This window comes from Ixodes scapularis, unplaced genomic scaffold (assembly GCF_016920785.2).
Source record: "Ixodes scapularis isolate PalLabHiFi unplaced genomic scaffold, ASM1692078v2 PGA_scaffold2__306_contigs__length_199485367, whole genome shotgun sequence".
Lineage (NCBI taxonomy): Eukaryota > Metazoa > Arthropoda > Arachnida > Ixodida > Ixodidae > Ixodes > Ixodes scapularis.
In genome coordinates this window covers 151,968,369-152,112,547 of record NW_024609857.1, presented here as the reverse complement: position 1 = coordinate 152,112,547, position 144,179 = coordinate 151,968,369, and the positions used below count along the sequence as shown (strand labels likewise).

General features: G+C 45.1%; 2 protein-coding genes and 1 pseudogene across 2 annotated transcripts; 2 read left to right on the top strand and 1 right to left on the bottom strand.

Annotated features, from left to right (window-relative positions):
- Window positions 1-3,568: 3,568 nt before the first annotated feature.
- LOC120850518 lies at window positions 3,569-5,708 on the top strand. The gene is made up of 2 exons (XM_040223039.3): window positions 3,569-5,280; window positions 5,597-5,708. Exons 1-2 carry the CDS (start codon window positions 4,018-4,020, stop codon window positions 5,627-5,629), a joined length of 1,296 nt encoding a protein of 431 aa, XP_040078973.2. The 5' UTR covers window positions 3,569-4,017; the 3' UTR covers window positions 5,630-5,708.
- A 32,581-nt stretch (window positions 5,709-38,289) lies between these two features.
- On the bottom strand, window positions 38,290-38,963 carry LOC115325119 (annotated as a pseudogene).
- An 8,890-nt stretch (window positions 38,964-47,853) lies between these two features.
- On the top strand, window positions 47,854-90,974 carry LOC8042831 (boophilin-H2). Its single transcript, XM_029985821.2, has 5 exons — window positions 47,854-47,905; window positions 61,275-61,319; window positions 62,334-62,522; window positions 86,626-86,802; window positions 90,931-90,974. Exons 1-5 carry the CDS (start codon window positions 47,854-47,856, stop codon window positions 90,972-90,974), a joined length of 507 nt encoding a protein of 168 aa, XP_029841681.2.
- The last annotated feature ends 53,205 nt before the right edge of the window (window positions 90,975-144,179 follow it).

Genomic DNA, 144,179 nt, shown 5'->3' with positions numbered 1-144,179 from the left:
GCTGACGATGCGGATGCCGGCGACGTCATCAGTGATGATGACGATGGCGATGTGGATGGTGATGATGACGATGACGATGCGGATGCCGGTGACGTCATCAGTGATGATGACGATGACGATGCGGATGCCGGTGACGTCATCAGTGATGATGACGATGACGATGCGGATGCCGGTGACGTCATCAGTGACGTCACTGATGACGTCATCAGCGATGATGACGATGACGATGCGGATGCCGGTGACGTCATCAGTGATAATGACAATGACGATGCGGATGCCGGTGACGTCATCAGTGATGATGACGATGACGATGCGGATGCCGGTGACGTCACTGATGACGTCATCATTGATGATGACGCTGACGATGCGGATGCCGGTGACGTCATCAGTGACGTCACTGATGACGTCATCGGGGGTCACGTGACCCCGGGGGTCACGTGACTTTGGGTGTCACGTGACCTTGGGGGTCACGTGACCCTGGGGGAGGGGTCACGTGGCCTTGGGGTGACCTTGGGGAGTCACGTGACCTTGGGGTCACGTGACCCTTGGGGAGGGGTCACGTGACCTTGGGATGACCTTGGGGGTCAAGTGACCTTGGGATGACCTTGGTTACGCCGACGGCGACGGCGACGGCGACGCCGACGGCGACGGCGACGGCGACGCCGCTCAAGCCGGGAACGGGCCCCTAAGAGCTGCGCTCTAAAACGTCATCATCAATCTATCACAGTGAATACATGTTGCACTTTTTCCCATTGTTTATTTTTACAGCCCACATCTTATGTAATACTCCCTCAGATGGGTCTTTAAGGTGATGTAGTGAAGTGGTTTGAAGTATAGTTCGCAGACTGTTGGTCTGCAAACGCGGCCGAAGAGCTTAACAAACATGCAACAAGATGTCATTCAAAGACGAGATCAAGTCAAGAAAACTACACACGTCATCTGATAACAAAATTAATAAAGAGAGTGATTTGTCCTTTACAAACTCAGTGTCGCGGCGGAGTGATATAGCCGCTCGCGCAGCAGGCAATGTAGGAAGCACTCCGTTGACCGAGGGATTCCACTTCTGACTTTCATCGGGCGCGGACGTGGGATGGCAGGCTCCGCCGGAGCAGCGTTAGCGGCCCAGTCACGCCGCGGTGACAGGAGTGTCTCTGCGTCTTCGGAGTATCAGATAATTTTGCCGCCTCTGCCAACTGGGCCTACTGTTCTCAACACCGTATTTGTTCACGCTGACGTCCGCGGACGCCCGTACCCTGTGGAATACTTTTGCGACACCCAGAGTCTACTGGCACTGCTCCCTGAGGTTCTTACCTTAGGGGCATACCAGATGAGCCACGTCTGGGCTGTGATCTTCAAGTCACCCGAGGGTAAGCTGAAGATCCTCGCCGCGGGCGACATCGTCGTCAAGGGTCGGCGACGCGTCGTCGTGAACCCGGTCAACAGGGACGCCCGGGTCAAGACTCATTGGCTGCTTCATTACGTTCCAGAAGACGAGTTGAGAGTGGCACTTGCACCGTATGGCCAGGTGATCGATGTAGGAACTGAGAAGTGGCGCGTTCAAGGTGTCATGGGCTGCCGGTCGATGACACGCACGGCTGTTATCCGGCTTCAGCCAGGGATAGGGTTGAAAGACCTGCCCCACCAGCTGCGTATAGCCGGAGGACCGGCTCTCGTCGTGGCGCCGGGCAGACCCCCCGCTTTTGCCGGCGCTCTCAGCGGACCGGGCTCATCCGTCGTGACTGTCTTGTGCCAAAGTGCACATCCTGCCATCGGTTCGGCCACGTCGCAGAGAACTATATCACGACCTACGCGGCGGCCACATGCTCGGGTGGACACGACGCCAACGCCGAGCATGTCATGGATAAAGCGAACAGCGAGGAGGCACTGAAAGGGGCGGCCCCCGCAACCGAGTCACCGGAAAGCGCGAACACAGAGGTCGACCGGGCCGCGTCTGAGCAACCGCTGAAGGTGGTCGCTGCTTCATCAGTCGACGCATCCACGGGAAGCCGGGATGAGGCGCCGACCAATAAAGACGAGACAGCGACAAGGAATGAACCGCCGACGTTGAAGAATGGCGGGCCTCAGTCAAACAGTGCGGTTCCACCGTTTAACGAGATTCATATTGTAGACGCCAGCGGGCTGGCTGCGAAATTCCCGCACCCAGAAGATTCGGACTCAAAGCACGTGGACAGCGGACCGACCCCGGCGGAGCCACCGGTGAAGGCGGCACCGCCTAAAAGGAAGCCGATTCGACCCCCTTCAAAACCTGTGTCCGAACCCAGTACTCCAGACAAACAGGCCGGCTGATTAGTCCCCGGGCCAGCTTCTGGTGAGGATCCGTCGACCACGTGAGTCCCTGACACGCGAGGAAGTCTAGCCTTATCGAGAACCTGAAAGTAGCGACGCTAAATGTTCGCGGGTTTGCCTCGCGTCGAAAACAGTACCAGGCTACTAATCGATAATGGCATTGACGTCCTCGCGATTCAGGAGACGAAGATTGAAAGTGATGAGGCAACCGCTTCCCTGGTGGTCCCTTTTTTACGTTACTTCGAGGTTTGCCTTTCTGATGCCAATGGACTGTAGGGATGATGTATGTTGTTTAAAAAAAAAAGTCCCTAAACGCGCGCGAACTCTCCCTTACAGTTGATAGCGAGGGTAGATTTGTTATTTGGGACTGCAGCTTGAGCAACGTTGAATACAGAATAATAAATGTGTACGCGCCAAATGATGCTAATTCTAGAAAAAATATGTTTAAAAGGATTTACAGTTATCTCGACTGCCAAAGGAAAATCATTAGGTTAGGAGATTTCAATTGTGTTTGTAATACACATAGGTTATCATTTCATTTAACATACTCGTGCCAATATCTCGTTACCGTGTATTACACGGTAACGAGATATTGGCACGATTATGTTAAATGAAATGATAACCGAATTCACTTTATATGATGTCGCAAATTATCAAAGAAACAACGCAGCATTGTTGTACACGCATTTTCAAGGCTCCAGTCATGCCCGTCTTGACAAAGCGTATGTCTCTATTGAACTCTTAACTGGTTTTGATGACTACTATGCGTCACCCGTTTATTTCTCTGACCATGTGCTGGTTTCTTTTTTTGTCGGGGGCAAACAGAAAAACACTAGCTTTCAATGGAAACTGTGGATATTTAATTACAGCCTGCTAAAAAACGACATGTTTAATGAGTATGTGGCGGACAAAGAGTCCAACAGACGACAGCACTCAACACCCAACGCGGACCGGCACCCGCGCACCTTGGCGCGAAGAAAAAGAAGATCGGAGAGAAGCACGCGCAACCAGCTCCCGGGTAAAACACAGCTCGTCGTTCCAAGCAAGACTATGGTTCAGACAATCGAACTAGCCGTGGATAAAAGACAGTTATTGTAGCTCAGTGGTCTATTACGTGCCACAAACTGGTGACGCGGACGTCGAACCCCTGTGTAGTATTTTGATTTGCACGAGATGGCGCTACTTGACATCTCCTTTTTAAAGTAGCCATCTCGTGCATCCATGTAAAAATAAAAAGGACAGCACGCGACGGCATGAGCCGCGCGTGATCTGCGGCCTCATCGGCCAGTGTTCGCCCCGCTCCTGAATCCGTTGGTTGTCCTTTCTTCTCGCTCCGGCGACCGTCCAGGTCCGCTCGGGGCATGTAGTTTCCCGAATACGTCGAACGTAAGTCACCGGCGCTTGCGTCCAATGTAGCCAGGCTTTAGAGCACCGCCGCGTCGGCGCAGAATATAACATTTTGGCGACGAGGATGGGATATTTGTTTTAATATGTAGCATTTCCTCTTTTGTAACCCGGGATTCGGGAGGGGGCTTCACTCCGCGTCGCGGGTCAGTGGTTGAGGAAACCGGCGCGTAACTGTATTCATGAAATGTATTCCTTTTTGTTCCGGGTGAACGGTAGTCATATTTTGCGGAAAGGCCGCGTTTGATGAGTTTCGGGGGGAGGCATTAAGCCTAGGTTTTCAGTACGTTCCATTTTCATCGTGAGATGACTTCGTCATCTTCGTCTTCGAGCGGCCCAACGGCGTTCCCGCCGCCGGCCGTCTTTTTGGCAGTGCCCGGTCCGCCGATAGTAGCTTGGCCGGCATGGAAGCGTGCTTTTCTGACTTTTCTTGACGCGTCGGCGTTGCATCTCGTAGAACCGTTCCGGAAAAAAGCCATCCTGTTTTCGCTGTTGGGCACTGAGGGCCAGCGCATCGTGGATGCATTTCAGCTGTACGAGACGGTTGCGGTGGAGGGGACTGACGAGTTCCAGGTTTTTCTGGAGGCAGTCGAGAAGCATTTTGAGTTTTCGGGTAGTATCGCGCTTGAACGCCAGAAGCTGCGCGGTTTGTTCCAACGTCCTGGCCAGTCGGTAACTGAGTTTCTTGCCGTGTTGCGCCATCAGGCTTCGTTTTGTGCTCTGGGGAACGCGCTCGATGAAAGACTTTGCGAGGTTTTCTTGGAAGGCCTGGAGTCCAGACGCGTTCAGGATCGCGTTCTGCAGGAGTGCGAGGGCAGCGAGCTGCCAACGCTGTCGCGGGCTATCCAGATCGCTCGCCAGTACGAGCAGAGAGCGAAGACGGCCGCAAGTTTTCGGCGGCGAGAGTCGCAAGTCCCGGTCGCGGCAGAAGTCCAGCGTGTCCAGATCGAGAAACGTCAAACGGCAGCAACACAAGATGGCGGCCAAGCGTCGTCTTCTTTCATCGAGCATGGGCAAGATGGCTACAGCGGCTACCCTCCCTGGCCTCAACCTGGCTACCCCCCGTCGCAGCTTGGACCCAGGATGCCTTGGGCTCCGGTGGCCTCCGGTCACGTGCCCCGTTTTCCGGCGAGGGTGTTCCAGCCTCAGCGTGGGCGTGAGCCCGCTCCGCCTCGGACGGGTGGGATCGGAGCAGACGACGCCTGCTACTTCTGTGGACGCCGCCGTCATGATCGGGCGGTTTGCCCGGCGTCTCAAGCGACATGCTTCTTATGTGGAAAGTGGGGACACTTTGCAGTGGCGTGTCGGAGTCGTCGCCCGCCGGCGGCTGCCTTCACCTACGATCGGCGACAGGCATCGTTCCCGGTTCAAGGCCGTGGTACTCGGCGGACCTTCGCCGACAGACAGTTCAGAGGGGACCGGCCCGGCCGGGTGAACGTGGTCGGCCAGTCGCTGTCTCCTGAGGAGCTGCCAAGCGTCAGGCTGACGGAGGAACCTGTGGTCGTCGGGACGGCCGAGCGACGAGAAGGCGGCAGCATGCGTCGTGACGCCTTCATGGCCGAGATCACGGTAAATGGGACCCCTCTTCGTCTTCTTGTTGATACCGGTTCATGTGTGTCGATCCTAAATGAACGCATGTTTAACGAAGTTAACAAGCAGCGGAGGATAAAGTTACATCCGCCGTCGACGCCTCTCGTCCACTATTTGCAAGAGACCATTCCGGTACTTGGATGTTTTGTGGGACAAGTAAATTTTAAGAACCGCTGGACAACGTTGGAGTTTTACGTAACCAAGACTGGACGTTCGTTACTCGGCATCGACGCGGTCCGCGAGTTGCAACTGGTGTTGAATGGCGCTAAACATGAGTGTTTGTATGCGAATGCAGCTCACGGAGGAGGAGCATCACAGCGGGATGTGAGGCCCACGCCCAACCCGCAGCGACGACCGTTCACCGCGTCGTCCTGTCAAGCATCGCAAGTCCCTGGTTCTCGACCAGCGGCAAGTTGCAGACCTTCATTTGCGGAGAACCCGTCTCCTGCTTCATCGGTCTCTGAAGAGACCACACCTAAAGTCTTCGAGGACGAGTCAAGTCCGCAACGTCATCCTGAGAGTCAAGGGCTCCATAGTCCGCAACGTCATCCTGAGAGTCGAGGGCTCCATAGTCCGCAACGTCATCCTGAGAGTCAAGGGCTCCATAGTCCGCAACGTCATCCTGAGAGTCAAGGGCTCTATCATCCACAGCGTCATCCTGAGAGTCAAGAGCTCTACAGTCCTGAGAGTCACGGACTACACGGTCCACAAGATCATCCGGGGAGTCAAGCGCCCCAAGGTATGCAGCGTCATCCAGAGAAATCCAGTCCTTCAACGAGCCTTGTTGGTGGTTCCTCGAAGCGAGACACATCCAAGTTGCCACCTGGCTTCGAAGATTTTGAACATCTTTTTAGCCCGGGGTTGGGTCTGCTGAAGAATTACTCGCACAAGGTCAAGGTGCGGCACACAGTTCCACCAGTCCAATCAAAGCTCCGTCGCCTCCCGATGACCCTAAGGGATCGGGTTTCCGAAGAAATTTTCAAGCTGGAGCGAGAGGGCGTAATTGAACGTGTCGAAGCCTCCGAGTGGGTGTCACCTATTGTTGTCGTCCGCAAGCCCGATGGCAACATCCGTATGTGTGTGGACCTACGAGCTCCGAACCAGGCCGTTGTCATTGATTCATTTCCACTTCCTTGCATCAATGAACTGTTGAACTCTCTACGGGGAGCGGCGATCTTCTCCAAGCTGGATTTGGCGTCCGCCTACCATCAAGTCCGTCTCGACCCGGTGAGTCGTGATCTCACGTCTTTCATTACCCACGAGGGGTTATTTCGCTTTAAGAGAGTTTGCTTCGGGCTGGCATCCGCACCCGCAGCTTTCCAGCAACTCATGTCCAAAATCCTAAAGGATTGTCCAGGCGTTCAGTTCTATCTGGACGACATCATCGTTTATGGATCCACTTTGAAGGAGCACGATGAGAATCTCCGTCGTGTCTTGTCTCGAATTTCCCAAGCAGGAATGAAGCTAAACCGTAAAGGTGTTTTCCAAGTACAGGAGCTCTCATTTTTGGGACACCATCTTTCCGTGAAAGGTTTAGCACCCCTGTCATCCAAGGTAGATGCGGTCCTAAATTTTGCAACTCCCTCTGATGCAGTGAAGTTAAGAGCATTTTTAGGGCTGGTAGAGTACTACAGCAAGTTCATCCCTCATTGTTCCACCATCGTCGAACCGATGCGTCGTCTCCTACGTAAAGGAGTTCGTTTCAACTGGTCTCCGGAAGTCGAGGCCAGTTTTCAGAAAGTAAAGACTTCCATCCAAGAAGCTCCAATTTTGGCCATGTTTGACCCGACGTTGCCTATCGTCGTGGCCACAGATGCTTCTCAGTACGGTCTCGGTGCTGTTTTGCAGCAGCAGTATGGTAGCCAGCTTCGTCCTGTAGCCTTCGCGTCTCGCTCGCTAACTGATGCAGAGCGAAGGTATTCCACGGGCGAGAAGGAAGCTCTCGCATGTCTTTGGGCGTGTGAAAAGTGGCACGTGTATCTGTGGGGAAGGTCTTTTGTCATTCGTACTGACCATCAGGCGTTGGTCACGTTGCTGTCCAACAAAGGTTCCGGAATCCGTCCTCTAAGGATCACTCGTTGGTCCTCCCGACTTCTGAATTACAATTTCAAAATGGAGTTTCAGAAGGGCGCCACCAACGTCGTTGCTGACGCGTTTTCACGGTTGCCAGTATCTGACACTGAGGAGGGCATGAGATTCGACGAGGAAGTTGTTTCCGTCGTAATGGTTCCTTTGTCGAAAGGTGGTTTTCAACAGGCTACGGCCAATGACATAGTTCTTCCTTCAGTCATCCGCTATACTACCTCGGTTTGGCCTGAAGATAGTAAAACCAATCCAGATCTCCGGCCTTACTATCACGTCAGAGACCAACTGTCGCTGTACGACGGTATTTTGTACAAGGGAGAAAAACTTGTCGTCCCTGTCGAGTTTCGAGACCGGATCGTGGAAGTAGCACACGAAGTTCATCAGGGGATCACAAGAACCACAAGTGTGATCCGGGAACACTACTGGTGGCCGTTGATGAATGAACACATAAAGAACAAGATCCAGAACTGCACGGTGTGCCATGCTACCGACAAACCAGTGAAGGCTGCACCGGCTCCCTTGCAGCCCATCCAGTTTCCAAGTCAGCCCTGGGAAAAGCTAGGAATCGACATCGTGGGCCCGGTTGATCGTGCACCGGCCAGTCAAAGGTTTTTTTTGGTACTCATAGATTACCACTCCAAGTGGCCAGAAGTTCAAGCCACGTCTTCTGTGACTTCTGCGACTGTCATCAGCTTTTTGAAGAACGTTTTTTCACGCGAGGGACTGCCCTGCGAGATTGTGTCAGATAATGGAGTACAGTTTACCTCCCATGAATTTCAAGATTTCTTGCGTCAACATGGCATCAAACATAGGAGAACGTCATTATACCACCCCCAATGTAACGGGCAGGTGGAAAGATTTAACCGAGTCCTGAAGTCGTGCCTTCAGTTAGCTGTTGTACAAGGTCGTCCACTTCCAGATGCCGTCCGAGACCACCTGGAAGCGTACCGACGTACGGTACATCCTGCAACAGGATTTGCACCATCCTTTCTCCTTCATGGACGAAATCATCGGTCTAGACTAGACGTACAAGGCATGCCGACTAGGACGGTACCTGACAATCTCTTGGAACGTCGAGCTCAGCTACAAGGAAGAGTACAGCGCTATCAACAAAACATGAAAGATTATTCTGACCATCGTAGAGCTGTACGACACCCTCAGTTTCATCCTGGGCAGGCTGTTCGCGTATTCAAGCCCACCCATCACAACAAGTTGCGGAGTACATATACAGAACCACAACGGATACATGCACAGTTAGGACCTGCTACATATCAATTCGCTGACGGTAGGAAATGGAACGCAGCGAAGCTTGCAAAGTCCATACAGCTGCCTCCAGCACAAGTTCCTGACTACGGTTGGGATGATGATGAAGATGACTTGTATATACCTCCTGCAACTCCAGTGGTTCCTGTACTGACCCCTGTCCGTGGAAGCACTTCAACGTCCCAAGTACCAATTGTCTTTTCTTGCCCGGAGGGTTCCTGTAACCCCGCAGCGTCTGGTCTCTTGGGGAGACCCGGTTCATCTGCTGCACCCATGGCAGGTGCACCTCGCCATGCAGCGCTGGGTTCTCCCAAGGAGCCAGATCTGTTTGCTGCGCCAAAGTTTACAGTTCCGGTTGCTGCGGCCGAGTCTCCTGCTCCGGGTGCTGTACCGGGGCCTGTTCCTGGACCTGTTCCTGGAACTGTTCTTGGAGCTGTCCCTGGGCCTGCCTCTGTTCCTGGGGGCCCTGCTCCTGTTTCCGAGGGGAATCTCGGGTCGGCTGTACCCGACATGATCGGGATCTCTGCACCTGAGCTCTGCCCTGCTTCCGTGGCAGACGCTGGACAGTCTGTGGAGCCTGACAGGCTTGTCAGGCCTGTTCCTGAGGCTGCGGTCAGGCCTCTTCCTGGGCCAGTGGTTGTTGCTGCTCCGGACGCTGTGCCAGGGTCATCACCAGAGTCCGTGGTTGCAGAGCAACTACCTGTCTCCGATCTGGCAGTTTGCCCAGACACACGGGCAGAACTGCTCGTTTTGCCGTCGCCAGAAATGAGTACTCTGGAGTCTTCGGGAACGAGTACGCCATCTATGCCTCCACTTGAGGATTCAGTGGAAGAACTCACGACCGAGTTCCACACACCACCCACGATCTCCGAGCCATCTACAGCTCCTCTACCACCAGCGAGGCAAGGTCGGCCAATACGCCAGAGAAGACTTCCGCTGAAGTTCAAAGACTATATTCTTGCACTTGGCGATGATAGTTTTCAGTCAGATTCGGAGTACAGTGACTAAGACTTTTGTAGTTATGTTTTCGTAAAAGGTCATTTTTGGTATCAAGTTTGGGTACATATAGAACATTAAAAGCATATCACTGTTATAGCAAAACCTTGGCCAAGGTAAAAATGTCCATGACAAACACAATATTCTAAACAATAACCAAACTAACAAACTAACAGTCAACACTACAATGTGTCATGGACATTAAAATAGGTATGGTTGGATGTTTCATTTTCTTCCCAGGAGGAGGAGAGATGAGAGTGCTCTAAGTTGAAATATGACTCTTGGAATGAAATTTTGATCGTCACGTGACTAGTATGATGCAACCTGAACGTTCAGTGAAAACCCGTTTTGTTTGGATGACTTGTTTAAGATTTTGTTGAATTTCCGTGTCGTGCACACAAAGAACGTCTATGAACAATCTTTTGCGAATTTCATATTTTTTTTTTATTTCAACGAACAATTTCAAAACCAATATTTCCAGTGAAATAACGCATTTTTCGGGTGGTGAAGTGTTTGGATTTTCGTTATTTTTTTTCACATAACGAATGTATAACGTAAGTCTTCCTCCCACAATTTTCTTATTTCTTTTTTTAACGGAGGGAGAATGTAGTATTTTGATTTGCACGAGATGGCGCTACTTGACATCTCCTTTTTAAAGTAGCCATCTCGTGCATCCATGTAAAAATAAAAAGGACAGCACGCGACGGCATGAGCCGCGCGTGATCTGCGGCCTCATCGGCCAGTGTTCGCCCCGCTCCTGAATCCGTTGCTTGTCTTTTCTTCTCGCTCCGGCGACCGTCCAGGTCCGCTCGGGGCATGTAGTTTCCCGGCTACGTCGAACGTAAGTCACCGGCGCTGCGTCCAATGTAGCCAGGCTTTAGAGCACCGCCGCGTCGGCGCAGAATATATTACGTGCCATTACGTGTCTATTACGTGTCTATTACGTGCCACAAACTGGTGACGCGGACGTCGAACCCCTGCCTACTAGTTAGTTGTGCTAACCTACAACTGCTGAAATGACGGACCCAAGACTACACACCGATGCCTCCACCGGTGAGCCTTCCTTGCTGGCTGCGAACATCGGCAGCACAAACTTCAAGCTTCCCGCCTTTTGGAATGGCGTCGCAGAACTCTGGTTTCTACACGTCGAGGCCCTATTGTGGTCACACCGGATTGCATCGCAAAGGTCCCGGTTCGACCTCGTAATAGCTGCGCTACCTCAAGCTACTGCCGCGATAGTTCGCGACATTGTATGTGCACCACCCGACAACTCATATGATCGCCTTAAAGAAGAACTTATTCACCGCACCATGGCTTCCGAACAACGCCGCCTACAGCGACTCTTGACGACAGAAGAGTTAGGAGACTGAAAACCAACAGACCTCTTACGACAAATGCACCAACTGCTTGGTGACCAGCCTGACACAGTTGAGGCATCAATTTTTAGCAAATTTTTCCTTCAACGGGTCCCAAACAACGTCCGTATGATCCTGTCCGCCTCAGAAATAACATCTACCGAGGCCTTAGCTCGCATGGCAGACAGGATCATAGAGGTCAATACACCTACCATATCGACTCTTAATACAATCAGACCATCATCACCTCCGAGCAAGGACCCTATAGAGAAACTCAATGCCGTCGTCTCACAACTTTCAGAAAAGGTGGATCAACTTAACACCGAACTGTCCTCCCTTCGGCTGGCTGAGCTACGCTATATAAGCAACGATCAGAGATCACTGAATTGGCGACCTCAAACGGGACGACCCGGGACAAGTAGAACACCCGCCGGGGAACCTAATCGACACTGCTGGTACCACCAAAAATTTGGAAAGCAAGCCCGCCGCTGCATTCCTCCCTGCGCCTACCAGGGAAACTTCCGAACCACGCATTAAAGACGGCAAATGCAGTGGTACCTGATATCAGCCGTCTTTTCTTTATTACGGAGAAAAACACAAAAATGTCTTTCTTAATCGACACAGGAGCGGAGATCATTGTAATTCCTCCAAGTGCAGTGGACCGCCGACACCGCCAAAGCTGTCCGTCACTTCAGGCTGCAAATGGTTCCTCCATCGCAACATTCGGAGAAAGCTCGCTCACACTCGATATTGACCTCCACCGCACCTTTCGTTGGGTGTTTCTAGTCGCTGAGGTAACTCGCCCCATTATAGGCGCCGACTTCCTACGTTTCTTTAATCTCATTGTGGATGTTCGGTGTAAAAAGACTGATTAAGGCAAACACGCAACTCAGCATCCAACGATTGTGCTCAGAGGAACCACTAATTAGCGCCACCATTTCAAAGATCACGATTGATTCTCCGTGGCAAAACATTCTCGCATAATTTCCTGCCATAACACGCCCATCTATAACTGAACGACCTGTCAAACACAGTAACCCATTGCATCGAGACAACCGGCCCTCCCGCGTTCTCCCGCCCACGCCGCCTTGCTCCAGACCGCTACCAAGTTGCCAAGAATGAGTTCAATCGTATGCTCGAACTTGGACTGGTACGACCGTCTTCCAGCAACTGGTCTTCTCCTCTCCGTATGGTTCCCAATTAGACAGGCGACTGGAAACCGTGCGGCGATTACAGGGCGCTTAACAAAGCCGCTATCCCTGATCGCTATCCCATCCCGCACATCCATGACTTCACTAATGCCATAGCAGGAGCAACGATCTTCTCTAAGATTGACCTCGTAAAACCCTATCACCAGATCCCCGTGGAGCCCGCCGATATTCACAAAACGGCGATCATCACACCATTCGGCCTGTTCGAATTTCTACGCATGCCTTTCGGCCTGCGAAATACTGCGCAGACATTCCAACGCTTTATGGACAACATACTGCGAGGACTCTCGTTCTGTGTTGCCTACTTGGACGACGTCCTTGTCTTTAGCCGCACTCCACAAGAACATCAAAAACACCTTCGCATCATTTTTTCAAGACTGGACAACTATGGCATTACCATACAAATCGAAAAAGGCGAATTCGGCGTACCAGAACTTGATTTCCTCGGCCATCACCTCGACCCAAAAGGAGTCCATCCACTTCAGTCACGAGTACAAGAAATTCGTGACCTTCCTACACCGACAACGGGGAAACAACTACGAGAATTCCTAGGACTTCTAAACTTCTACCGCTGTTTTTTTTTTTACCACACGCAGCAGCAACGCTGACACAACTCAACACTCTCTTGGCAGGAATCACGAGCAACAAGGCGCCTGTCTCGTGGAATGACGCAGCATCTTCCGCATTTGCCACGGTGAAGAAACAACTTGCTGATGCTTCTATTTTGACCCACCCACACTGCGAGGCTCCGTCCTCTTTAAGAGGGGGCGCACCTCAGAGCCCCATAGAGAATACATGAGGTTTTTCACCAAATTAAAAAAATTCTCACATAATAACGGCTGCGCGGATCTTCTTGAAAATTTCGGCTTTAAAGACATTGAGTCATTATCGAGACACTAAACGCAACAGATGTTTCGTCATAAATTTAATTAAATTCTTTAAAAAATCATGAAAATGGTCAAAATCGGCTAATTCGGCACTCTTGCGTTCGGAGCGAATTTACAAAATTAGCTAAATTCAAACATAAGAAGAATTGCGCTTAATGTCTTCTAACTTTATTACGGAATCGAATAATATCCAAATTATTCATGTAAGTCGATTTGTTCCGTAACTACAGCAAATATAAAGAACCAAGGTGTCGGTGCTTGTTTTCGTCGTTTTTAAGGTACCTCTCTCTCCCGTGCGGTGGCGCTCGCTGTCCACGAAATGCGAAATCGTCCGTTCGGAGATCGGCCGGATCGGCACTGTGCGAGGTGTTCTTCCGCGGCCGTATTCCGCGCCCGTATCCTGTTTCATTCTGCACGCCGAGGCGTCAGTGTGCGTGTCTTGCTTTCCTGGTTCTCGCTGGGTAGGTCTCCGTGTTTTCGCAAGTGGCAAATTCACCTTGGAGCTATGGGTCGAAGACAACCGTCCTGTGGCAAGCGGACCGCGAGGTGTTCCGCAACCTCGCGGTCCGTCAACGCGTTGTGCTTGTTTCTACTTTTTTTTTTTTTTCTTTTAAAAACAGGCTTTTTTTTTTTTGACGCAAAGTTTTATTTTATCGTTATCCTTCACACAAACGTCCTTCGGCCTTGGGGTCGTGGAAATTGGGGATGAAGCGTGCACAGAGTAGATCGTTGTTTGCCTCCTTTTTATTTTTCACGGACTTCCTGTGACCTCCGTACGGTTCGTGGTCACCACAATCTAACGCGGGGAAAAACGGGTCGCCTGCTCTGTAGTCAGGGTATTTCTAGGGGAGGGTGATAACTCGCTGTTCTTCTGGAAATTCACATATCACCCAAAAAGGTGACATGGGTAATGATTACAGTATGTTTTTTTCCGGTGTTTATTTTTGAGCGAAAATCGGTGCATGTTTTTCGGTGCTTATTTTTTAATCACCAGTGTATTATTGGTTGAACGTCTTGTGATGACGCTAAAAAGCGTTGATAACCAAAGAAAAATGCGATTGGACAAGAACATTTCAAATTTCCAATTCTATTCACATATCCATTACGCTCTTCTCGTGGGAGCATCTATCCTGACGAAAAATGCCAAAGTCATTGAGCTGTGAACGCATACTCAGTGTACAATCTTTCGGCCTAGAGAGGTATTGCGCACGCTCGAACGCGCTTCACAGCCCAGTAGACGAAGTTGGTGGCACCCAGAAGGCGAGTTCTTGAATGGTCTGTAGTAGGCAAAAGAAACAAATAACAATCATCGCATATCAGCTCTTCAAGCGAAGAAGCGCGTTTCTAAGGTCAATGGTTCCGGACGGCACTAATGTTGTTGGCGTTGTCGTAAGATGACGTCAGTTCATACGAACTGACGTCATCTTACGTGATGACGTGACACAAACACGTCATCTTACATGATCTCGTTACGCGAAATGACGTCATCTTACGTGATCACGCTGCACGAAATGACGCCATCTTACGTGACCACGTAACACGTCATCTTGTAAGTCAACCTCTCCCCACAGCAGCGCTTTCCGGGCCCGTGCAGTGTTGTAGTCGAAAGCAAGCTCCCTATGGCAAGCGAAAGCTTCTGAAGTCTCACATTGAGAATACTCGCTAGCGACCGTCTGTGGAAGCTTCGCACGTTGAGGTTTTTGTCGAGATCGAGCCATCGTGTTCCATTAACTATAGTTGAAGTTATCGTTCAATAAAGCCCTAAAAAATATGAATGTAGTTGGTGTAGACATCAAGATCTAATCAAAAATGCGGTTTGACGTCAATTAACGTGCATATACAAGTGTAGAAAAAAATGAGTTATTTGTGCATAGATGTTTAAAAAAGTGTTTATTATTCGACATAGGACTTTGGGAGAAGGATGTGTTCAGATTTTTCTTCATGAACGCAAATATACCTGACGCAATATATAGTGACGATTTCATCGTCCCAGTGGTGAGCAGGTGATTTCTTGCTCGAAACAATGATGCCATTTCATAAACCAAGTTCTGTGACATATGCTTTTCCAATGTCTGGTCACTATTTTGTAAACCTTTCAGTCCAAACGAGTATACTTCTGTTTGTTTTTGTTAGCTTAGGAGGGGGTCACAGAGCCTATCTCTTTGTCTTCCTCTAGGACAGACGTACAGAGTTATACCGCAACACGCATCTGTGGAACACACAGAGCTATCGCTCTCCTGTTGGCGGTACAGTAGCAGACGACACAACGCAGCTCCGTAGTCTATCGAGGGCACGGCTAGCCGCGGCCCGTAGCGCGACCGTTCAGACTTGGGAAATGGTTTTGAAAGAAATGAAAAGGCCCGCCTTTTTTTTGAGAACCGACGGAGCGTGGCTGTGGGGGACTTTTTGAGAGCAATTGCTCATCATTTGAAACGGTGAATGGCTGTCGCACGAACACATGAACCCCCGAAAGTTTTCAAATAAAATTTGAAGTGACGTACTTACTTTTGACTTCATTGAGTCTTAGAACTAAAAATACAATGTTTCGTTGTAGTTCCATAAATAGCACTTCAGCTTTAGCTACTGCAAGCTTCGGGCAGTAAAAAAAGTATCAATAGAAAGACATGAGAGGCTATAGGAGGCTCACATGGCTAAAGTTGTTGCGCCTGCGCAAAACCTAAGTCGCCTTCTGGCCTCCATTAGTTGGAGTGCGCTATTACCGGGAGTGTGACTTTTTATTTTTTTGTTACAATAGCCTCAAGGCCCATCGGGTAATACAGAGGGGGTGAACAGATAAGCACAATGTTAAAAACAAACATAAAGATCGGTACAAATATCCTCATGGGTTACTTGCATCAAAATAAATTGTAACAGCTACAAGTTTGGACATTAAAAAACCTGACGATGAAATGGGGGAATGACACGAAAATGCACTCGATCCATGCATAAAAGAGCATCTTTCACACTTTTTTTTTATATAAAAGACATTCGATGAAACGGCCGTCAGCGATTCGATGAAACGGCGTTCGACGAAACGGCGTTCGATGAAACGTCCATTTTTTCGATGAAACGGTGTTCGACGAAACGGCGTTCGATGAAATGTCCGGGAACCTATTTGGGCAGTCTCAACCGTTTCCGTCTGTGTGTGCTACGAATACAGCAACTCTTTTCGTAGAAGAAGTGATGAGGAAATGGCGTGCCCTTGATGATACGATTGTGATTATGAAATAAAATTTTTAATCAGCCAATAATTGCGACCTGTCCGGTCGCCTGGAACCCCGACAACAACTATCGTTCTCTGGAAAGTTCATTCTAATATTTACACGTTTTGTGGAGTTCATCGAGCGAATAAGAATGTTCCAACGATGAGCTAAACCTACACGAGTTCCCCAATCCAACTCGGCGCTTTTGAATTTTAGCGCCGTAGATAGTTCTGCGAACAGAGTATACTCCTGTGCAAATATTCGTCTAACAGTTTTGCAATGTTGGAAAGCATCGGAATGATTCAGAATCACTGCGGAGTTGATACTCGGGAAGATAAGACGGGCACTTGGGAGAAACGGACCGTGGCATTTGAGACAGGGGCACAACCGGGGGACAAACGTGCTACAATCGCATACCCTTCCAAGGTCATCGCTTGGGCGACCGCGCGCGCGCCCAAGAAACCTTTTTTTTCTTCTTTTTAGGGGTGGTGGGGGGGGGGGGGGGGGGGGAGTGGAGTGGAGGGGAGTGGTGTAGGCGCTGATTGTCTTCCTCCTTTGTGGCTTTTGACAGACGCACAACGAGACTGGCAGAACAAGCGCATGATTCATTTCTTTCGATGGAGGCGTTCTGTCTGTGTATGCGAACATGATTTTTTTCCCCTTTTAGTAGTTAGTTGTTCTTGCCTTGACTCGGGTCCCAGTGGGTGCGTTGTCGTTGTATGCCCACTATTTTTTTTTTTTTTTTAGTTTATGGTAGTTTTTGCGCTGATGGGGTATCAAGGTAGACAAAAAGTAAAAAAAATGAAATAGCGCCTCGACAAAAAAAAAAAAAAAAAAAAAAGTTTTTGCGATCAGGAACGTTTTCAAAGCGATTTTAGGAGCCTGCAGTTTTACCACAGGTGCAGGATTGAGAGCGTAACCCACGCACTTGAAGAGAAGGGGAAGCTCTCGTCTTATTGGAACTCTCTTTTATGGGTTTCCACGTCGCGATTGTCCTTCAAAATCAACTGTCATTTATTTCTCGCTCGTGGCTTTCAAGTACTGGAAGCCACGACTCGAGCCACAATAGTTTTGCGAAATCAAGGTTTCGCTGAAATGGGTAACTCTCACGTACAGTTCGACGCGCAATACCTTTGCCGTATTGACTCGCGAGAGATGCCCCCAACACGGCTGAGTATGGCGGTGCTCCAGACCTAACATCTAAATTTTGTTGCCTTACCTGTTACTATTTCGCGCCCATTTTGAGCCATATCAAAATGAAAGCGCATGATGAAATAAAAGTCACACTCGTTTTCCGCTCGATGGAAATTACACGCCAGCTCGCTGTCTTTGCTGGTACCTTGAGCGTTTCCCAGCAATGCGGTTCGTCACATGCGCATTCGTCACAGGACGATTGGTCACAGGATGATTCGTCACAGGATGACTCGTCATGCGGGCAACTGGTCTCATTGATCGAGCAGGGGACGATAGTAAATTGTCAATTTCAACATCTGCCCGCATACCCTGATGAGGAGTTTCACAATTTTCCACTGTCACGTAAACCAATGGTTATATAAACTAATATTACAATACTCATCCGCTTTTCCTTTCATTATATTACGGGTCTTCAGCAGGTTGATCTCAGTTGCAGGCTTGAACGAGCAATAATCCGACTGGCAGCCAAATTAGTTTTTAGTTTTGCCTTGCATACACCTATTCGACAAAACCAACAAGTATCGGAATTCCTTCTGCCGAATGTGTACGAGTACCCCTCGTGCAGCATCATGGCTCTCTCTGTTGCGATCACCTCCATCCTTTTGAATGTAGTTCAAAAATAGTCGCTCTTCTATGGCCTCCGCATTCACCGTTCAGGACGGACCCAGATAGCTAGAACGTCTGTTACAAATTCTTTGACCTCGAGAAGCGAAAGACATGCTAAGATAAGAGGTGACCGACTTTCTGAGGCCCAACCAACATTCAATGTTCGGGACCGAATCAGAAGCTAAAACGTTCCTTACAAATTCTTCGCCTTTGTCCGCCCGAACCAAATTGAACAATACATTTTTGGGGGGACGAACTATTGTGAGACCGGTTGGCCGCGTGACGAGTCATCCTATGACGAATGTTCCTGTGTGACGAATCGTCCTGTCACCAATCGTCCTCTGACGAGTGTGCATGTGACGAATTGACCGTATCCCATCCTTTGCACACTCATTACTTCTATAACACTGAGCCACCTATCCTTTTGTTTTTCTTTCATGGTACTAATTTCTTTCTGCGCATTACGGCTGTTACGACGCTAAGTCTGTCTGCCCTTCGAATTTAAACTTAGGCTCAGATCAGGGACGAACCAGTTTAAATCAGGAAAATATAATTAACACTGTAGCAAAGTAAATCTATCATATCGATCGGAAATACGATTTGGCACATTCCATCTGAACACATATTGTGCACAGCGAATGCAATAGCGAGTTAGCGTGCAAAACGCCGCCACACTGAGCTACCATAACATCTCAGCGATTTTTGCATAGCACTGAGCACGGAAAAGAGAAAACAGTTATTCATTCACATAAACGAAGCAAATTTATTTAAAGCCCGGACACTCCGTACGTCCAATCTAGCTAAGGTTATCAATAGACTCGACCATGTCATTTGTCGAAACAGATAAAAGACGTTGGCAAAAATGATTAGACTGAATAAGTGAATCTAACGCACGTATTTTACCAACCGACGGTCGCGCGCCTTCAATACCCTTTCCAATTGTCATTGCGCACCTTGGACACACTTTGGGGAGCAATGCATATTTACATCGCCGCCCGAGGTCTCCATTAAACGTGTAGTGCTGACCCAAATAAAATGCTAACCTGACTCTCAATCGCTCACCGCAAAGGACGATTTCGAACAGGCGGTACTGTAGGTCACTTGAGATAAAAAAAAGAAAAGAAAAACAAGCTATAGAAACGAGCGTCGTAAAAAAGGGGACCGGCATTTTTATTCCTACCTCCGAACAGAAACGAGCGCCACCCACTGCATCACACAGCTCAGAGGCCGGACTCGGTTACCGCGCGTACATACCAAGCGCGCGCGAGGGATGCAGAAACTTCCTCCGCCGGGAGAACACGGCAGATTTCGGGATCTATTTCACGCAGCGGATAACGCGGGCCTTTTCACACCTCGATACTGGCGCCATCTAGAAGTTGCGCGTTCAACCACGTTTCGAGCCGCGCGCCATCTGGTGGCTGAAACGGACGAACAAATAGAGGTACCGCGCCCTCTTAATGGTGGACGCTTCCGACGTGGCAGTTGGAGCAGTGTTCCAACAGTATCTGCATGGCAAATGGTGTCCAATCGGATTTTTCTCTAAAACTTTATCACCTGCCGAACAACGGTATAGCACATTCGGCCGAGAGTTACTGGCCATCTATCTTTCAGTCAGGTACTTCCGTTACTTGCTCGAAGGTCGTCAGTTTTACATCTACACTGACCACAAACCACTCACGTATGCAATGACATCCAGTGCTACACACTCACCTCGAGAAATCAGATATCTTGCCTTTATCTCGTAATTTTCCACAGACATAAGACACATTTCTGGCCAGAACAACGTCGTTGCCGACGCTCTATCAAGAGTGTCTGTAAATACATCGTACACCGCAAACCCTTCCATAGATTCTCCAGAACTGGCTACGTCACAAGCAGTGCACCCGGAACTCCAACTGCTCAAGACATCGTTGACTGCACTTACTCTGAAGGACATCCAGATGAACTCATCTTCCACAACACTGGTCTGTGACACTTGAACAGGCACAAATCGTCCCTATCTAACCCCCGAGTTTAGACGAAACGTACTTGACATGTATCATTCTTTATCCCATCCAGGCATTCGCGCCACACAACGTTTACTTACAGCACGCTATGTGTGGCCCCGTATGAACACAGATGTTCGCCACTGGGACCGTACATGCCTGAAGTGTCAACGAGCCAAGATTCATCGGCACATAACGACTCCGATCTCATCTTTTAATGCTCCAGAGGCAAGATTCGCACACGTCCACATCGACGTCGTCGGTCCTCTACCTCCGTCAGGAGGACATTGATATTTATTAACCTGCATTGATCGATTTACATGTTGGCCTGAAGTCTGCCCCATCGAAGACGTAACTGCGGAGACGGTCGCGAAAGCGTTCTTGTCCACCTGGATAAGTCGCTTTGGTGTGCCGACAAAAATCGCAACGGACAGAGGCCGACAGTTCCAGTGCCGATTATTCGCGAAACTTTCACAACTGCTCGGCGTTAACCATATCTCGACGACAGCATACCATCCTGCTTCCAATGGCGTCGTCGAAAGATTCCACCGGCAACTGAAAACGGCGATAAAAGCTTCAGATAATACGCCGTGGACAGAAACCCTTCCTATGATTCTCCTAGGAATCCGCACAACACTAAGGAGGACACCAACTGCAGCGTCGCAGAGCTGGTTTACGGATCTTCACTCCGACTACCAGGCGATCTTTTTTGGCATCACCAGACACCGAGCTACCTGATCCCCTTGACTACGTTGCACAGCTTAAAACCGTGATACAGTCTCTTCAGCCGTTACCCTTTCGCAAGCCACACCAATCGCAAGTGTTCGTGAGCCCCTATCTGGAAACGGCTACCCACGTATTTGTGCGCAACCGACGCAGTGCGACGACCACTACAACCTACATACGCAGGACCCTTCAAGGTAATGGCGCGAGCACCCAAATATTTGAAACTCGACATCAATGGAAAAGAAGATACCGTATCCCTCGATCGACTGAAACCTGCTCACATGGCCAATACGTCTGAACCAGAATCAGATAACATGACATGTTCGCATACTGTCACAAGAACTGAGATAGACAACTCAAGTATAACACGTCCAAAAACCAGTGCAGCTACAGCACCGGCTCAAAAATCACCTGTCAACAGGGTCCACCTTGACGCTAACCCGACTCCGCAGCATCGTTCCCTGCAACGGCTAAACCGTCCCGTGACTATGGTGAGCTCCTGTGGCGTACAAAGAGTCCAACAGACGACAGCACTCAACACCCAACGCCGACCGGCACCCGCGCACCTTGGCGCGAAGAAAAAGAGGATCGGAGAGAAGCACGCGCAACCAGCTCCCGGGTGAAACACAGCTCGTCGTTCCAAGCAAGACTATGGTTCAGACAACCGAACTAGCCGTGGATAAAATACAGTTATTGTAGCTCAGTCGTCAATGGAATTATTACGTGCTACAAGTCTATAGACGCTTTATTAGTTAAGATGCATGACGGTAGAGAGAGCCCCAGTACGGAGTGGGAATGGTTTAAACGGGAAGCTAAGCTAACTGCTATAGAACGTGATAGAATGCTTACGTACTGGATGAAAAGATAAAAAAGCTGGTGTTAGGTGATCTTCATCGGATTTCTAAACTAGAATGCGAATATCCTGGACAGTTTACAGAGCAGCTGAGTCATGTGAAACAAAAAAAAATAGCCGAATTTGAAAAAGAAATGTATAAAGGAGCACTCGTAAGAGCACGAGCTGAAAAATACATTCTGGATGAACAGCCAACCAAACGGGCACTAAATGCAGAAGCTAAGTATGCAAAAACGAAAAACATCGCACAGATAGAATACGATGGCCTGTCGAGTAGTCGCCCTGTAGTAATCGAAAAGTCCTTTGTCAAATATTATGGTCGTCTGTTTCCGCGACGGAAGCACGGCAATGACTCGCAGCTTAAAGATATCTCGCGGTGATGCCCCGTCTAAGTGACGAAATAAGGAAATGGCTGGAAGTTCCGATAAGTGTGGAAGAAATTGCGCGGGCAATCGATGACCTTCCGTCAAAAATGTCTCAGGGACCCGACGGTCTGACAGCGGCGTTTTATAAATATTACAAAGACGAAATCGCAGGCCACTTTGACGAGGTAATAATTGACGCATGTGAGACAAATACGTCACCACCTTCTTTCCTAAGCACACACACTGTTCTCATACACAAGGTTGACGACGAACAAAAATTAAAACATATAAAAAACTACAGGTCACTAGCCCTTGCTAATGTTGACTAGGAGGTTCTAATGAAAGGTTTAGCCCGGTGGTTGGAGAGCGTTATTTGTAAAAACGTGGGTGAGCATCAGACGTGTGGCATCAAAGGTCGCTAATTTTATTTCATTTAATTTCATTTTATTACCTTAAAGGCCCCCTTTTGGGGGTATTACATAAGGGGTGGGGTTACAAAAATAATCAAACATAGGTGCTAGTCTTCCGGATGAAAGATGATTGGTAACATTTTCGAAGAAGATTGATGGGCAGGTGATGGCAGCGATGTGGTGGGGAAGGCCATTACAGTCTGGAGCTGCTGGGGGAAGAATGACGCGGAAAAAGTGACAGTGCGAGCGCATGGGCGAACAACCTGGAGAGGATGACTGGTGCGGTGAGATATGCGTGTGGGAGGTACGATGTAAGGTGAGATACAGAGGGGGGAGTTAAATAACTTGTGAAACAAGCAGAGGGTGGCGATGTGGCGACGACAAGCGAGACTAAGTAAATCTGATTCAGCTTTCAGGGGTGATACGCTGGTATTGTACGAGTATGAAGAACGAATGAATTTGGTAGCGCGATTTCGGACTGCTTCGAGTGCGTTGATGAGGTATACTTGGTGAGGGTCCCAGACAGCGGATGCATATTCAAGCTTTGATCTTATTAGTGATTTCTAGGCGAGTAGTCTTACTTGCCGAGGGGCGTGGCGTAGTTGACGTTTCAGGAATCCCAGGGTTCTGTTAGCTGATGAGGTAATGTTAGTAATATGCGTACGCCAAGATAAATCGCTGCAAAGGGTGACACCAAGGTGATTCAGTTAATTCTACGGGGGTGGTGGTGATGGTATAGGGAAAGTAAGGGGATTGCGGCGGCGTTGAAAGGACATAACTTTACATTTACCAGAGTTAAGTGACATTAACCAACGGCCGCACCATTGCAGCACGTGGTTAAGGTCGTTTTGGAAGGCAGATTGGTCAGATACGTTAGTGATAGAATGGTAGATTACGCAGTCATCTGCAAACATGCGAATATTACAGGATAAATGTTGCGGAAAATCATTAATATATATTAAAATAAAAGCGGACCAAGAACAGACCCTTGGGGGACGCCCGATGTGACTGGGATGAGATTAGACGACTGGTTATTAATTAGGAAAGATTGGGAGCGGTTGTTAAGAAATTCTTTAATCCATCGGAAGATATTACGGTCTAAGTTCAACTGAGCAAGTTTTAGTAGCAAGCGCTTATGAGGTACTTTGTCAAATGCTTTTGAAGAATCTAAAAAATGGCGTCAGTTTGTATGTTAGAGTCGAGGTTAGTGTGCATATCATGAAGAAAGAGGGCTAACTGAGTTTCACAGGAGAATCCTTTACGAAAGCCGTGCTGGAAAGAATGGAAGAAGTTGATCGAGTCCAGAAAATGCATGACTTAAGAGAAAATGACGTGTTCCATGATTTTACAAGGCACGCTCGTTAGAGAGATAGGGCGGTAGTTTAATGGGGATTCATTATTACCTGATTTGTAGACAGGAATGACCTTTTCCACCTTCCAGTCTTCCGGAATGTTACCTGTAGAAAGTGACTGAGAGAATAACAAGTACAAATATGCTGCAGAAATGTGTTTAGTATTTTTAAGAAATTTGGAATTAATTTCGTCTACGCCGGCTGATGATGACAGTTTCATGTTATCGAGTACTGACGCAATACCATCAGCAAAAAAAGCGACTGGAGACATTGGACACTCGGTGTTTGCAGGGAGCATTGTAAATGACACATAAGGTTCTGCAGTGAAAACCGATGAAAACACGGTGTTGAAAACGTTTGCAGACTCAGCATCATTCACGAGTTCGCGCAATTCATTGATGATGGCAACAGTATGCTTCTGCTGAGGGTTTATCACTTGCCAGAATTTTCGGGCGTTTTTAATCAATATGTTTGGTAGGTCCACGTGGAAAAAAGAGTACTTGGCGTTTCGGATTGCGGTTAGATATGCATCCTCAGCCGCGTAGTATTTTTCCCACGCACTAGGGCTAGCCGACAGCTTGGCTGAGCGGAAAAGACGTTTTTTCCTATTTTTTAATCTTTTGAGGGTTTTAGTGAACCACGGTTTATGTTGATCTGCGTAGAAACTGAACAAGGGGATTAAATTATTTGCTAGTTCGTTTAACGTATTTTTAAAAATCAACCAATTTTCATGAATTGACTGGTTGTGAAATGTTGCTTCAAAAACTGGAAAAAAGGCGTTAAGCTTGTTATTTATAGTTTCATAATTTCCTTCATCGTACAGGTGAATTGTTTTCTTTTCGGTTTGATGTTTTGCGGGGGTAAGCTCAAAGACAGCATGAATAACTCTGTGGTCGCTAATCTCTCGAAGGAAGTTTATGGATGATAGACTGTCAGGTTGATTGGTTATTATGAGATCTAAAATATTTGCAGACTCGCGAGCGACGCGCGTTGGTTCTGTTACTAGCTGGGTGAGATTAAAATTGAGACAAATCTCAATGAATTCCTTTTCTTCCGAGTTGCTTACAGTTAAGGGTGATGGGTCAATCGAATTAATATTTGGGAAATTAAAGTCATCAAAAAGAAGAATTTGTGCGTTCGGGTAGTCTGCAGAAAGTTGGCATAGTATTTCGTTTATTTTACGGGAAAATTCGGTACTATAATTCGGTGCTCTGTAGCAGATGCCCAGTACAACTGTTTGCGGAGAAGGCCGACAGATGAGCCACAATGCTTCAATATCAGAGGGAATGGTAATGGGAGAACAGGACAACTGTTGGCTAACGGCGATGAGTACACCTCCACCTCGTGCGCCTTTCCGATCATTTCGAAAGATGTTAAAATTCGGCAAATCAGCAAGGACTTCAGCGTCAGTGACGTCGGCAGTTAACCATGTTTCAGTTAGTAGTAATATATTGCTGCTGGATGACGACACGAGATTAGATACAAGATCCCGCTTTGAAAGGAAGCTCCGTATGTTGGTAAAGATAACAGATAAGGAAGTATTTACACGAGAGTTGGATTGAGGACGGTTTATTGGTCGTTGATAGATTGGTGATTGTTATGTAATTTTTTTGACAGTTTGCAACAACTCATCAAACATATAACGTTGCTTGGCAATGAATAGTGCTTTGTAGCGTAGCGAGAATGGGACTGCCTTACTTTTAGCAAATGTAACTAAGTGCTTCCGGGCGTTTTGGACGGGGCGCGAGAAATCTTCGCTAATGCTAAAGACGGTGCCCTTTAACTTACGGCCGTTCGAAAGAATGGCCTCCTTGGTTTTAAAAAAAGTTATTTTTACGATTAATGGGCGACAGCGTACGTTTGTGTGATGGCCGAGACGGTCAGCTCGCTCTAGATCTGTAGGTTCAAGCGTCACGTGGAGGTGATCAGAGCATAACTTAATTATTTTTTCTTCGGAGTGGACAGAAGTCTCATGTAGGACGGGATCAGGAACGCCGTAGAATATTAAATTGTTTCTCCGTGAGCGGTTTTCAGCGTCGTCCATTCGGGCGTTCATCTCTAAAACCATATGGGATTTCTGAGCAGTCTCAGCGCGTGCAGTCTCGAGGTCAGATTGCAAGGTGTCAATTTTTTTTTGTTATGAACCTCTAGTTCGACCATTCGCTCATTCTGGTTGGCTATATTTCTGTCCGTAGTTTGTAGTTGGGCTTTAAGGTCTTGTACCTGGGAAATTATCTGGGCCTGCCCGACAGACAGACGGACGGACGTGCACTGCGGGCCCTCGGAGAAGTGCGCTGCACTGACATCCGTTACCCAGCACCTCCAACAAAATGTCGCGAATGATGAGGTGACAAAACAAGAAATAACGGAGGGAACTGAAACGTTTAATGAGGCGAACTTGTGCCCAAAACCAAAAAGGAAACAGGATAACATCAAAGTGTCGCACGCGTCGAAGTCAACGTGACAACAGGATCGAACGCTGGGGCGAGACTGACCCCGGCTTGCCACGCGGAGCCCCTTTTATGCATGCGTGGGCTTCAGGGACATTCGGCGTAGAAGGTATTACATGATGATTGGAAAACTGAGACTGTGGTTTGAAAAACGGAAACTCGTGAAGTAGGAATAAAAGGGACATACAACGTCTTAAACTCAGCTGGAAACTTTATTGGCTCTACGCCTTATTACATCTCCCCCGAATGTCGAACACCGCCACCACACAATGGTAGATCATTGAACTACAAACAATACACACACCGAACCGCAAACAATACATAAAAAAAAGAAAAGCGCGCCCTATCGTTTCCATCTTCACCCACTGCACGGGGTTTAATACAAACAGAAACACAAGGTCGTCATCACCGCACCGTTTTTCAAACCCCAGTCTTAGGTTTTCAATCATCATGTATAACCAGACTTGTACCGTACGCATTACAAGTAATCAAATTACTTGTAATCGATTACTTTTTGGAGTAATTTTGTGATCAGTTGACTACTTTTATTAGGCAGTAATCACAAGAGTAATCTGATTACTTTTTGAAGTAATAAAATTACTTGTAACCGTTACAATTTGTCCACGGGACCCCCCCCCCCCCCCCCCCCCCGGGCACACGCCTTTTTTTTTTGAAATGACATTTATTAAATTTGCTTCTTTTTTTTTTTCGAATCTCTTTCTATGTACAGTTTCTGTGGAATGTCCGTTCTTTGTTTTTTTTTCCCAGCTGGGACTGGGAGTGAGAATCCCCATGGGGAAGCCACAGTGCGTGACAAAGGCCATTCAGGGCGAAGCTTGAGGAAGCAGAATGTAGCTTTGTGAGTCCTTCGTTCAAACTAGCCCCCTCACGCACACACACACAGAAATAAAAAAATAAAAAAATCCTGCTGAGGGTACCTCTCGCAGCCCGTAGGAGAAGCAGAACCGAAGAATGCCTAAAGCGGATGCAAAATATAACAAAGGCAGTTGAAATATTTCCCCATTTCCCCTACGTGGTCTTTGTGACAAGCAATGTTTCGAGTTGAGAAGTGGTCGGGGCGATCTCTTCCGCTAATGGATACTACACATGATCCGTTTCAAATCCTGGAGCTGCTGCATAACATGCGAGCTCATCCACATGTGAATAATAAAATGAGCGACGCAAACTTTGAGCGACAACCCTTGCTCAAGCTTAACAAGATCTAGAACCCACTCCGCTCCCCCCCCCCCCTCCCCCCCCCCCCCCCATCACACACACAAACTGGCGAACGCCCTGTGTCCGCATTGTGAAGGAGCAACGACCACAAAGAGGGAGCCAGTTTTTCTTCAACACTTGTGCAAATGTGAAATATAGGTTGGAAGTAGTTCATTGTTATGAGCGCTAAAGATGTGTCTTCACACAATAAAGTAATCGGAAAAGTAACGACTACTTCTTTAAGTAATGTCCAATTACTTTTGCCGTCGAGTAATCAAGTAATCTAATCGAATACTTTCTAGCCAAGAGTAATAGTAATTGTAATCGATTACTTTTTTTTAGTAACGTGTACAAGACTGTGTATAACTTACACCAGCTCATTTGCACTTGAACTGTTTTTTCGTAAAAGGTTCGGTGCGTAAAGGCGTTGTAACCTCGAATCAGCAAGACGGTACTCGAATTTACCAGAACATCACATTATAGAGCCAACAAAATGTGTAGCCGCGGCCAGGAATCAAACCCTTGCCTTCTGCGTGGAAGGCAAGCGCGATAACCGTCAGGCCACGGGCGCGCTACCCGGTTGGTCAGCTGCGCGCGCGGCAATATTGCTCACGCTCCCGTTCAGTTTTTTTTTTTTTTTAGTTTGGGTTGTGTACTGCGATCTTCTCTTAAATAATATTGTTGCGTAAGTTCTTTTCATGTCACTTTAGCCTGTTTGTCACCACATTTATTTATGTTTTCATAATCTAGCACATTGCATATATTGTAACTCGGATGGTGGTGAGAAGAAAAGACTTAATCACGTGTGAGTCGCCTGCTTTTTTGTTCTTCCCTCTTTCCACTGAATGAAATCAATGAAGCAGAAGTTAAGGAAACTTTGATGAACTGGCAATCACAAGACAAAATATTGAAGTCATGTCAATTTTAAACGAAGTAGGACCTTGAAGAGTTCAATATGTCTGATGTAGAACGAGTAGATTATGTGAACGAATTTTTGCCGGAAACACACTCAACGCTTTTAAGAATGATGTGATGCTTTCTATAAAACACTCGTTAGCCTTTTGTTGATTTTGACGACTTTCCGTTTACATGGCCCACAGAACGTCTTCATACTCTTTGCTGACTTTGTGTCAAGATTCTCCTGCTGCCTTTCTGTAAAAAAGTGTACAGAAAAGCTGGAAATATTCGATGTTCACTGTTTCATTACTGAGAACATAAAATTTTGCCGTTGATATTCTGTTGTCGCTATAAACAAATAGCCTGTAAATATTTGGTTTTATTTGCTTTAAAACCTTTTAGATGACTTTTTTCCAGCGCCAAAAGAAACATTTCAGCTGCCTGCTGACTAAATCTTAAAAAGTGTTGTATTCGTGTAGACAGGGAGGCTACCACCGAATACTTCTATCTATTCTCCTCCGGCCATTAGCGAACGACCGGCAGTTCGGATGCTCGCGAGTCTCCACACACGGTTTCAGCCCATGGCTGTGGTGTGCCGACCGTTGTCTCCTAGCGCTGTGATATTCAAAACAGTCTCAGTTAATCAAGGTTGCATATCATATTGAAGTATGTAACTTTCTTCTTTTCTAAAGGAAGCTAATTCAGATTAACGTGACATAACAAATATATGGTTCTAATTATCAAATACAGAGTATAAGATTTTTAACTCATATTTATTAATTTTTTTTTTATTTCAAATTAAATAAAGAATGGGAACCTTTCAGTGAGCGTCCTGACGCGCGTACTCAGTATATAATGTAAACGTTAGATGAACGCTTGCGTAACAAATGTAGATGATGTATATTCACTTGAGCTTTGTTTACTTCTACGTCTATATATACTTTGAACTTGATATGAACTCACTATCTTGCAAGATAAAAGAACATCTTCCAAAACAACGCCCTACCGAAAGAAAAGAAAGAAAAAAAAAACATTTGGCGCCTATATGAAAGCAAACGGGTTCATACCACTTACAGTTTAGCCACACCGGCCACCAATTTGTCAAAGGGGTCCCCCGTATGAGCCATAACGCTCACCTATTTGAGCAAACAGGTCACTTTTTTGGAAACGGGTCAGTTGTCAAGGCAAATGGGTCACTCGTTTGGGCAATGTTCTCGGACGTTTGCTCAAACCGGTGACCATGTTCCACAGACGGGTGACCGGTGACCGCGGCAAGCTGTACCGGTTTAATCAAACGGCTCTCCGGAGACCGTTTAATACTGAACGTACAGATCGGGGGCATGGGCACGCCAGTTTCAGCATCGGCAGCCTGTTTCGGGAAAGCCCTGAGCGCAGGTTCATTGATTTACAATCGTTCGCGTAATGCAAGTAATTATATTTCTATTTTGGTTGCGCTGATGTTCGCTTAAACTGCAACATTAATAAACAATTTTTTTTTTTTAGGTAAACATGCGACGTTGTTAAGCCATATTTTTGACAGAACTTTCAGACTTTGGCGTTCGTTGCTGCCTCAATTTAGTTATTCAGCTCGAATCTCTCTCGCAGAGGACGCGACCGCGTGAAACAATATACTTCTAGACTCCGTTTCGCCTCAATTCGAGACTCAGCGAAGGTAAAGCGCGAACAGATGGCTGCACTTACATCGAGCATTGCGAGAGCAGGCCCGCTGTTGCAACAGTCAAATTACGACCTCGCACAGGTGCTTTTTTCGCTCGGGCGCAAGCCAAGCTTCTGGCCGGTGCGCGCCATTTCCAGCGTTCAAGCGTGCTGAAAAAATTCGCCTACTTTCCGAGCCTGCAAACGCGGCTTGGTCAGCTTTATGTGGCAATCCGAAGAGAGGAAGAAAGCGCGTGTACAGCGGTTGGTGCACGCTCTCCCCTAACACTAACTGTATAAAAAAAAAAAAAAAAAAAAAAATTAACCGCGAGTTTTTTTTTTTTTTTTTTTAGAAGGGTGGGGGGTGTTTCGGTGTCCTGCGCCTTGACCTGGCCCCCTCCCTTTTCTCTGGTCAGCTGTCACGTGACCCGGGAGAGGAGGACACGCTACACGCTGATAAGCAAAGCCTCCGAGATCCGGCCAAGGGCGCGTTGGCAGCCGCTTTTGTTTTTTGTCTGCTTGTTGTCCTGTGAAGTTCGAACTTCGCTCGTCCACCTGCTTCGATCTGTCGCCTAACCCTGCGGTCTTATTAGGATGTCTTTCGACAACGTATTGGATGCGCACCAAAGCTATTAGCGTTCAAAAAGTCCTATGCGTATATCGGCAACAAGCGATTCTTCCAAGAAGTGAGGAATTCTTGCGGTTTGGTTGGGTTCGGCAAATGACAGCTTGTGCGCCGCATCGCGTTGAAAGTTCAAGGAACCTTCCTTCTCGTTTTTGTGTTTGTGTGGTTGTCCTGCTTTCACCGTGTAGACATATATTTTGGATTACATCTTTCAAGCCCGCTATTATTATGGGAAGTGCACTGCAACCTACTTGTTGGCAACGATTGACCGTTCTTCTACGCGTACTCTTCCAGATTATCAATAGAATTATGCAGCGTCTAATCACGCGGCAGCCGGGAGAATAATTTCCCCCAAGGTCTGCCATTATAGTCTAAAATTACCTCGGCTGTATAAAAGCCTAGAGTGCCTCTTCACATTTCAGAGATCGCTTGCACGTTTGTACTTGTCTACGGAATAAGTTGTAACAAACGTCTAGGCGAATTGAAAACGATCTTTGGTGTCTGTTTTCCTTCCCATTTGCAAGCACCTGCGCGAGCACGGATTTTTCCATGTGTTTCCTCCATGTTAGAAATAGGTCTGTGAGTTTTGGGCCGTCTTAAATAAGTTTAAGATAACCGACCTTCCAGACGATACCCATTTAGGGTTAGCGAATAATTTGCCTATCCGAAAGGCGCGTTCAAATGTGTGGTCACCACCCTGGTCGTACGGGCACCCGTATTAAACGGGTATCGTTTCAAACGGGGACCGTTTCAAACGGGTACCCGTATCCCATATTCACGTTTGATTCAAACGGATCGACAGGTTTGCCACCCATTTGATTCAAACGGGTCGACCTAGAGTGCTTTAATGTGCGTTTCGCATAGAGTGATGAAAACTGCCTGTTTCCCTTTCCCACACCCTCTTCCACCGCCATTTTGTTTCTCTCATTGTTTCCCCATGCGCCGGAAAGTGGCCTTTGTGTCCATCGGTAATCCCATCCGAGGGGGAAAATGCTAATCCTCCCTCCGTGGGTTCCACAACGCTGCTCCGAACTTCTGAGATAAGGTGCTTGTTTCCGGGAGGGTTATAAGCCCCACGGATTATCGCCGAGGAACAAAATGGCTGCTGGTTTGTCGGCGAGTGGTATTACAAAGAATGGCATCACCGTAGCAAAGCGCACATGAAGGCTCCCTAGGTCGACCAGTTTCCCACCCGTTTGAATTTCAACTATTTTTTTTTTCATTAGGGAAATGATTTTTTTTTTTGCCTTCTGCACACGGATGTGCGTTTCTTATTTTTCTGATTTTTATTCTTAAAAAAAAAAAAAAAATGTTTCCACTTGTGCGCGCCGTTTTGCGCGTGCCCCCCGAGTTTGTGTGCTGCTTGGTGTGTGCGCAAAAATGCGGATGAAAAGACGATATCCGCTCTTACATACCGCTAGCGTTCCTCCCGTTGCACGTGTGGAATATCCAGCGCACCCCTGCCTCTACCACGTGCCTACAATATTTACAAATTTTAGATAATATGTGGTTTTTGATGGGGCTCAAGATGTTTCTATTTTAAACCGTATTTTAATTATCAGAAATTAAAGTGTTAATTAACAACCTTTAGTTGATTATTTGACTTATCCTGATGAAATTCGGCACTCCACTATATTGTCCTCCTGGTAGTGAAACTCAGCTGCACAGACCACATTATCTCAACTTTCACCACTTTCTTACTAATAAATTTCTTCGAGTTAAGTATAAACACCCTGTCTATGAGATATTCAGAGCATCGTGAATCACAACGAACCGCCTTGGCTTAAGGTCCATTTATAACAATTGGAATTAAATGTTATACAATTGACCTCTGGCTATGTAATAACAACTGGGAAAAGGTAACTACGCATGACATACCATTCGCCTCAATCTTCACCACAAGTAAGTAATGCTGCATGCCAGTTGCTATTTAGATAAAAACATGAAACACTTGTGCCCGAAGCCAAAAAGGAAGCGGAAGGTATTAGCAGAGCATCGCGGGCTTCGAAGTCGGCGTAATAGCATGATCGAACGCTGGGACGAGACTGACCGCGGTTTGCCATGCGGAGCCCCTTTTGTGCACGCGTGGGCTTCTAGAACATTTGGCGTAGAAGGTTCTACATGATGTTTGAAAACCTGAGACTGTGGTTTGAAAAACGGAAATTCGTGAAGAAGGAAGGAAAAGAAACAGACAACGTCTCAAACTAAGCTAAAAACTTTATTGCCTCTACAACTATTATACACCTCCCCCGAACGTCGAACGTCGACACCAGCACAGCGGTTGATCAATGAACTACAAACAATACACCAGAATCACAATACATCGAACCGCAAACAATACATAAAAAAAGAGAAGCGTGCCCTGTCGTTTCCATCTTCACCCAGTACAGGGGGTCCAATACAAACAGAAACACAAGGGCGTCACCGCACCGTTTTTCAAACCACAGTCTCAGGTTTTCAATCATCATGTATAACTTACACCAGCTCGCCTGCACTTTCACTGTTTTTTCGTAGAATGTTCTGTGCGTAGAACGTTCTGATTTCGAATCAGCAAGGCGGTACTCCAATTTACCAGAGCGTCAAATTACTGAGTCAATAAAAATGTGTAGCCGCGGCCAGGAATTGAACCCTAGCATCCTGCGTGGCATGCAAGCGCGATAACCCTTAGGCCACGCGCGCGCTGCCTACTTGGTCAGCTACACGCGCGGTCATATTGTTCACGCCCGCGTTCAGTTTTCTTTTTTGTTTAAATTCGCGATGTGTATTGCGAACTTCCCTTAAATACTATTGTTGTGTAACTTCTTTTCATATCACTTTAGCCTGTTTGTCACCACATTTATTCATGTATTCATAATTTAGCACATTGCATATATTGTAACTCGGATGGTGGTGAGAAAAAAAGACTTAATCAAGAGAGAGTCGCTTGCTTTTTTCGTCTTCCCTCTTTCCACTGAATAAAATCAATGAAGCAGAAGTTCAGAAAACTCTGATGAACTGACAATCACAAAAAAAAATCTTTAAGTCATGTCAATCTTACAAAAAGTAGGACTTTGAAGAGTTAAATATGTATGATATAGGAGTAGGTTCTGTGAACGAATTGTTGTCATAAACAAACTCAACGCTTGCTAGAATGATGTGATGCTTTCTATAAAACACTCGTTGACCTTTTGTTGATTTCGACGACTTCCCGTTTACAGGGCCCACAAAACGCCTTTATAGTTTTTGATGACTTTATGTCAAGATCGTCCTGCTGCATTTCTGTGAAAAAGCGTACAGAAAAGCTGGAAATATTCTATTTTATCTGGTTCATCACTGAGAACATAAAATTTTGCCGTTGATATTCTGTTGTCGCTGTTAACGAATAGCCTGTAAATGTTTGGTTTCATTTTCTTTAAAACCTTTTGGAGGACTTTTTTCAAGCATCATTAGAAACATTTCAGACTGCCTGTTGATTAAATCTTAAAAATTGTTGTATTCGTGGTTTAGACAGGGAGGCTACTACCGAATAGTTGTATTTATTCTCTTCCGGCCATTAACGACCGGCCGGTAGTTGGTATGCTTGCGAGTCTCCACACAAGCTTTTAGCCCGTGGCTGTGGTGTGCCGATCGTCGTCTCCTAGCAATGTGATATTGCCCAGAACAAAAAGGAAACAGAGGAAAACAGCAGAGCGTCGCGGGCGTCGATGTCGGCGAAACCGCAGGGTCGAGCGCTAGGGCGAGACTGACTGCGGCTTGCCACGGGGAGCACCTTTTGTAGCCGCGTCTGTCTCTTGAACATTCGGCCTAGAAGATTCGGCGCGTAGAAGACTAACCTAAAACAAGCAACGCGGTTCATGTAATTACCAGAAATCTAAATTGAAAGAATAAACAAAAGACGCTGCGCGCCAAGGAATCGAACCTTGGGCTACCACGCGAGAGTCAAGTGTGGTAACCACTCGGCCACGCACGCCTTTTTTTTTTAGGTCTTTACTACCTTTATTTCACCAGACAGTACAACGCATTCCCAACCATGACACACTAGAGCAACCAGATAGTCCCTGGACTGCGACTAAGTTTAAAATGGCTTCATTGATACCAGCCTGTTGAGTATAAGCACCCACTCAGGCTTTTCGGCCTGCGTTTCATACACTTCTCTTACATAAATAGCACTCTCAATTAAATATTCCCTTGCTTGACGGGGGTTAACATCAGCATTTCGTGCAGCCATCCTAGTCCTCCATAGGCTGTGGAGGCCCAACAGCATAAACATGTCGTAAGGCACACCCCCTTCGTTGTCGACAGATAGGAATCGAATACCCTAATTTGTTTATGGTAGGTCCCTTTTCAGGGTACGTTGCAGAATGTCCCACAGAAAAAACAGCCTCCCAACACTCTAGGAAAATACGTTCCACAGTTTTGGGTTTTCGACATAAGAGACAGTTGACTGACCAAGGCACAAAAAGGCCTTTTTCCTGCTGCCATGGCTTAACAGGAGGGGTGCCACTGTGTAGCTGAAAAAAAAAGTCTTCACAGTTGGCCTAACCGGCATTTTTTTAAGCTTTTTTAAAACATCTTTTCCTGCGCTCCCACAGTATAAGGAGCGGTACAAAGGTATTGGCAGCAAGGTGCCAACGAGATCTTTATATAAGCGCTTCCGAGCGACAACACTTAAATATTCCAATGAAAACCGTACTTTTATGAACTGAAAGGCTCTGAGCACTTCATACAAAAAACCACGTAGCCCCACACGTTGAAAAGCACTAGTAGATACAACAAACTCAGGTAATGCATGACACAGTCTAACCTGCAGAACTGTTCGCAAGAAATCATCGTTTTGATCCCAAAGAAAAATAAAACGAGAAACCACCTGCCGAAGAAACAAATGAACAAACCCAGGCCCACTGTTTCGCGCAGAACAAAACAAATTAGTACGACTGCTTCGCTCCCAACCCGAACCCCATACGAAAACTGCAAACATCCTATGTAACCTCTGAACATTCACTCTCGACATAGACAGCACTTGTCGCAGATAACATACTTTGGCCACAATAAACAAGTTGCAAACTAATTATCGCGCAAACATCGAAAGATCTTTACCACCCCACTTAGCTGTTTTTGCCCGAACTTGCTCCGTCTGCTCCATCCAATGGTCTCCGGTATCACGATAATGTTCTACTGGCACGCCAAGGTACTTGGGCGGCAAAACAGTAAAGTGAATGTTTTCAAAACTAACTGGTGTGGATTCCCAACAACCGTGCCAGAATCCAACGCATTTGCCCCAATTTACGGCACTACCCGCAATCTTGCAAAACAAGGCCGTTTCTTTCACAACCTCCCTAACACTTTCTGTATCCTCACAAAACACAGCTATATCGTCTGCGTAAGAAAGGAGCTTGACTTCACTTGAAACCAGCCTAAAACCACATATCCTTTGACTATGAAGTATCTATGAACAAAAGGGCTCAAGATAAATGGCGAACAACAGGGGAGATAAAGGGCATCCCTGTCGGACCAAGGACCGAACTTCCAATTTTTCACTCACTTCCTTATTAACGATTAGGCTTCTAAAACACTTTGCATATGACATTTTTACACCATCTAAAATAACTGAACCTACATTCACGTGTTTCAATATGAAAAATAGAATATCGTGTGCTACCCTATCAATGGCCTTTTTTAAATCCAGTTGCAGCATAACCACTCTACCGCCGAAAGCGTCACAACACTCTAAAATACTTCTGGCCACGTGAATATTTGTAAAGATTGTGCGCCCTTTAATGCCACACGTTTGGTGAGGCCTAAGAAGGAATGTTATTATAGTATGCATTCTTCTCGCCAAAACTTTCATAAAAGTCTCATAATCTACGTTGGTAAGGCTTATTTGGCGACATGACTTAGCCGATAACTGCTTTACAGGGTCTTCACTTTTGGGAATCAAAATTGTATGGGTTCTCCGAAAAGATGGTGGCATTTCTTTTACCTCGTACACTTCTAGTAGCACACGGTGTAGATCCTCAGCCATAGGTTCTTTAAAAGCCTCGTAAAAAGCTGCCCCCAGACCATCTGGTCCGGGAGACTTTCCTGTGTTTAGACCATCAATTGCTCTTTTTATTTCTAGCACACTTACCGGCACTTCGAGGACTGTCTTAACCTCTAATTTAATTTTGGCATTAACGGTAAAAGCTCTTTTCCGAAACCTTCATCAACAAGTATCTTGTGCCCCAAAAGATCTCGACAATATTAAAAAAAAGCACGTTTAATAATGTTTTTATCACGGGTGATTTCGTTGCCATATTGTATCTCTTTTATTTCGTTTTGTATTGCATATTTGTTTTCATCACTCAGTGAGCGCTTAGTTGGTGTTTCTCCCGCCCACAATCGTTCGGCTGGAGCTCTTATCACCGCTCCTCGGTAGTTATTTGTATCGATAAGCTCTAGTTTGCTCTTGACTTTGCTGATTTGTTTCGTAAACTTTCCTGGTTGAGCGCTCTCCATACATTACAAGAACTGGAGCTGACATTGCCGTTGTTTTTCTTTTGCCCTTTCTTGCCTTTTCAAAAAACTCGGTCGTTCCATTGCATTAATTTTTACTTCTTCCTTAAATAGCTCCCACAATGTTCCAAAGCTTCCAGTCTCAGCGTCCAGCAACTTTTGTGTACTTTCCTTCACTCTGCTCACGAAGACCTCATAGCTCAAAAGCTTATTAAATTTCCATAAATCCCAGATAAAGGCCGTTTTATTTTGTTTAGTTCCTAGCGTGAACATTACCAGGATGTGATCACTGAAAGATACATGTTTAACGTCATAGTTCTGGCAGAGTGGACAAGTTCTGCTGATATATAAGCCCTATCAAGCCTGGCGTGGCTTGTGCGTTGGTGATGCGTGAACGGGGGTACATTACTTTTCGACAGAACCCACCCAACATCCTCTAAGTTACATTCTTGCACTAATGTATTCAATAACATCGCGCTCTGATCACGTATCGGCAACTGCTGTACTCTATCTTCTGCAACGCACACACAGTTAAAATCTCCTAGGAAGATAATAAGTTTATCAGAGTTAAGATAGAAGGCAACTTGTTAAAAAAACTACCACGCTCGCTTTGCCGATTTGGCACGTAGACACATATTATACGCCATTGCTTACCCGAAAAGGAAAGGTTGCATACAACCAAACGCCCATTAGTACATACAACAACAGGCTCTACCACAATTCCTACGGAATTGTGCAAAAATAAAGCACAACCGCCAGATCTACCAACGGAGTGGCATACACATATACATTATAGCGAGCTCTGAAAGGCTGAAGCATACGGCTCGTTTGCTCTTCGCTCTCTACTCTTGTCTCTTGCACAGCCCCTACGTCAAGGTCATTATACAGAAAAAGGCGGCTAAGTTGGTACTGCATGCGCCTGGCCGCCAAGCCCCGTACATTCAGCGTGGCGACACGTAGGGCTGTATCGAGATTACCTGCTCTTTCTGAGCGAGTAGAACGGAGCTGCTTGGTGCTCACCTCGGCTCATTGAGAGACGCCGAACGACTCACTGTCCCCAAAGTGCTGGCCGGCCATTTTCGCCAGCCGAAAAGTACAAGGCGCTACAGGAGGTCTCCGTCTCGGCCGCGTCATGTTCGCGTCCGTCTAGAGCTCCGAGTGCCTTGCAGAGCGCGAGGCCTCACTACTGCGTGGGCGGCGTCGCCATCGGACTTCGGTCCGGTGGTATGTGGGGCTTGAGTCTCAGACTTGTCCGCCGCGTCAGAGACGCCTTTGGGGGCGGCTCACCGGGGGCAGCCGCTCCGGGGTTCTGGCTGACTTTTTCACGAAGTTCACGGGCCGGACTGGGGATTGGGGCCATGGAGACCTCTGTCTCGACGTCCTTTGGTTTTTCAGCCATCAAGACGCCGCACGCTGACAGGGTTGTCAGCGTGCGGCGTCTTGATGGCTGAAGACTCCTCCATGCCGACGTTTTCCACACTCGGTGCACCACCCGTCGACGTCCCCGCAGGTAGCCTACCGAGGTCACTGTCGCTTTGACTTTCGTCACTGCTCCCCAGAGGTCCAAGTGGTGCTGGTGCCTGCTCTGGTAGCTGACTCGCTCCTCCGCTGGCAGCTTCCTCGGCGTCAGCCACGTCCATGAGGTGCTCCGAAATATCGTCGCTCCTCACGGGCCCTGCGACGCTCGCGTAAGTGCAGACGCATTGGCTCTCACTGTGGCCGAAACGCCTGCAGGACGCACAGCGTGGTACTCTGCACTCCCGGCCGTATTTGGCCCTTGCCCTTACACCGAAGGCAAAGCGGTGCCCTGCCCAGCACCACCACCTACAACAGGTCGCCAGCGATGCGCAGCTGGTGAGGGATGTCCTCCACCGTGACGCCGGTTGCCAGCTTGAAGGTCAACGAGCGTGTCGTCGAGCCCATGTCCATACAGCCTGGGACGTGCCACTTGTCTCTTGTGATCCCCGTCACCCTCCCAAAGGGCGCCAGGGCCACACGCACTTCTTCATCTTGGACGTGGTGCAGTAGCCAGTGGAGCTTGAGCCGCGTGTCCTGGTTATTCGGGTCCACTACAACGCAGCGGCCTTCCTTGATTGTGAAGCCGTCGGCTGCAAGCAACTTCTTGCCCTCGGCGCTCCTGAAGGTAACAGCACACACGTGGTTGTACTGGTACGCACCCAAGGCGAGCACCTCAGGGAGAAGTGCCGTACGGGCCAAGGCGTCTCGGAAATGTTCCAGGCGGTAGGGCCGGGCTCGCACGTCGGCATGCAAAAAAAATCGTGTTCTGGACAGACGAGCCAGAAGGCAGCGTAGGCATTATCACTTCTTAGTCCTGCGATGCAGGGTCAGCGTTCCTGCTTCCGCGGCCAGAAAGGGCCGCTGATACCGCTCCGACGGAGCTCATGATAAGTACTATCGGGGAAAAATGAAATGCGAACAGAGGAGCGCGTGGCTCGCGGAACAGGCTGCGCCGCCTGGAAGTGAACCTAGGGGCTAGGGTGCGTGGCCTACTTCGATGTGTTCACGCCCCTCCATTGGCGCTCCCCCAGCTTCGGCAGTGAGCCTCTCAGTGCGCTGAAAGCTGTCACCGCAATCTTTGCCTGCTCGGCGAGTACGGCGAGCTTCTTTGCACCGCACGCGCTGAGCCAGCAAAGATAGCGGTGAAAGCTTTCAGCGCACTATGAGACGCACTGCCGAAGCTTGGGGAGCGCAGAGGGAGGGGTGTGAACACGTCGGAGTAGGCCACGCACCCTCGCTCCTAGGCTCACTTCCAGGCGGCGCAGCCTGTACCTCGAGCCACGCGCTCCTCTGTTTGCATTTCATTTTTCCCCGATAGTACGTCCGATCTGCTCGGCAGCCGAAAGTCGAATGACTCGGCCAAGCGCGCGCTCGCTCGCCGACGCGCGTCGCTTGCCCGGGACGCCCGTTAAGCGTACCCCTCCTAAGACATCCCGGCCAAGCGACGTGCTCAACCCCGGAAGGCTACCCTTCGCTGAAGACACGGGAGCCCGAAGAAGCCGTCGTACCAGAGGTCAGTCCCCTGAATTGGGTCTGCTGCCGGACAAGCCCAGGCCGAAGAAGACGACGATGGCCAACCAGTCGCAGACTTCGGCCGCTTCAGCCGTCAGAAACCTGCCCTTCGCACCCCGGACTCCGACGCCGTTCCACGGGGACGCCTATGAGGACGTCGAGCACTGGCTGCAGCACTATGAACGTGTGGCCCGTCATAACGGCTGGGCAGCTGAACGGTGCGTGCAGAACATCTACTTTTTGCTGGAAGGGACTGCGAGGTACTGGCTGGAAAACCACGAGGATTCTTTAACTTCGTAGGAGGTGTGCGTGCAAGAACTAAGGAAGACGTTTACCAGCCAACACCGACGCGAGAGGGCCGAAGACATCCTTCGAACAAGGGCCCAAGGCCCGAATGAAAATATCACCAGCTTCGTCGAGGACGTCCTTCGCCTGAGCGCCCGCGCCGATCCTCAGGCTACAGCGGTGAAGAAGCTGCGACACCTGATGAGGGGTGTGAAAAGCGAGATAATCGGCGGTCTCATTCGCAATCCCTCGACAACTGTCGACGGGTTCGTAACGGAGGCGACGAGTATGGAACGTGCCCTACAAGCGACACCCTGGCGTAACCACTCTGGCGACATCCGGATCCGACCTTGGAACCGACCTCCCCGGCATCCGTGACATCATGCGTGAAGTCGTCCGTGAAGAAATCTACAAGATGCTCCCCGCTGCGGATCGCCCGCCCTCAAGTTCGCTCGCCAAGGACATCCGAGAGGAGGTTCACTGAGCCTTCCAACCTGAAGTTCCGATCAACACGACGACGCCAGAAGAACCGACTTGAGCTACGCCGCCATGGCCCCGACGTCCATCGCAAGCCAACCGCCAGGTCACGGCGCCACCCCTCCGAGACCCTCCGAGGCCGCTGTATCCTCGTCGGCAGGAAGGACAAGTCCAGGACGTCCGCCCGGAGCGACCCTCGCCGAGGAAGACCGACGTGTGGAGAACGGCCGATCGACGCCCGTTGTGCTACCACTGCGGGAAGGCCGACCATGTCTACCGCCGTTGTCCCTACCGGCAAATGGGGCTGCGTGGGTTCCACCCGAACGATCCACGCCCGAGGTACGGTGAACGCCCTCATGACATCGAGGAGTACCTCCGACACTTGCCCCCCTCAGCGCCGTCGCTCCGCCGTGAATCCCGCTCACTATCGCCACGACGTTCAGCGTCTCCAGCTCCCCGACTTCGCCGAGAGAGCCTGTCTCCCCTGCGTCGCCGGCCGAAGCGAATAGCCTCCAAAAACGCCGAAGCGCTCCCACTCGTCCGAAGCCCCGCATCACAACGACAACCCTGCAACAGTGTCCAACAACCTAAACGTTGTTATCGACGGCCTCGACGCATCGGCACTCCTGGACACCGGAGCAGACTCTACTCAGTCTTGAGTGGGAGGCTCTCCCGCCGCCTTCGAAAAGTTACGACGCCGTGAGATGGACCTCAAATACGAACCGCCGGAGGGCACCTAATCACACCTGTCGGCAGATGCACTGCTCGCGTTGAGATCCACAGTGAAAGCTACCCTGTGAAGTTCGTCGTTCTGCAAGACTGTTCGAGGGACGTCATTCTCGGAATGGACTTCTTGTGTCAATACGGCGCCGTCATCGATCTAGCAGTCAACCAGCTGACACTGCGGAAACCTGTCATGACGTCCGGGGATCAGGAAACAACGTCGGCCGCCTCAGCCGCAGTGCGTATACTGTCCGAGCACGTGAACTTGCTACCGCGCTCTAGTGTGCTGGTGCCCGTCGGAACCGAAACAGCAATCTGCGGAGACAGCCTGTTGGAGGGTAATGTTTAACTGCTCCTAGGCAGAGGGATCGGTGTCGCCTGGGGCGTGACGGAGCTCCAAGGTGGACGCACCGCTGTCCTTGTAACGAACCTCCGACGAGAGGCTAGGCACCTAACCAAGGGTACCACCGTAGGCCGAATCGAGGAGCTTCAGACGCCATCCGTTGTCACTCCAATCTCTGAGGAAACCTTGTCATCACCGCAGAGGAGCACGTCGCCGCTGCAGCTCGACATTGACCACCATCCAGGCCGTTCCAGCAGATCGGAATGGATTTACTTGGCCCTTTCCCGCCGTCAACGTCGATGTCGGCGAAACCGCAGGATCGAGCGCTATAGGGCGAGACTGACTGCTGCTTGCCACGGGGAGCACCTTTTGTAGCCGCGTGGGCCTCTGGAACATTCGGCCTAGAAGATTCGGCGCGTAGAACACTCTAACCTAGAACAAGCAGCACGGTTCTCGGAATTACGAGAAATCTAGACTGAAAGAATAAATAAAAGACGCGGAGCTCCCAGGAATCAAACCCTGTGATACCGCGCGGGAGTCAAGTGCGGTAACCACTCGGCCACGCACGCACGCGCTCGCTCGCCGACGCGCGTGGCATTATTCAAAACAGGCCCAGTTAATCAAGTTTGTATATCATATTGCAGTACGTAACTTTCTTTTTTTTTTAAAAAGCAACCTAATTCAGACTGACGTGAGATAACAAATATGTGTTTCTAATTATCTAAGTACAAAGTATAATATTTTTAACTAATATTTATTCACTTTGTTTTAAATCTCAGATGGAATAAAGAATGGGAACCTTTCAGTGAGCCTCCTGACTCGCGTACACAGTACATAATGTAAAAGTTAAACGAACTCTTGCGGAGTAAATATAGATGATGTATAATCATTTGAACTTTGTCTACTTTTAAGTCTATATCTACTTGGAACTTTAGATGAGGTCATTATTAGGCAATATCAAATAACATATTTTAAAACAACGTTGTTTATTGCTCCTTCTGCGCACGGAAGCGCATTTTTATCCTTTTTATTTTTCATTTAAAAATACGTTTCTTCCACTTGTGCACGCCCTTTTGCGCAAGCTCTTCTGTCTGTGCGCTGCTCGGTGTGGAAGCAAAAACGCGGATGAAAGCACGATAATTCGCTTTTACGTACCGACAAGGTTATTCCTGTTGCACGAGTGTAATATCTAGCGCAACCCTGCCTTTACCACGTGCCTAAAATTTATTATAAAATTGACATAATTTCTGGTTTAGTATGAGGCTGAGAAATTTTCTATTTTAAATTATATTTTAATTATCAGATATTAAAGAGCTAAATCACATCGTTTAGTTGATTATTTGACTGATCATGATGTATTCTAGCACCCCACTGCTTTGTCCCCCTGGTCGGGTAACTTAGCTGCACAGACATGATCCATCTAATCTCACGGATTTTTTCTAATAAATTTTTTCGAGTTAAATTTAAACACCCTGTATATATGATATTCATAGCATCTATCGTTCGTCACAGCGAGCCTTCTTGGCTTAAGTACCTTTTCTTACAATTGCAATTTAATGTTATTTAATTGACCTCCGGCTATGTAATAACAACTGGGAACAGATCATTACGCATCACATATCATTCGCCTGAATCTCCACCAGAAGAAAGTAACGCTACATGCCAGTTGCCGCTGAGATACAAAGACGAAACACTTTGGTTTGAACGGTTCTCAAAGGGTTTGTTGCCCACTAAACATGGGAACATATTTACTTCTCCTTGAGCGTTGAGATGAACATTACCACCTGACCTATGCTGTGCAAACCGGAGTGATTTGTGCGTTTTGTCTTTGCTAAAATGGCTGTGCCCGTCATTTATTTGGTTAACCCGCCGCCACCTTGCTAGAGCAAGGTCGAAATCACTTCATTACTTCCGTTTCCGCTTCATGCATTTGTTGCATTACCTTGTTTATTTATTTATTTAAATTCCTTAAGGACCTCCTTGGAGGTATTGCATAAGCGGTGAGTAAAAAATACAAAAAAGGGGCGGCGCACAAAGAAAAGGCGCATAAAAACAATTCAAAGACAAAAACATATATATAGATGAAAATATACGCACAAATCAGTTACGCACATATCTAAAATACGAGATCTAATAAAAGTTCCTGGAATTTTGTGGCGTCAGGTGTAGCGAAAACGTCTGAGGGAAGACTGTTCCAATCAATGGCAGTGCGTAAAAATAAAAATAAATAAAAATTTGAAACGTAACTATTCTGGCTTTTGGGCGCGCTACGCTGAGGGTATGGCCCGTACGACGATGACAGAGTACCGGAGATGAGATGTGCGATGACCGGATCACGGGCTGTAATAAAATTTGTGTAAAAGAAATAGCCTAGGATGTTTGCGACATCCAGAAAGGAGAGGAAGACTGGCACGAATTCTAAAGCGCCGTTCACACATATGCGACGGAGTAAGACCGAGAGAGACCAGGCCGGTTTTTAAGCCTCTTACGAGGTCTTAGAAGCCGCTCCGCTGCAGAACATTCCGTCCTAAGAAGTCGCAAGAGGCTTAAAAACCGGTCTGGTCTCTCTCGGTCTAACTCGGTTGCGTATATGTGAACGGGCCTTAAGAGAAGAAACGCTTGTAAAAGAATAATAGTCTGAGTAAACCAAACGTAATGCACGGTTCTGGATTGATTGAATGTTATTGGTGAGATAATCCTGATGTGGGTCCCAGATGGCAGATGCGATCTCGAGTTTATGACGGACAAGGGATGAGTAGGCAAGCAGCTTTAGATGAGGAGGGTCCAGTTTAAGGTTACACTTCAAAACTCCTACAGATATATTGGCAGAGGAGATAGTGTGGCTGATATGAGTGGCGCAGGAGAGATTAAATTAAAGGTGTACACCCGCCGGCAATATGAAGGCGAACACCTTACCTGGTTTCTTGCCTGTTTTACGGCTCCCGAAAGCTATATTAACTCTCAAACTCTCAAATGGTACGTGGCTTGGGGTTAAACTCTGTGTTCTAGCCCTCTTCTGGAACAGAGCTTGTTCCAAAACTTGCAGGAGCGTCAAAAACAAGAATAGGGCTGTTCAGCTTCGTATCGCTCACGGGTGTACACCGAAATACTCGTACCCATAGTTCTTTTACAATGGTTTGTTGTTAAGTGAATAGGAAAATATGGAAGGATTCAAACGACGAATAAATAATACGAGCTTGCACTTCTGAATGTTGAAAGACATCTGCCATTTTTCAAACTACGCTTCAATACTAAAAATATCATATTGCATGGGTAGGGATCGGATGGGTTAGTCACTTGACGATAAATGACAGTTATCAGCGACGAAACGAACATGCGATGAGATGGATAATGATATGTCATTAATCTGTATTAAAAAATTAATTTGACAGAGAACCGATCCCTGAGGAACACCTAAAGTTACTTCTGCTAGAGAAGATTATGCCTGGTTAGCGGCTAAAAGCTGCTGTCGATGGGTAAGAAAGTTAAGCATCCAGTTTAGGACCGACGGATGTAAATTAAGTTGAGACAATTTGAATATGAGACGTCTATGAGAATCCTTAGAAAAGTCTTTGTCAAAGTCTAGAAATAGTGTGTCAGTTTGAATGTTTCAATTGAGGTTAACATGCAGGTCATGAACAAAAGATTCAAGCTGAGTTTCACATAAAAGGAATTCTGAAAACAGTGTTGCGAGGAATCGATGAAGTTGTTGTCTGTCAGAAAGTGAAGGATTAAGTAGTAGGTGGTGTGCTCCTTTAGTTTCCACGAGACGCTTGTCACGGGGATGGGGCGGTAGTTTCAGGGAGAGCACTTGTCGCCAGGTTTGTAAATTGGAATGATCTTCCTGCGTTCCAGTCGTATGGAAGAATACCGGTTAAAAAGACCGCGAAAAAAACTTAGCCAATATCAAGCTTTATAATTCCTTGGTATTCTTAAAAAAAATTACGTTTATTTTATCTATACCTGCTGAGGAACAAATATCAAGGTTTTATGTGAAGTTTTTAATGCCAACAAGTTTGAAAGAAATTTCAACCATGTGTATGGGAAAAGCATGAGGAGCAGTGCAAAATATGTCACCACTTCCTGAGTGAAAACTGAACAAAACACATCATTAAGCAACTCTGCACATTAAAATGAGGCACGAAGGCGTCGGCGTCATTCTTGAGTATATTAACAAATTCAGACTTGGGATTAATAACTCTCCAGAGCTTTTCGGGTTACTCTTTAGCATGCACAAAAGGTGGGTGTTAAAAAATACACGTTTTAGTGTCTGAATTGCGGATCTCAATTGTTTGTCCACATTGTAAAATTTTTCTCTGTCCTAGCTACGCCCTGTGTTCCTCGCTTCACGAAAGAGTCGCTTTTTTGGAGCTTAAATGTTTCAGAGTTATTAAAGCATCGAGCAGAGAAGCTTTCGGTAAACGTGACGGTCGGGATAAAGATCTCGGCTAATTGTGGCATTTTAGATTTGAACATGGACCAATTATCACAGACATACAGACTTTCCAAAGCCGATAAAAAGTCATCAACATTTTTTTAGGTCTTGATCAAGGAATAAATGCTTTGCTGACACAGTTTAATTGTCCCAAACGTAATCAAATCATCGCCAATTGTTAGTAGGCTGGGTAGCAAAGTGCACAGAAGCAAGATGCATTGGAGTGCATCCTCCAAAACAAAAAAGGACACACCGAAACTCAGTGGCGCTGCACTTCCTTTCAAAAGCGCTTTCCGGCTCTGTTTCTCGGTCGTCGCTTTGCCATTTCAGCTTACGCTGAGGAGGATTGCACTCCCGCGGACAATATGAACCGCAACACCCAATCCGGCTTTTATTTTTTGCATCTGGAGTCCCCACCACTTTATCCCTTGGATAGCCATAAAGATCAAATAATGACGCCTGAACTTCGCGTACCATCAAACAGTTTAAACCAAAGGTGTTTTAGAAGTGGAAAGGTAGTTGGCGAAATAATAAAAGATTTTGCAGTTCGTATTTTTCTCGATGGTACACTCTAAAGGATGCCACCGAGTCTACTTTTACACTTGACGATCTTGTTAACTCGTGATGGAATGACTGAGAACCCGAGCGGCAACCTTTCTTGTGCCTTGTGCCATTGTCACCTCAACTGATCAGTTACTTTGTTAACTACGTAGTAATTCTCACCAGCAGTGCTCAATTGATCTGTTATTTTATTTGTTGTCTGAGCGTTTTGAATTGATATTATATAATGACGGTGAGCGAAGCTACGTGGTGCCAAAAATATATGACCTAAAAATGGGAAGAATAAATCTCTAACTGGGCCATTGTTTTCATTGTCACTCTGCAAAAATGTTAGAGTGAAAAGAGAGTGACCTCAGAAATTGTGACACGTTTCGGTGAACTCCCATCACCCCCAAATTAGCTTTTCATTGTTGTCAATAACGATATGAAACATATCCTTCGTCATAAGCCTAATGAAGTATAAGAAGTTAATAATTAAGGCACACAGTACGAAATAAAGCTCTAATTACTATGATTATCTGATATCGAATTCCTTTTCCTAGACCCACAAACAGCAATGAAGAATCATGGTTCTCGTTACGCCTAAACGGAATGATTGACTATCAATAGGGGGACTATGACGTCCAGTGTATGGAAATGTTTTTGTGCGTATATTCTTTGTAAACCACGTGCGCTAAGGTTCAACACTGATGTCATAGTGTGCGTAAATGCTTCTTGATTTAAGAAATATGACGTACAGATGACGTACTAATGCCCAGGTTCATTCACCGCAGAAATGAACTATTGACCTTTCGATGGTGTGTTTGCTACGTAGCACCTAACTGTGTCTATATAAACCTTATTTAATCTTCAGACGCACAGCTGTGTTGGAAAAAGCACACTACACCTTCGAAATGCGAGCGTCTGTCTGCTTTGTAAATCTTGAAGTTGCCTGGATGTTTGTTGGTAAGTCACCTCTTTGGTTATTTATCTTACTCCGGAGCATGAAAAGGCTACAAAAAATAAACGCGAAAAGAAAATACATACTCCAATATATCGAATGTTTGTACTTCACTTAAATGAAAAGCCAGTACAGCCGAATTTACTTTATAGGTGCTTTTCTTTCCATACATTCCTGCATCCCGTGGCCGTTTTATTATTCTTTGCACTACAAATGAAAATTATGGTGAAGCATCGGGTACCTTCCTCCAGTGCGTTTGCGCCGGTATTTCTGCTTTACATTTTTATAAAATCAAACACTGTGCAATTAAAATATCGCTTTAAGTCTCGGTTTTTGGCAGAAGAATAATACTCGTAGCGCTCTTTGAAACAAAAGAAAAAAAAGAAATAGGCGGTCGCTTTTTACAGTTCTTTAAACAGAGCAAAGGAGACCAAACTATTAACATACAAAAGGTGAACGAGTGACACGATGTGTTTGGAAGAGGCTACCAAACGTGTAAAACAATCGCATCATGTGTAGTATTGAAAGTGTTAAAAGAAAACAAATATTCTAAGAAAATTGTTTATTTTGTTAATATAAACTATAAACACGGAAATATTAATACGAGTCAGAATATCGAAGTATAATTTTGATATAGTTAGAGTTCGTGGTGGAAGAGGAGATGTGCATTACCAAGGCCAGCCAAGGCGGCAAATATTTTCTCGGACTTTGCACAAGTCCCACCCGGGACACTCTCGGTTAAATGGCTATCCAGAGCCGTAAAGGGGGAGAGTTTGGCAAGTTTATGACCTCGCCGCCGTAACGCCCACCTCTCGAGTAAGCCAATCATCCCGCGGCGCAGAGCGAGAGTTGTGAGCGCAAATGCGTGAACTCCCGGCTGCTCCAAGCTGAGAGAGCCACCATTTCCGTTCATTCGCCGGGTGGAATGCATGGGCTCAGAATTTCAATTTCGGTTATTTCCTTTTATATCGCTCGCCCTGACAAAAAAAATGATATACTGTTATTTATCAGTAAGTTTAAAAGCTAACAATCAAAGTTTTCTCGATGTCCGACTGCAAACTTGTATTCAGGCGAAAAAGAAGTCAGCCCGCAGCAGACAACGCGTAGCTTCAAAAGTGCTCTGTACAGAAAGCGTGTCGCATCAGAATGGCTCTCGCCTCCTTTTTGCTCCCTCCTTCCTCTCTCGCACATTCGGCGCTCACCTCCCTTTCCTCCACCTTTCGCCTCTGCAGTGCCATCGTCGCCACGCACACTGGCCAGACTGGGTGTATCTCGAAACAACCCATTCTTATTTGAACCGTTCTCGTTTGAACGCATTCGCAAAACGCCCTTCTCGTTTTACCCTTTCGCGTTTCGACCCTTTCTAACTTATACCCGTCTCATTTGAACCCATTCTCATTTGAATCCTTCTCGTCTGAACCCATTCGCAAAACGCCCTTCGCGTTTTAACCTTTCGCGTTTCGACCCTTTCTCATTTGAACCCGTTGTCATTTGAACACCGTAGTGAGAGTTGAAGATGAAGCGAAGCGGCACCATCTCTTGCATAGCACATGAAACAATTTTCCTTATGCCTGCGGGCCACCCCGAGTCTGTTGACGTAGCTACGTGGTCACATGGTGACGTGGTTTCAAAAGTGCTAGCGCAGGTTCGGTACTTCATTTATCTTCTGTCGCTGTATGTCGTAAGATGTAGTCGTGTGGAGCGGATGGATCATTGTGCTAGTCGTGTGTTATTGCTTGTAATGGCCAATTCGGGTGTTTATTTTCCCTGAAAAAAAGTTTTCCCATATCTTCGGCAAGGGCGTTCGCGTGATCAAAGGCTGGCGGGTGCAAGCTTTTCGGGTTGCGCTTCTCAGGCGTGTACCGGCAATTTACCAGCAGAAGTTTTTCCGAGCTCCAAGAGGTCGGGCAGCTTGTCTGCCAGTCTGTATCCAGTATCGTCACATCCGAATCGGGATAGGAAACCAAACGAAACAATGCTCGCTGAGGCGGCAAATAGCGGGTTCAAGTGGCAAACGAAGCCATCGAGACAGGCACCCTTTTGTGCTCTGAGACAAGATAGCAAAAACAACGAAGAGGAATATAATTTATGTTTCAAAGAAACATTTTTGGAAGAATATATCCAGCCTGAGCAAGGTATGTTTGCTCTGAGACATGGGCTGCATCATACATCACTTTATTTTACAACTCTGTAAAAACAAGTTATTACACCGCTGAAAAAAAAGTATGCATAGTGATGCAGTTTGAAACTTGAACACGCATTACAATTTCAAGGAGGGTGGGTGCAATGAGAAGACTGAGGATTCCAAAAAAGGTACTAGAGAGTTTTAGTAGATCGTTCCGATACCCCCGATAACGATACTATGCATGCACAAGGGAGGCGGTGGCGGAGTATCGGGTATCGTTATCGGAGTCATGGGAACGATCTACTAAAACCCTCTACTAGCAGTAAACAGAATATGGAAAGCGACGCCGGCAAGCCTTCGTGGCAACAGTTAATCGAAAGTCCAAACGAAGTTTATTGAAATTTGACGCGCGTGCGGGCAGCACCACACTGATTTATACATCTGCCCTTTCATTGATTTTATATTTTAATATTCTGTCAGCTGTACGGACTGTGGTAATGCCAATATTTTGAAAAATTTTGTGCAGCCGCTTCTGTTTACACACATCTCAAAGAGTCGTAGTTTATGTTGTTGGCGTATGCAGCGTGCTCATGGTACCATAGAATGACCGAAGAAGAAGTTAACAGAGCTCACTCGCAACCCAGTCAAATAAAAACGCCAGTTCATTGTGCTTTGCATTCGGGTGGAGAGGGTCACGTGATGCGCCGCTGGCGCGTTTTTGGTCGCCGGTGCCACAGGCAAGGGCTCGAAGGAAATTAATTACCCGAATTCGCCATAAATACCGCAGAAAGATTGCGAGATCATGATGCTGGATTAATTTGGGTTCGAAATGAGAGAGGTTAAAAGGAGAAAAGTCTTTCTGACAGTGGTCAAAACCAGAAAGTATGTTTTGAGAAAATTTTAAATGAGAAAGGTTAAAATGAGAAAAGTCGTTTTGAGAAGGGTCCAAACCCGAAAGTTTGTTTTGAGAACGGTTTAAATGAGAAAGGGAGAAACGCGAAAGTTGTTTTGCGCTGGGTTGAAATGAGAAGGTAAAAACGAGAAGGTAGAAATGCGAACGGGTTCAAATGAGAACCACCCGCCAGACTCTCCCAAATGAGAACCACCCGCCAGACTCTGTGGCCATCGTACAAGGTCACGCGCAAAGTGTAGGGGTAAACGTGTGCGCGAATATAAGCGGATCCTTGAGTGGCTCTCATCGGACGAACTCCATCTCCCGGCGTCTGTCAGAAACCCGATGAAATCTTTGTGACACTGTCTATATTCCGAGGCGGCGCAGTTGAGACACATCTTAGTTATTCCACTGTACATTTTTTATTGAAACTGGGAGGCTCTAAGTTTCACGAACCAGGTGCATGTTTACTTCAACGTAGTACAAGAATGTTGTCTAGAAAATTAGCTGGGGCTTGTTTCTGACACACTGCCAAGCGTGATGAAAACATAAAACATTTTTTTTGGGGGGAGATTTTAGATAACTATATTGAAACATTTGAGAAAATAAGCAGTACAAATGTTTGATAATGTTAGGAAGCACGACAACTCGCAAGAAATAGAAAGTGGCGGCATTAATTTACTTACCTTGACATTGAGACCAATCCTGAAAAATGGACAAAAGTATAGCAGCAGAACGATTCTATAAACTATTTTTTTCTTCTTTTGCATTAACTCTGCATTGTGTACAATATACTTAAAAAAAAAGATTACATTTTGCAAACGTGTTTTTCGAGCTAAAGTGTTCGTAAGAATTTCTATGTGCATTCAGTGACCTAAAAGTGTATCCCGCACATTTAAAGGGCAACTCCGCTCAACTCCAAAATTTTTATGGTTATTTTCGATCCCATTTCCCAAGTCACTACAAAACAGTTCTTCGTCTTCGGATTCGCGAAATGTGGAATATTATTTGTGTAATTGTACTTTAAACATTAGCAGATACCGAAACCGAAAATTCGGTTGCGTCAGGCAATATTGTTCTCGTGTCGTCAGAGTCATGGCCACGTCACGTCGAACCACGTGGTCTTGTGACGTTCGTGGGAGCAAGGTACGCTAAACGTGACGCGGGCAGGTCGCTTCGGATGGCGCAGAAAGTGACGGCCCGGGGAGAGGGGGAAGGAAAGAAGACGAAAGAGGCGAGGGGGAGCGGAGAAACTGGACATGGGGAACAAGTTGGCACATGTCGGGGGAAGCGAGTCCAAGCGGGAAGACGTGCCAAGAAAAGTGCCAGGGAGCGCGCTGGAGAGAGCGCGGGAAACAACGCACAAGAGAAGCACGACGGAAAGGCCTACCGCAGGCGTTAGCGCCCCAGACCCTCGAGCCCTGAGAAACCCGGATCGCCTTAACCGCAAGGCCACTCGCTACCGTCAGCGCTTCAAGCGCCAGGACCCTTTGAGCCCGGCCAGTGAAACACAGCCGCCGCCAGCTGACGTCAGCGCCCAAGCCCCGAACCCTCCAAGCCCTGTGAAGCCCGGATCGCCTCAATCGCAAGGCCACCCGCTGGCGTCAGCGCTCCAAGTCCCTGAACCCTGTGAGCCCCGGAGTCAACTCGCCCACGCAACAACACAGTGACGGGCAGCCCGGGACACCACCCCTTCAGAACGCCACGACAGTCAGTGAGCTGCGGGCAGGACCAGCACCGACTCCTATCATTATTAAACAGTAAATATCATTTTCGCCTCGTCTCTCCTCACCTCAGCTTGGGCCAACCACAGCGCGTATGTGCCTCCCTTACGGGGGTCGTCACCCGTCACAGTCTCCTCTATGCGACGGCACGGCGGGCGAACGTAGAGCAAAGCGCAAGTGTCGTCTGCTCCAGTGACGTCACAAGGGGGGGGGGGGGGTGGCGGACCGCCCCGGGGCAGCGCGCAGGGGGGTGTTGCGGCGGGCCACGAGAGCGGGGGGGGGGGGCGCGTCGCGGCGGGTCACGCGAGAGCGGGGGGCTACCGCCTCGGGTGCCGCTGACCCTCGTGACGCCACTGATCTGCTCCTCAATTTTCGCCAATGTAGTTAGCTAGGACATCGTGTGGAAACTTGTGAAAAACAACTTTCGGGCTGGTCAACTGGTAATTCGAGTAGGCAGCAACGCAACATTGCGAGCCTATGGATCTTTCGACATTGATCGCAGCTAGCCATCGGAGATGCGGCCCGCGCTCGTATCGTAATCTAAACGTCCTTCTCAAGCCAGAGTAGTAGCGAGACAAAACAGACTGCTCGCAGCTCTCAGCGCCGAGAAGCCCGCAGGGCAGCGCAAACTAGCGCATCCGTGTTACGGTGATCAGGTGGACGCCGTTGAGCCAACACCGGGAGGAGAAACTCATGACGTCGTTGTTGAATTTCGCTCTGAGAAGTAAAAACAAACAAAACGTGAGAATGGCGCAGTCATGCCTCTGACGTAGTGGCTCGATGTTGGCTGCTTCAACTCCGTGGCATTGACTGCGCTGATGATTGCGCCTCAAGTCGCACGCTGGAGTTGTCAGATTTCGACGACTTGGCTCATTTTAAAGTTTGCTGGCCAGCTCATTAAATATATAGACAGAATTAGATTGCAATATTTTACATCTGGTCTTCCTATATGATACTGAAGAGGACTGCATAGTTTTTGTAAATATCAAAAACGAAGCGGAGTTGTCCTTTAAGAATATGGCCACGTGGCCCCATACATAATTGCAGATTTCGCTGACGCCTCCCACGTCTTCATATAATGTATATATTATTATATCAAGATGCATTTATCGCATAAAAAGCATTTCTCATGGGATAGCAGTGTGCTTCAGTCTTCGAAACACGATCCGGTAGTTTCGTTTTATTCAGTGGTGTTTCCACAGGGCTCTGCAAAATCAAGGAGTGCACCTAATTGGTTCTTGCCGTACCTTCTTAATCCGTGTAATCTTGATTCTAAAATTATACGGCCTAGAAAATAACTTTTCAGTACACTCGTGGGGTTCTTCCACACACTGTACTTCTGCAAAACATTAAAAGAAAATACATTTTGTTGGTCTCCTTGCTCGATACATTCCATAATTAAGTGGAGTCAAGGAATCATTACAGACGTTCAAGTATCCTTCATACTTTATTCTGTTTTCTTTCGCGTCAGCAGAACCTTTTCACCACCGCTCATGCCTATGTTATTGTAATAATATATATCTAACATTTGTTGACATCTCCGATATTTAAATTTCGGTAGCGTCTGTGATGTTGCGTGTTTTGACCCATGAACGTTTTTGTTATTCTGAGCATATAAGGCATATCTGCATTATAATCGAAACCTAAAACGTAAAACAAAAATTAGCTCACTGCAGTAAGTTACCCTTTAACGAATTACATATTGCCTTAATTTACAATAAAATAATAAAATCTTTATCCACGTTTCTTTCTTGCGTCACAAGTGGCTCAGTCAAAAACAATGTAGGATTTGTTTCAAAAGTCAACGCCACGTATGGATCCCGTCATAAGTAAAAATATATATTTTTTAACGTTTTCAATAAAAAAAAATTGTATTAGGATCCTTTGAGGCCTGTTTTTAGGCGACATTACATATTTAGTAAGTTAAATAAAAAATAAAACATTTCTCTTTTTAATCTTAATTTTAGTGGCATGGCGTATTTAAATAATGGATGCTACCCTTTATTATAATCTAGCTGTATCGTGGAAGTATCTTCCTTGTATACGACCTCAAACCTAAACCAATGGGCGAAGAGCGCCAACGACGTTGATTATTCTGCTCTTCGCTCACTTTTCGCAGTTTAAAGCCGCGTATGCAAGTGATGCATGTATCGCCCCTTAGTTCGCTCAAATACCTATTTATAAAACTTTCACGGCCACGCTGGACCACACTTAAGTCGAGCGTCTATTTTATAAATATGTCATGAGCCCGCAAATAAAAATATAAAAAAAGCAAATTGAGACATTTAGCATTTAGCGAATTATATAACCCATTTCACCCCGTTTCTACTGGCCTCTATGGCCACCACCGCTACCCCAGGGCTTGAAGCACCCTAATAAAGTCGAATTGTTTTAGAAAAATTCTGGACGGACTAAAAAAACACTGTGCATAACCGACATTAGAAGCTGATCACCTATCGCCCAAGCATTATTTGATAATCAGCAGCACAGAATGTTAAAATAAAGAGCAATGAAGAACTCATATAAGAAGTCAGCATAAGTCAGCATTCAAGCATAATATACCTACCCGTCGGGTTGAATAATAAATACAAACTGACGAGCGAAAACAACTTAAACCTGATGGGCCGGTTGTTTCGGCAAAGGAAATATTATATAATAATTTACAGGCAAGCTATTCCAAGAAAAATGAAGATTATTTTGGGCGGAATGTGTGAAATTAATAATTAGATATTCGCCCGTAAATCCGTTCTCCTTAAAAATACAGGTCTTTCAGACTTCTAAAAGCTTCGCACATTACACTTACTTTTTTGCGCTGTATGAGTACTCCAGATTAGGTTCTATATTATATGGTCCTTTTTTATATAAAATTACAGTTAATTTAGTAACGTTGTGATATCTTGCTGAAACCTACACGGAGATGTTTATCATAAAGCTAGGAGCATATTCATAGGTGATCATGTAAGCAATCGTGTAGCAAATCGCTAACTCTGGTTAAAATTACTAATAAAACCATTTATGCCCCCAAAATATAAAAAAAAAAAAATTTTATTAGTAGAACTTTGCAATACGTTTTATGGAAAGGGTTAATTTTTTTTAAATCGCGATTTTTATATAGTAGATACGACGAAATATAATTACTGCGTATGTTGTTGTTTTAACCGTCAATTTATAAAGCTTGGTTTAGTTGGCCATCCGGACTTCGCCACCGAGCTACTAGCGGACAAAAAAAAAACAACAAGATATATATATATATATATATATATATACAACACGGGCACTTCACGTCATCGTACGTGGTCTCCGAGGGGGATATAAACGAATATGTGCAGATGAATGAACCGTACTTAATCCAATGAATTAAAGAATCCAAGTTTTTCAGGAACCCGCCGAAAGCCAAAAACTGGCTCCGCCAATTTTTGGCTTTCGGCGGTTTCCTGAAAAACTTGGATTCTTTAATTCATTGGATTAAGTACGGTTCATTCATCCGCACATATTCGTTTATATATATATATATATATATATATATATATATATATATATATATATATATATATATATATATATATATATATATATATATATATATATATATATATAAACCATACCCATATGATATTTACTTGCATCAACCTCTAACCAATAGCTGAGATGCAAGTGGTGATTGATAGCCAAGAAGCAAGCCACTGGGTTTTCGTCCGGGAAAATTTTTCATAAAAAAACATGTTTTATGGATGTTATCAATAGGTAAAATTGTTTTTGTACGTTTTATATAAGAAACGAACCATTCAGTAAAGCCTGCGACATTAGGATGGGTCTCTATATTTTCAAGAAAGAGTTCAAAGGTGGACTAGAAACCACTTCCTACAAGGACGACATCCGTCCTCCTTTTAAACATAGCACCATTTGTGGCGCCTATAGAAAGTTGTGTTGGGGAGGGAGGCAACGTGACTCCCATTCAAACGGCCGCATTTTCTAGTGAACCTAAAGTTAATAGACATTAATATGCTTAAGTTTTTTTTTTTTTTTAATAACCAAGCCGCTTTTAAGGATTCCTTGCTTTTCGATTGTAATGTGCGTGCTAACTGGTCAGGGAATGACTTTTAGGAAACTTCAATCTAGATAGTTCGAGATGAGTAATTTTATGTTCATCCTATCTATATCCTAAACTAAGAATTAGGCATGTTTCTAAACTGAAAAAGTGTTTAATTCATACTTATGTTCAGATAAATATGTAAAATCCGTTATTCTTGAGTTTCTGTTTTTTTTTTTTTGTTTTTGATTAAACCCCGTCTGCTTTTTGATTCTAAGAACTTTTTCTTACGTCTTTTCAATCAATCCGGACGGATCGTTAGTCATCACTCTTAGGGTTTGCTAGATCAGCCTTCTTGGTGGGCTGATGGAAGTATAAACCGATATCTTTGAGTAAGGAATAATAAGCGTGCTGAACTTTCTAGCTTGAATTACACGTTGATGCGCTTTACGTACACTTTCAGAAATAAAAAAGTGTGTATTAATACACCCTTTGCTCCTTATAAGACACCCAAAAACTTCATTTCGACGTACAGCGCACTGACGTCGATCTGACGGTAGTAATTTTCGCGAGAGGCTTGATAGCCGTGTGTTAAAACTTATTAAAATATGCTAATGTACGTTTTACGGACTACAAAAAAATTATCGGGGTTTTCTTAGCCCTGGTGCAAGACCTGACTGTTTCCTTCCGTGGTGTTTGATACGTATTTTAGCCATTTAGGCCCGCTTCAGACGGGACAACTTCATCCAGCAACTTGACGTCGCAACACGAGCAACACGGGCCGCCCGCGTTCACACGCAGCAACCGAATTGCTACGACTTGCCATCATCACCATAAAACTTTATTTTTCTTGCACTATCCAGACGCACAGCTACGCGCTAAAAACGTGTTTTTATATCTTTGAATGGCGTTGAGAATACTAACTCATCTTTCTTAAAAGGTTTATTTCCAAAAGCGACCCTTTTCAAACCAGAACTAAGTCCTTAGCTGTTACCATCACCACCACAGGGGTGTCACGTGAAAATATTGCGTCCCTGATTGGCTGCTGCCGCTTTAAACGTCTCCGAGTTGTTCGAGTTGCTTGTCCGTTTCGAGAGGGCCGGACTCGATCTCAGCACTTCGTGTCGATCTAGAGAAAGCTAGGGAACAACCCGCCAGGCAACCCCGAAATTGCTGGAAAAGTTGCCCCGTCTGAAGCGGGCCTTAATAAGTTATATCGCACCGTTAGGAAGCCCCTCCTAACATTTCGGACCACCTGTTCGACTATAGTGCGCTGTACATGGAACTGAAGTTTTAGCGTGCATTATATGGGACAAAAGCGTGCGCGGTGACACCCTTTTGTTTAGAGTGTAGTTCCATGGTGGCTTGTAGCGACGAAACCGCCTTTCGCGCAACACTGTCTCCGGAGGAGGCAGGCACGCACCGGGGATACCCGACACCAGCTCAGAAAAGGGGGGGGGGGGGGGGCAGCCGCGGGCCTGACGGGCAGACTTCCGTGAGTGTACAATGTACACTAAACAACTCAACAAGGAGAGGAAAGACCAGATGCTTCGTGGGCAACGCCCGGTTAGGCCCGTTTCAGACGGGCCGATTTCGCCCAACAACTTGACGTCACAACACCAGCAACACGGACCGCCCGCGTTCACGCGCGGCTACCAATAGCTGCAGCTTGCCATCAAAATTATTAAATATTATTTTTCTTACAGTATTTAGGGGCATATTTACGCGCTATAAACGAGTTTTTATTCATTTAAATGTCGATGAGAATACTAATGCATCCTTCTGAAACGGTTTATTTCCAAAAACGACCAATTTCAAACCAGAACCAAGTTTTTAGTTGTCATCATCACCGACACGGGGAATCAGGTGAAAATATGGTGTTTCCGATTGGCCTGCTGCCGCCTCAAACGTCTTCGAACTGCTCCGAGTTGCTCGCTTGTTTCGAGCCGGACCCGATCTCAGCGATGCGTGCCGATCTAGGGAAAGCTAGAGAACAACTCGCCAGCAACCTCAAAGTTGCTAGAAAAGTTGCCCCGTCTGAAGCGGGCGTCAGGACCATACTTGTACACGTTACTGAAAAATAGAAACCGATAGCAATTACAATTACCTCCTTCTAAATAGTAACCGATTGCAATTACAATTACAGCCTCAAAACTGCAATGGCAAAAATGACTCTAAAGTAATCGACTACTTCCCTCGTTACTTTTCACAAACTTTTCTTTATTACAATGGCACATATACACCTATTTTAAATAGGTATCCCGCATTTATATACTCATCGTTTGCTTGTCCTCTGCACCTTGTTAAGTTTCAGCAGCAGTTGTCCCTCGAAGTTTGCGTCGGTAATTTTCCCTTGTTTCTTCGTGAAGACGTCAGCCGCAACTTTGAAGACTCTCTCCACAGACGCACTAGAAGGAAGTGCGGTGTTATACCGTACGAACACTTTGTGCGCCATTCTCATTGCGCGAAGCTTCGACTCGACACATGTCTCCGAGTCGTACAGACACGACGTGCTTCATTGCTGTTGGTGTTTGAAGAAGACGCTCCGGGCAGCGAAAAGCCAAAGAAATAGTCCGTGGTGTAGAAAAAAAATTTTTGAAGTACTGTAAAGGCCCGTTCACACTCTTGCGCTCTTGCGCTCTTGCGACCGACAAGGACCGGCTGAGACAAGACCGGTTTTTAAACCTCTTGCTACGGATTAGGACCGGCCCCGCAGCAGCGGATCTGGTCCAACGCAGTCGTGAGAGGCTTAAATACCGGTCTTGTCTCGGTCGGTCCTACTCACTTGCGAGTGTGAGAACGGGACTCAACAGTCAACAGCTTACTAATCCTTAAAGTCTTGCACTGGATCCCCCCCCCTTCCCAACCAAAAAAAAAAAAAGAAAAAAAAGCCTTGACCGTTTTGTCTAAAGCTGAGTGAGTGGCGCAATTACACCCAATGCTCTTGTGAAAAAAGAATAGTAAAAGTAACGTTGTTTATCTGCATTACTCACAAGAGCCTGAATAAGGTCATTTATCATACCCAAACGCAGCCTCCGGTGTACGAGAAAAAATGCACTGAGGGAACGAAGCATAGTGAAGTGGCCTACTGATTCTCGAGGACCTGCGCTTAATTGTATCGAAAAAGAAAAAAAAGAAAACACAAAAAAACATTGACTGTTTTTGCCTAGAGCTCAGCTACTCAAACACAACTATAGCCCCCCCCAAAAAAAAGGAAAAAAAGAGGAATATTGTAATGGGTAATTTTGTAATCGATTACAGCAAAAAAGTAATTGAACTCCTAGGGTGGTTTCTCCTTAAGGAAAATAAATGAAACATTTCGTCGTTTACCCTGAGACTGGGGTTTTTTTTGAAGAGCAAAAGTAACAGAAAATACAGACAGGTCTCAAACTCAACTACAAGTTTATTTCAACTTCCTCTTATATAGTTCGTTCTCGTCGTCACCCCACTCTATCACAAAAGAAGCGGACAGTCCCAACGCTTCCAAGTGAAAAGGTTCTAGCAGAAGATATGCTTCACAAAAACTTCAAGCAACTCTTTTGTGTCCTCACAATAAACAGGACAACAGCCCACAACAACATCCTCCTCAAAACTGGTCACAGGAAGTTGTTGAAATAAACTTGTAGCTGAGTTTGAGACCTGTCTGTTTTTTCTGTTGCTTTTGCTCTTCAAAAAAAACCCCAGTCTCAGGGTAAACGACGAAATGGTTGACTTCCACCAGCTAGCCTGTACTTTGACTCTTTTCTCGTTAAAAATAAATGAAGCGTTACAAAATTAAAGTAAAATGTAATTGATTACAAGCAATCCATTACTTAAAACCCGTTACGTACAAGTCTCGAACTTAGGACGCATGAACATTGCTCGCAGTTTTAATCTCGTTTTTCTTATTTAATTTTTCGAGAAATGAAACGTATTCAGTAGAAAATTGATTGCATCAACAGTTAATATGTTGTTCCTTGTCACGTGGCCCTCCAGCGGTTAGTTTTATATAAATAACTCTCGCACTCCTTTTAAACAAAAAAATGTTTGTTTCTCCACGCTCCGATCCTAAAGGCAACCTTATTAACCCTAAGGGATTCCTTTTTGAGCCCTCGGTTATGTTGGTTTCATAAAGCTTGAGACTGAGACATTTTTATCATAGGACGTATATCAGGGTAAAGAAAATTTTTTTTTTGCGATTTTTCTGACATTTTATTTACCAGGCACGTTGCGACGAAGCGAGCATATCTTTATAGGCGGCAGAGAAACAACCTTATAAGCGGCTTGTTTATTTTTTTTCGCGAGAATACAGCAAACATGGCCAACAATTATTTATATACCTTAATTTTCAGACATATCGGCAGTCAGTAAAAGTCTGGCTAAAGGTAGTATTTGTGTGTTTCAAAAAATAACATTCAGATAATTAAGAATCGAGCCTTTGCTTTAAATTTCAAGCAGTGCATATTTTGCGTGGTATACGTTTTGTCTAGGGTAACATGGTGAAGCAATACGTCTACGTCAGGTATACTACTGTGCTCCTGAAATATAATAAGATACATACATTATGCAATAATTAGCTTCTCTGGAATATGTATGCTCTTCACTTATTCATCTCAAATTGCAGGTCTTTATTGTTCAGCTGGATTGGTTGCACCAAGTTCAAGTGACGGTGAGTGAAACATAAATTAGTCTGTTATTTATGCTTCCGACTCTCAGCGAGTACACTTGCATCTAAAACGGTTGCATTTGAACTATATAAAAAAAAAATCGAAATATAACTCGAGCCTAAAATGTGAGCGTATTAATCCGAGTCACGGTCAAGGTTGCGAGTCATTCCAATTTTACTTTATTTAGATACCCCCCGTGATGTTCACATGTTATTGGTGTTGCAAATGTCTGTGCCTTGGTGGTGATGCAAGCGCGAGATGGTTGGAGTTTTGCGTCGCGGCGGAGAAGCGCTATTCTAAAACTTCCTTACGTAGCGTGCTCTAACGCAAGCGCTATCTTTAGCTCTAGTGTCCGTCAGAATTGTGAACGTTATTCTAAAATCTCATAGTCTTTCGCCAACGCTTTACTCTGCGTTCACGCCAACACTCAACTTCAGCGACACTCTCCTGTTACCCTGTGTTATTCTATTATTTTTTTTTGTTTTCTTGGCAGACGTTCTCCACATTAAGCGTTTAGCTTCTGTTTCTCCATTTGTCGCCTCATCAATTGTCATTTGTGACAATATGAAAAAAAAAACGTGTAAATAAAATGTATCAACATTAAGCCCTTCAATGTACTGTAATTAACACTACTCATTATGTGCTCTTCAATAGTCGTAGCAAAACTCTATGTAGATGAATGTGAAGGAAAAAATATCTTCCAAAAGAATGAACAACGGGCCTTCAGAACTGAATCTAATTACACCTATAACTTTTAATCTACGATTCCAAAACTATTTTATAGGTCTTGAATTCGTTTCGTAAAAATATTATTTCTTACACATTGGTTCCTTAATTTATAAATTTACACAAATATAATTTCATCGCCCATTTTTCACATTGGAAGCTAATAAGCATAAACTAATATATTCAGATCCTGAGCATTGATTACACCTTTTCGATAAAACGTGTTATGCCCCATTTCATGATTGGGATTATTGTTTCACCTAACAGCGATTTTAATATTTGTTCCACAGAAATTAAATATTACGAGGACGAACCCTGGGTATTCTGTCTAGATCCTGACAACGTAACATGTCCAGAAGACGGAACGCATGCCTCATACAATCGAAATACGGGTATGTGTGAACTAAAGAATGGAAGCGACTGCGGAGGAGGTGAAAATCACTATCCAACCCTGGAGAAGTGCAATTCCTCTTGCAACAGTAAGTTGTTTGTAAAATCTGGATTTGCTTTAGCTTCGCAAGTGTTGTGTTTCCAGTATCTTTTAAAAAGAAGTAGGATCTGCTACTGCCAGGTGAACGTTTTGTTTGTGTAGGAGTACCTTTATAAGAACTAAACGATCTCAAAATTTGGTTGGATGTAAGAACCACACGAAGCGTAGCAAATAATTCAGATATTTTTTTCTTAAATTGTGTTCTGACCTGAATCCACAGTGCTTCAAAAAAGGTGCGCGAATGATTTCTTATCTTGGTTTCTCTCGTTAACCTTTTAATTTTTGCATCGAATTTTTCGTCGTAAATAAAAAGTTGTTAAATTTGAATTTAAAATATTTCAAAAATAATTTGAAAGAAAATGTGTATGAAGTGTATTTATTTATCCGACCGTGGTTTCAAGCACGTATCTTGGAAGTTCAAATATTGCATAACTAGCATTTCCAGCTGTTTAAAAAATGCAATAAGAACTCTTTTAGCCTAAGAATGAACTTCTTAGGTTAGCGAAGTACGATCGGGTAAATTTTTATTCAGCACCAAATACAATATTGTCCTAGGGGTTTTGGCACACGCCACATACAATTATCCCAGTATTGTAACAAGCGAGGATGGAACATGGCCAGCGTGCAGGAACGAAGGGATCTGTTCATGCAGGGACGCTATAAATGCAAGCAGGGAGGCCGCTGACATCACCCCAGTTTGCGAGCACAACAACTGGTACATCTCAATTTCTTGGAGCTCGAAATACATACAAACACGAAGTATTCGGAATTCTTCTTAGGCATGATGCTGGATTTTTTCGTTATAGTGCAGCCGTTGGGAGAATGTAGAGTTAGGGTTGACGTCCGGGTACTACCGGCCACTCCTGGAGGCACTTCCGCGGTGAGATCTGCAGGAGCTCTTGAGGTTTCCGCTGGAGTCACTGCAGGGGATATTGTCACGAACGAATGTTAATGAAACGACGAAAACTGAAAGAAACTAAATGTTTAATGGGGTGAACTTGTGCCCAAAACAAAAAGGAAACCGAAGAAAGCAATTAAGCGTCGCGGGAGTCGATAGCGGCGTAACAGCAGGATCGATCGCTGGGGCTAGACTGACTCCTGCTCGCCACGCGGAGTACCTTTTGTACCCGCGTGTGCCTCTGGAACATTCAGCCTAGAACATTCGGTGCGTAGAACATTCGGAGAACAATCAGACGAGGATGTTCTTGAACTTACGAGAACGCCAAATAATAAATAAAAATGCAGACCGCTAGCTGGAATCGAACCTAGACCGTTCGCGCGACAATCAAGCACTGTAACCATTTGGCCACGCACGTGCTCGCTCAGCGAAGCGCGTGGTATTACTCCCCCCTTTAAAAGCGCATCGTCTCGATGCGACGTGCTGGGAAACAAAACAGCCAACATACAAAACCAATGGCAAACTACGTAGACTTGTACAACAGAATCCTATCTAGCGTGTTAGAAAACTCAATTCACAGTCCTTTCGATCGTAGTACGGCTTGAGGCGTATGACGTGGATGACTTCCGGTCGTGGAGGGCGGCGTGATGAAGTCCGTGCTCCGTCGGGCTACGCCTCATAGTTCAGATCCCGATTAGACGAAGCACTTTGTAGGGTCAAAAGTAGCGCTTCAGGAGTTTCTCTGAAAACGGAACAGGTGTACGCAGCGTCAGTCTGTTTTCTCCAAGGTTGATGACGGCGCCGTATTCACAAAGAAAGTCCATGCAGAGAATGGCGTCTCTGGAAAAGACTTGTAGAACAACAAATTTCACAGGACACGTCTCGCCGTGAATTTGGTCGTGAGCAGTGAACCTTCCGATAGGCGTGATGAGGTGTCCTCCAGCGGTTCGTAACTGCGGTTCATCACACGGCGTCGCGACTTCTCGAAGGCGGCGAGAGAGCCTCCCACTCAAGACTGAGTAGTCTTCTTCGGTGTCAACGAGTGCCGATACGTCGTGGCCGTCGATAACAATGCTTAAGTTGTTGGGCATCGTTGCCGGACTGTCGTTGCGAGGCGTGACGTGGTAAGAGTGGAAGTGCTCCGGCGTTTGTGGAGGCTCTTTACGTCATCGGTCCAAAGCAACGTCACCTCCAGGAGTTGCCGCGTGTAGTTATCCCGGTGGGAAAATGGCGACAGGCTCTCACGACGGGGTCGGTGCATTGGCGAAACCGGGCGTCGTGGTGAGGGCGACCGAGAACCACGGCTAGGTGTAGACGGTGGTGACTGAGGTCGTCGAAGGTGCTCTTCTATCTCTTGTGGTCGCTCACTGTAGCGTGGGCGTGGGTCGTCCGGGTGGAAGCCGCGCAGCCCCATTTGCCGGTAGGGGCAACGGCGGTAGATGTGGTCGGTTTCCCCGCAGTGGTCGCACAACGGGCGTCGATCGGCCGTCCTCCACACGTCGGTCTTCCTCGGCGAGGGTTGCTCCGGGCGGACGTACTGAATTTGTCCTTCTTGGCGTCGAGGATACTGCGGCATCGGAGGGTCTCGTCGGGGTGGTGCCGTGACCTGGAAGTTAGCTTGAGGCGGTCGTCGGGCCATGGCGTCGTAGGTCAGCGTCGGTGCTTCGGGTGCGGCCACGGTGAGAGGAGCATCCGGTAGGAACGCTCGCCGAACCTCGTCTCAGACGACCTCGACCGACGACGGGTGGAGTGGTCATCGTCGCAGTCTTCTTTGATTTCTATGGCAGGCGTCCCAGTTCCGGGGGTAGGTCTTGGTTGCGGCGTCTTGACCGGGCCTTGGTCTAGTCTTCTGCGAAGGGTAGCCTCCCAGGGCTGAGCACGTCACTGGGCCGGCGTGTTTTCGGAGGGGTACGGTTCACAGGCATAGAATGCAACTACTCCGCACCTCCATCAAAATGTCACCACCAAATGTTAATGAAGCGACGAAAACTGAAACAAACTAAACGTTTAATGGGCGAACTTGTGCCCAAAATAAAAAGGAAACAGAAGAAAACTTTTGAGCGTCGCGGACGTCGATTGCAGCGTAACAGCAGGGTGGATCGCTGGGTCGAGACTGACTCCGGCTCGCCACGCGGTGTACCTTTTGTACCCGCGTGTATCTCTGGAACATCCAGCCTAAAAAATTCGGGGCGTAGAACATTCGGAACTCGATCAGAGGATAATGCTGTCGAACTTACGAGAACGCCAAGTTGAAATAATAAATAAAAATGAAGTCCACTAACTTGAATCGAACCTAGACCGTTCGTGCGACAGTCAAGCACTGTAACCATGCATTCGGCCACACACGCGCTAGCTCAGCGACGCGCGTGGCATAATGGTTGCTGCACCGCCTTGCTGCACCGCTTTGCTGCACTTTTAGGGTCACTGCAGCGGACACAACTTGAGCTCTAGCCGAGGTGCTTGTTGACGATACATCCACGTATTCCTCCAAGATTTCGGCACGCACAAAGTCTTCGTTCGTCGGGAGAACGCGCCCACTGTTCGGTCAAAACTTTCGCCCGTCTTCCGTGATGATGAGCAACGAAGTGGACGATGCCACGTTTGGAAACACTTTATTTTTAGTATCCCATCGACCTATCTCCCTTACCTTCCATTGGTGCCTGAGGAGACTTCCCTTGTGACTTTTCGGTCTGCCTTTCTTGGCTAGCGTTGAAACTGTCAGCGAGGAGTCTGGTGGGAAGGGGGGGGGGGGGAGGGGAGGGGGGTGCAGGGACCTCATTTGGCGTCTTATTAGATGCTCGCTGGGAAAACGGCCGTCGTCCAGTGGCGTCGACGTGCAACCGAGCAACCGCAGCCAGAGATACTCATTAGCTGTAGAAGTGTTCTAGAGTATTCATTTTATTGTACACCCTTTTCCGCCAGTCTATTGCAGCGCGGGGCGGGGGGGGGGGGGGGGGTTGGTGCTGATGAAGCTTCAGCCCCCCCCCCCTCTCCCCCGATATCTCGACCCTGTATTTCCATGCGGTCAGGGGGGCGGGGGAGCTTTTGAATATTATTTGACACTTTGCTTCCTCGAGAATTCGTAGACGAGCTCTACAGATCTGATCACCGCAGCTGTAGCGGCTCCGCTTTAAGACCTTGTACCCCTCGAAGAGCAGAGAATATATAAAACACCAAAGAACAAGCGCAGAACTCAGGCGGTGTTCCACCGGCGATGACGAGAAGCAAAGGTTTGAAAGTACAAACGAAAAAATAAGAACAATAACAACAAAAGTGTGTGGAGCAGAGTGAAGAGTACTAATGCAGTGTGCCGGTCAATTTTATTTCACCTTTTGTTTTTAAAGCGTCGTAAAGTTAAGACTCCGTTTCACCTTATGATCTACCCCAGAAGACGCTAGGAGTCAGTGAAGCCATACCAATGACTTCTGTTGAAGAACCCTGAAAAGAATGTTTTGTAAACAGTCTGTTTGAGACACGCATGTCAAGAAATTAATCTCACCCGAAACAATTTTTTAGAGCAATATTTATGGCGCGAGACCCGACTTAGTCAGTACTCACCTCCTTTCGCCTTGTTTTTCTCTCGGTATTTCGGGCGCGTAAAGGAGTGGTGGATCGGCCTGGCCATCACGTTGGAGTGGAGAGAGCGTATGACCATCTCGTTGAGATGGAAAGAGCGTATGATGATTCCATGACGTAATGAATTTTGCGCTCAACTTTTAAAATAAATCTCGCGCCGTTAAAATTGTCCTAAACATATTTTTTCGCATAGAATTTACTTTTTGACACGCGTGTTGCTACCAGACTGTTAATTTTATTTTTTCAATAGCTTTTCAAGGACGGTTTTAGAGACGCGCCGGGAGCGTAGACACGCGATATGCTAAAGTTCATCGTAAGGTTAAATAGAGCATGGAAGGGTTATGAAGGGAAAGAGAAGTGCCAAAGAAAAAAAGGGAACGGTGTTTCGACCAAAAGGTCTTCTTCATGTACACCGAAATTGGAGATGACTGCTCAGAGTATACTATATACAACGTATATACAAAAGGCGGAGGTAACACGTGACAGATGCGATGCCATGGAGTGAGAGAGAGGAGAAAAAGTTGCCAAGGATTGTGCAAAAGGTCTAAAGTTAACAAGTTGAGGAATGAGGGTGGGGTGAAAGCTTATGGCCCCCTCGTGACCACCCAAATTATAAATAAAAGGAGAGAGAGAGGAGCGGGAGAAGGGGAATGTCTAATAGCCGAAAGAAATTTTATTTTTTAAACCGGAAGGGAATTCCGTCTTTATGTTATAAATGATTCTGTTTTCTTCTTTTTTCCGTGAGGTGGGTGTATGGAAGCCTGATTTGACGACACATACTCGCATATTGAGTTCAGGATGATTCGTGGAGGAGAAGTGTTTAGATACATGTGTGGAGAGGTCATGTTTAAGTTGGCCCGCTCTTTTTAGTCTGACAACTCCGCGGTGTTCTCTGAGGCGTTCGTGGAGTCGGCGGTCAGTTTCACTGTTATATAATAAGGTTGGACAGAGTGTGCACAAAAGTATGTATATCAGATTAGAAGATTTACAGATGTGATTGTCAGGAATTTTCATTAGCAGGTTAGGAGGAGGGCCGGTGTGTTTGCACGTAAGCCATTTTGGGGCGCCGCACGGCGTAGTACTGGAGATTAAAGTCTGAGGTTTTATGGAACGGTTGGTGCGTACTAGAAGGGATCGTAATTTGGGCTGTCGACGGTAAGTTAGCACGGGTGCTTTAGAAATAAGTTTGGAGTATACGAGGTGGGAAGTGGCGTCTACGATTAGTTTGCCGAGCCTATATCTGGAAGGATGGAAAGTGAAGATGAGGGGGTTGCACGAAGGTTTAGATCATGATTGGGGAAATAGAGCGCCGTACCGCGAAATGTTAGAAACGTGCCTGCTGGCATTGCGCAGAAAGCCGAGTGTGTAACCACGTTCTATGAAGAAGGTAGTCATTGTCTTAAGCTAGTGACGCAAATCAATATCGTCACTGCAAATCCCATGGAGGCAGAGAAATTGTGAGAAGAAAATAGAGTTGATTTGGGATCTAAGATGGCTCGAGGAGTATAGAAGGTAGATATGGTTGTCAGTGGGTTTACAATGCACAGAGGTGTAGAACTTCTGTGCGTCACTAGTTATTTTTAAGTCTAGAAAGTTGACAGAGGGTTTCGATATGAGTGAGGTAAACTTGAGGGAGGCGTGGGCGTTACAGAGTGAATTAATGAAACGGTCATCTATGGGAAGGAGGCCAAAACCAAAAATGTCTTCAATAACACGACCGTAGAATTGCTGAGGCGGGTGTGGAAAGGAATTAAAAAAACGAGTGCTAGCCCTTGTCGACAAAAACGTTGGCGAACGAGGGACCTATCTTTCTGCCCATCACTACACCACATTTTTGGCGCCTGACAGTTTAGTTGCTGTGTCGTCTTCATATGATCGTCATTTCAACATTTATACTGCTTTTATTTTTTTTCAACTTTATAGCGAGACAAACCTCGCGAGTGAGAGAGAAAGAAAACTTGATATTCGTCAAGCTGTCAAATTCGCTGCTTCTTTGCACCAAAAATGTCACGCCACTTTTTTTGCCCAATAGTTATCGAAGAGGTTTTACAAACAAACGAAAATAAGAGTCCTTTGCTGCTCCTTGGGCTTCGCCGCCGTTTTCTTGTGGGCGGCGATATTTCTCACTCGTTGTCTCACGAGTGCCTCGTGTCTGCTCGTCAGAAAACTATGAGCACTTTTTTTCTCCGGTTACTAAGCGTGCATTCCCGGAAAATAGAACCGCTCAAGGTAAATGTCCGTGCAAGGTTACTCACGTGGAACCCTGTAGTATGCATGCTGTATTGACACTTTTCTGTAGGGGTGTTGGACTAGAGCACTGCACGGGCTCGGGCCTACCCGAAAGCCCGGGCCCGGCCCGGCCCGCGGGACGGGCCGGCCGGGTAAGGCGGTTTTCTGGCGGGCTCGGGCCGGGCCCGGGCTTTTGACGGCGGGCCCGGGCCGGGCTCGGGTCAGCACCTGCTCGGGCCTAGTTCGGGCTCGGGCCCGCTGTACGTGTCAGTGATGCCGACGGCGTCCGTTGAATTCCGCGCTCGGTGATCCCAGCAACATGGGCAGGCGGTAAGGCGAGCACGCAGCCGTTCAAAGTTTCATCCCGCTTAGCGTACAGTTGGCAGAGCGTCTTAAATTTTTTTATCCCTTTATCTGCACGTAACTGTGAGCGGCCACATGACTCGCTCGGAAAATACAAGATGTCTCAAAAAGCGGCGCGGAAACGAACGCACCCGCGAAGCCACGATTGACGCGCGTTTATCCCGAGCGAGCAACGAGGCGAGAGCCAACCCTCTCAACTAGGATAGAACCTACTAGAACATAAAGATCGGGAAGTAACGAGCACAACGAGAGAGCTCCTGACTCCTGAGCTACTGTAGCCATGCCCTGGCCTCTGGCGCCTTGGCGTCTGGCGCCCTGAGCAGACAGCGGCGGGGGAGGAGAGAAGCATCGATGAGCGGCCGCGGCTTCGCCCGTGCGGGAGGTGTCTATTTTTTTGTTCTTTACCGCTTTGCAGGCGGAAAGTACAGACAGACGCCGCTGCGCTCGGTATAGAAAACCGCGTCGCGCTCCGGTTAGTTAGTGTTGGAGGTTGTATTTTCAAGGGAATGTAGACTGTCGCGTCTTCAGTCTGACTGCCGTGCGATTCCCGGGAGCATGCTTTTGCTGCTGCTGTCGTCGCGTTGAAGGTCGATCGGGACACTTGGACGCCTGCTTCTCCGGAAGAACTTACCTTCGAGAGTTGCCGCAACTTTGCGTCGTGGTTAACGGACTGCCACTAAGCACCGGTGAATATTATATGACACTGCATGGCTACTTAGGTAGAAGCTTTACTTTTGAGAATTTGTTTCCTTTTGTTTGGGACTTTTGCTACGTTGCCAGCATTGCCCGTGCGCCTTTTGTCAGATTTGTATCTTGCCTAGTTCTGTATGCGGATTGTTCACGTTTTGCTTAATCGAGACTGCATTTCATTTTTGCCGGAATGAGACTTCACATTCAGCGGATCAAACTGCAGGTGGGTTGCACAAGAGATATACTTTGCCCACGAAGCTACATGGTGTAGAGCTACATTAGTGCTATTTCACGTCTTAGCTACCGTTTATTTTTTGCCCTTTGCTGAAATGAGCTCTGTAGAATCTGTACGCCTAAAAACCGACCTTGCTTCCGGAAAACTCAAACTCATCCCGAGGGTGGCGCAGAAGAGTGAAGTCTGGAAAAAATTTCTTCAACTTGTTGACGCCAATACTTTGTCGCCGGCAGGGTACGTGCAGTGCAAAGACTGCAAAGGCTTTCTCAGCTACGATGGTGGGAAAACAGGAACATCTCACTTGAATCGCCACAAATGCAAGGTGCCGGCCGAATGCACTCCCATAACGTCCTTCTTTAGCGAGAAGAAACCTAGTATAACTGCAAGCGTCAAGCAGAATGTGACGACGGCCTGCGTTCGTTGGTGCGCCAAGGATATGAGGCCATTTGACGTCGTATGTGACGAAGGGTTTTTGAAGTTAGCCGATGAGCTAATTTCTATTGGGGCGCGGCACGGAATCATAGCCGCAAAAGATGTTCTTCCACACCCCACGACACTATCTCGCAAGGTAGCTGAAGTCGCTGAAGAACTCCGAGAAGCGATAAAACCAGCGGTTCGGCAAGCTATAGAGGAGGGCCGTTGCGCTTTCACTGTGGACATGTGGACTGACGACTACAAGAAAGTGGCGTACATAACTGCCACTGCTCACTACGTGAACGACGAGTGGGAACTAGTCAGCTTGGTCCTATTTATATGTGATTTTCCTCCCGAGAAGAAAACTGGAGATAACATAAGGAAAGAGCTTGTGCGTAGGTGCGCGAAGTTGGGCTACGAGGAGGCCATCTTGGAAAATGTAGTATTTGTGACGGACCAAGGTGCGAACATTATTAACGCACTTCGTCCTTACACCAGAATGAGCTGCACTGCCCATATATTGAATACTGTTCTCCGGCATACTTTCGACGATGAGTACCTCGCCGAGCAGCTGCCTGAATTGCAGAAGAGCCTGAAGAAGGTAAAAGCCATTGTCACATTTCTAAAGCAAAGCGGACTGTGCAATTAGCTGCCCCATGGTGTGTGTCAAGAGGTAAGGACCAGATGGAATTCCAAGGTGGCTATGATAAAGTCTCTGGTCACACAGTATGAAGACATTGAATCTCTTCTTGACAGCAGGGGCAATACCTTGATGGAGGATCTTAACAAAGCAGCTCTAAAGGACGTCGTCAACTTTTTGGAGCCATTCAAGGAGGCCAGCGAGAAGCTTGAGCAAGACAAGCAACCAACGCTGCCCCTGGTATTGCTATACCAGCGGAAGCTCAAAGGACATCTGACCCCAGTGGCTGCAGACACAAGGACTTTTTCCCAGCTCAAGAAACGTGCGGCACAGTTCCTGGAAGCTAAGCTGCAGCTTGAAGAGATACACTACGTTGCCACACTGTTATGGCCCCCCTTCCGCCAGTTGCGGGCCCTGAAAGAAGCGGAGAGAACCGCTGTTTTCAGCACGGTGGACAAATGATGCTCGGTGTTCCGGAGGTTCCTTCTGAACAGGAGACCGGTGAAGAATGCACCAGTACAAAGCCACCAAAACGGAGACTCCTTGATGAGTTTCAAGACTGGCACGACCACGCCGAGACGGACATTGACGACGATGAACTAGACAGCTACCTCCATGCCGGAGGTTCGTGCGAGGGCATCGATGGCCTCCTGAAATGGTGGAAGTCCCAATGCAAGAAATATCCACGTCTTTCTTTCCTTGCAAGGAAGATTCTCTGTATTCCTGCAACGAGTGCTACTAGTGAACGAAATTTCAGCGCCGCGGGATACATTATCCAAGAGAGGAGAACGTGCTTAAAACCAGACACATTAGATAACCTCCTGTTCTTGCACAAAAACATGTAGTGCATGTACGCTAACAACTTCAGTGTACAAATAGTTCATCACACCTCTGTTATTGCCGTTCATTTTTTTTGTGAATAATAAAAAAAAACGAGGTCCAGGTTGTGTCTGTTGATTGAGTCGATGGCGGTCAAGTCATCTACTGTAAAAACCTTTATTTACGCAGCCTCAAATTTTCGCATATCAGGCAGTACAAGGGACATATGCGCGTTCATTGAACGAATTCTAGAAGGTCACGATTTTGACCTCTTGAAGACGGACACTTTCGCGCGTTCTCATGTTTCGTGAATTTTTAATTGAAAAGCAGGGGCTCGCAAATATTAGGGATTTTGCAATATAGGCCTGTCGCCTTTGTTATCTCCATATATGTTGGGCCGATGTCACACTCTGGTGTCACGATTTTAATAATTTACGCGGGTTATTCGTAGAGCCATCCGGTACTGAAATGCAAACGCCTTGCTCAGTAAATTCGCACTTTACTAAATTTCGGGCCTGGGCCGGGCCCGGGCCTGTTATAACACGGGCGGGCCGGGCCGGGCCGGGTAACATAGATAATGCTCGGGCCCGGGCCGGGCCTGGGCCCCGCTTGGAAACCCTCGGGCCGGGCTCGGGCGGGTAGCTTACCATGATGCCGGGCCCGGGCCGGGCCCGGGCTGACAAAAGCGGCCCGTGCAGTGCTCTATGTTGGACTATCAAAAATTTCGAATACGAATCGAGTATAAATAATTTCGTCTACGAATACAAATACGAATCGAATCAAATAACAAATGGGCACAGAATGAAAAAGAAAACAGCTAAACGTCTAGACTGAAAATAGCTTTTATTTCTTTGCGACCAATATCATCTGCGGTGTGCCACCCCAAAATAATATAACCCAAGGATTTACATTAGATTCAAAAAGTTATAGTCCATAGCGAAGTGCAACAAACAGCTGTAGTACAGCTTTTAAAGATACGATTCATAAGTGTCACTGACAAAATAACTTCTATCATTAGGATACAATTTTGTCATGAACTGGGAGAAACAAGAACCGTCACTTAGGCATTATTGCAGAGAGTACGTCTTCAAGCATGAGGCTTCTCAAAAATTATTTGCGTTTCATAATGTCGCATAACGGATGGTTTGTTTAGCGCTTCTGTATGCTCCCAAAACGGTTAACGTGAGCACTTCAGATATTATCGATCGTTTAGCCAAAGCCCCCAGCCGAGTAGGTTTCCCTCTTTAATTTGTTTGCCAAACTAAACTCTTAATGGGAATTTCAAATTTCTTCACTTTAATGACTGACATTCCTGTGTATTTTCTTTTTATGTTTGAACAATGCGGAGAGAAAGTTGTCTGCTTCTTGAGTAGGAGTGGCGGTGACATTAGAACAACGCCGAGCTCTGAATGGCTTTCATTGAAAGTGGCAGGCCTTAATACTGGATGCCTTAAGGTCTATCCGCTATTTTTTTCTTTTTTAATCAGCCAATAAGAGCCCGGCGTTCTGACATGGTCGCAACCCTTGTGCAAAAAGGAGACGAATTCTCGCTCCGCCTAAGAATGGCTCCTACTAAGGCTGTGAAATTAACCTTTTGATAAATTAACCTCCGAGACTAATTTTTTTGCGAATTACCTGCGAAGGCTAGGCCCTTGTAAGGAGCTGTCACGGGCATAATTTTCGTCGTGCTCAAACTCAAAATTATTAATTTAAGCACTTCTGAGTTTTGTGCTCTTCTGGGGAGGAATGATCTTACTGTACACACTTTCAACTGGTTGTAAGGCGCGCAAAGTTTTAAAAACGTGAGAGACATAAAGTAACATATCATTCGTTTCGATTTATCAATTTATGTTTTTTTATTAATATTGTACTTAAATAAGATCGTGAGGACATCATAATTCAGTGAACAACCTGCACGACAAAAAATACAAATTAATTTTGGCTTCTGTTGTGATTATTGGGTACAGCTCGTAGCCCAAGCCTCGCAAACAGCGCACGCTTCAACTTTGTTGTAGCTAATATTTGTCGGAGCTCATTCTTTAGCACGCGCTCGTTGCCTGGCATCGTGCTTTGACTGCGCGTTCTGCAATGTATAACTAAAGTCAAATGCACTCGTTGGAGGCGGAGATTCCACTGCACTCTTATAAAATATATGTGAGCGAGAATCGCATCGCGGCACGTCGCCAAGTGACGTAACCGTGAGAACCGCCACTGACAGCCCAATGTCGTGCCGTTCAATGATAGAGTCAGCGACGGTTTCTATGGCTACTATGTTTACGCTGTTTGGCGGCGCGATGCAACACGATTTTTGCTGCGTTTCAGGTTACGATTGCAAGTAGTGCGACTGGCCGCCGCCATGCTTCTACTCGTTCGGGAACGCCCTTGCAATGCCGAGCTTGTTAAAGTTACGTTCACACGCACGCTTAAGTGTGCTTGCAGGCATGGGGCACCAGTCGGGGCTTCATATAGCTGGCATCTTAACGTTAGTACAAATGTGCATTAAATTTTTCCGTCATCTTCTATTTTTTTACGATTAGCTTATATATTTTATATCCAGGGAGATAGACTAATAACAAAGTAGATTTGATGATCCGATTTACTCATACAAAGTCAATTTCAAAAGTATTATGGTAATTTAATGTTACATAATATTGGGAAGATGATTTACATTAAAACATATTCACCCATTCTTCCAGTGCAAAGTACAGCGTTAATAATCGCTACGCAGCGAGTCGTGCTCGTTTCTACTGGGAAAACAAAGATGTATTTTTACAACCCCTCTTTCTCCCCCTCTTGTTCTCCTTCTCCTCCTTCTCCTCCCTCTCCCTCGCCCGCCCGCCCCACTTCACACCCTGCCCCCCCCCCCCCCCCCCGCCCCTCAAAAAAAAAAAAAAATCTTGGCTTTGTAACCGGTAAGGGCAGTAAGTTATGTATCGAGAATTATACGGCAAGGTATACCTTTGGAATTGTTGATACGAAAACCGTGGATCATTGCCGCCGTACACTACTAAAAACATTGCGTACCTTGTAAACATGCTGCTTAATCGGGCACTAACAATCTTTGTCTTTATACTTCTTGGAAGTTGGAAAATGCATTAAAAACAACTATATATGTAGGCCCAGCATGCTCAAACATGTCGAGCCAATGCGCGTCCATAATAAAATTGGAACCTCCCGCATGGTCTACATGGGTCGGCGATTTGAACACGAACCACTCAATATCATATCACGTTCACAAAAAGTTTTTTTAGAATTCATTTACATTCGTATCGTGATTACTTCCAAGATCTAAACGTCACTGCCAATCAATCAGAAAGTCCATGAAGACTCAAAGGTCACTGCTACTCATATCAGAGAGCTTGTAAAGATAATATAATTCATAATCCCTGACATCCCCTGCTGCTTTCATGATCAATATATATATATATACAGGGATGGGCAGTATTTCAAATACATGTATTCGAAATACGTATTTCAAATACTTTGTGTATTTTGCATTGTATTTAATTACAAATTGGGTAATGTATTTGACGAGTGTATTTAAATACTAAAACGTTGGTATTTCAAGTACAATTGTAATTAAATACAATTCTTGTGGGCGAAAATACATCTCTCAAATTTATTGTCACTGTCCAGGGCAGGAAAAAAACTACGTTTTGCACCGAATGCAATGTCTCTCAATTGAGCACAAGTGTTTAGGGACTTTGTGATTGCGGTGCTGGTCCAGGCCAAGAATAGTGACGAAATCGACGATCACAGGCAGACTGGCTAAATAAGTGCCTGTGACAACTTGTTATTCTTTCCAGCCCGATATCCATCCATATTTTTGCCTGGGATATTCTAAATTCGAGGGTCGTCCAGATTTTCGTAACTGGTGTGATTTTCAACAATAAAAAATTATCTAGCTAGTGCTGCGCGTCTTGGTCGTCTAGGTTCCTTGTTGGTCTATACCAAAATGTAAAGGACAAAAAAGCTGCTTGAAGCTCTGTACTTTTTTCACCTTTTACGTCCGAGTTGATTACATTTTTTGTGATTATATTTCTATTACGTTACTAGAGCCTCGCGCACTAACTCACGAGTGTGCGATGCAAAATTAAAATGAGATACCCAGAAACCCGTTGCAGGTGCCCTGAAGTCGCTGACGCAAATTTCGTGGAATGTATTTGGAAAAGTATTTAGAGAAGACCAAATACATTTGGTGGCATTTGTATCTTGTACTTAAATGCATTTTTGGAAATGTAATTAGATTTGTAATTAAATACATTTTTGACGAAGTATTTTGTATTTGTATTTCGATACATATTTGCGTGTATTTTGCCCATCTCTGTATATATATATATATATATATATCACCGCAGTAAAACACACAAAAGTCAGAAAGTATCACCGACTCACGAATATCTTAAAATAACACAGAGATAATCAACTCACAAATATTACGAAGTAAAAGAGCTATCATAAACTGACAAAATATCACGAAATATCAAGCACTTAGAAATATCATCGATATCATTTGTGTTCAATTCACCATGATGCTCGCTGTCGTCCGGTTTGGTTTTTGGATATGCCGTTCAAAGCCAAGCCCATCAATAGCCCCCAGACTCAATGGCGCGCAATCGCTCTGCAACGCGCAGATGGTGCCTGTTTTGCTCTTTTTTTTTGTTTTAGCTTGAATGGAGGCACCTTCTTTCAACGCGTTATGCTTGACACTTTTCAAAGATTACGTTTAAATGGCTGCCGCAAGGCTGTCTACAACCCCTGGCCCCCCTTATCGGCCTGCTTTTTGTGCAGCTTGCTTCAATGATTGAAAACATGTACAGTGTGTCTCCCAAAGAGTTTACAGGAGTTTTCTACCGCAAAAATAAACTATACGCCGCCGAAAGCCCATTCTCCGACCAAATGCAGCCCAAGCGGTCCTAATCAAGTGTTAAAGTTTCAGAACTCATCGTTACTTTCTTCAAAAGTTACAAGTGATTTTCAATATTTTTGAATGGGAAAACGACAGCCGACTGAGCTTTTCAATGTATGGAGTTCAGTGGCGCCATTCGCCGAAGACGGGCAAACACAAGCTCCTATTATCTCATAAAATTTTCAGAAAATCACTTTGAATGAAATAACGAATCATTCTAAAACTTTTGCATCCTCTGCAGACCACTAGCGCTACCTTTGAACGGAGATTGGGCGTTCTTCGTTGCACAGTTCTTTTGCGATGAAACAACCCTAAATTGTTTTTGGGGACACGCCGGACCTTTCATGAATATGAGAAAGCTCATTTTTGTTTTGCCATGAGTCGACCGGGTTGGGGTGTGTAGGGTCTTATTGTGATGTCTACGCCTGTTTCACTATTAGGCGAGCGAAACAATCGTGGCGTTCGTTTGTTTAGTTCTTTCTTTCGCGTACCACTCGATGGTTTGTTGACTCGCTGCGCTCGTTCCTGCGGAGGGTTCGAACTCAACATTGTAGTACTTCTTTGTAGTTCGGTTTTGTAGTGCGTGCGCTTGCTAGATTTGCTTGCGCGGCTGCTGGAGATGAAAGACATTGCCTCTGCGTTTTACCAACACCAAAACGACGACCACGGATAACCGCTTACGTGGAGATGAATGGGGGGATGCATAAAAGTAAATTTCATTTCATTTCATTTCATTTATTGTTCTCTCAGGGCCCGAAGGCATTACAGAGAGGAGTGGGGCTTTTTTTGAACGGAAACATATGGGTATAACGATACATAAGGCAAGACATAAAACAAAAGTTATTGAACATAAAAAAACTTAGTAATGGCAATTTTAAAATCAGTAGCATCAGTTATCGAGACTATGGGTGCAGGAAGGCGATTCCAATCTATTGAAGTTTGAGAGAGAAAGGAGGCATTGAAAGATGAGGTGTTACACTGGGCGACGCCCACTTTTAGATGGCGATTAGTTCGTAGCGAAATGTAAGATGGTTCTAAGAATAATGTTTGACGAAGTGTTGGATTAGAGTGAAAAATCTTCTGAAAAAGACAAAGCCGGGATATTTTCCTGCGAAGAGAGAGGTTAGGCAAGGAAAGGGATGCTTTCATAGATGTGACGCTGGATGTGCGATGATAGTTCGAGAGAATGAAACGAGCGGAACGATTTTGTATGGACTCAACAGCGGATGAAAGGGTGATACCGGGGTCCCAGATAGAGGCTGCATATTCCAGTTTAGTACGGACTAAAGTCTTATAGATTAGAAGCTTTAATGAAACAGGGGTAAGCGAAAGGTGTCTTTTGAGGTAACCTAGTAAGCGATTAGCGCTGTTAGTGACATATTCGACATGTAAATTCCAGGAAAGGTCATTGGTTAGATGCACACCAAGATATTTATAGGAAGTAACAGAAAGTAGGGGGGGAGTTAATGATGTTGTAGGATGGACAAGTGTTATTATGCCTGGACACTCTCATAGATCTACATTTAGATGTGTTGAGTTCCATATGCCATTCTGAGCACCATTGTGTGACGTTGTTTATATCAGTTTGAAGAACAGAAATGTCAGAGTCGTTAATAATTTCCTTATAAATGACACAGTCGTCAGCGTACAAGCTGATGGAAGAGGAAACATGCATAGGAAGATCGTTAATATAAATAAGAAATAGTAGTGGACCGAGCACAGAACCTTGAGGAACACCAGAGTTAACACTTGATAATGATGAGTTAGTTCCGTTGGCGCAAACAAATTGAAAACGATTTGTTAAAAACAATTCTATCCAATTGAGTATGTTGTTATCTATGTTTAAGTTACGAAGTTTGTGGAGAAGGAGTACATGGGGTACTTTATCGAAGGCTTTGGAGAAGTCAAGGAATATGCAATCTGTCCTGGAACCCCGGTCGGGAACGACGTGAAGGTCATGGGTAAAAGTTAGGAGTTGTGTTTCACATGAATAGAATTTTCGAAAACCATGCTGTGCTGGGTGAAAAAAAGAGTTCGAGTCTAGAAAGTTAATAAGATTGGAATATATTACGTGCTCAAGTATTTTGCATGGGATGCTTGTTAAGGAGATAGGACGGAAATTCAAAGGATTATGTTTATCAACGCCTTTGTGGAGAGGAATCACCCTCCCCACTTTCCAGTCTCCGGGTAGTATCTGTTGTTCAAGTGATTGGGTAAACAGTTTTGATAAGATGCTGCTTGAATACATTTTAGTATTTTTCAAAAACTTGGTATTAATATTATCCATGCCTGCTGAAGTTGATATTTTTAGGATTTCAATAATATTCGCAATACCCTCGCAAACAACAATGACTGGATTCATTTGCAGATACTCACAAACTGGGAGAACCGGATGGTCAGAGGTAATAGGTAGTGAAAAGGATTTAGCAAACTCATCATTCAATACAAAAGGGCACAAATCACCTTGAACTTCAACTCCGTCATTATCCCTGAGCGTTACGTCCTGACTGTGACTGGGGCTAATAACTTTCCAAAATTGCCTGGGATTATTAATTAGCATGAATGGTAGTGTACTGTTGAAAAAAGTGGCTTTCGCCTCCTCCACTGCTTTTTTGCACTCCGCGGCAGCAAGATGATATACTGCCCAGCGTTGATCATCGTTCGACATTTTAGCAGAACGAAATAGCCTTTTCTTTTTATTTGACAACCTCTTTAAAGTCGTACTACATGGTGACTGGGGTGATAGAGATATGCTTCGAAGGGGCACATGAGCACTCATAAGTGACGCAACCTTTATTTTGAATAGATTCCAGTTATTTTCAACAGAGCGCTCCTCAAAGCCATGTGTATATTTATCTAGAAAGAGGCATAATTCGTTATTTATAGATTCAAAATCCGCCCTCGCATAATTATATATTTTCTTAATTTGCTTTGGGTTGCAACATTTAGGGATATCTAACATGAAATGCAATAAAGAATGGTCGCTAAGACCGGGCATATGACTTAGTGAGGAGATAAGATCGGGTGATGTTGTTAAAATGAGGTCTAACAGAGATGCGGTTGTTGCTGTAACACGTGTAGGTTGCGCAACAATCTGTGAAAAATTAAACTCTAGACACATGTTTACAAACGCATTGCACTCTGAGGAAAAGTGATTAACGGAAGTACGCACATCTGACCTCTATATGGAAGGATAGTTTAAATCACCAAACAGTATCAAGGGTGCACTTGGAAAACTAGCTATGACTGCACTGATCGCATCTTGAATCTTTGGGACAAAAGTGGCACTTGCATTTGGGGGACGATAACACACCCCGAAAATATATTTCTTGTTTCTTATATTTAGACCCACCCATACTATCTCAAGTTCAGAAGCGATGTTGATATGAAATGTTTGTATGTTATCAGCTACCGCGATTAACACACCGCCACCGTTTCTTTCGTCCCTGTCATGACGGTACATATTAAAACGTTTCTGACAGCTTAATATTTCACTATTGCGTATTTTACTTGACAAAGAGGTCTCGGTGAGAACAATAATGTCCGCGTTAGATGAGTCGACAATTGACGATAAATCCTGGCGTTTATGCATAACGCTTCTAATGTTAGTAAACATAACAGAAATATTATTCACACAGATATCATTATTGGCTCTGTAACTCCTCTCTGATTGTTATGGCAAAACTGATGCAGGAGTGGAAATTCCGGGGTTACTACCAGATGAACTAACAATTGGAAGAGGTAATGCTTGGTTTGAAATTCCAGCTCCCTGTTGAGCTGAGGTTTGATAAGGTTCACGGAAGTTTAACTCGTCACAGAGTCTGTGCTAGATGTATATATGTAGCATTTATTTCCCATAACTAGCTTATCGAAACGCAGTTTGAAAGATAGGCCTTGAGGCTTTGCAAATTGGAGTAGTTTTCTTCGAGCAAGACGCACGGATGGTGTAAAGTCTTCACCCACAGAAAGGTGTGTTCCCTTGAATTTGTGCGCGTTAGAAAGTACCATCTCCTTATCTTTGTAGGAGAACGATTTTACTATGATTGGCCAATGTTTTTGCTGACTAAACCTTCTTAAACGGTGCGCTCTTTCGATGGATGCAAGTTCCAACCCTAATCTTTCGAGACACACATCAATAACAGCCTTTTCAGATTGTGCCCATGTTTCTTTGTCCGTATCAGGAATACCAAAAAAAGATAAGATTTGACCTACGGGCTCTGCTCTCTGCGTCATCGCAGCGCGCCCTGAGCTGAGATATCTCGTTAACGGCGGATGTTAGTTGGGGATCGGAAGTCGTACTTATTGTAACGCCGGACTCTTTTAACTTCGAAAGTTCGTTTTCCACCCGATTAACGCGTGTTATGAGGGCATTCACTGATTCCTCGGTCGTACTCTGCTTTAGTTTTAAATCTCGAACTTCCTGGAGGATATTGTTCTGACCTGTCTGTAGCGTCTGAACGATTTCAAGCACTTTATTAAGTTGTTCTTCTTGGGGTTTGGTCATGGGCCCGGGGTTAGATTCAATGTCCCCGCCAAGGAGCAAAAGCAGACTGTAACTAACACTTTCAACATACGTAGAAACAGAAACACTGGAAATGCTGAGACATTCTATGTACAACGCAAAACAAGCCTTGGGGCCAGGCAGCAAGAATAAGCACAAATTGTTGCTTTTGATAGCAAGGTATTTGAAGTCACTAACCTGTAACGATATCACAAAAAACTTAGGCATCTTGGTTGGGCAGTTGCTGCCTGGCCCACTGGTAGAGTCGAAAGATGCAGCCGCTTTTTTTTCAAGTGGCGCGGAATCCATGGTGGTGGTTGAAGGCGAAAGACTGATTTCAATCAGCGCCGTCGGGATTATGTGATTTAGTCCGTTCCACGTGGAGCACTGAAGCGATGACGAGCTTGTAATCTCGAAAACAAATGTAGTCGTCACCGATGTAACGTTGCCGCCGATGATCGTGTTGCCGTTCACCGCCATAGAGGACCACGTTGGTGCCAGGAACATTATCAGGAGCTGTAACGATATCACAAAAAACTTAGGCATCTTGGTTGGGCAGTTGCTGCCTGGCCCACTCCTCAATAATAAGCTACAGACCGAAAAATAGGAATTTTCTTGAATGTGGGCATATGCACTTCATGTCACCAGATGGTACGACCGTAGGCGTCGGTCGACGGCATCTTTGGCAAATAACAAAAAGCAACCTCCTGGGGAGTCATAATGAGCACTAATTTCGCAATGGCTCGTTACAAGCAAAAAAATAGCCTCACGTATATGTGCCAAAACTGGTGGTCTGCAGCACAGCTGGACGTCGATGTGCGTTTCTTCTGACAAGGATTGGCCTCGGAAGTCCCAACTACGTGGTTCTACAGCGCGTAAGATGTGTTAGTGCCTAGCATGCTCTGCTGTGCAGGCGCAAGTAAAACAGAAGTATTCTAAAAACAAAAAAAAAACAACATTGATTCTATCGTAAAATAATATCTATGCCCCGGTGGCACCCGCTGAATCGGAAAAGTCGATGGTTTCGAAAGCTAGGTCTAAAGCTTTAAAGACACTTAAGCTTCGCCTTTAAGAGTGGAACGCGATAGCTTTATCGCGCACCGTTCGCAAAGCCTTTTTATAAAAACACGCCCTAGTTCCCCAGCTGTGCACGCGTGAGTGCGTTGCCTAGTCGGTAGAGTCACGTGTGATGTGATGTCACGTGAAGCGTTACGTCACACGTGGCTGCGCGCGTTGCATTAAGGGGTTTTGAGGTTTAACCTACGCCGACACCAGATTTTCTGGGATACGAGCTCATAGACGCTATCGCGTTAAAATGAAGCTTTATATCGGGGTAAATACTCATTCGATAACTGCTCGTGTTCCCCAGAAACGTTCACTGCGCACGCTCCCGACTCCCATGGGACGGAACGAAGTCCAGGAACGAGGAGCTCCAAAGAAACGAGAGCCCTCTCCCGGTTCCAGCTTGCTTTTTACCTAGAGGGAAATAATAACCAAAATCATAAAAATCATGAGACATTCCACTCTGTGCACATGGATGTCCAGCGAAGCTGTTTAGCACAGGACATAGACCCGCCCCGAGGAGCCAGAAGAAACTAGACACGCGCAACGGGACCTCCACCCGGCGGAAAGTAGACACGCGCGGCGGGACCGCCACCCCGGGAGAGAGGAAGAAAAGAAGACTAGACATGCAGGAGCTTGGAACGACGACAAGGAGAGGGCGGTGCAAGCCTAGATATGGCCGACGTGGGTCGCACAGCGGCAAACCTTTGAGAAACGTTCATTATCTACCTGAGATTCTGCTGATCATGAAAATGGTACCTATTGATAACTAATCTACTGAATATACATAGTGCTAAATTACCCAAAGATCAATGAGAATGGAGGGAGTGGTGTTTCAAGTTCCGTATATGCCGGCGTCTGCAGCAGTAACTGTTCTAAAGCAAGATCCTAAAACGAATGCTATCTTGCACGCGCTTTCGTCAGCGCTTTATTTTTGTTGTTTACTTCCAATCGGTTATACGGAGAAGTCGAGCGCGTGCGGCGCTGGCGTCTGCAGCAGTAACTGTTCTAAATCAAAAGCCTAAAACAAATGCCATATTGCACCCGCGTTCGCCAGCGCTTAGGTTGGTTATTTACTTGGTATCTTTTATATGGGGAAGACGTGCGCATGCGGCGGTGCGAGCGTAAAGTTTTGGTAACTGCACGCGAAAAATTCACGGAACCATAGCCATAAATAGCTTCGCTGTAAAATGTGAGTTCTTCCCTCCACGAGCTCCGAGGGGAATCTGGTCGTACGCGGAGAAGTGAAGACCGCTGTCCTCTGTATCCCCTCGGTGGCATCTACGTGGTTGCAATGGCGGTTCCACAGTGCGCCTTTGCGCGAGTGTTAGGGAACGTTCCGCAGGCATTATACAAGCAACGGAATAAAATACCGTTTTTTTATTGTTTTTTTTTGACACCCTGCTTTATACACCTAATTTACGTTACGCACACTGTCAAATATTATTTTTTTTTCATAAATTACGGTACACAGGAAGTGGCGCCCTCGTTCAATACCTGCAAATGAATCCGAATAAAACTATTTCCATTAATTCTGCGGTTGGTTATATCTGAAAAACACAATATCGACGACATAAACAAAATGCAATTAAGTGCTGCAAAAACAAAGCATATGCTATTTACGCCAAAAAAAGCAATAAACTGCCATGTTTGACAATAAACAACTGCATTATAGACCGTATAACTGATTGCAAATTCCTAGGGGTTTGGTTTAGTGACAAACTATCCTGCACAACACAAAATGAGCATAAAAAAGTGACCTTTCTAGAGCAATAGGAATAATTGATAAGACAAAAGACCTCCTACCGACATGTTTGAATGTACAAATATACTAACCCACTTTTATCAAAAACTTCACTACTGTTTACTAGTTTGTGGCACCACGGTTACGACCAACTAAATGGACTGTGCTTCGTCCTCTCTCTGTTTTATACTTTCTGTTATCTAGCACATCTTACCAACACGCTAATTAGGAATTTAATGGACTTATAAGTTTACAAAAATGTATTTTAAGAATAATGGCCAACTCGAATCACGGTAGTGAAGCCGAAAGACTATTTGACACATTAAATATCCTTCCACTTTCTAGGCTTGACCATTATAAGCTTGGGCAGCTCATTCATAGAATCGGAGTAAGCGGCTTTGACCTCATTCCTGTAAATTTGTCTGAACATAATTTAAGGGCAATGAGTACATACAGACTACCATCTATTAGGACTAATACGGAAAACAAATGATACATTTTCAGGTTTCCCAGCTTTTAAATGCAGTCGGCAATAATTTCATTTTTTACTGGACACAAAACTACATTTAAAAAAGATCTACGCTCCTTTTTGATTGCCAATGAGTTGATAATTCTATAGATATGTGCAATACATTTTTAACTATTTTAAGCAGCATTGTTTGTGCATCCGTTTTATTACAAATCTTGTATACCTTATATTCACGTTTATTTTTAGATTTTAATGTGTGGACAATGACAAATTGCTATTTTTATATCTGTCTGGAATTGATGAATGTGTAATCTAGCTTCATTTTTATGATTTTTACCGAAAGTGCTTTTTTATTTTTATGTAGTTATTTTTTCGCTTGATGTCTTATATGATTTGTTTAATCTTTTTTACGACAATGTTTACACACAACAACCAGTAACTGGTAACATTAATGTGTGCTAGTATTCTCTCTTTAAAATTTCATAACGTGTGTGCATCCATTATCCCTTGTGTGTGTGTATATATGTGTATCCATTATATCTTTTATTCATATTTCTTCTCTTGTCGAAGTTTAGCCCTTAGTGCTGTGGCTGTTGACTCCCCCCCCCCCCCCCCCCGTTGGACCTTGGTCCAGCGGGGGGGGGGGAGTCAACAGCGCCACAAAAGGTGCGCCGACACGATCGCCTTTTGTGCCAAGGTACCATTTCAAGGAGTATGTACCCCTTGAAAGCAAAAATAAGCTGCATGATTGAATGAATAGGACAGTGAACGTTTCCAAACTGATATATCAGAAATAATAATAATCTAATGCTACAACTATTACTGTCTCGTACTGAATGCGAAAATCAAAATAAAATACACAAATAAATGTAATCGTCTTCCGGAAAACAACATCAATAATGTCAATAGAACCACTTGGGAAAAAATGTACATTAAAAAGAATTGGCCTATAGTCTATATTTCTCGACTTTTTATCTTTAAATTTCGCACTCTTGAACAGCTCGTTGACTTAATATCTAATATTCGGCAGGGAGATCATAGGATCATTCGCCATGACCACAGCAAAAAACAATGTGTCAAACCCTTCCCTCCTGCTGACGAAAACTGAGGTTGAATTTCTAAAATCCGAGATAAGTCCACCACTCTGACTTGTAGTTCGCGTTTTCTTATCTTCCCTTCTCTCCCCTTCTCCTCCTGGGTATAGTCGGCTGCTCGCTGTTGAAAGTTTACTAGTATGTTGTTAGCTGAATGATGTGGTTGTGTTGTCCCTGTTTTAATTGTTTTATTCTTTCTTTATTCATGACTTAAACCAACACGCTCTTCTACCAAGCAAGCTTAATATCTACTTTTAGGAAAACAGCAGCGCAAAAATAAGATGTGTGCTTCCAAAGAGAATCACTCTTACCTTTGTAAATTATGGTAGAGTCGAGATTTTTAATCTGAAAGGTGCATAGGTACTATATAATGTTAGGAACTTCATTCATTGTATGATATTGTAACGGGAATTTAAAAAACACATAATTCAACATTTCGTTTTTTCAAGGTGCTCCAAAGCCGCCCTGCTCGCTGGAACTGAATGAAGGTTTAGGGAAAGCTTATATGCAGAGATGGTTTTTCAACACTTCATCAGCTAGCTGCGAAATGTTTATCTTCGGTGGTGGCCCTGGGCAAAATGGCAACAATTTTGAAGACAAGAATGAATGCCGTAAAACCTGCAATGGTACGTAGATATTTATGGTTATAACAAGCTGATTAAAATATTCCTGCATTTTCAAGACATTGAAGAGGAGCCTGCTGAGCCCCACAGCGTGGACTTCGACGTTTAATTATCCTTTACAAAAATATATCTTACCAGGTTTCAAGATTTCAGATGTGGAATATATACAAAAAATACCATTTATAACCTGATATGGTATACATATATGCCAGATATAGCCTCATAATGCCAGATATATTTCGATATGCCTGATCAGGGATGGAACATTTCAAATCTGAGCTGGCATATCAAAAGAACCACACAAATCTGAAATCAGCACATGTTATATTTTTATCTGCGTGATTGGACCAGACAAGTAGGTTACTCCTCCCGTTTCTTGTGTTCACCCCGAAGCTCACTCAGCTTCGTCCCAAGGAATTGCATGATGTGCTGGATGTCGATGCATTCGTATTTTGCGTTGCCATACTTGGCAGATAATTAATAATGACGGAATAATAATAATCACAAATGAAGTTTTTAAATCAATGACTGGTATTTTTTATTTGCATGGGTATTGAGGGCAATTACAGAACTGTCTCTAGTGACGCTTCATAATTTCAGATCTTTTAATATATTCGACACAACTGTAAATCAGGTATAAAAATGCTTAGTATACGTTTTCTCATAATAGATGACTTAAAATAAGAAGCTAACCTCCCTAGCGTGTATCTGTTGACACACCGCCGCCTGCAGGAGGCACATTTTCGTGTTTTTGTTCTTACTAATTTTGATATCCTGCGCGCTTTGGTGACACTTCCAGAAACATACCTATACGCTTGATGGAAGTATTAACAAATTAAAGTGAAAAATTCTAATACAACGTTCAGTTAGCTGTATTTGCGTTGACGTCCGAACCATATGCGTAAAACAAAATTCAACATGAGAGCAATTTAGAGCATGTAACATATTACCGTACGTAGTAGAGTCATTATAGTGTTTTAAAAAAAAAATGTAGGAATTAATAGACGATAGGCGAAACTGCTTAAAGGTCTGGAAACACTGTGCGCACGGCCGTCCTAGTAACGTCAAGCTTCGGATTCTCGTCCTTTCCGAGGCTGTTCCAATGGTTGTGTTACAGCAACTTTAGGCTTCCGACTACCGATCACCTAGCGTAAATAATGTTAATCTGAAAACACCTTGAAATATTTTTCGAAGCACGTACGGAATGTGTTTTCCTTTTAGAGGCAGGAGCACATCGCGCACCATTTTAGCTCCATACTAATACACGCGACTCGATATTTGCTATATTTTTACGAATGTTACTGGCGAAAATTTTAATTGATCCGAGTTTTTGTGAAGTAATCTACCCCCTGGTATTACTTAGCAGGTGTTGGTAAGAGCTCAAAATTGTGTTAACTCGTTCCGATATCAGGAGTTGACGGGAGTCCCACCGGTATTTCTACAACCATGACATAAATACTTTATTTCGATGTAGATTTTGTAAAACCAGAGTTTCCCAAAACCACCCGCTGAGTTCTTTCGCAGTAAACAAAAAAAAAAAATATTTAACCAACGGCAAAGAAAAAAAAAATCAAATAAAAGAAATAGAGTTGACGCAAATTGCAGCCGACGTAGCCGGTGTTTGTCCACTGATTATCCACAGGGTCGGGCCGATTTTCGCCGCAACCGAGTTTGGTGCTTTAACTACTAAGGTGGACGTAAGTGACGCGATGGATTGAAGCGTTCAAGAAAACCGACAGCAAAACCCCGTTTCTGAGGAAGATTTGAGCTTAAAAGGACACCGTTCGCATGTTTTGTGTTTTACGTTCTGCATAGCAGCGTTCTAAATCTTCAAGAATACATGACCAACAAACCACACTCTCCTGTTTAGCATTAGAGGGATTGTTTGCTTCAAACTTCGTTTATCCACGCCAGATCAAGTGTATTGGAATTTCGGATACATAATTGGTGTGCGTTCTCTCTCCTCAAAGTAAATATTCTTACATATGAGCTCTTATTGTCGACTGCTAACCATATACTTTGCGAATTATTATTGGTGGCTTGATTTGTGGGCCCGTCCCATCTTTTTGCTTCGCCATCAGAAGGAATTGCGTCCACATACATTACTCTGCTTTGAAGACAAAGAAAAGGTCGATCCTACAACGGGCACAAGAAAATAAAATCAGTTCAGTAACAGCTCATGTGAAACTTGGCGAAACTATTTTGACTCAGTTCAGCAGTCAATATTTTAAAGAAAAGTGAACTTTCTTTACGTATGTACCTCGCTACCTCAGGAATCGATGTCGTTCGCCGCTTAAACAACGAAAGGTAGCAATACGTCGGCATCGCCAATGTAGGTCAATACGTGACCGCTTCTTTTGACGTGTCGTTCGCCGGTCCGGTCGTTGGTTTATATAAGTTTGTTGGACGTAGTTCTCTGTTCGCTACTGATGGCGCTGTGCGTTTCGCATATCGTCAATCGGTTAACTGAGCATAACTATATTCTTGAAAGGAAAGTGATATATACACAGTCCCCTAGCCAAATCAGCGAACATCTGATTGGATGCGGCTCGAGCGAAACTATAAACAATGCCCTTGAGTTTGCCACTTGTCATTGCGTTATTGCTACATCCATTCGGGCACATAAAAATGTGTTAAAAAAAAAAACCCTGAAGTTATATGCAAACCTATTTTATTCACGAGGACATTAATGTTGTCTCGGTGTACTTTGGAAAGGAAGGTTATTTATAGTACGAGAATGTATAATCTAACAACAATTTGTCTTTAGATTGGCGAAATTTCGATTGTTTTTGTATTCCTTGAAAAAAAAAGACAAAGATAAATCTAAATACTCTATTTACATCGTAAGAACTGTACATGTATATGCCAGGGAAAGCATTGGTTGGCTTGCATGCGTACCCTGGCGTCCAACATAATGATTGTACAAATTTGCTAAAGCACGCAATCCGCAACGCAAGAAAGACGCAAAGAGAAGGAGATATGAGGTAATATAAACTGGATGTTTCAGCGGACTTTCAAAATCTCCAAACTTCGGGTTTTGAAGAAAAATAGACTCTTTCCGGGAGCAAAACTCTAGGCAAGGAGGACGTCAGAGAGAAAACGACGTACTAACCAGCTCAAATATGAACCAAAATTACTGACCAAATTTGTATTGGTGGAGATGAACGTATGGCTCTAATTAGCAACCTGCTGATCATCATCAAAAACTACAAAACCAAACTATTTATTTTTAAATGTAGGGCAGGGGCAGTATTTTACGGAGTTCGAATAAAAAGCTAAACTTGGACGTGTTTATAGAAAACATCTTCCTATCGAAGCACCCCTTTGTGCCAGCGGCCCAGCCTCCCGGTGGCCGAGGTGCGCAACGCACTTTCGCAATACATCCTTTCATCCTACAAGGGAGGTGAGGTGGTAGCTTCGCGCCGTGCACATGTGGGGGCAGGACCGCTTGGAAAAGATGCACTGCGATTAGAAGCCGAAGCGAAGAAACGGTTCCAAATTGAGCGGTTTTTTGGAACGTCGTGAAATGCCTTATATCCTTCTAAAATTAATTGATTTAGCTGTTTTCGATATTCCTAAAAAACTTTCTAATTAAAACTTTCTGCATTTTTACCAATCAAAACCGTAATTAGTATAATATAATTAATTATTCAGCAAATTGGTATTTATTTTACAATCCCTGACGCCCGCTATGGCTTGCAGTTTGTTATCGGAAGGAATTCCTTTTTTCTCAGCGACACTATTAATACAGATGTTTGAAAAGTTTCGCTGAAACACCCGGTATATCCAGTTGCATATACAAGTAACGAACCACACTGTTAAATTGTATATCAATTTCTATATTAAATGAAGTTTGTGAAGCCTCTCCGGAAGTCAATTAAAAAAAGAATGTATTCTAATATGGCTCTTATTTCTTAATTCTTCATAAATTGTATAAGCCTTCGGAATAACGAAACTCTCAACGCGCCTAGGTTCGGCAGCTTGGTTTATTAAACGTGGCAACAGAGCGACTTACATCGTATGTAAACCAACGTGCATGCTGAATAATGCATGGTTTAACACGGTAGCGCTTTCTATCTTGATCTTGTGACAGCATAACTGCTTTATAACATATTTTTTGCCTTCAAACAGGTTTCAGTTTATACAGAAGAATAAACATCACGGTGGAACAATAGTGAGCGCTTGGAATTCCACGTCCTTATTGCAACATTCAAAGAATCTTCAAGCAAGATGCCCCAGAGTTGTATAATAAAATAAAGTGCGTACAGTTAAAAAGATGAAGAATTAAACCACTATGACTAGTGTGGACACTTTATGTAGTTAAAATTATATTTCAGTTACTTTCAGCGAGTTTTATTTAAACACGATGAAACTTAACCATTCAAGCAAAATGTAAAAAAAAATATATATATAAAAATTGAAAGCTTTTTAGTAACAATTTGATCCATAGAGTACGCATACTTAGGGAACCATTTAACGCAAAGAATAGCTCGACTATCAAGATTATGTAAAACTATCAAATAGGTATAGAACGAGGAAAAGATATCAGAAATAATGCAATAGATAAAAAATAAGAGTAATATATATTAACGCACAAGACTCAGTTACTCTTTACAATAAGTGTAAAGTCGCCTTTTGTTTTGAACGTGCGGTTCTACTTGATGTTAAGAATATGAATGCATAGGGAATCTGGTAACGTGCAAAGGGTGTTTAAGGAAGTGCTACTCAATTATGTTTTTATATGGTCACTTGGTGGGTTGATGGTAGAAAAGCTTTACTGCCAAGACTACTTTCAACTACCTATTTTTTACATTATGCGTAACTACAAAATATTGAAAGAGTACCCGTTTTTAAATCCAGTGATATGTCTACTTGTGAAGCACCCCATGATAAATTATCCCTTAATAAACTCTAACTTCTACAGGCTGCGGTCTTAAGGACTAAGACATTTAGTAGTCCTTGTAAAATTTGAATTCCAAACGTACATACCTGCAATTGCTTGCGCGAACGTAGTTTCGCCACAAGTTTTTTGTCTATTCTTTATCAGAAATCTGAGGTAGTGAAATAGTAACAATAAGGCAAAATCGGAGGCCGGCCCTGTCTTTCATTTGTACTATTCCAGGGAGTTTGTAGAGTGCACATCGGTTTATGAGCTCGCTTCCGGGTGGCTTCCTGAAGGCAAGCATGATAAAAACTAGTAGCAGAGGCTGTTGATGAGCAATCTAATCGCGATGATTAGTAATTTTAAAGAAATATATTAACAATGAGCACCCCTGGGAGCAATCTCTCAAACTGGCGTGAAGACGACGAACATCATCCGGTATAGGGTATAGAAAATCCAGGGCCGCCGTTTTTGCCCTGTTTCTAATATTTTAACACATCTGACTTGAGCTCTGGAGAACATGCACATAAAACATCTTCCGAAACTATGTTCGCGTGCGCAATTGTTTGCATGTATGTACGTTTGGAATTTGAAATTCGTAAGGTGCGCCAAATGCGTTAAATGCTGCGGTCGCACCCTCTGCAGGTGGCGTACGCAAGATTTCCTATGTGGAGGGGAGGGGGGGGGGGACGCTAGGTTAGTAAACGTAACCACCAAGAACAAAATAAGGAAGTAAGATAGAAATATAAAATATAAATATGAAGAGGGCTAGCGGACAAAATAAAAGCAATATTTGAGATCGTCAGTTTGGGTTTCGGTTTTCACGAAGCTGCTCACTATATCAAGTCACGAAACTTCATAAACAGGTTTTCAGAATATCTTTAAAATTACAACGAAGGCATTTTGATTTTTTTTTAGTTTAGTCCCTGTCAGACGGAATCACTACATGAAGAATGGCTCTTACGCACAAGTGTTGGCGCTACCTTCCTGGAATTAAACTCAATTAATAGCCACTATACTTCGTTTCGGCTTATATCGTAAGGCAGACGACGCTTCAAGGTAATGGGAACCAATCAAGCAGCGTCGAACGCGCTAGTCACTGGGCCTTTTCTATTTTTGATTGGTTCTGCGATGATAGAACACGCCCAGAAACATGAAGAACACCATAACGGAGCGCTTTGGACGCTGTCCGATTTGCCTCATCAGCTCGTGGCGTCGGCTGCGTGAACACTAAAGGTGAAGCGAAGTGTAACATCAAGCACGCATATGTTCCCAAAGCACTCAGTGACCGACGACCATTTTCACGAATAATAAAAAAAAACATCCCTAAGAGTGCAGAAAAGTATTTTTTTGCTACATCTAGAGAAGACATGGCCGAAACATAGAAGACGAATAATTCATGTGAATATATTAGTTTAACAATACAGTATTTCCTTAAGGAGACAGTCGAAAAGCTTGAGTGTTCCCTCAAGCCCGCGGGTCACTTTCTCAAGCCATCAGCTCTCCGAGGCCTTGGTAGCTCTGGACGATCTTGTCTGCAACGTTATGGCATTTTGCACATGTGGCAACATGATGCGAGTCAATTGCGTGATGAACCTTTCCTTGAACAAAATATTTTATAACCAGGGGCTTTGGGACCCAAAGATCAATCTGCCGAGGTCACTTCGGCTGCGGGGTGGTCACGTGGACTTTGCTGGATATGTAATTGCATGTGCCTAGAGTGCTGCTTAACAAGACTTGTCGGACTAGTTGGCTCTTGGTACTGAATAAACTTTTATGCGCAAATCCCGAGGACGAACACGAAGGAGTGGACAAGTGAAAGCCCACGTTTTCAACTAGTTTAATTTGCAGCCAAGCGACTGCGACGGCTTATAGGGAGCATGCGAAACATGCTACAAAGGAATAAAAGAACCTAATAAAATATAAAAAGCAAGGTAAATCTTCGGCATGCCAAAATCACTGTATCAACACATATACGAATTAAACCAAAATCAACGAACCAAAATCACTGTATCAGCAGATATACGAACTGAAGCTCCCTGTTAAACAAAGAAACTGAAGTGTCGCTAACACAGGCTTTTCCGCTGTTTATATAAAATTTTTGAAGGTTTAATAGAACTAGTTGAAAGTGGCGCTTCTCCTTGTCCACTCCTTGATGTTTGTTCTCTCTTTGCGCATACAAGTTCACTTAGTACAGTGTTGTTTAAGGTGAACTTCATAGACACCGCACAAGACCATATGGCTGCACTTGAAGGACAATTAAGACAGATGTCAGTAATCTTCTCTTCAGCCAAAAACTATGATTAGAGTTACTTTAATCCTTCTCTTTTCTTCCCTTTTTCCCTCGCCGCCCCCGCCCCTTCCCTGAAACTTCGAGCGTGGCCGTATCCTCTTTCATCTGCCCTCCCCTTCCACCCTCGCCCATGCATACACCGCCGGCTTCTGCGTCCCTTTTGGCAGTAGACATTCGAACCCAACCACATTTGAACAATATTTACTTGCAAACAGCTGAAGCGAATAATACAACATAGCATGATAAATCCTACACAGTGGAACGAATTTCATGTGCATAAAAAGATAGTACCTGTACGGGTTGCAATTTAACGTGCATTGCCAAAAATACGTACTTGAAAAACTGGACTCTGACGTTCTCGAGAATGGATTCTTTATTAATAAGATATATGAGGAGTTACGAACTAAGAAACATATAACCCAGACAGAGCTGCGATTCAGTCATGGTCTAGTTAAAATTACGATTACCAACATTATCGCACCACAGCGCCCCACCTAGTATACATGTAAGGAACGAAGTCCTTCGAAGATTTACAAACATCCGGCGGTACGCCAACGGTTAGCGTACCTCTTTTCGAGCTTCGAGATGTTTTTTTTTAAATTATCCCTTCTTCGTGTGAGGTGTGGCATCCACTCTAAGGAGTAGCTTGGTGCACGACATGTGAGGCGGGTGGTCCTGGTTATTTGCGGTCGCAGCGCGGTTGGGCTAACTCGGGCGCTCTCAGGCGCCGGCATGGGCCTATCTTCTTCCCCCTCCGCTGCGGATGACCTAGAGCAAAAGCAGCTGTGCATGACATAAAAAAAATATACGTTTTTTTCAACTCAACATCGAAGTAAGCAACTGCTACGAGAGCCAATCGTTTTTTATTGCTGGGTTGGGTTTCCGTTTTATAAATATTAATAGTCTCTAGTCAGCCCGAAATCACCGATGCGACGCTAATTACGCCATTCTGTAGGCTATATTAAAAGGCCGCTGCGTGCGAACCCGAATATATTTTTAGTAGCTATTTTAAGAAAGAGGTGTTTAAAAAAAGGGGGGGGGGGGGCAAACAAGAAAAGGCACATAATAGGCAAAGAAGCAATAAAAAAAAAAAGATTTTTATACACCTGTGCAGAAAAATAAAACGAACATAGTTTATTACACGGCCTAGCGTAAGCTTACTGTGATCTAAAACTTTTATAACCGGGTGCTTGGTTGCACAAAGCTGTGACACCACCAAACCTTCCAATTTATTCTACTAAATTACTTCTCTTTCATGCCCAGTCCCGGCCCAGCCTGCAGCCGGAACTGAAAGGGCGGTTGAAGCTACGTATTCGCTCGATTACTCATCATTATGCCTTTTAGCAGCGAATTCCGCTCTCTGTACTTGAGTATGCACAAAGAGCGTGATCATCTGGTGCTGCAAGACCGACGGTTTACTGCTAATGGGACCACGTAGCTTCCATCAATCTGTCAACATACTGGTGAACGGAGTATAGAGATAAGCCGTAAAATGCCCTGAAGCGCCGAGGAGCTTAGCAGCCATGTTGCAAGACGTGGATGCTGCGCTCCTCATGGGTTGGCTGAGTTGCCAGTCAGCATGTAAAACCCGGAGAAATACCAAGAATATCAACAGCCAGCAGTGAATAGTCTTCTGGTAGACATAAAAGGACTTTAACTTCACTATTTAAACGGGAGAAGGAGACCAAATCAAGTCAACGGGTCTCACGAGAAGTGAGTTTATACTTCTTTAGAGAGGTATTGGAAACGTTTTATGCGCTTACATAAATCGACGTGAGCCATTATTATCGGAAATACATGCACCAAAATCGGGGTGTTGTGTACTTTTTTATATATTCAGTAAAATAAAAGCTCATCTCGGAAACATCATGTCTTTAATTGAGAACGACACATTAAAAAAAATGAATAGCACCCTTCGAAAAAACAAGTCACTATATTCCTCCATAAAAGAAGGAACGATCTTGTAACCTATGTTTCTTCAGAACGAGAGCAACTTTAGTTCCTGAAAGCAGGAGAGCAAGGTTCCTCACTCGTCTGAATCTTATTATGGCGGCTCCAAATATAATGAATCCAGCTTAATAAGGTTTTACGACGACGCAATGTCTAGGGACAGTCTTCACAAAACGCGGCCGCTATCCAACTGAAAACACTTGGCATAGTTTAAGTGACATGGATATACTTTGGGCTACTGGCGGCCCTCCAGTACCTGAAAGCTGCTCTCCCAAAAAACGCAGTCAGCGGTTTCGCACAGTGTTGAAAATCAAAAGTGCAAAGAGCAAGGAAATGGAGAGGGGAGAGGACAAAAAAAGAAGCAAATTAGTCGTTAGTTGTTTACACAGGAGAAGCTTAGTCTGCCAGACATGGCGACATTGTTACCCACTGTAGATAAGCAATTTAGCCAGTGCAGTACGACTGCTAGCCTGGGGTCTTTAACGTGCACCACGCAGTAATGATACACGACCACATGCCGGTACGATGCTCATCCAGAACGAAACTAGCAGGGGTGGGGATTGAGCCCAGGATGCCTGGGGTCTGCAGCGCGAGCTTTCGCTCCACGTGCTCCGAGCTGGTGTGCGCCAGCCCACACGGTCATTGATCCCCCAGGGAACAGGACAGGGCGCTTACTCTAACTGGGTGTTTAATGCATTCATGGAGGAAGTCAAGGAAGAAATAGGACATGTGAAGGCAGAAAGAGGAGAAAAATTAATGGGTATAGATTACAGATGCATTAAAAAAATTTAAAAATAAATGCAACTTCACCGCTTTACACTAGCAAAGAAAGAAAGAAAGAAAGAGAGAGAGGGGGAAAGCGCGCCCTCTCTTTTCTTTTTTTTTTGCTAGTGTAAATGGGTAAAGTTACATTTATTTTTAAAATATTTAATTAACCTAAAATCTATGTCCTCAATTTTCCTCCTCTTTCTATTTTCACACGTCTTATTTCTTCTTTTCTTTCTCGGTGAATGCATTAAACGCCCTGTTGGAGTAAGCGCTCTACGTGTCCCCTCGCCTTTTCCTTGCTGTTCGTGCTTTTGATTTTCAACAATGTATAGCCAACTAGCCCAACAGTTAATTTTGGTTTTGCACGCATCTCAGTAAGTCACCGCTTTCGGGGTGAGAGGAGTAGCAAATAAAAACACACCACGAGCCTTGGACGCGCTGCATTTAGTGCAGAAGCCAGCTTCCCGCGCAGGCAAGGAAGCTTACATTTCGAACGCAATTACTTAGTCCTTTAGCCATCAAAGCAGCATTGCATAACGGATATATCCTAAACTCGGCTACTTCGCGGACTTCACGCCCTACCTTTGCTCTACCTCGAGCGATATGTCCTTGGTCAACACCGTACGTCACAGAGACTATTCCGAAACCGACAACCGCTCTCAAAAGGCTAATTTAAAGCGCCTACTTTACTCATTGAGCGGCATTGCATGAAAACCATAACATATTGCGAAGCGTGAAAGGAGGTTAAATAGCTCGCCGCCAGATTGTACGGTCATGCAGAATAGTTGCAAGGAGCCGGTCTAGGGAGCGCTAGGTGCCAGCCAATTTACACACAAAGAAAGCTTTGAGCATTTTTTTACACACACGTGTTGCACTTCGCCTAGTACGACATAGGATAGCATCAGCTGAACTTATCATGTACAGAAAGGTAATAAACATGATATACGAACATCGATATGAAAGCCCACTACCCCGAAAACTAATTTCAAACTCTACGCTTTCGCCTTTTACGCGAGCCGTTTTGAAGGTACAAATTTTTTCGGTGATTAACTAAACAATAAAAATTGTTCCCATTATATTGATTGTTACCAGTAATGTCACTTCTAAATGGTATTCGCAACAACCCAAGTGGTTAATCTCTTAGTTAAGTGTGACCTTTCATGCCGTAATTATTTACGACAGCCGATAAAATAACACACTTAGCTGCGGTTCCTAGCAGCAATCTGTTTGCTTCCCCGCAAAGCACGTCCTGGTATGACGCAGGGGACGCGTTTTTCTATCGAGTCTTTTTTCTCTATTGGCGCGGTTCGTGTACGGCTGCAACAGTCGTCTTGAATTTATCTCTGTAAAGGGGGTATTCACTCAGCTGGAAGCTACGTTTCACGGTCAGAAAAATCGCCTTTAGACCAACATGTATGCGGGCAAAACAGCTTGTGGCAGTTATTGTGTACGGCCAATGGCGTAGGCAGGGGGGAGGGGGGAAGGTTCTGGTTCAAATTGTTCAAATAAATAATATATTCAATATTTCTTCATTCATGCTTATTTGATGGGATGCGGAAATCGATCTCAGATATATAGAGAACGGGTATTTGAAACACTTGTGGGGTGAAGAATGGCAATTTCAAGGCAAAGTATAACAATTTATCCTCACTGAAATACATATTTTAATCAAACTAAAGTGGCCATAATAAAACTCGCAAATGATGATAACATAAAACAATGTCAGCGATGTAAGGAATATTAAATGAATTGTAAAAACTATTTCACTATAAGCAACAGCTGGCGCTGCGCTCACGTGCACCTTCTGTACTGATCAGAGTTACGAGCTTTCGAATGGAAATTACCGGAAATAAAAAAAGTAACTGTGACTAGTTATTTGAGAAAGAAATGTGCAGGCTCTCGTGATCATTTCATTTATGCCAAGCGTCTACATATCATGATGCAGCCGTCTGCGTTCACGGCAAAGAATATACAGGATGTCCACCGCCCGAACTTCAATGTTGCGGTGAACATTCAAAAGCGCTAGACCGAGCAGTGGCTCAATCGAAGAGGACGCTCCCAGGTATGTTTTCAACCGTCGTAATGAAGAGAACGAGCGCTTAGCCTCCGCCGTTACACGCAGAGTCGGTAGAACCTTGGGAAGACGATAGACGTTTGGGAATAGGGCCTCCGGACAGAGGGCGACTGCCTATATCGCAGACATGACGGACGTTTCACGTTTCTCCCTCTTTCACTGGACGCCTAAAATTGCCATGTTTTTGGTGAAGTTTCCCTCACTTTGTGAAATATCCCTCCATCGAGACGCCCGTCTGGATGGTCGCTAGCGGATGCGATGAAGTCCGTATTACTTCCTGCTTTGCATGTCGAGGTGGCACCCGTTGCAATTCGTTATTAGAGGAATCTTTTCGTTGCACGGAACATCAGAAACTCCAAAAGCCTTCAAATTCAAGTTTATTTCTACGTTCTGCGTGTGGTTTGCTTGTTTGTGTGTGGTGTATGTCATTTCTCCTAGTGACTGAACGACGCGTTCGGGCTGACGACTTCTCATCGCCCTGAGGAGTCGTCAGCCCGAACGCGTCAGCCCGAACTTCTCATCACACTTCAAGATAAAGCGGCCTAGAAAAAATAAGACTCTTTCCTTCGGCATCTTGTTCTGTAGCGCGAATCTGTTAAACCTTTATTAGATAATAGACTTTGGCTTTGTGATTATTCAGAATTACCCTCGCCCTATATATGGGCCCCCGGTGTTTGTGCGAGGACGGTTGCTCTATTTTTTTTAGCGTCAAGATTTTTTTTGCTGCTTATTTTTGGTGACACTATACCCTGCCGCTAACAGCCAGGCGGCGCCACCAGAGTGAGAGCCCAAGATTATACCCTGCCTTGGTGTAACTTGGCAAAGGGTGAACGATAAGCCCCACATTGCGTGCTGACGGCTTCGATAGCCGTTACGTATAGGAGCGCAACGCCCACATATTGGAGCATGACGCAGCAAAAAGCGTGATACTTCTTCGCAGTAAAAGCGCACTCCGATGATACGTAGTCACGTTCCAATTGGCCCGCCAGGCTGCAACTTCCGCCGTACTTGTATCTTATGCGATCACGGCTTCCTGGCCTACCCAGTATTTCTTGCTTCAGACACTAGGCTATAGCGGCGCCACTAGAGTAATAGCTCACGTTTGAACAATGCAGCTGCCACTCCCATGCATACTCAATGTTTCTTGCTTCAGTCGCTAGATAGCGCGAAATCAAACAGCAATGCAGGTTGCCTATAGACCAGTGTCCGAAACAAAACAAAACAAAGGATAAAAAAAAATGAAAGCACAACGGTTTAGCGTTTATGTGTGTTGTGTGTTGATTTTTGTCCAGTGTTCCGAGTTTGGGAAGTATATGGACACAACGTTATTTTTCTTTCAGAACGAAAAAAAATATGTACTCTGTCTTACCTTACGTCCGAGCGCATCAAATGTTACAAGCCATCGAAGCGAATCCGAGGCCGTATGTTTGTCACGTGACCTTGTAGAGGGGGCAGAGTGACGCGCTGAAAGCGTATCATGGGCTGCGTCCACGGAGCGGGATTGGCTAGAATAGCTCGTAGCTTTCGTTGCGTCCGGACATAGGGTGAAACGGAGAATAGCAAGGATTTGTAACGTGTGCGAGTTTGTATAGTGCGGCATCCAAACTTACCGCGTTCGTGCGTGTCTATGAGCGCGTGAGAGCAAGAGACGTAACAAAGAATAAAAGCTTAAAACGTCGTGTGTGTGGACCGCTAATAGATCATTGAAGGCCGCAGCTCCCGTCACACCAAGGCTTCAACCTGCCCCTTCTACACTCTTTCAAGGCTTGCTTCCTCATCTAGACTGGAATGTGACCGTTACGGGAAGCACCAGCTCAGCTGACTCAACTCTTGCATCTTCATGCGTAAATAACTATGAGCGCAGACTCTCCCAGCCGCAAGCTTTCAGCCGGCGTCAGCACTTAACCGTGCCTCTACACCTGGCAAGGTGCAGAACATTCACGTCCTTCGATGAATCGATGCCAATGGACCTCTCTTGCTTTCTTTAAGTGCATTTTATTTATATACCTTTTTTAAAACATTCTTCCCTGTGTACTTTTTCTGTCAATTTTATGACTTGTTTCTTTCCATCAAATGGCTAAGCTTTCTTAGATGAAAATTATTTCTTTCTCTGAGCCACAGCAGAACATTCTAACCTTTTAACATTTGCCACAATCAACAACGTCAGGCTTGTGTCAAAGTAACTTCTCCAGTGAAGCCGCAAGGCCTCAAATTTGCCAAAGTAATTTACAAATATCGCGTCTATAGAACTTAAAAAAAAAGCTTCTGGCAGGTGCTATTTTGAAAGTTTCTGCATGTGGTGAGTGCTTTACTTGCTTCTGAGAGCAACATGCGGACTGGGCTGTTGCTTGGAAAGGCTGTATAAGGGCCTGTTTAAGCAGGAATCCTGAGGCGACACGACTCGGACACAAGTCGTATGGCGGTCGACTTCCGTCAAATTTTTTTTCTTTTTGCCGAGGAGAAAGTGTCTTTTTGTCAAATTTTAGCCGTGTCCTTCAAGGCGGCCATGAGCATGCTCATGACGTGGGTCCAGACAGCCACTCGCAAGCTCTGTTGGCTGTCGGTCAATCGCTCAAGGTCTCCGCTTCTTTTCAGGTCCTGAAAACGTTAAAAGGGATGGGCCTTCTTCGAAATCTAAGTATAATAGATCCGAGCTACTCCGGCAGGTCGTATCACATGATAACACAGATAGAGTGACGCTGAACGCGGGTAGGTTTTTGAACGCAAGGGTACAAAACCGGACCCTGGAGTAAGATCGAGTAAATTTTGAAGCACGTCCAAAGATGCGAGGGCCCGGCAGAACAGATGGACAGCATTGGCAGGTGGCGAGTGACGTCAAGTCTGACGAGCACGGAGCTCACCGAAAATCAGAGGAAGCGAAGAGGAAAATTGTGATTTTGAGTCGGTGGGGTTCAAACAGCCATCGGATGCCGGACAGTCGGACTCTTCAACTTTTACGTTCTTTGCCGGAGTCGCGTCGCTTCAGGAATCCTAGTTGGGCAGGCCTTAAGATGAATCTGAAGATAAACTGCCACGGTTAGTAAATGCATAAAAACCCATATCTCAAGCATAAATATAAATTAAGTTTCGAGATTTAATGGTAATGACTTGCAAGAAAGCTTTCACTGGCTCGCCAAGATGTTTTGATAAAAATGATCTGCAAAAACAAGTTCTGCTTGTTTTTGAACAGAACTGAACACAGCTAGAATGTGTCTAACAAGAAACCACTCGCAAGTAATTGGTCACATTTCCTTTGTTTCGATGAAGCAACTTCTGCATGGCACTGCGACAACCTTGACTTGATTTTGTTGTGAAGGGGTGTGGTGTGTGTGCTTTGTGCGACCCTGAGTATTGTGGAGAAAAGTGAGCGACGCGGCGTGTGGTGACCCCACAGGGTGGCAAGGTGTGACCTAGTGAGGGGTGGGAGAAACAATGTGCTTGGTTGACTGGAACACAGTTTGGAGCCCGACAGAGAAACCGGCGGACACAGGGGAACAAAGACGGGAACAATCTATAGGGAAGCAACGCAAGCTAAAAGACGGCCAGACATGAGACGGAGTGTTCGGAAATGTTCAGAAAGTGAAAATTGATTTCTTGCGACATCGAAGCAACCCAGCAGCGAATGTCCGCGCAAAGCAGCTTGGGTACCTTTAGGATACAGTTTCGGTTTCGATGTGCCAGCCTCAATTGACGACATCTTGTCGCGTCGAAATACAGTGCTTGCATTTTCGTATTGCAGCGGGCGATCCAGACACGCGTGTTTTCGGCCTCAGTTGACGCATTGCCTTCTGTATATTTGCAGTCTGCGGTCATATCGCCCAAACGGTGCCTATCAGGGTTTCAAGCGATCATCAACGCCCTTCAAGATTAGCTCCTGAGGGACTGCCAAGACTACGTTGCAGTTTCCGGTGACATCAGCTTTCCGGAACAAGAGCCTACAAAAGGAAGCTCTCGACGTGGGTCCTTCCATTGCAGCGGGCGATCCAGACACGCGTGTTTTCGGCCTCAGTTGACGCATTGCCTTCTGTATATTTGCAGTCTGCGGTCATATCGCCCAAACGGTGCCTATCAGGGTTTCAAGCGATCATCAACGCCCTTCAAGATTAGCTCCTGAGGGACTGCCAAGACTACGTTGCAGTTTCCGGTGACATCAGCTTTCCGGAACAAGAGCCTACAAAAGGAAGCTCTCGCCGTGGGTCCTTCCATTGCAGCGGGCGATCCAGACACGCGTGTTTTCGGCCTCAGTTGACGCATTGCCCTCTGTATATTTGCAGGTGGGTAGTGTTGCTGCATTTCTTCTCTTTTGTGGTTGTCTGGATCGCCCGGCTGTATTTTTGGCTGTGTTGGTTTGCTGTATCGCTAGTTGTTTGGTTGTTAGCACCGAGTAATGGGTGAAAAACAGCCTGGAACTGTGAAGGAGCTCGCTAAGCTTTTCTTCGAATTTTCAGCAAAGCTGGATGAGATGAATACAAGCTTAAGCCGGGAAATGAATGTAATGAATACGAACTTGGGCAAAGAAATGGAGGAAATAAATCGGTCAATGACTTTTATGAACAAAAGTTTTGAAGATTTCAAGGAAGATCTAGCCACCGCTGTTAAGGAGGTAAAAGAACTAAGGGTGGAACAGCAAACTCTTAAGGACGAAAATAGGAAGCTTACTGAAGAACTTACCTCTGTAAAGAGAGAGCTGGTGGAACTAAAACAGTACAGTAGAGCTAACAACCTCGAAGTCAAAGGACTACCACAAAACGCAAACGAGGTTCTTGATGCGCTCGTCGTTGAACTTGGTACCCGTGTCGGAGCTCAGCTATGTCCGTCTGACATTGATACTGTTCACCGCGTGCCTTCAAAAACCAATGGCGTGCAAAATGTAGTTGTGAGATTTGTACGACGTAGCGTTAGGGACCAAGTCTTGCAAAAGGCAAAGAAACATAGGCTCACGAGTGCTGACCTTGGTTTTCATGGTACTGAGCCTATCTTTGTGAATGAGCATTTGTGTCTCGAAAATAAGATCTTACTGAGCAAAACGATTCGTTGCAAAAAAGAAAAAGGATGGAAGTTTGCCTGGGTTTCTCAAGGAAAAATTTTCATGCGAAAAAATGAAAACAGTGACGCTCTTCAGATAACCTGTGATAGTGACCTTTCCAGTGTAGCGTAGACGGTTATCTGTCTCGAAACGGCATTTACTTTTATTTGTTTTTTATTCATGGCTCAGCACGTTTTCACGCCACTTGAATTGTGTGAGTTTCTAGACGATAAACGTACCGTTTCTGATACGTACTTTCATATGAATGCGAGATCAATAAAAAATAAACACGATTAATTGAATACATTGTTTGGCGAAATCGGACCACATTTAACTGTTATCATGTTTTCCGAAACGTGGTACAGGAGTAGTTCGGACTATTATATTTTACCGGACTATAATCATCTTTGCATGGATAGATGCGATCGAAGAGGTGGTGGCGTTGCCATGTTGCTGAAAAAACATATGGGTTATGAAGTATTAAAACAATTTTCTAAAATAACCGAATGGTATGAAGCTTTGACAGTGATTGTAAACAATGTACTATTCTCAGTTGTCTATCGCCCTCCGGGTGCAAGTTCAGCGGCTTTCCTTGAGTTTTTCGAAGGTTTATGCGGGTTTATTATTGATAATAACTACAAGTCTTATATTGCTGGTGATTTTAACATCGATGTCCTTAGTCAGAACAACCTGAAATCACTCTTTACTAATCAATTTCAGTCTTGTGGTTTTTCAAACGTTATTACAAAGCCTACTAGAGTGACTAGTACCTCAGTTTCCCTTCTCGACTTATTTATTACGAACTGTGAACATTCAGTACTTTCTGCCGGTGTCATTTCATCAGATATCAGTGATCACCTTCCAATTTTTATAACTGTGCAAAAACAGTGTGCTAGCAAACTTGTCACTAGCTCAACGCTCAACATGTATCAGCCAATTTCACAACGTCAGCTGAACGCGTTTAGGTATGAAATTGAGCGCACAAATTGGAGCTTCATTTTGGAAATTCAGTCGGTAAACCAGGCCTATAACACTTTTTTGGACACTTACATCGGCATATATAATAAGCATTTCCCATTCAAAATCTTAAAACCATCGAGGCATTCTCGCAAACCTTGGGTTACACCTAAACTTCTAACTATGATTCGCACAAAAAATAATTTATACGGGAGGTTTTTGAAATCTAGGGATAATGTTGCACTCGAAGTGTTTAAAAAGTACAGGAATCAGCTGACAGCCATGTTGAAACAAGCAAAAAAGCAATATTATGTTCATATGTTTAGTGTTGACGATATGCGGAGAGCCGATATAATCTGGCGCAAGCTAAGATGCGTAGTTAATTATAAACCACAAACTGCCACCCCGCTCGAACTTAATATAAACAATACTCGTGTTTCAGAGTCAGATATGACAAACGCGTTTAATGAACATTTTGTAAAGTCTTCGTCCTCTTCAGTCTCCACACCCCTTGCAAGTAACGCAATTGAATATATGCCCGTACCTTTACCAAATTCTATATTTTTATTCCCCACTGATATTACTGAAGTACAAAATATATTCATGAGTTTGAAAAACAGTAATAGTCTTGATGCCTATAATATGCAAATAAAACCAGCCAAATTTGTTCTAGATATTCTAGCGCCATATTTAACCCATATTTTCAACCTCGCATTTGAGACTGGTGAGTTCCCTGCCAAAATGCAACTAGCCAAAGTGAGCGTTTTACATAAAGGAGGAGAGTTAGGCAATATTAATAATTTTAGACCCATTTCTATACTTCCAGTGTTTTCCAAACCGCTTGAAAAACTAATTTCTGTGAGAATTACCTCGCATCTTGAAAAATACAGTTTAATAACTGAGTTTCAATTTGGTTTCCGTCAAGATCGTTCTACCGAATTTGCTTTATTAAAACAGAAGGAATTGATATTAAAAGCACTAGACAATCGCTTATTAACAATTGGAATTTTTCTAGACTTTTCTAAAGCTTTCGACACAATAAATCATGACATACTTCTTGCAAAATTAACATGTTTTGGAATTCGAGGTAACACGTTAAAGTTATTAAAATCATATTTGCAGCATAGAACTCAATTTGTAGTTATATCTAACTTTAAGTCGCATATTCTAAATATAACCAGTGGCGTTCCCCAAGGTAGTATATTAGGCCCATTACTTTTTACTATTTATATAAATGACATTGTTAACGTAAATCGCGACCCTGTCATCGAGTTTATTATCTATGCCGATGATACTAGTATTTTTTTTCCTGGGCGAGATATTAATACACTTGTAGCCAAATGTAACAACTTGCTTGATAAAATCAATAGATGGACGACGAGCAATCTGCTTAAACTAAATTCACAAAAAACCAAGGCCATCATATTCAGCAGTTCCAATATTCCAGTTGTGATCTCAAGCCCCGTGATTTTAAACAACGAAGAAATTGAATTTGTAGATAAAATTAAAACTTTGGGTATCTGGTTTACTAAAACTATGTCCTGGACCGCACATGTTGATTTTATTCTATCCAAATTATCAAAAACAGTTGGATTACTCATAAAATTTAAGTCGTTGTTACCTCAATCTGTAAAGCTTTTACTTTATAACTCATTGGTATATTCGCAGTTTAATTATTGTCACCTTGTGTGGGGCAATACGACAAAAGCAAACATGAACAAGCTGTTTCTTTTACAAAAGAAAGCTGTGCGCGCTATCGCTAATTGTTCATATTATCACCATACCGAACATTTGTTTTCTTCGTTAAAAATTAAACCTATTCAAAATATCTATGAATATAAGCTTTTAGTCACGTATAAGAAATCATTGCTGATTACAGATAGCTTTTTTATGCGTCTATGTAGTCTTGTCCCATTCACTTCACCATACCAACTTAGACCAAAAGAAAAATGGTTTGTTGCACCATCACGCACGTTGTATTTTAATCAAACATTAAATTACCAGTTAACTACTCTATTAAATTACTTATTTATCAAAGAAATTGATATCGATGGGATGACACTGACTGAGGTACGAAAATGTTTTTGATTTTCTTTTTCTTTGTATTGAAAAGTCCCGTATGTGTATAATTATATTTATATCTATTTTTCTTAGCCGTATGTGTGTAATTATATTTATATGTATTTTTCTTCGCCTGCTGTAAGAGGGGGCTCGGACCTTCGTCAAGCTGCAGTTGCAGCTTTTTGTCCATGTCCCCTGTTTTCGTCTCCGAAACGAAATAAAGAGATTTATTATTATTATTATTATTATTATATGATCTAAATTTATGACGTGAAGTACCAATACGGATGGAATGCTGGGGCACGTTTTTTGGGGCTCCCGATGTAACAGCGTTTGTGCACAGGTAAGCAAAGAAAGAAGAATTGTACTGGGCCGATCGCCCTATTCTATCGTCTCAATGTTCTAGGCTTTTTAAATTATCAGTGAGGCCGCCAGAAACGTATGGCTGTGACAGGCCTTACTCCTACTCTTCGCTATAGTGCCTGGAGTGAGCCTCTGACTGGTGTGTTTAGCATCCTCGCTGCCCATAAATCAAAAGTGTTCCCGAAGTGGCAACAAATGACGTCACAGAAGCCGAAGTGTCATGCTCTTGCATGTCGCGATCCTAGCGGTTGGTGACAGGAATGTTAACGAGAAGCTGTGAGTAGCATAACCGAACGCGAGTGTCGCTGTCGTCATGGCGTCCTAACTTCTGACTGCCGAAGCTTCCGTGGACCGCCACACCGAAGAGCGACCTGCAGCAGAACAGGCGTTTGCCACATACACCATAGCTGTCGGGACGCAGCCGTGATGGCGACTGGCGACAGTATGACACCTCTATGACGTCATCGGGCAGAAATTGAGGGACCACGTTTTCGGACGCGGTAATTTCACCAGTCAGAGACGAGTTCAAGGCACAATATCCTCGCTAAGCCTAGGCAGGTCCTTACGACCGCTAGGGGTCCGAGTTTTAAGGCCGCTCTCGCAAAGATGGGTGCACTGCAAGCGAGTGCCTACTTCATATTCATGCAATGCAGAGATGCACTAGTCTGTGAATCGGGCAATGAAAATCGAAACCATGCCACTCCTCTCCATGGCAAAAAAATTTTCCCATAATGCAGTGTACGCCCTAATGAAAAATACACCAGGCAATTCTGGTGTGACAACGGAACATCTGGTGTTCCCACCACCAATGCAGATGTATCGAGCACACAAGACTGTTGTGCCCAGCAGCAATGCTGGTGTATTGAGCACACCATCCTTGTTTGCCAACCAGAAGTGCTGGTGTACCCGAAAACCAGCCTGGTGGGCAAACCAAAAGAGACTCGTGTCACACAACACGGGCTCATGTGCCCACCGGGCAGCCTTGTGTGCACGCCACGCAGTTTGATATAACGCCAGTGTTGTATTTTTGTTGACTTTTGCACCTGTCTTCGATCGTGTTCTTGATGAGTTTGTGTGACGCCCCTTCCCCCGACGTGGTGCTTCATTTCCTCCCGTCTTGGTGGTCGCCGGAAACCCCGCGGCGGGCTTCTTTGTGCTCAAGAAGTGTCCCCTCGTCCCCAGCACTTTACCGGGCAGCCTTGAACAGCTTGGTGTGCTCGCCTCTTCGGGGACTTCCTTTTCCCTTTCCTCCAGAATTCTTGTTGAAGTTTGAGAAAATAAAGGAATCTTCTTTGCGTTTCGAAGCCGAAAAGATGTGTGTTGGCGCTTTCTTGACTTCCGACGAGCTAAAGATGGTTAGACATGATCTGGTAGCGAAACAAAACAAGAAAGCTAGTAATTATTACAGTTTTTAGTGCCGAAACCAGGGAATTAACGGCCAGATCATTCCTACTATGAGCCAGGAGGGTGTCGACCACCTGAAGCAAAAGAGGACTACCCTGCGAGCCGGCACAACAAATATCATCAGCGAAATCGCCGTCCTGCTGGCCACGGATCCAACCGATATCTGTGAGCTTGAAGAAATATTTGATATTCTTCTATTTAAAGAGGCTTCCCTGAAAGAGCTGGACAAAGAAATCGAGTCATCTGTTGAATATGATGCCTTAGAAGAGGAGATAACTGGAGCGGAGGGGTACGCGGAAGGGATCAGTGTAACTTAGACACGAGTCAACCGCAAGATGAAAGGCCAAGAATTGCGGAACGACTGAGCGTCCGGTTCTTCGACGCAGGGCAGTGGCTCCGAACAAGCTCCAGTTGATCACGGCCAACCCCCTACAAAAGTAAAGTATCCGAAGCTTTACTTTTGTGTTTTTTTGAATAAAGTAATTATGACATCCGCGTTATTGTCGGACTTATCAGTGTACCCTTTTTTGTGAGTAAAGCAACACCCAATCAACAGCTGATCTGGTATCACACCACAAGAAAACCTGAAGACACACCAGAACACCAGATTGCTGGTGTCACACCATATCACCGGATTCCTGGTGTCACACCAGCACGCCAGATTTCTAGTGTCACAACAGAACACCAGATTGCTGGTGTACAAATGTCCCAAACCACATTTGTGGAAAAGTCTGGTGTCACATCAAATCACACCAGCCCTCGGCCTGGTGTATTTTTCACTGGGGACACTGTGTTGCACGCAGGGATTAATGGAATAATTCTATTTGGAACTGCCCAAAGGTGGAAAGTTGAGCTAGTTCGGGATTCGAGACACGGACTAGGAAGGAAGGCAGGGGCGTAGCACTGCCCCTATCTTCCTTGTCCATGTCCCGCTCCGCTTTTTAAATATGATATAACTGGCCACTTTCGCCACAATCTAGTTTGTTTTCTCTTTTTGCTCTATCTCTGACTGTGGTTCTAGATAGTTGTTTTGTTTATCCGCATGCCTTGTCGTGCATGTCACTGTTTATTTGGCAATAAATTTAACGGACATTTTGAACAAGTATTTACTCTAGCTTCGTTCCATTTACCTGTACCTCCTGCACCGGTGTAGAAAAGTGGGGACGGTGTATTTCATGTCGTATCTCAATGAACGTGCCAGAAGTACACTACCCTACACTTTTCTGCACCGGTGGAGGAAAATTGAACGAAGCTAATGTCTCTCCTTAACGACAGATCCTATCTGATGTGCTGAGGCTGCAGTGATTTTCCCACTCCATATAAATATGACGTGGCAACCTACTGTAAAATACCGAGCAAGAGCCCACTCCAAATTTGAAGATAATTGCAAAAATATAGGGGATGAGCATATGTGAGGTCATTAATTTTACATATATATGTAGTGTGCATATTTGTTCCGGTGTTTCACATTTTCAGGGTGGGCGCTTAGTGCGGAATGGGCGGAAGCACGGTATTCTACGGTAGGCATTCGTCAGTGGGAGAAAGTTCGCAGGATACAAAAACTGTCTACATCTGTTTGAAAATGAAGAAATTTTGAAAGCTTATGGAACATTAAGTATGTATTACCTCCTCGTAGGCGACCTCGGATAATTTATGCAAGATGGAGCCGGAGCTGTATTTTGATTGCTCTGGCATTTACACCTGAAGGTCAGGTATGTTGATGATGTCAATTGTTTGTCCACGCAATCACCCTGCTCGAAGCCACTGATGGACATCTACGCTGAAAGAATTCTCTTTACAGTTTCGTTGAGAAAGCACAAGATCAATCAGTAATGACATTTTGAGACAGTCGTCGGTATTCTTGTTTGAAAGAGCTTGTATGAGCAACACCACTGAGGTGGCTCTGTCTGCGGCACGGGTGGTGCACGAAATAACCCAATCCCGAAAGGGCTGTGTCAAAATCCCCGCTGCAAATTCCCCGCACTAGAGAGTTTTAGCAGGTCGTTTTCTCGGCCCGACAACGATACCTTCTCTCCCCTCCGTTGGCCTTGGGCATGCATAATATCGTTATCGGGGCGAAAAAACGATCTGCTAAGACTCTCTTTTATCATCCCCTTATTTCAGAACCCCATTTCCCCTTACCAGTTCCCCCGGCTTTTCCTTTCAAGTCTTGCTAAAGGCCGACGACCAGACCAGAGATTCTGCAAAGCAGAAGATCCTTTTCACCATAGGGGAGGAGAAAAGCAAATGGTAGACAGGGTAGAAGAGGGGAGAGGAGGAAGAGAGGATAAAGTGGAAAGCGCGTACTGGTCGTCGGTCTTTAAGGGGTATCTAAACTGGCGGCCTGGTCCGTAACGGCTCACCGCATTGTCAAAAAAAAAGAAAAAAAAAGTGGACTCGCTTTTGGTTTTTCTGTTTGAACACGGCAGGCGAGCCTTGGCGAGCCGTGGTGGTCGGAGATGGGGAAGCGATGTAACTGTCCCACCGGCTCACCAATGGAAATGTCTCTGTCCACGTGCTTGGTGCGTGGATTCGCCCGGGAGTAGGGCGATGCCGCAACGCCCGACTCCTGAGCCACGCAAGCCTTGCGCCTTGCTGAAGCATTGACCTCCTCTCCAACTTGCTCTTGAATGTGAGTCATCGCCCGACTCTCAAGAAGCGCAAGCCTTACGTCTTGCCGTAGCCTTTGCCTCCTGTCCACCCCGGTTGTGAATGTGATTGGCGTAATCCAGTGGTTTCGTTGTGGAACACGTCACGGGAAGGGACGCCGTAGCTTGCCGGACCGAGCCGTACCGCGGAGTGAAATCTCCCCGGTTTGACGTTTCTGTGCCTGGTAGGCACAAAAAAGTCAAAAAACGTCGAAAACCTTCGGTGACTTCCGGGAACGGTGATAACATTGCTATCTAAGATGTTGAGGTCGAAGAGTCTGACACATTCAATGTAGTTGCCACAGTGAATGTTTCCCTGTCGAGGTCAAGATGAAGGAGGCGGAGGTCGAATAATAGAGGTCATTAATAAATGCACCTCTGCTAGTGCATCAACAAATCCCAAAAAGTAACGTGCAGAATATGAAAACTAAGGTTATAAGACAACACTCGTTATTTTAGTAATAACCGATGGAAAAATACGAGTTCAAATGGCCACGCATCGAATATTCCGTGCGCCGAAAAGTCTGTGCAGTGACGTGTGTTACACTGAAAAAGCATAACGATCCGTGCACCAAAATGTCCGTGCACCGCAAAACACGTAACCGAACCATCCGTGGGTGCATAGCGGGGGATTTGGGCACGGGGATATTGACATTCGGGGTAAGCGAGACGGACATTCTGAAAACGGGTATGTCGAAACTCGGGGCAAATGGCACGGGGCATTTAGGACGGTGAAGATGACATGGGGGGAATCGTGGTACAACCGAAAGATAAGTTGGACGGCACAGACGCAGCGGCAGGACTCACCAATTTGGAAAACAAAGCATAAATGTAACGAACTAACTATCAGAGCATTGTAAAAGGGACGACAAAGAAGTGCTTCGAAGCCTTAGCTTTGGGTGAGTACGAAAATTGTTCATAGGTCTCTGAAATAGTAGAGTCAATTAAATACTGAGCACGAATACATTGCTGCAGAAAGACCATGAAAGACGGAATGGCGTATGCTGCTATTAGTTGTTACTGATGATGACAGCTGATAGTCGTAAATGTTTTCTTTTTGTATCTTGGGCTGGCTTCCTTGAATTACATTACTAAACGTACCGTATTTTTATTTACAAACAATTATTATTCCTGAGTGTATATGATATGTTTTAATAATTTTAACCCAGGTTATTTTATTGCCACTTGAAATTAGTTCAATAAATTTAGCGGAACCGTTGGTACGGTTGGCAACGTAAACAATGGTGGCCTTCGGAAAGTTGTTTTACCTTGATTGTTTTCCCCACGACGGTGTGTATCTGTGTGTCAGTCGCGTTGAGCTTCTGCTGATTTTTGCGATTTGATGCTGTGATCTGCGCCGAAATGTTTGATTGTTTCCTCCACATTCAGTGTGTGATTTCATCTCAAAATTGCGGAGTCATTTTTTGGCCATTCGCACATAACGTCTGGTGACCAGAAGTTATATTTGAAGCAGGCCTATGTCCGTCATACAGCACGAAGCCCTAGCTGATGCGAGGTAATATAATGTAAAATATTCTACTTAGTCAAGCAAGACCGGAAATACTACCGCTACTGGTCTACAAACAAAAGCCTTGTTTCGTTATTTTGGAGAATGTGCCCCAACTTAAGCTATCATAGAAGCAGAAACCAGTTGTAAGAAGACTTCGGGAAACATTAGGCGTCTTTCTGGGGCTTCTGCCTGAAGTCGCGTTATGTCTAAAGCCACTAGCAGCTACCGAACATAATCTAACCGATTTTTCTTCGTACTCAGTGGAAATTCCGTCAAAGAAGCCACTGTTTATCCTCGTTATGATTTTTAATTCATTAACGTGTATGCTTCTCCTGCGTGGCACCTACAGTTGTTAATCCAGACGATGAAGTAAAATCTTGACCAGCCGGGATGTCGTTGGAACGTATGTTACAGAGATGTCGAAGCAATAGGAAATTGAAACTGGTATACAATGATAATCCAAGCAGGTGAGATCGCTCGCTCAGAAGTAATATGGTAGTGGTGATGAGCAATATTATTTAGAATTGCTGGCATTTCGCTCCAATAGCTTTCTGAAAAATGAGTAGGGGTATTCACTGGACGCCATATTTGAGGGCGATGTTTAGAGCGCATGCTAAGACCGAGCTCTCACTTTTAGGCTACTAAGACCGGCAATCTTGATGGTGAGGAATGCAAGCGGCAACGAAACTGGAAGCTCTACGTCAGCACGTGCTCAGCAGTTGCACACACAGCTATGGCAGCCCGTAAACACTCCCTACGCACGAACTCAACTCTCTTACGTCACGGCGGGTCGAGCACACTTCCGGTCTGGGGCTGTGGGCGGAGGTCACCATGCGAAATGTGCATCTCCGTGTTGTTTTGCAAGAAACCGAACAAAAACCTGCCTTCTCGACAAAATGCCGCAACCGGGGCTGTACTAAAAGAGTCGGGAAGGATATGAAGGTCAGTTTTCATGTGTTTTATGCCTTCTCGATTCATCCGAGAACGTTGAGAGGTGCTGTGAAAATAAAAAAAAAACAGACACCGTCGGACCGCGATTGCTTGTGCAGAAAGCACTTCGGGTTGAATTCACGGATACTTGTGGTCGTCATGCATATTTATTTGCTTTGTTCCAACATGAACGCAGGAGAACCGCCAAGCTGTACGGACCACCTGCGGACTACGTTGAGTGCTTCTTCAAGTTCAAACGGCTGCCTGTTCGCTCGAACTGTCGTCTTATTTTTCAAACGTTTCTGCTTGTTGTCGTCTGCTCGTTCAAACGACCGCGGCCCGTAGATGGAACAGTGACCCGGTAACTTCGATAAGAAGTAAATGTAGGTTTCAAAATACTTTCAAGTTTGAAGGTGGGTTGGGGTCAGTCTTGTGCCCGTTACTCAAACAAATTTAGTTGATTACAATTAGAAATTTTCGAGCCTCAAATGCAATGGATTACCGCTATAAATTACTTTCACGCTACTTTTTCTGTAAACCTTTTAAGAAAACATTAGAAGCAATTTTGATGTTTTCAAGAATGTTCTGTAACACTACTTTCCATTTTTCATACGCCCGCATTATGGTAGGCCTTGTACAAATGAAATACTTTATTTAAGAGAGAGAGTGTAGGTGCACTCCGTTCACCTGTATGCTGACAAGACAACAAAAACTGCAACCACACCCACCATCCCGCTAGCTTACGGTGACCGGAAATGATCCCTGGAATTCTACAGACAAAGCTAGGGGCGCGCATGCTCAGTAGCAGCGTCTACGTATGCTGGGAGATTCGTAGGTAAGAAACCGACCTTCGAAAGCTCTTTTTTGAAACCGGCCTTTCGAGCGTGAGCGCAACGTCTGAAAGCGGCGGTCTCGTGCCTGTAGCCTTCTGTAAATGGTGCGAGACGTCGAAGGAGTTGGAAAGGAGAAAACAGTGTAAAGTGAAGAACAAATAAATACGAAGAGATTTCTCTTGCCCAGGAGAAATAAAGCACAATTGGAAGGCGATAAAAATAGGCAGAGCCTACTCGACGTTGTCGTCTTGATCTTCTTTCCCCGCATTTGTATTTTTACCGCAAAAATAAACTAGGCATCGCCGAACGATCATTCTCCGCCCAAAGGTAGAGCTAGAGGTCACAACCAGATGCCAAAGTTTCAGCCCGATCCGATAACTTAACCAAAAGTTATAAGTGATTTTCTCAAAATTTCAATGGGAAAATGGCGGCCGGCGCAGTTTTCAAACACATGGGGCTCTATGGCACCAGAAACCGAAAACGGGCAAAAATGGGCTTCATTTTCCTATTGAAATTTTCAGAAAATTACTTATAACTGCTGAATTGCCTGGTCATATTGCTTCAGTTCTGTATTATGTTCATATTTTCAAAACGTAACGAGTAATTAAAGTAATCTTGTTACCCATATTTTGAAACAAAATTACAGTACAAATTACTGACGCGAAAAAAGTAACGTGGCAATTACAATACTTGAAAAAGTAATAGATTACTTCCCACGTCTCGTTGGGATAAGTAGGCTCTGTGTAAACAGTGTAGATACAAGGAGATGTTAACCATTGTTACCAGTGGCCATCACCGACTTGTTATGCACGATTCACTTAATCCGATTCCGATTGCGATTTTTAGTATTGACGTCAACCATCTCAGCTACGGTTCACGCTTTTGAAGCTCGAGCGCCGTCGCAACTGAAAATATCGAGCGGAATCTCACCATGCGAATCAGGCTTTAGCTCACATTCTGCGGCGTCCAGCGCGGAATGAATTGTCGTGCCTCACATCATTCACGCTAAGTTTTGCAGTGTAACGAGCCTCGTTAATTTCGCTGAGGCCGCTAAATGTGTCAGACATTGCTATAGAAAGACGTAGAATCAACAATTCCAGCGCGAAAAAGAGCACGGGGACTCATACCGACGCCGACAACATCGCCTTCCAATGGTTTGTTTATTGGCGACGGCGAGCTTCTTGCGCACACTTCATCGCGCATGCGCGGCGGCGGTGGTGTTTGCTTGAGGCGCTCCGGTTTGTTTGGAAACATGAGTTCGTCTATAGTGTCTAAATAAATCACAACAAAATATTAACGCATACTGTCATTTTCTCTTCCCCTTCCCTCCCAAGACAAAAACCGCAGAGCATATCTTTCGGATGCCGAGCTTCCAGCACACACACACACACACGCTCGTCACTTCCCGCCTCGCCTCAGGCAATGTTACGAACTGACGAATTGTTTTGAGCTTCAGATAAAACCAAGCTCTAACTTGAAGCTATGCCCTACCATCCCTAGTGAAAAATACACCAGGTCGAGGGCTGGTGTGACTTGATGTTACACGAGACTTTTTCACAGATGTGATTTGGGACATTTTCTGGTGGGACACCAGAAATCTGGTGTTTTGGTGTGACACCAGAGATCTGATGTGTGGGCATGACACCAGAAATCTGGTGTTCTGTTGTTACACCAGAAATCTGGTGTTCTGGCGGGACATCAGGTTTTGTTGTAATGTGATACCAGAGCACCTGTTGACTGGGTGTTGCTTTACTCACAAAAAAAGGTACAATGATAAGTTTGACAACAACGCTGCTGCCATAATTACTTTATTCAAAAAAGCAAAAAAGCACAACAGTAAAGCTTCGGAAGCTTTACTGTTGTAGGGAGTTTGCCGTGATCAGCTGGAGTTTGTCCGGAGCCACTGCCCTGCGTCGAAGAACCGGACGCGCTGTCGTTCCGCAATTCTTGGCCTTTCAGCTTGCGGTTGACTCGTGTCTTAGTTACGCTGATCCGTTTCGCGTACCCCTCCGCTCCAGAAATCTCCTCTTCTAAGGCATCATATTCGACAGATGGCTCGATTTCCTTGTCCAGCTCTATCAGGGAAGCCTCCTTAAGTAGAAGAATATCAAATGTTTCTTCGAGCTCACCGATGTCGGTTGGATACGTGGCCAACAGACGCCAATCTCGTTGATGATCTTTGGGTGGCGGCTCGCAGGGTAATCCTCTTTCGCTTCAGACGGTCGACGCCCTCCTCGCTCGTAGTAGGCATGGTCTGGCCTTTAATTCGCGGTTTTTTATGCCCCAAAAACTGTAATAATTACTAGCTTCCTTTGTTGCTTTGCTACCAAACCAAGCTCGTCGGAAGTAAGGAAAGCGCACCAACACATCTTTTCGGCTTCGACTCACAAAGAAGACTTCTTTACTTTCTCAAACTCAAACAAGAATACCGGCGGAAAGGGAAAGACAAACCCTCGAAGAGGTGAGCCGGCGAACGGCCTAAGCTGCTCAAGGCCGCCCGGGAAAGCGCTCGGGACGAGGGGGACACTTCTTGAGCACAAAGGAGCCCGCCGCGGGGTCTCCGGCGACCAGCAAGACGGGAGGAAACAAGGCACCCCGTCGGGGGACGGAGCGGCACACAAACTAATAGAAAACACGCGCGCGGACGGGGGGAAAAGTCAATAAAAACACAACTCTGGTGTCACGTCAAACTGCGTGGTGTGTACACCAGGCTGCCTGGTCGGCACATGAGTCCTTGTGGTGTGACACCAGACTCTTTTGGTGTACCCATAAGGCTGATGTGCGGGTACACCAGCATTTCTGGTGGGCACACCAGGCTGGTGTGCTCGATACATCAGCATCGCTGATGGGCACACCAGACATTCTGGTGTCACACCAGGATTCCCTGATGTCACACCAGGATTGCATGGTGTATTTTTTATTAAGGATGGCATTAAGTAACTTTCAACTTGGAACCTTATTCAACTATTTATTATAACTTAGGCAAGCGGGTGTATCTCGAAACAACCCATTCTGATTTGAACCCTTCTGGTTTGAATCCACTCGCAAAACGCTCTTTGTGTTTTAACCTTTCGCCCCTTTCTCATTTGAACACGTTCTCATTTGAACACCGTATTTCAAACCAATCACCTAACGTTTTTTGCGCTTTAACATTTTCTTATTTATGCCCCTCTCGGTTGAGCCCGCTCTCACTTAAATTTGTATTGTTTAATTAAACTCTGTCACAAAACACGTACTTGGCGTTTCAACCTTTTTAGGGTGCTCTTGGAAATTCAACCAGTCTCTTTTTCTGTGTTAATAAATTAATAAAATAATGGAGATTTTGACACTGTTAATAACAGTGCCGGCTACTCCATAGCAATTGTTATTTCATAAAAAATAACCAGATCCAAAACAAAACAAGCACACAAGCAAACGAAAATCCCACCAGAGTTGTCGTTATACATATTATTACAATTCTAACATGTTCGTCGATCCATTTTCGTGCACTACCTGTGCCATTGTGCACCGATGCGAACACTTAATGTGATGTTCCACACCAAGGCTAACTGGCGATCGCTTACCGCCCGCACCGGCAGCATCACAAAGCAGCGGCGCGGCGTGTCTCTCGCCCTACTGTGCACTCGTCGCTCACAAAGCGCCGCCGCCACCACCCAACAGCACCCCCAGCAGGGAGCGGCCAACGATCCTGTGCCCACCCCCGCATGAATCATTTTAACCCTTTTGTATAGGATACATTGCATTCAAAATATGGTCCCAGGAATCTATTATTTTCCATACCGACACGTTACAAACGATTCGCAAAGCATTATGGCATTCAAATCGTAGGGCTAATCGTTAGGCTACTGAACGGCTCTTATCGAGACGGATATAGTACAAAACGTTTTTTGCCGGAGAATCAGCCATCGCACATCAACGCCATCCCATGCTTGGTAAAGCTTTATTGTGGAGCTTTGTTCCCACAAGATGGTAATTTGTTAAACTATCTAAGATGACCGCAGCAACAAAACACGGCCGATTCAAAGGCCAGAGAATGCCCTTTCTCTCCTTAAAAACTCACTAAGGAAGATCCTGCCATTAATAAACTAGCCCCGCGGCGATTTTTTTTTCGAAATGTGCGAGTGCGATGATGCGTGGCAAGGGCTTTCCTACCAGGCACAGATCTTTTCCTTCATTTCAGTCGTGAATAATCAGATGCAAATTATGCTCATCTGGCACGCCCTGTGAGGATATTGTTACCTTTCCGGCGGTTCGGCGACGGAACGGCTGCCGAAGGATCAGAGAGACTTTCTCTCTACTGGAAGAACGATCTGATTGAATTATTTACAACCGGTGTCAGAGTGATCCTACAGATCTACGATCATTGTATAATTGCCTATGTGTCGTTCGTTATGCCGTGGATTGGCATGCACTCTAGATGTCATCCTCCAAGTAGCATTTCAAGGCGTAATAAATCTTCAGGTGCCTGCACTTCATAATGTCATTGGTTCCTTCATTTCGGTTTCCCGTGAGTGTATGCTGAAATTATTGCTTTTCCCTAGCCTGATCATGTACAAGGTTAAAATTAGAAAAAGTAGTTTTGAGAATGGTCAAAAACAGAAAGTATATTGTTATTAAGTTTGAAATGAGAAAATTTAAAATGAGAAGAGACGTATTTTTGAGAATGGTCAAAACCAGAAAGTATGTTTTGAGAAAATTTGAAAGAAGAAATGTTAATACTAGAAAAGACGTTTTGAGAATGATCAAAACGCGAAAGTTTGCTTTGAGAACGGTTTAAGTGAGAAAGGGAGAAAAGCGAAAGTTGTTTTGCGCAGGGCTGAAATGAGAAAGTGAAAACGAGAAGGTAGAAATGCGAACGGGTTCAAAGGAGAACCACCCAGGCAAAGTAGAGTCATAGCGGCAATGAACTACTTTTATGGAGACTGGCGTTCTTCAACGACCATGGCTGGTTGCCGATGACAGAACCACAGGAGCACGAGCTCAGCTCGCGTACCTCAGAGTTCACGCGCCGATCACTCCTTCTCGTCATGCAACAACGGCACTATTCTATTACACAACAATGATCACTATATTACACGGGTGGTTATCATTCGAGCCCGTTCTCGTTTCGCCCTTCTCACTTGGCCCTTCTCAAAACAACCATTCTCAAAAAGATTTTCCCTCTTGGACCTGTCGCATTTCGTCCTTTCCCGTTTCGTCTTTAGCATTTCAACCCTCCTCATTTGAGTCCGTTCTCGTTTCGCCATTTTCACTTGGTCCTTCTCGAAACAATCATTCTCAAAAAGATCTCGCTTTGACCCGTCGTTTTTGGCCCTTTCCCGTTTCGCCTTTCGCATTCCAACCCTCCTCATTAGGGCCCGTTCTCGTTTCGCCCTTCTTACCTGGCCCTTTTCAAAACAGCCATTTTAAAGAATATCCAGCTTTGACCCTTCAAACTTGACTCTTTTCATACCAAAATCGTTTTTTAGGGTAGTAAGAAAAAATATAATGATATATTTTGTGCGTACTCTCTCTGATAAGGATTTTAGCAGTGCGTCGAGGTCGTCGTGAAAAGCTACTAGCTGATAATAACACAGACCAACTATTTATCGCAGCCAGATCATATTCTGAAATGTCACGTTGTTTGAGGTCTTTCAACTTGGGACAATGACACCACTTCTATAATGCAGTGGTTCTTAAATGGGGGTCTGCTAAGGCATTCTAGAGGTCCGCGAAGCCCTGTCTCATCAGTCAAGCACGGCAATATTAGTTGTGTTTCTTCATGTTGAGAAGAAGCGTTCCAATTTTCGGGTGAGTACTCTAGTCTGTATGTCAATGAGATAAGTCTACTTTGCACTAGCAATTAGTTATAATCATTTATTAAATCTTTATCATGATACCTTTCTATTCCCCTCATCCCGAACGGGGTCCTCCATCATCTCCGCCTTCCTACAAGAGTCCGCGAAGCATCAATGGTTGAGAAACACTGCTATTATGCGTGCTATTTCTGTTCAAACAAAGTTTCCAAATAAAATGTCCATCGCTTTTTTTTTTGTTTGCTTGAAGGAAGCGAAGCAGGCGCCATTGTACGATTCCCAGTGCGTGCCTCTACACACAAGATATATCTGATGGCATGTTGGGGCCCATGCAAGGTAAGGCTCATCAACAAAGCCGCGAAGGCATAACGACGTGAGAAGCATGCGGAACTAGTGTCATTCGGTCGTAGCGCGAACGGGCGACATGAGAAGGGGTCCAGTTGCGAAGACTACAATTTGGATCTTATGAAAAGGTTCAAAACAAGGCGGACCAAATAAGAAAGGGACGAAATGCGCATGGTCAAAATGTGAATGGGACGTTTTCAGATAACGGGCGACATGAGAATGGGTCCAGTTGCGAAAACTACAATTGGGATCTTATGAAAAGGTTCAAACAAGGCGGACCAAATAAGAATGGGACGAAATGTGCGAGGTTCAAATGCGAATCGGATGTTTTGAGACACACCCATATTACACCATTACATCACACGAAGTACTGACAACTAAGACGCATGATGTATCACCATTTACGGAAAGAATTCGCTTTCTTAAATCTACGTCATGCCAGTCAGTGCCGCAAAGATTGTCACTACTGTAAAAAGTCATGCCTTTCATCCAGGAACTTTATATTCGGGAAATTTGCAGTGCCCCCACCGGACTTAAATACACTAAAAGTTTATTTTGGTTTCGCATTTTGAGGCTTCAGAACACAAATAGGGCAGGTCGATAACAAGACAGGATATTTATCGGCTATGTTATGTGTTCCCTCCACTTTTCGTGTTCTGAACTCACAATAATGAGGGAAAATGTGTCGCAATCCTTTACGCTCCTTCCACCAAATAAGGTTTTAAAGTGTAAAGGAACTTGCAGAGATCAGAAACCTGATGTATGAAGCTCCAGCGTACTCAGGTCCCAGTTACGTGTTAAAACCTAAAAATTTCAGCTCCCGGTAAAAAAAAAAAAAATCCTTAGTTTTTGTTTAAATTGTTTCCCGACGTTGAAAGAAGCAGTTATTTACTGATTTTTTTCTTTGTAAACTTCACATTTTAACATGTAACTCGGACCAGTAGAAGATATATTCGAAGAAAGTCTTACAACTGAGCGTCTAAGCCGGCCCGAGCAAACATCGGTGCAGCCCCACCACTCCCTGCGCCGCAACAAGAAATTGTCAAGGGACAATGTGGGACTTTTCAAAGGTCTATTGGACGTATCATAACTTTTCAAGATAACACTGGGCACCGGATATAGTGAACATGCATGTTGAATTAACATCAGCTTTTTTTTTCATACTCACCAAGCATTTGGTGCAAGCTTCCTAAAGTGTTGGATACTTCTGACTCTGCGTATAAGCTTTTGAACTATCGGTGCGCGACTCTCCAAGTATTGAATGCAGTGCTGTTACTGCACTCAGGATTGCGACACATTCTCCCTCATTATTGTGAGTTCAGAACACGAAAGGTGGAGGGAACACATAACATAGCCGATACATATCCTGTTTTGTTATCAACCTGCCCTATTTGTGTTCTGAAGCCTCAAAATGCAAAACCAAAATATGTGATACATCATGCAACTGCACCAGATAGGCCTCATTGTGCAGTATGCATGCCCTCTTGCCTGTCCAAAACTATTCAGCACTATTTATGTCCACAAATCGGGAAGCAACAACTATGAAGCCGTCATAGTTTTCCACGACAATTTCAATGGCATCTTGATCATTGTGTCAAATGCCACAGCCTCGCTGCTCAGTAATAATTACCCTGAAGACAACGTTACCAGGCAGGCGAGCTGGTTGTCATTCGGCTTGTTAAAAACCCCACACAAAAGCAAAAAGAGACAAAACATGATTCAATTAAGACATGTTTGTTTTTTTCTTTATTCTTTGTTGGTCTCCATCTCGGTTTTTATTATGGTGAATGTTTACACCGTGTGTTGTCACATTGCAACAATTTACAGAGGTAGACCCTATTGAAAAAGGCCAATATGAACTCGGCTTATTGGAAATATTGTATTCCAATGAAGATGATGGAAACCAATAAAAACTTATTGTTATCCGATTAACAAAATACGCACGATGGGAATTCATATCGGAGCACAATATCCCGATATAGTATGCGGTTATTGGTATACAACAGGATATTGGAGCACAATATCCCGATATAACTTGCGGTTATTGGTATACAACACGATATCGGAGCACAATACCCCGATATACTACACGGTTATTGGAATAGAATACGACATCGCGTGCATATTGGTGACCGACATGGACATACTGTACGGCCACACGATATACAAATATTGGTCGTCGATCATGGGACCAAAGGAGAATACAATATGATATCGCGTGCATTTATCTCAGAACGCGGGTACCAAGTTACCAACATGCATTACGTTGGCATATCCACACGGCAATACGCGAAAATATATTGGGTGTGGATACACACATAACATAAACGTTCTGCGTTGCGAACACATTAACATTGATCGACAGAGCAAGTATGTACAGCTGTTTGTACGGCACACAGTACACACAGCCTCGCGCGCTTGAAACTAGACAACCACCAAACCATTCAGAATAACTAGCCGGAACACCCGCCGCGACCTACCTTTTAATGAGAAAGCCCATTAACGACGTGCTCATTGGAGTGATCGTTTTCCAACAAATGTTTATTGCAGTTGTAATGCAACAAAAGTTGATCGCCAAACGATAAACCCAACGTACCGGGATACAATTCGATGTTGCAACACACCATCGCAATACAACAAGAAACTATCGGTGTTGGGACACGACCACCACATTGAATACGATATCAATACGAAGTTACCGACGGTGAGAAATACATCATGACACGATATACTAGTTACCGGTGTTGGGACCGAAATCGAACGCGATACGTGACAATGTCGGTTCGCACGATAAAATAATGAGGGTGAATAGGTTTGACAGGTCACGTGCATGTAGTTGCTTCTTACGCGCACATTTATCGATATTGACCCACCTTTCTGGGTAATCCTACGTGGTACACAAAATCCACGACGACATGCGAGCACATTTCACCCACCACTTTTCGTCGCCTGTTTCGCGAGATTCACACACTGTCCAAAAAACGACGTGAAAAATACGTGCACTTGCGCCATCAAACGATACATTACAGCCTCGTTTCTCGAGAAGACAGTTTCCATCGCCAACACGCGCGCGCGCGCGCGCGCAAGCAGTTTGGACTTTGAACTGTTCGAACTTCGAAGGGAGCGAGCCCGGCTTGGCCCGGCTGGCCCGGAGGCCCGGCGCGATGCCGGCGTGCTGGCGAGCCACCAAGACGAGCATGCGCAGTGCGCAGCGGGCCGGCGTCGGTTGCGCCACTGTCACCAGTCACCACTGCGACCCGGCCAGCCTGGCCAGCCGGCGTGATTGGCGTTCGTCGCACTCTGTACTCGTGGGCATCGAGCGAAACCTACACACTTTCAATTGCTTCGAAAGGTACGTATACACGACTCTATTACTTGCAGCATTGAGTGCTTTGGCGTACGCGGATCAAAGTAAACACCGAAGGACAGAAAGGAGACGTGAAGGTTTTAAATCGAGGCCTTTTTGAACGCCTGTGTCCCCTGTTGAAAGCACCTAGTTGTGTTCTGTTGCAGGTGTCATTTCGACTGCGTGTGCTCCAATGTAACGTCAGTCACTGTTCACACTCGGCTAGCTTTGCCAGTTTGTTATCTCATGTGCGAAATAGACGTAGAAACCAGCGCCGCGTCTCTTTCGGATACTCAGCCTCCAGCCCCCTTCCTTCCGGCGTTCTTTCTGCCGCGCCCGTTCGGCGCATTGGATTTGCGGGCGCGTCAGGCTCGTTCGAAGAGGCGTCGTTTGAAGCTGACGAGTCGCCGAAGTGTACCGGAGCTTCTCTTTAGGAAAGTCGCAATCGACGCTCGGCGGCTCGGCTCTGAGCTCGTACTTTTCTCCTCCCACGTATACCACGAGTGCCGATGAACGAATTTGAAAAAGCGCTAGCGAGTGACTTTGTGACGCCGCCCAACTGTCCTTCTATCAACGGCGCAGAGTAAATGATGTACAGAAAAAAAAAAAAAAAAGAACGCGTTTTTTATATTTTGTTGGCCATGTTTCACCTCAACACAAAGTGAATCGCGGCTGTACGTCGGTTGACTCATTACTGTGCCTAGATTGTAACGGAACCTTTTTGGTGTGATCTTATTCTGATATCGTTATATCGCCTTTTCATCTTTGCTGCACACCTCTACACGACATTCTACACATTGCACTCCTTGTCGACATGTCGCTGGTGCTTGAGACTAATTGGAAGTCACTGTTTGCTCACTCCTTGGTGCACACATTTTATGTTCAACATCAGTTATCTGAAAGAGGCTTCACGAAACCCTGGAATTTGTTTAGAGGTACCTCTACATACTGTATTAGAGTGCTGTTTTGTGCGTTGTAGGTTCGCACAAAACCAAATTGCACCTTGTAATATACCCTTTGACTGTTTACTACAATTAAAGTTGCAATGAAACATTGGCCACGAGAGGTGACTCGGCCAACGTGGCCAACAAATTCCTCACATAATTTTCTCCATGGGTCAATTTGGATGTTTACAAATTTTCTTGTGAATAATGAGTGTTATGCACACATGTTTCTTCTACTTTTCAGACAGGTACTTCAGTTAAATAAACCCCAGCAAAAGCAGCAAGAGAGTCTCGTAGGGTCACACCAAGGATAACGGCATTCCTGCTCGAGTCCCGGGTCTTCTCACCGAACTTCACTGAGCATAATGGTACATTCCCTTTCCTTAACTTTGTGGGAGCCAAGGGTGAAAGACGACGCAGAGGGCACGTGACAGGCGGTCGGCGGAGAAAGAAGTCACGAGCTGGCGCGAGACAGTGCGTGCTGAGCAAGGCTGGAGCTGGGCAGGAACATCGGAGACGGGCTGCCTGGCTTGGAGCGGTCCACCAGCGAGGTTCAAACCGGGCCGGTAGAAACGGCGAGTGCTGGCCATCTAGCCTAGGCCACGACGATCCCGGGGTGGTTCCGCAGCGAGACTCAGGCAGTGATAGCCCGGGCCAGCCAGCCTACGCAGCGCTGGCATGGGTAGGACGATCCGCTGGCCTGGACACTGACTCCGACTGTGAGCTCTGATCGACGGACGACAACAGGGGTCGGCGTGCCTGGACTGCTGGCTCTGAACGACGGGCAACCGTGAGGTAGTAAACTTATTCGCTGTCTTCTCGGTGCTGTATGTCACTCCCTGGGTGACGGGCGGAGCGCATGCCGATTGGGCGGTGATTATTAGTAGCTAAGCGAACTCCATAAAGAAACCAGTATTAAAATGGCACATCCAACGTGGGGCTCGTTCGGTATGCCTCTGCTTCTAGTCGTCCCCAGGGAGTCTCACGGATTCGTTGAGCGGGTTGTTCACTAACGCTAACGATGCCCGTTGAGACAAATATGTTGGAATTTTGGCGACTTGTCTCACGGCAGAGCTCAGCAGGTGCCTCCTCGAATCAAGTACCTAAAGGGCTCGAAGAACGAGGTTGAATACACGCTTTCTCGGGTACCCTAGAATAGTGGTTGGCAGGAGACGGGGAGCGCGGTTAAGATGTAACAAAGTCGTCTCCAGAGGCAGAGGAGAGTCACGGCATGTTCGCTGGAAGGCAGGATAACGAGTGGCAGGAGGGGAAACAGCCAGGACTCATTGCAGATTTAGGATTTAGGCTTGGGGTGATGCGGTAGGCAAGTACGCGCTTGTCGAGGCCTGGAGTGCAGATGGGTTTTTGACAGTGGGTGTTGGAAAGATTGCGGAAATGGCAGTTGACACCGGGAACACTGGCAGACGAGATTGTCAGCGGGTGTCGGGTAAACTGGCGGAAATTGCGGTTGGCACCTGGAACGCTGGCAGTCGAGTTAATGAGCACTATGATTTGTAACTGCTGGGCCAAGACGGCTAGTTTCTTCGCGTCAGTCCAACAGTCGACAAAAGGCGGAGGGACGACTCTCCCTTGAGGGGGGTCATTCCAAAAAAGCTACGAATTGATTTATATGATTCTTTCTCGACTTCACTCTGGCCGGTCGTGGCACTGACAGCAAGACTTTTAATAAGTTATGTCGCGTCACGGCCTGGCCGGGGATGCGGCGGTAGACATTTAGGTGGCTTGTAGCTGTCCAGCTTGCCTTGAGGTGTGAACGGTTGAAGCGGGCTTGCTCGCTGAGCATGAACGGTGGAAGCAAGCCTAAGGCCCACTTCAGACGGGGCAATTTCCCCCAGCAACTTAACTTCGCAACACCAGCAACACAGGCCGCCTGCGTTCAGACGCTGCAACCAAATTGCTACGACTTGCCATCATCATCATGAAATTTCATTTTTCTTGCACTATATAGACGCACAACTACGTGCTAAAAACATGTTTTTATATCTTTGACTGGCATTAATACTCACTCATGTTTCTGAAAAAATTTATTTCCAAAAACGATCCATTTGAAACCAGGACCAAGTCTTCAGCTGTCATCCTCACCACCACAGGGGTGTCACGTGAAAATATTGCGTCCCTGATTGGCTGCTGCCGCTTCAAACTTTTCCAGTTTGTTCGAGTTGCGTGTCTGTTTTAAGTTGAACCTGATCTCAGAAATTCGTGCTGATCTGGGAAAACCTAGGGAACTACCTGCCAGCAACCTCAAAATTGCTAGAAAATTTGCCCCATCTGAAGCGGGTTTTAGGGAACTGAAATCAAGGGCAGTGAAGCTCTGGGTTCAAACCCACCTGGAGACGTTTCTTTTCTTTTTGCCTTTTTTTTAGTATACAGTATATATTTATATATATTTATATTTATAAATAATACTTTTTTTAAGTTTTAACGTATAGACGCATAATTTACACACGTATTCACATTCAGAAGTGCTTTTATTCACACACTGTGGCTCCCTAGTGCTTGCAATAGCTTCTTGCTAAGCTATTGAAAGCTCTGCAAAGGGAGGGGCATCTTCCCACCCTTTGCAGGCTGTAAAGCTGTGGCTTGCACAGCTCTAGCAGGTCGCACCTCGCACACTGGCTCCATCATCAAGCATAGGGGCTGCATGAGTCGCGCCACACCGTAAGGCTATATACGGTCGGGTCACAGCACCTGGGACCATTCGTCGCTGCATTCAGTTGTGGTATGGTGGCATGGTCTGGGCATGAAGCAGGGGTACAACTTGGAAATGCTCATCTTCATCACATTTGAAGCACATTTTTTTATTACTTTTGTGTCGAGTTGTCAGCATTTTAAGGGTGAGGAAGCAAGCAGCAGCGAGAGCAAGAAAAAAATTGAAAGCCGCTCTTATTGAGAATTTATTACGAGCACTAGGAAGCCGTGGAGTATTCTTAAAACGCTTCTAAAGCTGAATTAGCGTATAAATTATGTGCTATGCCTCAAAAATACAAAAACAAACAATTTAAGTATAATTAATAAGGATAAAAATATACACCAGGAGGACTTCAACCAGAACAACACAGTCTGTAAATTTGAAATTTGACACCATAAACCGCTTGGCCACCACCCAATTTTATTTTTAGGTCGTTTATCGAGGTATATGAATTTCGTTTGCAGCTGTGGGCTGCAAGAGAGATAGCCTTATTTTCATTTACTTTACTATTCCCACCAAATATGGCAAGTGACCAAGAATAGAACCTCATTTGTCGGCCGAGGCACTGTGCTTGCATCAAGGCAAACTAGCCTGGCTTGGTAGGCTTATATTTTGTTTCATCACCCGTTTAGGATTCTGTTGTCGCTCATCAAAAGAAAAAAAAAACTGAGTAAGTCTGACTTATTCTGGTGTGCAGGTACCCTTGGCAGTAAACTCTGCTAAATGGGGCCAAATATATTTATACATTTTTTAGCAAATATGCATTGTTTTAGCAAAATGAGCTACACTATTTGACTAAGGTGAAACAGAACGAGCCTTTCCACCTGGGTCTGTTTCCATTTTTCGCAGACACTATTTCCTGGTTTTTGTGGTTTGTATCACGTTTGTGTCTCTGACCCGCCAAGGCATCTGTGTTAGACTCAGACTGGTTTCTTTAGGATATGTGCAGGTATTCTTCGCAGCAAATGGCTGCCAATCATGAACACGAGTTTGTTCTCGGCCACCAAGAACAAGTATTTTCAAGGTGAGCTATTGCCTGCCTATATTTTATTTATTTATTTATTTGGTGATACTGCCAGCATTCTGTGGAACGCCCAGGCAGGAGGTGTACAAAAACAATATTCAAAGACAAGCGGAAGTAGTACAAACAAGCACACAGCGCCACTACTCAACAAAGTGCGAGAGTAGTGCTTCAACAAAAGCATCTAATGATCTCAAATCAAAACACTTTCAAGAAGGTTATTCCACTCACACATGGTTCTAGGAAAAAAGGATGCTTTGAACAAAGTGGTTCCACACAATGGTTCGACAAGTGTTAATTGGTGTTTGCCTCGCATGGGCCTTGTTTCGTTAAATGAAGTGTAATCACAGAGACGCAGTCGCAAATTACCCTGTATCATATTATAAAGAAACTTCAGCCGTCCTGTTTTTCTCTGGGTTGCTAAATCACTCAATCCCGATCTTGGGTACAAATCTGAAACTGATGACATAAAACCATAATGGTTGTACACAAACTGCAATCTTTTTTGTTTTTTTTTGCACAGTCTCTAACATATCGATTGACAGCTTTGTATGAGGGTCCCATACAATACATGCATATTCTAGCATTGGTCTTTTAATGGTTTTATAAGCAGTCAGTTTAGTTTCAGGTGAACACAGGTTAATATTTCGTCTTAAAAACCAGAGCTTCCGCATTGCTTTACGAGCTATAAACTCAATATGTGCACTCCATGACAAATCAGAGGCAATTAAATCTCCGAGGTATTGATATTGGTTAACAGTATCGAGTGGTACTCATTTGATAGAATATGTAAAAAAACAAAGGGTTGTTCTTCCGCGTCAAGGCCATTTGAACACACTTTTTACAGTTTAAAACCATATTCCATTTTATGCACAATGCGTGAACTAAAGATAGACATTAATTTAATTCTTCTTGATCAGACGGGTTGTTTACCTTAGCAAATAAAACACAATCGTCAGCAAAAAATCGGCTTTGTACATTGGGGTGGTGTATCTTTAAATCGTTAATAAAAATTAAAAACAGAAGTGGCCCAAGAACCGAGCCCAGGGGCTCGCCCGAGAAAACGGGTGACTCTGGGGGAAAAAACAGTCAACACTAACACACTGCGTTTAGTGCTTCATTCCCCTTGGATGCCATTTCCTATGTGTAGTGGTCTTGCATTAGTATTTTTTGTCTCCCTTCTGCAAAAACACCAAAGTTTAATTAAGACTGAGTTCTTTCTTATACATGCAGGTCTTGGTGGCAAGCACCAGCCAATCAAGGCCAGAAGTTTGCTCTTTGCCGCTCATCGCAAGTGTTTTCAAGGTGAGTGATTGATGCCTATCTGAGTTGTGTGTTTTATTCCTCACAGACACTCTATTTCCGGTCTTTATAGTGGTCTTGTGTCAGGCTTTTGTGTCTCTGTCTGGCCAAAGAATCTGTATTAGACTAAGACTGGGTTCTTTAGGATATGTGCAGGTATCCTTCGCAGCAAATGGCTGCCAATCAGAAACACGAGTTTGTTCTCGGCCACCAAGAGCAAGTATTTTCAAGGCGAGCTATTGCCCGCCTCTATCAGTGATGTGATGGCTGCGCCAATTGCGCCAAACTGCACCAAGGGGCTAACCCTGCTACATTTTGTCAAACTATGGGTAATCTGCGCCAAGCCTGCGCCAAAGGGCCAATATTGGTCGCCTTTCAAAACCGAAACTAAACTAAGTACCGTAACTGAGCATGCATGAGCTAGGCGGCACAAACGGCCGCCCGACACAAAATATTCTGCATCAATCGTCCATGGTTTTTTTTAATGGTCTTTTCCCGCCATGCCGTCACTTCTTTCACGCTCTCGTCGTCTCGTAAGCAATAGTCTCGTCTCGCAATTTTTTTTTTTTTAACGATAGATGTTGGCGTGTGTGTGTGCTGCAACGCTAGCGTGCTGGGTACCAGCCATGACGTGGCGCCGTGAAACGAAACTATGTTTTGGCGCGGCGGGAGTTGCTTTTTGAGCTGAAGCTCTCGCTCCTGAAATCAACGGCCACACGACATTGCAGATATGGAGCTTCCTAAACTGAAACATAAGGACCGCCGCATGTTCATCAACATTCATGTTCTTGTTTAAAACATACGCTGCTACAAAAATCCCTCTCTAACTCAAAGACTGCTGTGTCTAAGTATTGATTACTTAGGTTTCTCTTGGTGGGCTTTCTTTCGAGAGGGACCCCGGTACGTGAAAAATGTGTTGTGAAGAAAAGTTGAAGTGAGCTAAAGCAAAGAAGGGAATGTCCGCACGCTGAACCCGCAGAGAACGCCTGTTTGTCTCGAGTTCAGTCGTTGCACAAAGCGACCCTGGCTCGCGATGTCTTGCATCAATGCGCTCAGGTTCTTTTTTTCTGTGTTTAGCTCGTACCTCGCCTGCCGGCCTTGCAAGCACGCGGCGCTGGACTCTTTTTTTTGTCGCATGCTGGGCAGTTACATTTTGCATAGAGTTTTGGCAACCAGTTGGGACGGAGCGGAGAGGCATGCTTTCGGTTTCGATTAAACAGCCGTTTTGCTCGCGCGACAAAGCACGTGCACCTGCAAGCCTGCCGGAGTTGCCCTCACATGCATGCGAACCAACGATGCGAACATAATTGCACGACAGAGGCACCAGCCGGGACGCTTGCAATTCTGTGTTTTACATTTAATTACTTTTGACGAAAATCTGGCACGTCAGCAATCAGTAAAACGGTGGCAAGCGGTTTTTCGGAATTGCTTGGCAATGCCTACAGCACTGTACACTTGTGGGATGTCGCAATGTCTCTTTGGAGACATTAAAATTGGACATTCAATACTACCCTAAGCTAAAGCAAAGCTTGCTCCAGCTTCGCAGAATGTTTCGAAAACCAAAAAGAAATGTGTCATGTCATTGGCATTTCAGTTACATCTTGAAAGACTCTTCTGCTGGCCAAACTTGACCATAATTGGTTTATTTCGGCGAGCAAGATTCCTTTCGCGTGTCTAGCATTTAAAACAAATATTTTTATTTTCATTAGACTATCTGCTTTAAAAGCTACTTTTGCTGCTCCAAAACACTGTTCTGGCTGCTCCGAAAGGTGCTCCAAAACGGCTTAGGCCAATCACATCACTGCTATATGAGTTTCAGCATGTGTCAAGGAGCGCAAAAATCGAAGCCCGGGGGTTGGCCATTGCAAAAATGTTGACTCGGAAGCGCATAGGGAGGAAGCTTTACAAAAGTATCCACCTGCCTCTACAAGTGAAACCAAAACTAAGAATCTGGGTTCCATTTGAAAAAAAAAAACATTGTCAGCCCGAATTAACTTGGGGGCGGCACGAAGCAAACAAGCCACGTTACGAGTAGGCTTGGTTCAGGCTTTTGTAGGGGTGGTCGATGACTCTGTGTTTTCTAAAAAGTTATCTTTTTCTAAAACTGTGGTGGTCGAATATTCGGGGATGGGCATTGAGTCGGGATGTTAAGGTAAAAATTTCATCCACATGCCGGGATTCATGTGCCTTGTCCCCCTAGCAAGGGGGACAAGGCCTTCAAAATTTTAGGTTCGCAAAATTGGTGCGTCAGTATTGACGTCTCATTTTACATCAGGCGTCTCATTTTAAAACTCACTATAAATGACATGTCTAAAATTCGTTTGGGTGTACTTCCTACCAGCAAGTATATGGTTCTGTCTCAAAAGGTCTAATCTGATGTTGACTGCACCTCAGGTCTCCACCGACAATTCATCAGGACGAGACCCAACCGGGACATTAGGGATGAGTGGTTTAAGCAAGGAAGGCTAGATATACGACAGCTTCTTGCGGACAAGAACCGAAAATAGATAGACGGTGGATGTTTCATTTGCTATGCCTTTTGGCATGCACATTCTGTTTGTTATGATTTAAGATTCCTGCAGAGTTCAATTTCAACTATTGTAAAAAACCGAGCATGCGCTCAGATCGCAGAAGCGCCTACCCTCTGATTCGAAACGATCAGCAAATAAGCAAAGGGCGTACCAGACATCCATACACCTGTTTTGAGCCATGCTCAAAATATTGAAAGAGGACATCAAGCGCCAGGTGCTTTGGCGTCTTTGCCACAATGGCGCCGGTTGCAGAGCTGACAGACCCGTGACTGGCACAAGCCATGGCATGGCCTTTGGGAACCAGGGAATCGAGATTAAAGAAGTAGCACAGAAATTGGAGGCGGGTGGTGAAGGTGGGCAGAGCTAACAGAAAACAAGGATGAAGGAAGTTCGTCGCATGAGGCATCTATGTCCCGTTCATATAATTTTGAGTGTGCTGTAGTTGGCTACTCAAAAAAATTGTTACTTGGACGTAACTAATCGCAAATCTCTTGCAGTTTCCACGGCCCACAAGCCAGCAGGCGCCAGTTCATTCTTGTTCAAAGGTGAGGATTCTAGATTTTCTAGATTGCTCTGAAGCAGCAATACTGAAGCCAGACAAGCGGTACGGCATATTTAATTGACGGAGCCCAGAACGACTGGGGACGCTTTCACTGAAGCTTGTTTTGCTGCAATACACGCTTGTATTGCAGCAAAACAAGCTTCAGTGAAAGCGTCCCCAGTCGTTCTGAGCTCCATCAATTAAATATGCCGTATCGCTTGTCTGTCTGACTTCAGTGTTGCTGTAGGCGACAAAACATGTGCCAAGTTTTGTCACAAGAGGCATATTACGTCACGCACATGTAATTTTGATTTTATCCGGCTTAGTGTGCTGTAGGTGGCTGGTCAAAGAAATTGGTACTTGGACGCAACTAATCGCAAATATTTCTGGCAGTTTCCAAGGCCTAAGAGCCAGCAGGTCCCAGTTCGCTTTTCCTCAGAGGTGAGAATCCCAGATTCCCGAAGTAGGAATACTGAAGCCAGACGACCGGTACAGCATTTTTAATTGACGAAGCTCAGAACGACTGGGGGCTCCTTCATTGAAGCTCATTTTTCTGTAATACAAGCGAGCGCAATTGACGTATGCCTAGTTACGTCGCAAGAGGTTATCTATGTCCCGCGCATGTAATTTTTTTAATCTTTCCGACTTAGTGTACTTGAAGGTGACAGCGCAGGAAAAATCGTACTTGCACCAGACACTCGGGAAGACAAGCACACGCGCTGAACTTACAACTCTTGTGTATTCGACTGCTTCATTTTTCTCTTCAGCGTCTGGGTTGACTTTTCAGAACGTGATAAGTAGAAGAAGTAGCACGAAATACAAAGAAAAATTCCAAAGAGAAGGCAAAAGAACAGTAAAAGAGAAGACAAATGAAGAAACGGAAAAAATATCTAAACAAAACACTTTTCCAAATAGTCCCTCTCCCTCATCGCTATCATTTAGATAGAAATTGCAGCTCTTTGGTCGACAGCGCTATAGAAGGACTACTTACACACTTGTCCTTCAGCTGTGCTATCCTTTCCGCTTCCATTATTTCTCTAGTCAATGCGTCTCTACTCCTACCTATTACAGAACAATTTTCAAAATGTGCTATACAGCCACAATCGCGACAATAGATTCCCAAGTGTCCAGCTACGACTCGGTGGGTGCTATAAAAATGCTCTCTTAAACGATCATTCAAACACGTTCCAGTCTGGCCTACATACTGTCTAACACATGAGAGTGGGACAAAATATACAACTCCTTCAGTACAATTTACAAAGCTCTTTTGGTGCTTTTTCGAACAACCAACTTCCCGGTGTGCCGATCCGTTTACCTTCCGGCACAGGCTTAGAAGCTTATTTGGTGCTGAAAAAGCAACATTAATGTTATTGCAGTTACCTATATTTTTTAGACCGTGCGAAACTTTATGTATATATGGAACAATGGCCATCCTTTTCTTTTCTGTATTGCGTTTAGGTCGTTCACCCCATCTTATTCTCTTTAATAAATCCTCTGCCACGGCTGTAAGTAATGCACTAGGATATCCTGTTGACTTTAACCTGGCGATTTGAGCATCAAAGCTAACCTGAATTGAATGAATACATGACTTATTGCTTTTCAGACCGCGCCAGGATTTTCTCAAGGGGGTTTCGTTGAACTGCTCACCGTATATTTTAAATCTATGTTTGCGTGTTGGGAGGGTAACACCTTTCTCCAAAAAGCAGGGGTATGCATTGGTTCATGCATAGTACCAGTTTTGACTAACCTTTACCTCGCACATCGGGGCCGGATCCTTTCACGTAGCTTAGATGCTTCTTCTGTTGTGAAGGTGTTTCGCTTTGTAGATGATTTTTTGATTGTGCGAGATTGTGCAGCTAAGGACTTTCAAATATTAGTCTTTAATGTTCTTTCCTGTTGTAAATCCTGTATAGATCTACCAGAAATCACTCATGAGCTCTCCACAGAAGGTTCCTTACGGTTCTTGGACCTCAGATTAATTTTTTCGGAGCATGATGTATGTTGGTCATACAAACCGAGAGGGAAGAAACCTCTTAATTTTCAGTCAGCACACTCCAAGCTTGTTAAGCGAGGCATTGTTAAATTATGTATCACCAGTGTGCTTAATAAGTCTTGTATTCATTCACTTAAGGTTAGCTTTGATGCTCAAATCGCCAGGTTAAAGTCAACAGGATATCCTAGTGCATTACTTACAGCCGTGGCAGAGGATTTATTAAAAAGAATAAGATGGGGTGAACGACCTAAACGCAATACAGAAAAGAAAAGGGCGGCCATTGTTCCATATATACATAAAGTTTCGCACGGTCTAAAAAATATAGGTAACTGCAATAACATTAATGTTTTTTCAGCACCAAATAAGCTTCTAAGCCTGTGCCGGAAGGTAAGCGGATCGGCACACCGGGAAGTTGGTTGTTCGAAAAAGCACCAAAAGAGCTTTGTAAATTGTACTGAAGGAGTCGTATATTTTGTCCCACTCTCATGTGTTAGACAGTATGTAGGCCAGACTGGAACGTGTTTGAATGATCGTTTAAGAGAGCATTTTTATAACACCCACCGAGTCGTAGCTGGACACTTGGGAATCCATAGTCGCGATTGTAGCTGAATAGCACATTTTGAAAATTGTTCTGTAATAGGTAGGAGTAGAGACGCATTGACTAGAGAAATAATGGAAGCGGAAAGGATAGCACAGCTGAAGGACAAGTCTGTAAGTAGTCCTTCTATAGCGCTGTCGACCAAAGAGCTGCAATTTCTATCTAAATGATGGCGATGAGGGAGAGGGACAATTTGGAAAGATGTTTCGTTTAGATATTTTTTCCGTTTCTTCATTTGTCTTCTCTTTTACTGTTCTTTTGCCTTCTCTTTAGAATTTGCCTTTGTATTTTGTGCTACTTCTTCTACTTATCACGTTCTGAAAAGTCAACCCAGACGTTGAAGAGAAAAATGAAGCAGTCAAATACACAAGAGTTGTAAGTTCAGCGCGTGTGCTTGTCTTCCTGAGTGTCTGGTGTGAGATTAATTTTGCTGCGCTGTCATCGCCAAGTATGGTTCACCAACTCGCCCAAGCTTCCATCCTATCGACTTAGTGTACTTTACGGGGCTACTCAATGTAATTGCTACTTGAACGCAACTAATCGCAAATCTCTCTCCCAGTTTGTCCCAGTTTCCACGGCCTACAAGCAAGCAAGCACCAGTTCGTTTTTCCTCAAAGGTGGGCATTCCAGATACTTTAATTAGGTGCACGGTGTAAGATAATACTCTTCAGGTGAGGACAGCGCGCTCTTGGCCACGGCCCGATGAAGTTCGCTCTTCACACTCTCTCACTTTGGTTTCAAGCAACGCCAGCAGGTGACTCGTCGACCCGTGGGCACGTTCAAGACGGCTCGTGCCGCCTTATGTACCACACGTGCAGAGCTCCAGGGAGGTTGTCACACGTGCAGAAAGACCATGGCGTACCGGGGTGTCATGACAACGAGATAATGTTTTTTTGCTGTCACACAGTTCCGCCGTTTGGCCGCCGGTGACACTGTCAGTCGCGGGCACGGTGGCAGCCGAACGATGCAGTCTTTCGGATGCCCGTCGAACGAACACTATTTGATTCCTCGCGCCGCGCGTTCAGCCCCGGCGTGTCCTCACCTAAAGAGTGTATCTTTCACCGTAGTTAGGTGCAAAGCAGGAACTGTGAAGCCAGACGAGCGGATAGGTGTATTTATTTGACCGAGCTCAGAATGACCCGTGGCAGTGGAATGGAAGCTTATCTTTCCGCAATCAAACACAGACATAATTTTGAATCTATCCAGCTTAGTGAAGGATTGCTACTTGTTGCAAACTAATCCCAATTTTTTATTTTGCAGCTTCTATATGGCTACAGCTAGCAGGTGCTGTTTTCATTGAAAGGTGAGGATTTCACGTTCTGTTTTCAAACAGCAAGTTTTTGAATGAGGGTCCTAAACAATTAACTTTCTTTTGCAGTAAATGCCAGATTCTCCAGTTCAGGAATATGTTAAATATATTTGCTATGGATAAGCCCAGTGTTTTGCTTCTTTATTCATAATTTGACAACAGCAACATTTTTTATTTTATCACTCAGAAATACACACAAGAAGAGACTGCGTTGCGGAGAAATGCTGCGCTGAACGTGATTTTCCAACTCGTGTATAGTTTTATTGGTAGCCGATATAATATATTGGATTCCAATATCCATAATACGCTAAGTACACTGGAATCGTAAACCCTTATTGGATCCCCATAGACACATGGGGATCCAATAAGGGTTTATACGGTATTGGATTCCAATGTTTTCAGCGTATTATGGATATTGGAATCCCATAACAAACCCTTATTGTAATACAATACAATAAATGTAATGTTTTCCAATACACTGTCCATATCGTATTGCAATACAATAAAAAGATATTGTTTACCAATATCCATAATACGCTGTTCATATTGGGGTTTTCCAATAGGGGAGTGTGTACCACCCTTTCGCGCTGTGCTTCCCTAAGCCAACATTTTTAATATGCTTTCTTTCGTGCAGGGGCCAACTCTTCAGATTTCTTGAGGAATATATTTGTGCCTATACTGTGTTGCATAGACTCATGATATATTGATGTAAACTTTCTTTTTGCGATGAAAGGAATAGCAGGAGACGCAACACTGATGTTCCAAGTAAAGGTGTGCGAATTGTGGAATTTCAGCTCGAATCGTATCTTGCCAAATTGTGACGACAAGGTCGACTGATGAATTGGATCTAGAATACCAAAATGTTTATTTTCGATGCACAGAGACGGAACTACTGCCTAGGAAAAACGAATTTTAAATCTAGATTTCAATTCACCGTGTGTGTATAATACATTTAAATTCGGTATTCCTAATTGGGTTACTTAGCCCTATTGCAACCCATTATTTCCCAGAACTTTCTAGGACTAGAACCGTCTTCTTGCAGATGTAGTCAATATACCATCCTTTGATATATTGAAAAATGCGGATACTGCTTACTTATCTTAATATTACAACTTCTCCGACAGTTTTGTTCTAAATTTCATACTTGTTTACAATTTTTTTATTATTTTGTTTGTTTTCATTAGTTGGGTTTTAACGTTTATATATTCCTGATTGTACAATATGTTTCTTTGTCCCATCCACCACTGTAATGTGTTTAGGTCCTGGGGGTAATAAAAAGAAAAGTAAAAATTAACCTTTTAGTAAAGAAAGACTGTTTGGTGCTGGCTTGAATAAAATTTAGCACAAACCTGTGGCATCATGGAATCCTAGAGAGAGTAATCTGAATTAAACATTAATTTTGGTCAATAGCATTCCCTGTGTCAAATTAATTGAAATGTCAAATATTCTAGGAATTCTAAAGTCTAACCGTTGTGGAAATCACTATTCAATTAAAATTTTGGCACACCCCTAGTTCTCACACATCCACGTGGGCCACAGACAATGCTTTTATATATATATATATATATATATATATATATATATATATATATATATATATATATATATATATTTTCACACTTTTAATATGTATATATGTATATATATATATATATATATATATATATATATATATATATATATACATATATACATATTAAAAGTGTGAAATTAGTCACCCCTTTAAATTTGGGCTTCTTAAAGATGCAGGTTAGACATTCTTTCGAAGCCAACATGCACGCTTCGTCTCAGTGTACATAATGTAGCACCAGCACACTCATGAATTAAGCAATTGGCGCCTTCCAAAGTGAGTCCTCGTCCAACGTGAGTGGCAACTCCCTTTGATCCTTTTTTATTTGTTTCCTGAACTCCATCATACTACTGAACGATCCACTTCCCGGTTTCCGTGTAACTCCACACCCCCTGCTTTATTCTGCGCTCCAAGCGTTCACGTTCACCCTCAAAATCACTAAAGCTTCTATCCATGCTGCGTTCCTAAAGCGTTGTATCAGACATAGATTCATCCCGAGGGGCTTCCGACCTCGCACCTCTTTAGAACTCCATGACCCACCTTTAAAGAAACAACTTGACCAAATCCTCGACAAAGCAGCCTTCCATGTAATCAAGGCGCATCTAAAACTCCACCTGAACCACTGCGCCCAGCTCCGCGATGGGTCTTGCACGCACAAGGGCCACAATGCAGGGCCTTGGACAGTCATCCTTTCTATACAAACTCCTGCGGCATCACTGATACGATCCGGGCACTGAACGCTTTGCTCTATTCGGACCTGCAAACGACCAAATCCACCAAAGTTCGCTCTTTCCTCCGTCAAGGTTTGCATAAGCCCTTGAATCTCCCGAACACCCCAGTGGTGACCATACCGTACGACCTACCTCTGATTTTACCCGAGCGCTCCTTGCTTTCCAAAGGTCTTTCTTTCGTTCCTAACCTCCGAAGATCTCCTGTCCCTTTCATTATTCGCGCTGAATCCGAGCAGTTCTTCCGACGCCATCTTCTAGATGCTCACTTCTCTAATGAACCTTCTGGCTCTGAGTTTACACGCAGCATTTTAGAATTGATGAACTCCAAGCCTAGTATCTGAACTCCCCCAGTTTCGAAGCACCCTGAGACAGACAATAGCATACGCGCCTGCCGCCACATCATACAACAGTCATCTTCGTCTCTGGTGTCCTTCGCTCGCAACATCAACCGTGAACAAGAAAGTTCCCTCCCCCCCCTCCAAAAACGTGACGTCGTAGTGATCAAACCGGCCGATAAAGGCGGTGCGATAGTAGTCTGGCGAAAAGACCTATACAGAGAGGAAGCCCATCGCCAACTTGCTGTTTCCAGTTTCCCGGAACCCCTTCCGTCTGACCCCACCGACCAGTACCAAGAATTAATTAAATCCATAATTCAACATCCTATTGACACCAGCGCGCTTCTCTCTCCCGCCCGCTGCCTTATTGTGAATCATCCACAAATCTCATCTTTCTACCTTCTGTCGAAAATACACAAGGTCGGCACCCCCGGTCGCCCCATTGTCTCTGCCATCTCTTGCCCTACTGCCTACATATCCGCTTTTGTGGATTCTGTCCTGCAGCCTATGGTCCAGACTTTGCCTAGCTATATAAAAGACACCACGCATTCCCTCCGACAGCTTCATGCATTGATGCCTAACACCGACACCGTTTTCTTCACCATGGATGTTACATCCCTTTACACACACATTCTACACTAGGATGGCCTTCTGGCACTGAAACATTTTCTTGATCGGACACAAAATCTGGACCCTCCCTCTCACATCATTATCCACCTTGCAGAGCTGGTGCTCAGCCTCAACGCCTTCTAGTTCGACGGCTCCTTCTACCGTCAGAAATGTGGGGTGGCAATGGGCACAAAGATGGGCCCTTCTTTTGCTAACCTGTTTGTGGTGTATCTGGAAATGGCCCTCTCTAATTCCCTCCTCAATCCGCACCCCGATTTCTACGGCCGCTACATCGAGGACATATTTGGCTTTGGATCCCCGAGCACCGTCGCCAACTTCACTCAGAGCCTCTCGGAAGTGATCCCTTCTCTAAAATTCACATCATTAGTTTCCCAATCTGTGACTTTCCTGGGCCTCCGCATATCAGTGGAAAAGGGCCTCTTTGAAACCTCCGTCCATTATAAATCCACCGACTCCCACAGCTACCTGCTCTACTCCTCCTGTGACCCTCCATCTAAAAAAAAAACTCCATTCCATTCTCCCAGTTCCTTCGCCTGCGGCGCATATACAGCAACTTTGTTGACTTTCAAAGCAAAGTGACCGAAATTATTTTTTTCTTCGTCGACCGGGGCTGCCCTTTCCAGTTGCTCGAGAGGGCCAAACGACGGCTCTTCGGTATTTCCATACATGACGCCCTTTTCGCAGACCCCCGTCCTAAGGACAAAAAGAACCCCTTTATAGTTGCGTACCACTCTAAAGTCCCAAAACTAGCACGTAAACTCCTCTCTGCAAGATCTCATCTGCTCATCTCCCAACTAGTCTCCAGGGCTTCTTGCGCCGCTTACCGCCGTCCACCGAACCTCCGCACCCTTCTTGACAAAAGTAGCCTAAGGGCTAAAACCAACACAGACCCGGCTGGCACCATACCTAGCACCCCGCCCTGTAATGCTCCCAAATGCCTGACTTGCAAGCACTTTGGCTCCCCGCAATATCTTAAATTCAAAATTCCCGACAGCCAGACCTGCAAGTCAGCCAATGTCATCTACGCCATTACCTGCACGAGCTGCCCTTACATTTTGTGCATTGGAGAGACAGACCGACGGCCGCACGAACGATTCCGTGAACACCGCCGTCTCGTCACCCGGAGATTGTTGGGAGACCTTTTTTCGGAACAACCCACACATGTAGTTGACCATTCCTCCACTTCCGGCCATACTGAACTAAATATGCGCGTCTGTGTCATCAGATCAAGCTTCCCCTCCTCCCACGTGCGAGAGAGAGAGGAAAACCGTCTTATCCTCAACCTCAAAACAGAATTCCCCCTTGGCCTCAACACCAAACTTTCTGTCGCGTAATAAGTTTCTGTATTAGTATAAATGTTTTTTTTTTTTTTTCTGGACGTCTAAAAACAAAAACCTTTCCTCTTTTTCCTTTTTTTGGTTGCAGAGTTGAATCGACGGGCGCGCTTGTACAACCGTGTGGTCGGCACTTGCGGTGCGCGAGTGCAGGGTCGCTCGGGACTTCGACGGCGTAACCGCGGATGGTCGCCCCCATCAGGGTTGCCGCTTTTTCTATGACGTAGTCGAATTCGTGGGGTATCGTTTCTTCCCTCGCTTTTCTGCTTTCTTTAGCAGCCTTACCGTTTTCTCTCGTGCATCCTTTCCTCTCGCCAGTATAATTTTTAATTACGTCAGTTCGCCACTTCGGCTTCTTTAACCTGTATCATGTTGTATATAGTGGGAAAACGTACTTCCAGTCCCAAAGCGTTCTTCATCAGGAGGTCGTTGCCGTGGGGATTGGAGGGAAGGGGAGGGGAGGAGAAGAGGGAAGGAGAGGGGGAATGGCTGGTTGAGAGGGTTTACCGAATGTTTCAAAATGCCCTTTTCTTTTTTTCGCGGCGGGGATCTGGGCGATTAGCTTTTGTCTTCGTGCCGATTCTGGGACTCGGAGGCCAATAAATTAACACTCAACTCGAATAGCAATAAGTTGTCCCTACTGCTGTTAACAAAACTGTATTTTTTCTGATTCTTTTTGAAACAAACGGCACCGAAGTTAACACGCGTCACCCGACACCTAGGGTGGGGGGCTTCTTCGAACCGATCTCGAACCGCGCGTCCGCCCGTCGTAACCACATTGGTAGTGGTTGTGGCGGCCGGGGACCCTTGAGGACCATTCTGGGTTTCATGTTCTCGTGGAAGACGCCGCAAGGCAAGTTCGAGATCCCGTGGCACTTCCACGCCCCAACTTTTGCTTTGGATTTTTTTTTTAACTGCGTTAGATGACAGGCGAAGAAGTTCTACTCCGTCTTCTAATGGTTTCGCCTTCCCCTCCATCTCGGCCAACGTACCTACCCGTATTTTCGTGACGTGTCTGACCATTGCCTGTTCCTTGCCGTCTTTAGCGTCTATTACTTGAAGAAAGGTGTCCGCCCGAAACGTTGTGTATAGCTCCTTCTCCGCGTATTTTTTCGAGAAGCACGACATATATATTACTTGCGATTACGTGTTTTGGCCCATTGTGCTCGGCAGCGCCCACATTTTCTTAGATAGTACCGCTAGAACGGCTGTGACCTCTGCAGTGCCATGTACGCGGTTGTCAGCTGTGTAGGTACTCGCAAATGTGAAATTTTCTGCACAGGTCACTTTCCCATGTCCCTCCTCTCTTCGCTGCATAAAAACAAAAATATATGCCTAGATAGCCTGTTCCGTGCGCAGCGATGTCAGAAGCACACAGGTGCATGTGTTCAGTATTGGGGCAAGGAAAGCACGTTCTAAAGCTGCGTGTTCTGCCCGCCACAACGCTGCAGAGAACTCAAAGTATAGTGGCGTAGTAAAGCCAAAAGCGCGTAGTTTTACAGCAAATACCGACAGACTGGCTATAATTGTCGGGAGGATCGAGTGTGACTGCGAAGCGTCGTAGCTTGTACGTACATGCTAACAGCCGGAGTCGCTTTCTCGAGTAGGAAATTGTTCGTGCAACATATAAACGTACAGCACGTGCGAATGACACGTATCATAAAGACGTGCTGCAGGTACAAATAATGGGAATTTTGCTCGCGTCCTTGAACCCTATGGAGGCTAGCCGTCAATCGCGAAAGTCGGAAAGCGTTTGATAACGGCTGGAATCAGCAGTGGCGATCAAGAATTCGGATAAACGCAATCAATTAGCTAGCGTCACCGCGCTGTGCTGGTCCAGTGCCGTAACGCCAAAAAAATATTGTCGGCATTGGTGGGAATGTCTAGCATGTTTTGATGAGTAAAAATACATCTGTACACTGTAAATAACATAGAATTCATTTACTCTAACTCTAGAGGAAAATGTCCACCATTTTCCCATGCATTCTGACTGCCGCAAGCGACGGATCATGGAGGCAGACCTTTGGAGTCACACACATGGCTACCATTAGAGATGCCGCGAACGTTTTTCGACCTTAGGTTCGAAGGTCGAACAGGGGGTTCGAAAGGTTCGAGAAGGTTGGCTTAGGCGCACTTTTTGGGCTTACATATTGTATTATTTCGAATTCCCGCACTTCTTATACTTGAAAATTCGATTATTTCGAACTTAATGTATAAAGAAAATTCGCGACTAACAAGCTTTTAAACCTAACAACTAAAAAAAAAAAAAAATCTTTCATCCCTTCCATTTTGGTGAAGAAGAAACAGCAGCGGAGTTGTAGCTCCTGTTTTCGGCGGTGGCTTTCCAGGCGAGCGCTCTGCTCTTCTTTCGCAAGGGGATCTGAAGCGCTCAATGCAGTGGAACTTTAGGTGATAGCGGCCCTGGGGCGGTTGCGGTACCATTCGCGCTGGCTGTGCACATCGCCGCTCATTCCGTTCCCGCTCTTCCTCCTCCGAAGAAATGTTGCCCCCATCTATGAGCGACGGCAGCAACCAGTTGTCTGGTTGCCGAAGCTGGAAATGTTGCCGCGATCTATGAGCAATGGCGGCAAGCAGAGACAGCCGCAAACACAACACTCTGGACAGCTACCGCCATCTATGACCGAC

What these genes read in the sequence shown, in the direction of transcription:
- LOC8042831 (XM_029985821.2), top strand. Translation starts at nt 47,854, where the DNA reads ATGCGAGCGTCTGTCTGCTTTGTAAATCTTGAAGTTGCCTGGATGTTT. An exon ending in AGTTGCCTGGATGTTTGTTG is followed by an intron (nt 47,906 to 61,274) that starts GTAAGTCACCTC and finishes CTCAAATTGCAG; the next exon opens with GTCTTTATTGTTCAGCTGGA. An exon ending in GTGCAATTCCTCTTGCAACA is followed by an intron (nt 62,523 to 86,625) that starts GTAAGTTGTTTG and finishes CGTTTTTTCAAG; the next exon opens with GTGCTCCAAAGCCGCCCTGC.
- LOC120850518 (XM_040223039.3), top strand. Translation starts at nt 4,018, where the DNA reads ATGACTTCGTCATCTTCGTCTTCGAGCGGCCCAACGGCGTTCCCGCCG. An exon ending in CCTTCATGGCCGAGATCACG is followed by an intron (nt 5,281 to 5,596) that starts GTAAATGGGACC and finishes ATGCGAATGCAG; the next exon opens with CTCACGGAGGAGGAGCATCA.